At 43.0% G+C, this 143,623-nt stretch overlaps 4 protein-coding genes across 21 annotated transcripts; all 4 read right to left on the minus strand.

Moving 5' to 3' along the window:
* Positions 1 to 12,742: 12,742 nt before the first annotated feature.
* On the minus strand, positions 12,743 to 25,148 carry ZNF35 (zinc finger protein 35). Of its 3 annotated transcripts, none has more exons than XM_025376108.1 (4): positions 25,041 to 25,148; positions 22,336 to 22,654; positions 20,896 to 21,040; positions 12,743 to 14,840 (listed from the first exon to the last, which is right to left on the minus strand). In XM_025376108.1, the coding sequence occupies exons 2-4, from the start codon at positions 22,525 to 22,527 to the stop codon at positions 13,594 to 13,596; spliced, it is 1,584 nt and encodes a 527-aa protein (XP_025231893.1). In that variant the 5' UTR covers positions 22,528 to 22,654; positions 25,041 to 25,148; the 3' UTR covers positions 12,743 to 13,593. The 3 variants fall into 3 exon arrangements, with proteins under 3 accessions (XP_025231893.1, XP_025231895.1, XP_025231894.1); XM_025376110.1 differs by having other exon boundaries at positions 12,748 to 14,840; positions 22,336 to 22,651; positions 25,064 to 25,134; XM_025376109.1 differs by having other exon boundaries at positions 12,748 to 14,840; positions 22,336 to 22,651; positions 25,041 to 25,134.
* A 255-nt stretch (positions 25,149 to 25,403) lies between these two features.
* Positions 25,404 to 81,583, minus strand: LOC112619021 (zinc finger protein 197). Of its 11 annotated transcripts, XM_025376775.1 has the most exons (8): positions 81,425 to 81,583; positions 80,208 to 80,316; positions 43,496 to 43,966; positions 42,096 to 42,228; positions 41,821 to 41,980; positions 41,117 to 41,208; positions 40,716 to 40,842; positions 25,404 to 31,990 (listed from the first exon to the last, which is right to left on the minus strand). In XM_025376775.1, the coding sequence occupies exons 6-8, from the start codon at positions 41,147 to 41,149 to the stop codon at positions 29,670 to 29,672; spliced, it is 2,481 nt and encodes an 826-aa protein (XP_025232560.1). In that variant the 5' UTR covers positions 41,150 to 41,208; positions 41,821 to 41,980; positions 42,096 to 42,228; positions 43,496 to 43,966; positions 80,208 to 80,316; positions 81,425 to 81,583; the 3' UTR covers positions 25,404 to 29,669. The 11 variants fall into 11 exon arrangements, with proteins under 11 accessions (XP_025232560.1, XP_025232564.1, XP_025232556.1 ...); XM_025376779.1 differs by lacking the exon at positions 42,096 to 42,228 and having other exon boundaries at positions 25,404 to 27,407; XM_025376771.1 differs by lacking the exon at positions 42,096 to 42,228.
* On the minus strand, positions 70,543 to 81,468 carry ZNF660 (zinc finger protein 660). 2 transcript variants are annotated; one of them, XM_025376788.1, is made up of 4 exons: positions 81,425 to 81,468; positions 80,208 to 80,316; positions 79,131 to 79,251; positions 71,380 to 72,580 (listed from the first exon to the last, which is right to left on the minus strand). In XM_025376788.1, exon 4 carries the CDS (start codon positions 72,407 to 72,409, stop codon positions 71,414 to 71,416), a length of 996 nt encoding a protein of 331 aa, XP_025232573.1. In that variant the 5' UTR covers positions 72,410 to 72,580; positions 79,131 to 79,251; positions 80,208 to 80,316; positions 81,425 to 81,468; the 3' UTR covers positions 71,380 to 71,413. The 2 variants fall into 2 exon arrangements, with proteins under 2 accessions (XP_025232571.1, XP_025232573.1); XM_025376786.1 differs by lacking the exon at positions 79,131 to 79,251 and having other exon boundaries at positions 70,543 to 72,580.
* Positions 81,584 to 82,935: 1,352 nt separating the features above from the next.
* On the minus strand, positions 82,936 to 107,137 carry ZKSCAN7 (zinc finger with KRAB and SCAN domains 7). Of its 5 annotated transcripts, none has more exons than XM_025376784.1 (6): positions 106,478 to 107,137; positions 104,530 to 105,070; positions 96,683 to 96,851; positions 94,301 to 94,371; positions 93,872 to 93,998; positions 82,936 to 83,447 (listed from the first exon to the last, which is right to left on the minus strand). In XM_025376784.1, exons 2-6 carry the CDS (start codon positions 104,950 to 104,952, stop codon positions 83,398 to 83,400), a joined length of 840 nt encoding a protein of 279 aa, XP_025232569.1. In that variant the 5' UTR covers positions 104,953 to 105,070; positions 106,478 to 107,137; the 3' UTR covers positions 82,936 to 83,397. The 5 variants fall into 5 exon arrangements, with proteins under 5 accessions (XP_025232569.1, XP_025232568.1, XP_025232570.1 ...); XM_025376783.1 differs by lacking the exon at positions 104,530 to 105,070 and adding an exon at positions 91,655 to 92,395 and having other exon boundaries at positions 82,955 to 83,447; positions 106,515 to 107,137; XM_025376785.1 differs by having other exon boundaries at positions 82,955 to 83,447; positions 106,515 to 107,137.
* Positions 107,138 to 143,623: the final 36,486 nt, after the last annotated feature.

The raw sequence follows: 143,623 nt of genomic DNA on the forward strand, positions 1-143,623 counted from the left end.
GTAATTGAATCATGGGGGCAGGTCTTTCTCGTGCTGTTCTTGCAATAGTGAGTAAGTCTCACAAGATCTGGCAGTTTTAAAAATGGGAGTTTCCCTGCACAAGCTCTCTCTTTGCCTGCTGCCACCCATGTAAGATGTGACTTGCTCCTCCTTGCCTTCTGCCATGATTGTGAGGTTTCCCCAGCCATGTGGAACTCTAAGTCCACTAAACCTCTTTTTCTTCCCAGCCTTGGGTATGTCTTTATCAGCACCATGAAAATGAACTAATACAGATCTTTTCTCCTATTCCCCAACCCTCTCCTTGGCTTCCTTAGGCTTTCTGGTTGTACCCATGTTCCTCAACAAAGATTTCCTATCTCTGTATCTTTCCTCTCACCTTCTGCATGGTTTGGAATACCCAATGCTTGTCCTCTAAAACTGCTCATCCATCCACCCACCCATTCATTCATCCATCCATCCATCCACCCACCCACCCATCTACCCACCCATCAGGCCTGGCTCAAGTCACTCCTCCTTTAGAAAGCCTTCTCCCATCCTTCCCACAGCTCCTAGTAACTGTGCTCCCTCCTCTATCCTTGACTACCTCTGCCATCCATCCCCATTTCTTTGGCAATGACCTTACATGTTTTGGTGAATTAGATTTCTCTTTCCCATGTATCCATCTTATCTTCACAACTAGGCTGTGTGTTTCTCTAGGGCAACATCTGAATCCTATCAGGCCCTGTAGCATTCTTAACCTGGTGTACTTGTGCTTGTATCTGTGAAGACACCATTCTGGTTGGCACAGTCCCTGCCCTCACATCTGCCAACAAGTAAAATGTTTATCCTGCCTCCCTTGGGCCCCAGAATTAGCACTAGTGCACATCTGGCAAAATGCTCAGGATGGCTCTGAATGACTGGTTTTGGCGTGAAGGTCACCCTGAGGACCACTATGCTTGCCAGACAGCCACAGCTAACCAAGGGGAAAGAATTTTGGGGGGTTTGGCTCTTTGTTTTGGGGAGTTATTACAAAGAATTTGGATCATGACCCAGGAAAACCACCTAAGCAAGTTCTTTGTGTAATCAATGTGAAATTGTGGTGCCATGATGGGCTGGCAATGGGTGTTTGGTAGACAGAACCCTTGTGGCCTCCAGCCTGGCCTGGCATCTGCAGCCAGGTCTGCTCACAGGGCTGGGGGACACATTCTCTCTCGTGCTTCCCTTCATGGATAGCTCAGCACCTTGGAGTAATTCACAAAGAGATGTCTGCTAACTGCCCAGGAGGGAAATGGCCTTTCCCAAGACATACAAAACCTGTTTGGCAGCCTTGGGGATGGCTAGGCCCTGAAGCCTGGGTTCTGAGAGGTGCACTCTGCTGAGAGTGTCAGAGACCCACATTTCTGAGGCGTGGTGGTGAAGACCCAGTGGAAAGCGGCCTTACCCAGGCTGGCTGAGGCCTCTCAATTCAGCCCTAGCAGCACTTCTCCAACAGTGGCCCTTGGGGCAGGAAACGGATGGGTCCCAGGCAGCAGGTAGCCTTAGAGGGCTGAAGTCAGAGGAAGCTCCGGCCCTACTCTCAGGGTGGCTTTCTCCTAGAGCTCATGCTGCTGTCACCAGGCTAGTACTGAGACCTGGAAAAATAATTGTGGAGAAAAGTTCACTGATGGCCTTGGGAGGGGAAGCTAAAGAGGTCACAGTGCTGACCCTACCTTCTCCCGCTCCTTTTGCTGGTGGGCAGTGGAGAGAACCCATAATAAGTAAAGGTAAACTTTCAGGGAGGGTCTGGTGTTTAAAGGCAAAAAACACTAAGGAGTCATCTCCAGGAGGGGGCCCTGGCCCCATGCAGCCCATGGAAGCATCCCTCCCAAAGAGCATCCCTTCTCTTCTTGGACAATGACCCCACCCTGGTTAATAACCACAGCGATGTCAAATGACTGAACTGTTTACAGCCCTGTCCTGTCCCAGTCTCCTTTGATGCATACCACCCAGTGAAGCTGGCAGGGCAGGAAATGCTGCTTCATTTGACAGGCAAGGACATTGACTTCTCTGAGATGACCTAACCAGTCAGATCCTGAAAGGCCCCTCATGGCTGCCTGGTGCTTGGCACTTGGTAGCAGCTGGGCAGTTGGACACTGAGTAAGAGAGAATAAAATTAGCCTGGTGCATCTCTCACACCTAAGGGCCATGCCTCACCTGTGAATAAAGAATGGCTTATGAGAAAATGAGTTGCAGCCCTACCCTGGAAACCCCTGGTCCTTTCACCACACTCTTCTAGGGCCAGCCATATTCCCACCTCTCACCTTTAGTTGTGGCCCACCAAGCTAAGATGGGAAATGCCAGCCCTTAGCCCTGGTGGGGGTGTTCCCAAGGCAAGAACCACTGGCCCGGGGCTGCTCCTCCTTCAGGCTCACAGGACTCATCCTCATCTGTGTGCACCTCACTCTCATTCGAACCCATGATGGAAGACCAAAACCCTTTGGTTCTTTGGGATCATCAGGTGTCACCTAAAGGGACAGTAAATACTGTTTGCTAGAGACCTGTCCCATCTCAGGAGGATTATCAGCTCCTTAAGGAGGCAGGGGCATCTTGGGACCAAGCCCTTGTGAATGCAGTTCATGACCGTGGGCATCTATGGTTTCAAAGGCCTAGCTTTGCCCACTAGGGTGGAAGGAAGGAAAGGTGCTCCACCCCACACCAGCCTCTGGAAGCCACTCTGGCCCCCACAGCTGTCTGGGACCAGAGACCATTCATCCTGCTCCTTCCTCGTAGGGCTTGTGTGGGGGGATCAGGTGTGGTCCAGACCCTGCCAGAGACTCTCATTTCCAGAGACAACCCCCCATAGCATCTTCTGGCCCAAGGGGTCACAGAACTATGTGGCTCCTTCTTCAGCACAGTGGCCCCTTAGGCTCTAAACAGATTCTCCCCCTTGGGACCTGAGTTGTGACTTCACATCTTGCCTCCCTCAGACAAGGCCTCTGCTTGTCATTCGTTAAGCGTTCACCACAGAACAAGGCTCTGGAAGCACGGCTGAGGTCCATGTATAAGGCAGTCAGGGGCAGGCGCCCCACGTTGCACTGTGAACGTAAAATGTTTTCCAATCAGGTAAGGCTTGGTTTTCTTTTATCCATGCCTACCCTGTCCTCCAGAAGGCCACAGCAGGCCTATGCAACCAGACAGCCTTCTAATCGTTACAAAGCCATTTCTTACCCCTCATTTCACCCCAGCCTCACAATGGCAAGAGAGAAGTTACGTCAGAGAGCTTAGGGATCTGTTCTGGGTTGGGAGGTGAGGAACAGGGCCAGCCTAGAATGCCCTCTTCCCCACCTGCCTTCAGGAGTATGGTCTGGTTTCTGCCCTGCCCACCTAAGGCCAGAGAAAGCAGTGGGCAGCACAAGGGTCCCAGGGTCCTGAAGGAAGCCGCCCTTTTCCTCCCTGGCTCCTCCCTGAACTGGGCTCCTCCTCCAGGACACCACATCTGATCCTGACTCCTACCCTTGCTGCCCACCTCCACCTGCATGTCACTGCTCTTCTCCTTGCCCATTCCTGATGCTTCCCCTTCCCCTGCCCCCATAGCTGCAGCCTCCTCCATTGCCTCCCATATCTCAAGCTCTAGCCCCTCCTTCTCTTTCCTTCCCCCAACATGCCACCCACCCCAGATTAGGGCCTGTCCCTAGCCTCCAGGCTGCAGCCCCCCACCAGCCCCAACCCCACCCCATCCGAGGGTACAGCCCCTTCTGTTCTCCCTTTCTCGGACTGCCCATTCCTCCCTCAGCTTGCTCTGCTCTTCGCTGGTCTTACTGCCGGGCTTCCCAGACACCCTGCTTTTGACTGGCTCAATGAGTCTGGCGAGGGCAGAAGGCCCTGGTGCAAGCTTCTTGCCCGGCTGCTCTAGTAAGCTGGGAGATGTCTTCGTCTATGTGTTTTTCCTGCTTGGGTCTTCCACCTGGATACCAGAGGAAACGGGGTGGGAGGCAGGGCCAAGACCTGACTCTGTCCTTATCCACAAAGAATTTTGAAGGGACCACTCTCAAGGGACTAGAAACCCTGGGAGAACATATCATCTTGAAGAGGGAAAGTCTATGATTTCATATTAAATTTTAAATATCCAAACAGCAAAATTAAGTAAGACAAACAATAAACCTGGGAAAATATTTGCAACACATATAGCAGATGAGGGTAATTTCTTTATCGTTTGTACAAATCGATTATTAAAAGGATGAACAGAAAAACTGCTAAAGAACGCGAGTAAGCAAGTCACAGAAAATAAATACACATGGCTTTTAAACATGGGATATGGTACCCAGTTTCACTCGTAGTTGAATCCAAATTAAAATATGAGAGCATTTTTCATTTATGAGATCAGAAACAACACAATAGTTTCAGAGGATTCAGGGGAATGGGCATTTTCACACACACTGGGAACTACATTTCCAATTTCTATCAAAATATCAAATGCACCTACCATTTAATTTCATCAATTTATCCAAGGACAGTGTGTGGGGATATTCGGCACAGTACTGTTAGTAATAGCAAAAGGCAGAAAACAACCTAGAGGCCCACCAACAGGGGGACTGTATGAATTATGGTACATTCATACAATGGAGTATCACAAAGCAGTGAAAAAAAGAATGAGGTATATCTTACAGGCTAATATAAAGCCATCTCCAAGACACTGAAAAAAGCAAGGTGTAGACTGTGTATCTTAAGCTTTCATTTGTTTTTTCATGTTTCTTTAAGGGCGATACATAAGGTTGTAAATACTGGGACTATCTTGAGGAAAGATCCTCAAGAAATTTAACAATAGCTACCACTGGGGTAGGAGACTGGTTGTGTGGACTGGGAGTCTCACATCTCTTTGTATGCTTTTGCACCATTGATCTTTTTACTACAGGCAAGCACTGCTCTTTCAATTTAACAAGGAACTCTTACATGTGGAAAGGAGCCCTTAGGGGTGCACTGAGAAGTTCACCTGGGAGGAAGGGGCACAGACTTGTACATCAGAGTTGTTCCAATCCTGACTGGGACTACTGGTTTTGCAAATGGCGTAAGAGAACATCCCTCCTCACGTGAGGATTAAGTGAGATAAAACACACTTGGCATTTAGTATGGTGCCTGGCACACAGGAACCCCTCAACTAACAGTAGTGATGATTACAACCTTGCTATTGGTTCAGTAGTGGGACTTGCCTTGAGGGAACCCCACACCTTGGAGGGAAAATACTAGAGATCACAGGAATTCTGGAAAACCACACATGGTACAAGTGGGGAAACTAGTTGGTGTCAAGGTAGCCTACAAGAGCCAGGTAGCCTGCTAGGAGTTGGGTTGTCTCCTCCCTTGTCTCCAGCCCTTCCCAACATCAGAGAGGCATTAGCCACTGTGAAGACAGGGTAGTTCCAGAGAACTGCAAGGAAAGCAGTGCCTCTCGGACCTGGGCCTGGCCTCGTTTGTCATATCGTAGGTCTCACCAGGATGTAGAGGCCCAGACCTCTGGCTTGGGAATTTGCTGCTTGATCTTCCGTGTCCCTTGAAGTCTGCTCATTTTGTCTTCAAAACATCACATCTATTCCTTCTCCTCTGACCCCTTCTAGTGGCTGGGTCAGAATCCCACCATCTCTCTTGGGCTCTGAAAAAAACTGCCAGTATGGTCCTCAGGATTCCTTTCTCCCCTCACCAGCTCAGCCTTCACAGTCCAGCCAGGACAATGTCACAAATACATATTCCTCTGCTGAACTCCTTCACCTGGTATTAGGTTCTTGGTAACCATAAAATGCTAACAATGGATAAAAACAGGGACCTTATTTCTCCAGACCCTTATTCTATTATTCCCCATTACCCATTTCACACTTCACAAGAAAGTCTCACCACTCTGAACAAGCCACGATCTTTCTATTAACCTTCCCCTCCTGATCATAAAAGTAATTCAGGCTTACTGTAGAAAATGTAGACAATGCCGAAAATTTAACCACAGTTAACCCCCAATTTCTTTCCTTCCTATGCATGTGCATCTTAGAAAACTCGGCTCTCTGTACAGTGTTTTATTTTGTACTTTGCATTATTTATTTAATATTACTGTGTGCTATTATCATATCACTATTCTTTTAATTATGACCTTTAGTGGTTGCACAATATTCCATAGTATTATAACTTATTTAATCATTCCCCTATTGTTACTTAGGTTAGTCACTTATTTTTTGTGAAATGAGTAACATTGACATGTATGTAAATCATTGTACAAATACTCATTCTTAAGATAGCTTTCTAAAAGTGGTACTGCTGTATGAAAGGATATCAACATTCTTTTAAAAATGGTTTAACTTCCCCTAAAATAACAATGGGAAAAAATGGTTAAAATGTGTAATGATGAGGCTGGGCGCGGTGACTCATGCTTGTAATCCCAGTTCTTTGGGAGGCCGAGGTGGGCAGATCACTGGAGGTCAGGACTTGGAGACCAGCCTGGCCAACATGGTGAAATCCCGTCTCTACTAAAAAATACCAAAAAAAAAAATTAGCTGGGCATGGGCATGGTGGCATGTTCCCGTAATCTCAGCTACTCAGGAGGCTGAGGCAGGAGAACTGCTTGAACCCGGGAGGCGGAGGGTGCAGTGAGCCGAGATCGCCCCATTGCACTCCAGCCTGGGCAACAAGAGCAAAACTCTGTCTCAAAAAAAAAAAAAAAAAAAAAAAAAGTATAACGAAGAGATAAAAGGAACAAATTTCTATAAGATGGAAAATGATGTGGTAACTAAGAAAGCTGGGTGGAGGGAGTAACAGCTTGGAACTCTTGCTGAGAGCTATCCAATGGAAGGAGCTAGCTGATCTACCCTGCTCAACCCCGAAGACTTGGAATTTCAAAACCCCAGGTACAATGAAGGGCGGGAGGCAGAAGTGGATCTAATAATAAGGGCATTAACTGGAATTCTGTAATAACACTTGGCTTCCTTCCCTCCACTTCTAGAAAAGCACTTAACAGCATCCAAACCCCAGACAAAAATATCAGAGGATTTTTGCTGATTAAATGTAAGAGCCCAAGGCAAAATATTCTGTATTCTGGCATTTAGGGGTCTCCAGGGAAATTGTGGGCAAATTTCACTCCTACACACAGAGATCTCAATTAGGCTTTTAATTCACAGACACACTCACACACGCGCACACATGTACATGGGTGTAAGAATCACAACACATTTGAGGAAAGTCTCTAATGACAGTAAACAAGGTAAACAGAGGGGAAAAAGGACCCAGTGGCAGGGGCATGAAGGGAATGAGATAATTCATGTGACAGAAGACACTTTTAAGAAAAGGCTCTCAGAAATTAAACTAGTTACTGTTAAAATTGTTACTGTTAAAAATATTATTCATTAGAAAATAAGGTACTCTTCTCATAGTGGCACAAGACAAAGAAATGGAAATAATGAATGCAGCTAAGGATCAATCCACAAGGTCCAACGTTTGATTAGCAGAAACTCTATAAAGAGTAAAAACAGAAGGAAAAAAAAAAAAACATAGAAAGGGGGAATAGTCATATAAAAAATGAGAAAATTTCCAAGAGTAGGAGTACCTGAGTCTCTAGATTGAAAAATTCCACTGAGCATTAGGGAATTGAATACATCAAAGATAAAGAAGAGACTTTAAAAGTTTCCAGGCATAGGGGTGGGAAAACAGATCACTGTAATGTAAATACTATTTATTGTCAAATAAATAAGTATCAGATTGGAATCAGGCATCTCAGCAGCAGTGGATGCTGTAAGTCAGTGAAGTGATGGCTACAAACTTCTAGGGAAATTTTTCAACCTAGAATTCCAGAGCTCATCAAATTACCATCAAGTGAGAAGTCAGAGAAAGACATATAAACACTCAACAACTTTGCCTTCCATGTACTTTTTCCTGACAGGAGACTTGACATGTACTACAGTAAAATGATGAAGTAAATAAAGAAAAAAGAAGACACAGAATTCAGGAAACAGTTGAGTCCAGTGTAACAACAGAATAATAAGCAGAAAGGGCATCAAAAACAGACTAGAGCAGGAGGCTGAAAGGGGAATATACAGCGAGAAAAGAAGTGAATTCAACAGAGTATTTAATTGAATGGAGAATTTGAAGATGACTGCGAGTGTGTGGAAAGCAACCAGTACAAGGTAAAAAGAAAGGCAAGTAGAAACTTCAGTAAAAACAAAAAGCTGATCCCAAAAGGAAATATAAACACAGTAGGCTAAGATCTGCAGTCAACAATATTCACATGGTCATAATAATGTTCATGCTGTTTATTTTCAGCTTTTGAAATCTATCAATAAACAAACCATAAAATCCTAACTGGTTACAGAATAGAATTTAAGAATTATCAGACTTGATAATGTAAGAGACAACAATGTGGAAAAGGGAAAGAGAAAGGAAGGGAAGGGTCCCTCCAACATACCACAAAATGGAGAATTGAGATATGGTTTATAGTTAATATAATAAACTAGATATGCAAATATAATAATTTATTTTTATAAAATTCTTGCTTATAGAAATACAGAAATTACTAAAACAAACAAAGAAACAAAATCCCTCTTAGTAACCCATAGTCCTATTATCCAGAGTATATGGGTTTGAAGCTAAGCCTGGAATTAACCATCTGTATGGCTGCAAGTCATTTAACCACTTATGATATTTTCTTATTTCCTTTAGGTAATTTATCTATATACTTTTAAATAGTATATAGTATATATAACAGCGACAGTACATGAGAAGTGTATTATATACACAATTTTTAATCCAGATTTTTTCACTTTAAAGCAAAAAGGTAAATCCCTGGATACATAGCATATCATGCACTCGTATATGCATATCAATAAATATACTTCTGAATATGCCTTTGGCCATAAGGCAGTCAGGGGTTTCCCAGAGATGGAACTTGAACCAAATATTAGAAGAAACTAAGCTTACAAAAATAGAAAGGGACTGAGTGGGAAGTAGTGATGAGGTATTATAGGCACTGAGAAAAGTGTGAGCAAAGGCACAGAGGAGAGCAAGCACGTGCCTCTAGGCTGCACTAAAAGGTGCCTGAGAGTGAAGAGATGAGGCTGGAAAGCGATTATGAAGAGCTCAGTAAATCATGTTAGGGATCCTGATATTTTTCCCATAACAAGACATGACAACAGGGCTAGTGGACCAGGTTTGCGTTGGCACTCCAGAATCTAGCATGATGTTCACCACAAAGGGAACACAAAATGTTTTTGTAATGAATGATGCTTAGGAAGGCAGAAATAGCTTCCGGACATTCAATCTGGGTGCCCCAGGTGGTGGGGATAATGTCATTTGATGAGGGAAGGAATCCAGGAGAAAAACAAATTTTAAAGGTTATGCGTCTGGGCAACATTCTTAGCGATTCTGAAACCTAACCTCATTTAAAAAAAAGTCACTGGTGATTATGTAATACATCCCCAGTTTAGATTTTAGGCCCTAGATTTATGTATTGGCTTCAGGAAGCCTGCATAACCTCCAAGTAAGCACAAGATTTAATCTGCAACGTACATTTCTTAGGAGAAGAGGATCCACAATCTTCCCTGGATTTCCAAAGGGGCTGCAACCCCAGAAAGGCTGCAGTGCCTACAATGGATGAGCAAGTGGAGAGGTGCCAGATGTAGGAGAGGGACAACTACCTGAGAAAGGGAGGGGATATAGAGCAGAGGAACAATTAGCTTTGTCCAAAGTCACCTCTTCCTAAGCCTTGAGGAATTTATGGCTGTGTTTGAGTGTGTAACTTTGTGTGTTAGGGATTGAAGTCTTTCTCCTGTGCTCCCAGAGTACTGTGATTTCACCATCAGTTTTGCATCACTGTGCTCCACTTAATACATATCTGTTGGTCTCATTTGAGGATGAGGACAGATTTCCTGGCCCTACTCTTAATGCCAATCACTAGGCCTGCAACAGAGCTCTCAGCTTGACAGCTAAAAGTCTGATAGCTCTCAGCAACTTAGGAAAATGGGGCTTCAGAGTTCTCAACCACTCCTAGCAAGGCTACCCAAAAAAGATGGGAGATGAGTCCAAAGAATAGGAAACTAAGCAAACTGACAAAAGGTGGTCACTCCTCCCTTATTATAAACCATAAAGAAAATGGCAGGCTGCAATTTATTTTCAGGGCTGGAATCAGGAGGGAGAGTTATTAGCTGGGGAAGGATCTGATCTGTCTAGTAATCAATCCACTTGGCTCACATGATTTGTGCAGAATCAGAGGCCCTGAACCTAGATGCAGGTTTGTGGAAACTGAGATCTGGAGACGAAATCCAAGTAGAAATGTAAAAGGTCATAATACATACCAAAAGTATGTTATGTAAAACTTGGTTTACTCATATAAATGTCTGGTATATTCACTTAAATACAAATAAAATAAGTTAAGTGGCAGAATCCTCTAACATCCAATGGTTGGCAGAGGCACTGATGGACACCTAATGCAGCCAGTGTAAAGTAAGTGTCCTGTTCAGCTAAAAATACATAGAATGCTTTGCACATACAGATCCTTATCCTGGAGCACCCCCCACCCCCTCCACCTTTGATCACACACATTCTTGACCTGCAGCCTTTACTTTTTGCTACAGTGGTTCATCACCTTTGCTTGTCATTGTAATCCCCTCCAGAGTTTTAAAAAATACTGAGGTCTAGAAATGGAAATTTTAAAAAAGTGCCCAAGGTGATTCTAACATGAAGCCAAGGTTTAAAACCACTGCTTTACTGCAAGGTTGGGTCAGTGAATCTCAAACCTAGTTTTGCATCATAATCGCCTGGGTAGCTTTTCTGAACTACCTATGAGTGAAAATCACAATCCTCCATAACTTAATATTCAATTACAAGGATAAACATATGTGATAGTAGAATGGTTTAACTGTCTTAATGGTCATAAATCCCAGCAGGTATTTCTTTTCAGCAAAGTAGTTTTGGTCTCTTGGGGGTCAAGGTCACAGAGTTATCTCAAATCTTCAGACCTGCTCTCCTTATATTCTCAGTTTCCTGATAAGGCAGGGAAAAAAAACTAACTTGTTCTTACTCTCAGCAGAGACAGGTGGTAGTTTCTTTGGGTCTCTCCATTCCATCAGGGAGACTGGAACAGTCACTGTTAGGATTGGTGAGGGCATGAGTATGTGATCCTACTTTTGAATCCTTTTGATTTCTTGTATTTGTGTCTCTATGATTTAGAAAACTGCAAAAATAAGTTGCATATGTTTTGACAAAAAAATAGATGAGGGAGGAAAAAGGAAATTAATAAGCTTTCTTGTGTATGCCTTCTGTATGTGAAAATGCACTGTAGGCCAGGCATGGTAGCTCGTGCCTGTATTCCTGACACTCTTGGGAGGCCGAGGCAGGTGGATCACCTGAGGTCAGGAGTTCGAGACCAGCCTGGCCAACATAGTGCAACCTCATCTCTACTAAAAATACAAAAAAGGCTGGACAGTGGCTTACTCCTTAATCCCAGCACTTTGGGAGGCTGAAGCAGGTGGATCACGAGGTCAGGAGTTTAAGAGTAGCCTGACCAACCCCGTGGCTACTAAAAATACAAAAATTAGCCGGGGGTGGTGGTGTGCACCTGTAGTCTGAGCTACTCAGGAAGTTGAGGCAAGAGAATCGCCTGAACCCGGGAGGCGGAGGTTGCAGTGAGCCAAGATCGCGCCACTGTACTCCAGCCTGGGCGAGAGCAAGACTCCATCTCAAAAAAAAAAAACAAAAAAAAAAACTGGCCAGGCATGGTGGCACTCACCTGTAGTCCCAGCTACTCAGAAGACTGAGGTGACAATTACTTGAACCTGGGAGGCAGAGGTTGCAGTGAGCCGAGATCGTGCCACTGTACTCCAGCCTAAGCAAGACAGCCAAGACTTCATTTCAAAAACAAAAAACAAACCAAAAAAAGTGCTCTATAAACTAGAAAACACTATGTGATTAATATTTAGTCTTGCAGAAATGTGATAATAAATGCATGGGACTTCTGCATGAGAGTTGCATCAGGCTCAGCATTTATGATAAATGCTCTCGTATGCCCTGAGGCACTGGAATAGCGTGGAGGGACAGAGCCAGAAATCAGGAGACCAAGTAGTCTTAGGTTTGCTGATTTCTGGTCACAGTGCCTAAGGCACTCCCCAAAATCTGTCACATCAGCTTCCTCACCTGAAAAATGGGACTACATACCCCTTTGTCTCCCCCACAGGTCTGCATCGGGATTACAGGTAGTGAGGCAAGTGGCATGGCAGAACACAGAATCTAGATTCAGATCCTGGACTTGGATATAAGCTGTCACTTGTTACTTGGCCTTGCGCTAAATGACCATTCTCAGGTAAACAGGCAACCACCTCTTTCAGTGTTGTAAGGACTAAGGTAGTGATCTATGTGAATGCGTGAGATACATGCCAGGTATCATGGTCAATACATAAGGGTACACAACAAAGAATAAAAGTTCTGTATAAATACAAGGCAATATTATTACATATTACCTACTGCATAGTTTAATAAACCATTCTTCCAGGAGTAAAGGCTCAATGGTAACAAAGGTATCTTACCTTAGCCAGTTTCTTCATCCCTCTAAAAGTTTTCATATTCCAACACCTCTGAATTTCTCAAAAAATCAAATTAAGACCTTAGGAATCTTACTTCCACCTTCCCTCTCCCTTCACTTTCCCTCTTAGGTCCTCTCAGAATGAGAAGAGCTCCACCATTTCTTCTGAACACCATCCAGAATGTCAGAATGAAACCCAAACTGAGACCCCTGCCTGGACTTGAGCAGAATGACAGCAGAGACAACTGGAGCATGCCTCTAGGCAAGCTTTATTCTTTGACTCCTTTATCCAGGAAAGGGCTGTTAGTTGCATCTCACCCAAATGGAATGTGATGGGAATTGGGGGCTTGAGATGTTTGGAGAAGGAGCTGTTGATCTGGGCAAATGAATATAGCTGGTGTGTGGTGTCCATCAATCCTTGAGTGCTTGGCCATGCAGACTAGGGAATGGTCAGAATAGACTCAGAGGTCCCCAGATCTTTACAATACCAAGGTTCAAGAGGTATAGACAGTAAGGAAAAAGTCCATTTCCTATTTCTGTCCATTTTCAGTAAAGTTTTTTTGTTTTGACTGACTGTCTAAAAATTACCTAGGAAATGGAAAGCTTATAAACGTTCATAAGTGAATTGTTGAACTGATACCCCAAGTGGTTTCCTTACCTAGTCACCACTTAACCAGAAATATTAGAATACACAGTTCAACCAGAATTCAACCAGGCAGATAACCTGCCTGTTGCTTAAGCAATCATCAGAGTTTTAAAAAACAAAATTAAGCAAAAAAGACCTTTCCCCAAATAGCATCATTACCACTTAGCTTTGTATGACCCATTCCTAAGAAAGCCACATTCCACTTCAGAAAACATGACCGCTTAAGGTACAGTTAAAACAAAGTCCTTGCCTTTAGGTGCTTACTTTTTGTTTTCTTTAAATTAGCCTCTGAAATGCTTTTCTTGTGTTTTGTGCTGCATTCCTGAAAACTCTTAACTTTTAAGGACATAGCCCTCACTTTTATAGAGGAGGAAGAAAACAGCAAAGAGGTGTCTCATTAGGGAGGCAGAAGGTTATGACCAATGCTGGAGGTCTTCCTCTTCCTTACTTGTTATTCAACAAGATGGGTTCTGTGGTGTCGCATGAGGTGTGAGTTGGAAATGAAAGCTGCACCACACTTCTCACATTCATAGGGCTTCTCCCCGGTGTGGGTTCTCTGGTGCACGGTGAGGCTCGACCTCTGTCTGAAGGCCTTCCCACACTCATTACATGTGTAAGGTTTTTCTCCATTATGAATTCTCTGATGAATAAGTAGGTATGAGCTACATGTGAAGGCCTTCCCACATTCATTACATACGTAAGGAAGATCTCCACTGTGAATTCTCTGGTGGACAATAAGGCAAGAGAGCTGACTGAAGGCTTTCCCACATTCGCTGCAGTCGTAAGGTTTCTCTGCAGTGTGAATTCTCTGGTGCACAATAAGGTGTGAAAAACAACTAAAGGCTTTCCCACACTCTTTACACTCATATGGCTTCTCACCAGTATGGCTTCGCTGATGTACAATGAGATTTGCACTCTGGGTAAAGGCTTTGCCACAATCGTTACAAGCAAAGGGCTTCTCCCCAGTGTGGATCCTCTGGTGGACAATGAGGTTTGAGCTCCTAGTAAATGTTTTCCCACATTCATTACATTCATAGCATTTTTCTGTAATGTGGACTTTCTGGTGCCGAGCAAGTTGTGAGCTGTAACTAAAGGCTTTCTCACATTCACTGCACTTAAAAGTTTTTTCTAAGGAGTGGATTTTTTGATGTACAGTAAGATTTGAACTCTGAGTGAAGGCTTTCCCACATTTTGAGCAAACATAAGGTTTCTGTCCAGTGTGGATTCTCTGATGCACAACGAGGTTTGCACTTTGAATGAAGGCCTTCCCACACTCATGACATTCAAAGGGTTTCTCTCCAGTGTGGATTCGCTGATGCACAACGAGGTTTGCACTCTGACTAAATCCTTTCCCACACACGCTACATGTAAAAGGCTTTTGCCCCAGCTGGGTTTTTGGATTTTTAACAGCGCCAGAATTAAGGCTGTATTTCCCCCCAGATTTCTTACATTTCTGGTTTTCTTCTTCTTTGAAGCTTTCAGATAACTGACGGTCATTCACTATCACTTGTCTGAAATCTTTCTTTTCCCTCTTTATTCTCTGCCTCTTTAACATGTTTCCTTTTTCACAAGCTTCTCCTAACTCAGGTCCTTGAGGATCAGCTTTCTGGATTCTTTCTGATATGATGAGGGGTTTTTCAGCTTCCTCACATATCTCAGTTTTTGGAACCAGTAACTGTAGGTTCTTGGTTTCATCACCTGAACCAAGAAACAGACAATACAAATGTTAGCTTTCTCTGGCCTAGAAAAACAATAGGATCATCAGGTCATAAAAGGGAGTATGTGATCTCAGCACCTCCACAAAATGGCTTCATCAAAAAAAAGAATCCCATCACATGTTACCTCTCCTCTATAGGTTCTTCAGCTGGGGCTTTGCCCTCCTCTCTACCTACAGCAGAATCCACTGACTCATGGTCTTTCCAGCACTTCCACTTGCCTCCATTAGACACTTAACCCCACTGCCTCATGCCAGGGAGGCCCAATCTCCAGACAGCGCTCCTCCTGGCTGTATGATGACTGCCCTTGCAATGAAGACCAGTTATGAAGGACACGAGCCTCTCCCTAGGCTTGCCTTCTTACCTTAGCTACTTAGTGTGGATTTGCTTACAACCCACCAGTTAATTAGGGAGATTTGCTACCTGTAAACAAAGATCTAGCAACCGAGGTTTCTGTGTCTGAGGATACTGGATATCAAAGAAAGGATAAGCATGGACAGAAAGGGTAACACTGGCTGCCAAGATAGCCACAGCAGCCAAAAGCATATGAAACGCTGTGAGGTCCTGCAGCATATAGGTTAAGAACATGGATTCTAGAGCCAGACTGCCTGGTTTCAAATCTCTGCTCTGACACTAACTAGCTGCATGACTTTGGGCTACTTAACTCCTGTGTGCCTCAGTTTCCCAATCTCTAAAACAGGGATACTAATAGTATCTACCTCATAAGGCTGTGAGTATATTAATGGAGTTGCTCTATGTCAACTACTAAGGCAATGTCTGGAATACAGTCAGTGTTCTGAATGTGTGCAGCAACTTTCAAGCTGACTGATGATGTTGTGAGGGGTCAGAAGGAAAGATGAATGCTCAGGGGAGGGGAGTTGCTATGGTGATAGACAGCTACACTAGGAGAATTAAAAAAGAAACCGTACATGGCAAACTCTTACCCTTGTGTCATAGGAATAGCTTAGCACTGTGTCAAGGAAAGCTGACCTTGTTGAGTTATGGCATAGCCTGCTCCACAATGCCAGAAAATATCATGAGAACATCAAAACACCCTGAAGCTTTATGATACTGATTAGTCTCTGGATGCTTTACATTGCTTCAGAATCTAATGGTATCAAAAAGGAGTCCTGCTATCAGTAACATCATAGTTCTTTATGTTTGTCTCCTCTGCACCCTCACTTTCCTTGACCTTGAAATGTGCAACCATGTAACCCAGTTTTGGCACAGTGAACCCTTAACAAGTGTTTGTCAGTTAAACCAAGCTCAAGAAATAAGGCAAGTGAAATAAAGGGAAACAGGAATGGGTGGCAAGCCTGTAGAGGAGGGAGGTATTCCCACTGGTGATGTCAGCTCAGAAATAAGCAGTGGTGCTGTGAGCTTCAGGTTATAACTGCTGCTACTGCACGGTGGGGAGACTAGCACCCATGAGAGGGAAATATCCTACAGGATGACCATCCAACCAATGATATGAGTGGGTGGGACAAGGATGTTGGAGTGGTACAAAGCAATATTGCGGGTAGGAAAACAGCCTGGTTTGATTGCCTGGTTAAGAGTATGGTAATCCGAAATTCTATCACAATCGTTCAGACAAGATGAGCAGTGTCAGAGGAAAGAAATGCCCAAGTGCTAGATATAGTAGAGCCCCAGATATGACAAACAATAAAAATCTGAAATGCTGGCAGGTCGCAGTGGCTCACGCCTGTAATCCCAGCATTTTGGGAGGCTGAGGTGGGCAGATCACCTGAGGTCAGGAGTTTGAGACCATTCTGGCCAACATGGTGAAACCCCGTCTCTACTGAAAATACAAAATTAGCCAGGTGTGGTGGTGCATGCCTGTAGTCCCAGCTACTTGGGAGGCTGAGGCAGGAGAATTGCTTGAATCTGGGAAGTGGAGGATGCAGTGAGCTGAGACTGCACCACTGCACTTGCACTCCAGCCTGGACGAGACAGAGACGCTATCTCAAATCTAGAGAAAAAAAAAAAAAAAAAAGCCAGGTGTGGTGGCTCATGTAATCCCAGCACTTTGGTTTGGGGGGCCAAAGCAGGTGGATCACCTGAGGTCAGGAGTTGGAGACCAGCCTGGCCAACATGGTGAAACCCCGTCTCTAGGAAAAATACAAAAAAATTAGCTGGGTGTTGTGGCAGGCACCTGTAATCCCAGCTGCTCTGGAGGCTGAGGCATGAGAATCACTTGAACCCAAGAGGTGGAGGTTGCAGTGAGCCGAGATCACGCCACTGCACTCCAGCCTGGGCGGCAGAGTGAAACTCATCTCAAAAAAAAAAAAAAAAAAATCTAAAATGCTAAACTTTTTCTGGTTATTTCTATTCCTACTGTTCTGCTATCTCTCGCTTTTTAAAAATGTACTGTTTTTCTCTCTGTAGTTTACTTGCTCTTCTATCTTTTCTTCTGCTGTTGCTTTCTTATTTTTTCCTGTTATCTTGACTCCTTACTGACTCTTCATCTCTCTCCTCTCCTATTTTTTAATTTTTGTGTGAAATATTTTGAATTTTTCCATATACAGTTTCATGCCTCTTCTGTTTTTCTTTTGCTGACTACTTTCTTCTCTTTATGTTCTTTACTGTTACTTTAACACCTACATCCCACTTTATTCTTCTCCCATCTAACATCTCCTCCTACATCCCACTTTATTCTTCTCTCATCTAACATCTCCTCCCTTGGTTCTTTTCACCTCCTCTTTTGCTTTAACTCCCCATCACTGACACCTGGGCCTCCCATCCCCAAGCTGGGCATCTCTCCAACAGAAACAGAGCCCATGAAAACTTTAGTTCATAGCTGCACTGTCTCCCTGACCTTCACTCCTACCCTCCTTACTGGGAGATTTAGAATGTTGGGCATGAAAAATGAAGATCAGTGGTAAACTGATTACTGTCAATAATGGAAACAACTCCTTCTATCTGAATGATGTCTCCTGTCAAAACCATTACAAAACCAGGTGCAACTGTAGCCTAGAAGGTTTTCATGCAAGTGATTCATCACTGAGTAAAGTAAGACCTGGGGTCTGGACAAAAGCCTAAGAAAAGAGAATTAGGGTCCATCTGGTGTTGGTCAAGTTCAAATTTCTTTGGGTAAAAAGATTAATCAGCAAATAATCTGGGTGTATAACCTCGGTTTCTCTGAAATGGTATTTTTCCTTTTTTAAAAACATGTAGGATTACTGTAGCTCTAGAGAAATTAAATTAAGTACAGAAATAATGAAAAACTAAACCAAAAACTAATTTGTGACCAACTAGAACACAGGCATAGCCATCGTTTTGAAATCAATACTTTTCTTTCACTTTTTTTTTTTTTTTTTAAAGACACCTGAAATGCTACATGAGGCTGCCATCTCAGCTGGTGACTATATTCAGAGATAAGAAGGGTAATTTGATTTACTAAATTTATAAGTCCAATTCATTAGATTTATAAAAGCTGTGTGTTTATCAAGATTTTATTTACAAGACTTGTAAATCTGCTCAGTTAGGTGTTTGGAATGTTTTAAAGAACTAAAGATATCAAATTTGCAATTATGTTTTATATAAAGAAATTTGATAAGCAGGTAGGATTAAATGTTTAAAAATTTTAATTTTATTTATATTTTTAGACGGATTCTCGTTCTGTCGCCCAGGCTGGAGTGCAGTGGTGCAATCTTGGCTCACTGCAACCTCTGTCTCCCAGGTTCAAGCGATTCTCCTGTTTCAGCTTCCCGAGTAGCTGGGACTACAGGCACGCACCACTACACCTGGCTAATTTTTGCATTTTTAGTAGAGACAGGTTTTCACCATGTTGGCCAGGCTCGTCTCGAACTCCTGATATCAGGTGATCCACCTGCCTCCGCCTCCCAAAGTGCTAGGATTACAGGTATGAGCCACTGCGCCCGGCCAAAATGTTTAAAAAATTTAATCTGTAAAATTTGAAGCTTAACTGAACATAAATTAAAGAAAAAATACAAATGCTCTCACTTTTATACAAATATTTCTAGACGTATGGATGAAGTAAAAAGTTATGCTTAATGGCTTAAAAATTGGTTTTTAAATGAATAAACTTTAATAAATGCAACATTAATTAAAATATGAAAACTGCAGTTAAAACTTGCTCAGACATTAAAAACCCAGTAACAATCACAATTTCCAAAGCACTTTCATGTATATTATACAATTTCATCACGATGATGAAACTGTTCTCCTTCAGCTAAAAAAAGAGCAAGGTTGTGTCTTATTCATTTCTGTATCTCTAGCACCTATCACACTGCCTGGCACACAGGAAGGAGAGCGCCAACGAATCCTATACTTAATGAATGAACACACCCAATTTGTAGAACAGGAAATGGAGGTCCAGAGAGAGAAGGGACTTACTCAAGGTCACAGTTACTAGAGGCAGGGCAGCAACCCCACTCAGATGTCTCTCACACATAGAGCTCAGTGTTCCCGCCATCGCCTGCTGAAATCGCCATGGAAATAGTGTTGGCAGTGTTCCTGCCATCGCCATGGAAATAGCTGGCAGCACAAAATGGTAAGTCTCGGGTATGAACACGGTCTTGAGTTAAGAGGCAAAGTAGGAAAAGGGAGCCCATTCCTGATGAGGTGCAGCTGTTGGGGTTAAGACTATGAATGGCTGATAAAGCCAACAGACAGAAAATAAGTGACACGCAGGGGAATGCACCAGAGAGAATGGAACAAAAAGCAGAAAGTGGGGAACAGAAGCTGCTAAGAGTTTGGGAATAATTAAAAATGAGACAAGAAAATCTAGGTGGAGATCCTCGTCTTCCCCATAGCACTGGTTTAAGAAAGTGACTTGGTCCCCAGATGCCTGAGGAACTGGTTAGGGAGGAGAGAGGGTTCAAAGTGTTAATTATCTGGCAGACTCATAAAAAGAACAGGGCTTGACAATCATCCGATAAGTGCTTTGAAACACAGGACTCATGGATACTGCATTCTTGACCCTCACTTAAATGTCACTCCTCCACAGGCAAGCTTCTGCCACTGCCAGTGAGATCTTTAGAACATACTACCCTTTCTTTAGTCCTAGCTTAGAGAGAACAAGTTGATAAGCCATCAGTACCCTCCATGAAGACCTAGTTTTGAACCTCATTATGGTTGACATAGCTGCTCAAAATTCTCCATAATTTGCACAAAGATCTATGAAAACAGAACATCTCCAGGGCATTTGCTCAAAATCACCACAAAAGTTGACTGATCCTACCTCAGCTAGCATCTCTTGCAGGCTCACTAACCTATGCTAACTACAAAGCATATAAAGAGGACATGTGCTTACATGTGTGCACAGAGATGAAACTCACTGAACAATAAATATCACTAAAAAGTAAGTTTGGAATTCGCCTATTGTATGGTAAAAACACCTGATGGCAACAACTTAAGCATAACCTGAGAATGAGCTTGTATGGCAGACACACCTGAACACAGTTTGGAGTTCCAAGCAAAGGAATCCAGAAGTGGCCAACCTGGAGATCTATTCCTTATCCATTCCCCACCCCTTTCAGTGGAATATGGGCCCTAAAGGGGATTGGGGCCCCTTGTTTTGTGTTAAATTAAGGCTGCCAGGTGGAGGTCATTCATGGGAGGGTGTTAAGTGAAAATGTTATATAAACTGCATGCCTTTGGCAAGCGGTTGCAGTTCTCCTGCCCAGCCTGTGCCGCTGGGGCATGTGGTTCTCCTGTGCCCAGCCCACTGCCTCTAGACTGTCTAACCTGTATATAAACATCTAGTAAAACTCCATGTCGTTTGCTGGCCCTGGGTCTCTTCTTCAGCCTCTTGAACCTGGTGCCATATTGCTGTTGATTAGGTTTTAGGGACAAAACCTATGTTTGTCTGGTGTCTTGAGCCTGTGTGCAAAATAAGGCACTTCCCGTAACATATGCACAGGCATTTCAGCATTTGTCTTTCCAACTTTCCTTGACACTTTTAATACCTCAGTACTCTGTTGGTCAACCTAGGAAACTGGATGCCCACCACAGTCTCTGAAAAGATTTTGAGAAACCCCAATGGTCAGATTCAGAATCAGGGAATTGAACCATACCTAGAAAGTTCATGGTCCCATGAGTCTCCAGTATCTCACTCTTGGCCAGAGTCCCTGGTAACGAGTAGCTGCCAAGGGGTGAAGCAGCAGGTGCCTCCTGAGTTGCTTTCAGGACTACCGCCATGTCCCAGAATATGTTCTGACTCTAGAGACAAGGAGGAACGTGTTTAAGAGGGAACTGGTGGTAGGGGGTAGTGTGATTACAATTTTGAGAATGAGAACATAATTATCTATTCCTGGAGGCCATAAAACAATTTTTAAAAACAGAAAAGGAAGCCAGAGTCTCCTCCAATCCCCAGGGTGAGTTGGGCAGAGAAGCAAGCCAGCTACTTTCTTGCTTATTACTTTGATTGCACCTCACTGCTCACTCCAGAATCTAAACCTAGCTTATCAGTGAGTACATAAGCGGAGAGAGCATATGGGAAGAATTTTCAAAGTGAACTTTTGTGGGATCTAAGGAACAAAGCAGCAAGGTTTTGATGATATTATTACAGAAAGACTCTGGGGGAACCTCTGCCCTCATTTGACTAGTAATGGTAAGGGGTGCATTTGAAACATTAAGGACAGCACAGTGTACAGCCTCATGAGTCAAAGTGTGGTGCAAAGATCAGCAGCAGTATCTGCATCACCCACAAGCTTGAAAAAAAAAAAGAAAAAGAAAACGCAGACTCTCAGACCATACCCAGACGTCCTCAATCAGAATCTGAACTTCAACTATTTTAACAAGAGCCCCTAGGTGATTCCTATGCACATTAAAGTTTAGAAGCTCTGGTTAGCATTGTCAAAACCTGACTGAAATCACCTGAAGAGTTTTTAAAAACATGGATACCCAGGTCCCACCCCTAGATTCTTTTTTTTTTTTTTTTGAGACAAGGTCTCACTCTGTTGCCCAGGCTAGAGTGCAGTGGCGTTAATTCGGCTCACTGCAACCTATGCCTCCCGGGCTCAATCAATCCCTCCACCTCAGCCTCCCAAGTAGCTGAGATTACAGGTACATCCCACCATTCCAAGCTAATTTTTTGTATTTCTGCATAGAAAAACACGAGGTGTGCAATGTTGCCCAGGCTGGTCTTGAACTCCTGACCTCAAGTGATCCTCCCGCCTTGGCCTCCCAAAGTGCTGGGATTACAGGTGTGAGTCACTGTGCTTGGACCCTGGATTATGATTTAATGGGAACAGAATACAGCATGGACATCAAGATTTTATAAAAAGCTCTCCAGGTTCTGTGTAGCAAAATTTGAGAACCACTGGTTTATAGAAAGTACTGAATGTCACATCAATCAGAAGAGAACATTTCTATCCTATTACAAGTGACTGGAAGCTAGAATCATACCCAAGAAATAAGACTCCAGGTGTGGAAGTAGAGGGGCAGAGTCCCCTCTTAAACTCCTTGAGGTCTTCAAGTATCTCCTCCCCTCTTCCTCTCAGGCCCCAATTTACCTTTTCTTCCTCTTCTGATCCATCAAGGCCTGTCTGAAGACCCTCCACTGGGGTCCAGACTTTGATGTTCTCAGAGTGCACTTGTTGGCTGGATGCCTGACCTGGGAAGTTTTCTTCTTCCTCCTCCTCCTTTTTCACCTTCACTGGGCCCCATGGAGCTAGGGCCACGGCTTCTCTCAATTCTGCAGTCATCTTCTCTGCTCAGCAGGGGAACTCATACAGATGGGAGCTGCCCAGCAGAGGTCAAACCCCATCTAAGCTTTATGTTTCAAAAGCTTCTTCTTGAGTTTCTTCCCAGGGCCAAGATGAGTACTGCCTACTGAGAAATCAGAAAACACTGTTAGCACCAAGGAGAGATTTGCTGGATGCCACTTAGCACACTGGCAAATTTCACCAGTGCCTGGCCAGGGGCCACTGTAGGACATGGAATCCTCTATTCCTCCCTCATAGGATGAAGGGGTTGGACTGTAAATATGTAATGTCTTCTCATAATAACCACATTGCAAACAGCTTTATATAATGTTTATTGATTTTTTCCTGATTAAAAGTTAACATACTTTTATTGTAAAAACTTAAAAAATGCAGCAAATGATTAAGAAAAACCATCTCGGTCTACCTCCAAAGAGATAACCACTATACATTTTAAGATTTAAGATATTTCTTTCAAAGGAAAATCTCCAACTGTACTACTAATAATTATGATTTTATAAATTCTTGTTTTTGACTATGGGGATACATATTTTCACAATTATCATCATAGCATTTTTTAAAAAAGGATTTTACAACAAAAGATTTTTTATTGCCAAGGATACAAAATAATGTGAACAAAAGGATCCCAAGAAAAAGACTGGGAGTCTTTATACAAACATGTTAGCAGTGGGTAGTTATCTCTGGGTGGTGTAATTACAGGTAGTTTTAAGGTTCTTTTCATTTTTTTTATTTGATTTTTACATTTTCCATAGCTTCCAAATGTCCTGTGAGATAAAATATTACACTTAAGATTTAAAAAAAGATTACTTTCATGTTGCCATTCTTCATGGTTATTATTACTCTTTTTTAGATACAGAGTCTTGCTCTGTCTGCCAGGCTGGAGTGCAGTGGCGTGATCTTGGCTCGCTGCAAGCTCTGCCTTCTGGGTTCACGCCATTCTCCTACCTCAGCCTCCCCAGTAGCTGGGACTACAGGCGCCCACCACCACGCCCAGATAATTTTTGTATTTTTAGTGGAGACAGGGTTTCACCGTGTTAGCCAGGATGGTCTCGATCTCCTGACCTTGTGATCCACCCACCTTGGCCTCCCAAAATGCTGGGATTACAGGCATGAGCCACCACACTCGGCTCTTCATGCTTATTTTAAATGCTACACAATAACCTATAGTGTTGATAAATCTTCACTGAAAAAGGATCAAGTAATACAGAAATATATAGAATTAAATATATAACCTATACACACTACACACACACATACAAAGTACTTATCAGTTTAGATGGGAGTCCTAACCCATTTTCTCTGCATTTACATACTTATATGTACACCTTCACACATACTGCTTATTTTTCAAAAACATACTTTAGATCATCACAGTTATATACTGTTCAGCAACCTGCATTGTTTTTTAACTCAATTTCTGTATTTCACAATAGTCTTAACAATCTTTCAATACAATACATATAGAACTACCTCACTCTGGCATAGTATTCTAAATTGTGGCTATATTATCATTTACGTAACCATATCCTATTTATGAACCATTTATTTAGTAAAAGTTTACATTTCCATTTTATTAATATTTAAAAGTTTTTCTTTGTAAATAATTTTTTTTTTTTTTTGCTGAATTATTCCTTTATAATAATCAGAGTTCAAGGATTATTCAAGGATTTGCTGGTTGATATGTACTGCCAAATTGCTTTCCAAAAGCACCATGCCAATTCATACCCTCACTAATTAACAGAAACCCTTTATCACAGCTAAGCCAGCAGGATTTCTGTTTTTAACCTGTGAGCAACATAACCTTACTAGTTTGATTGCTTATGAAGAGACTGAAATTCTTCCTTCTATCCCCCTTTGAATGTTTTATTGGAAAAGGGTGCTAAATCTTATTCAATCCCCTGTTGCTGCTATTGAAGTGATCATATTCTTTTCCCCATGTCAACTTACTGACCACTTACTGTATACACTGAATTTATTAAGTAATGCAATACTTTCATTCCTGTGACACCTTAATTCTGGAGGATTATTCTTTCCATCACTATCCGAATTCAATCTGGTAGGAAGGTCTTAAGACTAGTTCCACCTTGTGTATGTGCAAGACTGCCTACTGTGAGTACTCTCATGAGACTTCTGATCAGATTCAGACGGACCTCTGGTCCCAGAGGGCACAGGGCCCTCTATCAAAGGCTCCCTTTCAATGTCCTTTCTCTATTTCCAAACGTGGCAATCCATTCTCTCCACGTATAGGCTCCTCGCGTCCCCGTCCCTGGGACCTGTCTGGCCCCTTGGCTGGTCTGGGTCCATCCTCTCCCGGGCCAGGCCCCAGGTGGGCGGCAGCCGGGATTCCAAGGCTGTGGGGAACTCACCCACCCCAGGACAGACAAGGCTGGTGTCCCCAGGGAAAGGACGCAGGGGCCGCTCCTAGGGCCATGGTCCCTGGGACAGCCCCTCTTTCTCCCTCGACGTTCGTGCCCACCCGCTTCGATCTCACTCACTGTTCGCAGCTGAGAAGCCCGACCTGAGTTCACTGGCTCTGCAGCATGAGGCCGGCTGACCGGGACCTCAGCTCCCATCGGTACGAGAACAATGACCGGACAGGAAGTGTCTCGGGATGGGCTTCCGGCTCTCCAAGTAGCCAAGCCGGCCTCTCTAGGAATCTCGGAGGTGCTTTCCTCTCGATGGGTGTCCAGTGTCGCCCCACACCAGGGATGGGGCGAAACGCTTAGGAGGATTGTGCGGTTGGAAGCTCTAAGTGAGCCTCAGGGAGGGGTGCATCCCCAAGCAGAGATAGAACACTCAGGCGAGGCGCGCACCCAAGAGCCTGAAGCTACACAGCATTAATCTGTAAAAAGCCCTGATAATTTCCCCTCAAATATTTTATTTTGAAAATATCAGAGTACATAAAAGTTGAAAGTATGGCACATTGAATACCCGTATTTTCCATCTGGACTCAACAACGAACATTTTGCTATGTTTGCCTGATCTCTCAATACGTACTTAAAATCTTTTTTTTTTTTTTTAAGTTGTAAACATCAGAACATTAATTCCAAATACTTCAACATGCATCTCTTAAGATTAAGAATATTCTTCAAACTACCATCACCGTCACAGGTAAGAAAATTAACAAAAATTCCCTAATACCATCTAATAACCAATCATATTCAAATTTCCCAATTGTCTTAAAACATGTATAACTTTTTTTTCAAATCAGTTTCACACACTTTATTTGGTTATCGCTCTTTAGTTTTGGGTTTTGGTTGTCATTGTTGGTTTTTACTTTTTATTTTGAAATGATAGATTCACAGGAAGATGCAAAGATAGCACCCTTCACCCACTTTCCCCTCATGGTTACATCTTACGTAATATGAAAAAGGAAATCAACATTGGTACAGTATGTGTCTATACTTTTGTCATTTTTAGCACATACAGATTTGTTTAACCACCACTACAATCAAGATACACTAGTGTTCCATCACCATCAAGACTTTCCTGGTGCTACCTCTTTATAGTTACATCCAACCCTCTCCCCATTTTCCCTCCCACCATCCCTAACCTTTGGCAACCATTAATCCATTTTTCATCTCTATAGTTTTATCATTTTGAGAATGTTATATGAATATTTTCATACACAATATGGCCTTTTGTGATTATTTTCACTCAGCATTAATTTTCTTGAAATTTATTTGCGTTGTTACGGATATCAATAAGTCAGTCAATTTTATTGCAGAGTAACAAGTATTCCATGGTAATACATAAACCACAATTTGTTTTAACCATCTAAGGAAGGATATATGGGTTGCCTACAGGTTTTGACCATTACAAATAAAGCTGCTATGAGCATTCATATACACGTTTTTGTGTGAACGCAAGTCTTCATTTCTCTGGGATAAATGCTCAGGAGTGCAATTCCTGAGGTATGACATACACATGTTTGGTTTTACAAGAAACTGCCAAATTATATTCCAGAGTGGCTATACCATTTTACATTTCCAGAGAAACAGTATCAGATCCTGTTTCTCTGCATCCTTGCCAGCAGTTACCACCATTTAAAAAAAAAAAAAAGTTAGCTATTCTGATAGGAATGTGGTGATATCTCATGATTTTGCTTTGCATTTCCCTCATGCCTAATGATGTTGAACATTTTTTCATTTGCTTATTTGCTATGTATACTTCAGTGAAATGTCTTTTATTTTCTAATTGTATTTACTTATTACTGTTAAATTTTGAAAGTTCTTTATGTAGTTTACATACAAATCCTTTGCTGGATATGATTTGCAGATATTTTCTCCCAACCTGTAATATCTTTTCATCTTTGTAAAAATGTCTCTTACAGAGCAAATTATCTTAATTTTGATGAAGTCCAATTTAACATTTTTTTTTTCCTTCCAAGGAGCATGCTTTTGAGTCATCTGAGCCTTCTTAGCTCAGTCCTGGGTCCTGAAGTTGTTGGTTTACTGCCTATGGATATCCAATTGCTCCAACAGTATTTGCTGAAAAGGCTATCCCTCCTCCATTGAATTGCTTTTGCCCCTGTCAAAAATCAATTGGCCATTTATGTGAGTCTATTTCTGGTTCTTAGTATCTAATGGCTCTTTAGTATCATCTTTTAAAAACAAGCCTCCTCATCCATGTTTTATACCTTTCATATGGAAATTTTCATACATACACAAAAGCAGAGAACGGTATAATAAACTCACAGTAGACTCAGACAGCTTGAACAATTTTCAGTCCCCTCTCTTTTTCATCATCATCATATTTTGAAGAAGAATCCAGGGCAGCTTTCTTATACAATATTCCATGTTCTGGATTTGTTTCTCATGGTGTCTTTTATTTGTTCCTCTGCCTCCTGTATTTCCTGTAACCTGGCAATGAGGTCCAAGAAGCTTAATGAAATTCAGGTTGAACATTTGTCAGCTTATTACATCACAGGAGGTGGCACATTATGTGGGCTGTCTCAATCTAAGCAATGTTACATTTTGTTACTTGCTGAAGAGGCAAATGACAGCAGTCTCTACTGTTAAACTACATATGTCCTTTGCAATTATTATATAAGCTGGGGTGATTCTTCTACAACATAGATGAAGCATTTTCATATTCATTATCTCATAAGAACTTTGTGAGGTAGATATTCTTCCTCCTGTTTGACAGATGAGGAATTCAAGGCTCCAAGAACTGAAGAGATTTTTTTCTGAGGCAGATGGCAAAACGTGACCCACATCCAGGTCTTAAGACTTTAAGCCTTAGGCCCCTTCCAGTTTTCACTCTTGGTTACCTTTCATTCTAATGAGGAACCAGCCCCCAAGGACTGTGGGGTTGAATTAGTAACATTTATGATAATCAAAATACCACTCTGACATTATTAAAAAACATAATCTTCATATTCAGGTATTATTCACAGTCCAGCTACAGAAACAGAACTTTGAAAATTACAACATAAAAATTACCAACTCAAAAATATAGACTGAGTTAAAACCTACAAATGTACTCAAGGACACAGAATGGTTCACAGGGGTTAATGGGCACTGACTGCATTGGCTTAATCAGTGAAGAGCTTGGCTCCGTAAGAAAAATTTATGACCCAGTAAATTTAGTGCTGGGACAGAATGCTGTTTCATGAGTAACAGGCTATCATTTGACAGCAATGATGAAATATTGATTAGAATTGACAATGACTGTGGCGGGGATCATCAGCTCAACTGCTCGGTCAAGGATTTTTTCCCTCTGGATAGGGAAAGCAGGGTACCACTGCCCTTCCATTTTAACACTCTACATCTGTTAAGTTTCAAATTCAGAAGCTGGAAAATAAATTGTTTTCCTTAGCATCACGGTTAATGGCTGGCCATAACATTTTTTTCCATACACATAAACTAGATATATAATCTATTAACTCCCTTATTTTTAAAGGTAAATTTAAAAAATTATTCTTACAGCACTAAATTCCAGTTAGCTATTCACCATACTTCCTCTTACAAAAATGAGCATCTTTTAGGTTCATAGAATCCCCCTCATTCTAATATTGACTTAATACACAAACTTACGTGATCCCATGTTTTAAACTTTGACCATAACCTCTTTTATCCAACTTTATTGACAACTGAATGATTTCAAAAAGCACTTTCACAAAGATCCTTTCATGTAACCCTCACAACAACCCTGTGAGGTAGGTATCATGTCAACATTTGACAGGAAACTGAGGCTTTAGGGCTGACTTAATAACATCACATGGCCATTAAGGGAAAGCCAGGAATCAAAGGTAGGTCTTCTGATTCCAAATCCAGTGCTCTTCTTAGGTTGTCCTCATCAGCAGACTCTTGTCCACTCAACTCCACACCTGACCATTCTGGATCATACTGCCTTCAGGTTTTCTATAGCAGTGACGCTATCTTTAAAATGCATACTATACACATTTTAAAAACCAATGTCTACTTTTTATGATTAAATTTTTAATTTTATTAATAAATTTATTTTTATTTACTAAAGATGGGTCTCCCTATGTTGCCCAAGTTTGTCTCCAACTCCTGGGCTCAAGTGATCTTCCCACCTCAGCCTCCCAAAGTCCTGGGACTACAGGAGTAACCCACTGCACCCAGCCCATGTCTACTTTTTAATACAAAGATATTGTTGCTGTCATTTACAAATATGTTATTAGATTTGAATTATGTTTTTGTAGACTTGAAAGTTGGGATGAACTTTCTTTTCTTTTTTCAGACAGAGTTTTGCTTTTGTTGCCCAGGCTGGAGTGCAATAGCATGCTCTCAGCTCACTGCAACCTCCGCCCTCCTGGGTTCAAGTGATTCTCCTGCCTCAGCCTCCTGAGTAGCTGGGATTACAGGCATGTGCCCCCATGCCTGGATAATTTTTGTATTTTAGTAGAGACAGGGTTTCACTATGTTGGTCAGGCTGGGCTCGAAATCCTGACCTCAGGTGATCCACTCGCTTCGGCCTCCCAAATGCTGAGATTACAGGTGTGAGCCACCACGCCCGGCCTATTAACTTTCTTCTATATGCTACTCATTTGTCTATTAAAGAGTAAATAATAAACTTTTTTTCTTAGAAGAAATATATATCATTTGTCCAACAGTTACTTAAGTAGGCAGGGATTCTATTCCATTTTATATATGACACTAGATTTTCTGAATCTCAATCTTGGACTCATGGGTGTTTTGTAGCCAAGACAATTCCTCAATGGTATGGATTTTCTGTTGAAGATGAATGCTGGAGGTCTGACAGAATTCTTTTTCAGACACATCACATTCACAAGGTTTTTCATCTGTGTGGATTTTCTGATGTACAGTAAGGTTTTTTCTTTGCCTAAAAACTTTACTACAATCATTACACCCATAGGGTTTCTCCCCTGTGTGAATTCTCTGGTGGCCAACTAAATTCCTCTTAGAAGTAAAGGATTTCCTACACTTCTCACACTCATAAGGTTTTTCCCCAGTGTGCATTCTCTGATGTACAACAAGGTTTTTATTCTGACTAAAGTCTTTTCCACACTCATTACATTTATAAGGTTTCTCTCCAGTGTGGATTCTTTGATGTACCATAAGATTTCTACTAGAGGTAAGGACTTTCCTACATATAAGACATTCGTAGGTTTTTTCTCCACTGTGAATTCTTTGATGTTCAATTAGGTTTCTGTTGTAGGTAAAACCTTTTCCACACTCATTGCATGCATAGGGCTTCTCGCCAGTGTGGATCCTCTGATGGGCTATAAGGTTTGAGCGGTAACTGAAGACTTTCCCACAGTCATTACATTTATAAGATTTTTCCCTCGTGTGAATTCTCTGATGTCCAATGAGGCTTTTCTTCAGAATGAAGCATTTGCCACACTCATCACACTCATAGGGTTTCTCACCACTGTGGATTCTCTTATGCTCAATGAGGTTTCTGTTTGAACTGAAAGCTCTTCCACACTCACCACATTCAAAGGGTTTTTCTCCAGTGTGGATTCTCCGATGCACAAGCAGGCTTGAATTGTAACTGAAAGCCTTCCCACAATCTTCACATTTGTAGGCTTTCTCTTGGGTATGGAGTTTCTGATGGACCATAAAACTTTTGCTCATAATAAAGGTTTTCCCACACTCTTGACATTCATATGGCTTCTCCCCATTGTGGAGTCTCTCATGGTCAATGAGGTTTCTGTTTGAACCAAAGACCTTGCCACAATCTTTACATTCATAGAGATTCTCTCCAGTGTGGAACCTTTGATGTAAAATGAGGCTCTTCTTCAGAATAAAAACTTTCCCACATTCATTACATTCATAGGGCTTCTCCCCATTGTGGAGTCTCTGGTGGTCAAAAAGGTAAGCACTTTGAGTAAAGGCTTTCCCACATTCAGTGCATTTATAAGGTTTCTCTCTGCTGTGCATCCTCTTATGGTCAAGGAAGTTTGACTTAGAACTGAAAATCTTCCCACACTTTTTACAACCAAAGGTTTTTTTTTCTGTGTGGACTCTCTGATGTAAGAGGAGGCTTTTACTTCGAATGAAAACTTTTCCACATTCTTTACACTTGTAAGGGTTCTCTGCACTGTGGAGTCGCTGATGGTCAATAAGGTAAGTGGTCTGAGCAAAGGTCTTTCCACATTCATCACATTTATAGGGTTTTTCCCCAGAGTGGATTCTCTGGTGCAGAATGAGGCTCTTCTTCAGAATGAAAGCTTTCTGACACTTGTTACATTTATAAGGTTCTTCCCCTTTGTGGAGCCTCTGATGGTCAATGAGGTAAGCATTCTGAGAGAAAACTTTCCCACATTCATTACACTTATAAGGTCTCTCCCCTGAATGGCGCCTTAGATGTATAATTAGGCCTGAGTGTCTATAGAAGCCCTTTCCACACTCTTTACACTTATAAGGTTTCTCCCCAGTGTGGATCCTCTGATGGTTTAGAAGGTAAGCACTTTGAGAAAATGCTTTCCCACATTCATTACATTTATAAGGTTTCTCCCCTGAATGGTTCCGTAAATGCATTAGAAGGCTCGAACGCTGAATAAAGCCTTTTCCACATTCCTTACATTTATGAGGTTTCTCACCAGTGTGGATTCTCCGATGGTTTATAAGATGGGAGATTTTATTAAAATGCTTACAACATATATCACATTTATAAAACTTCTTTCCTTCAGTACCTATTAAAGTTTCAGAAATAGCTGAACTGAAAGTCAAGCTGTCTCCAAATTCCTTCCACTTTTGGCCTTGTTTCTCTGGTGGAGTCCTTTTCTTCTTGTCTCGTTCACACAGGGAACCTTTCTTCACTGTATCTGCCCTTTCATCTGTTTCATTTCCCCACTGACTTGCCAAAACTTGCCATTCACACTCTTCTTCAAAATCAAGGACCTGGGGAACACTTCCTTGAAGTCTTTTTGATGTTCCTTTATGAGAGTCTGCTCTTTGAGAACTACTTGGCTTTGATGTCACCTCCTCATTCTCAGTCATGGTCTCCCATTCTGGTAAAAGGAATTAAAAATGCAAATGTTACCATGTCCCTGTGTTTGGAAGAATAGGATCTTCAAATGACTTTAAAACATTCTAGGAAGGCACACTTTAATATGCATACAAAAAGGAGAAACTTTTCATTAAATGAAGGTACAAAGAATAATGCTACACTGACAAGATGTTGTAAATGGATTAACATACAACTCAGGTTGAGACATTTTTAAGTGCTTTGTCTTCAGGAAGCAGATGGAAAAATACAAATAATGCTGAGAAAACAGAAGCAAGGAAAACCAGAGAGAAAACATAGGATCTTATGGAGGTGGTTCATATCTAAGGAACTTGGATAGAAGAGCAAGAACCATTTGTATTACAAGTAACTTTCTTTTTTATTTTCTTCATGTTAGAAAGATGGAAACTTTAAGGGAAGGAAAATATATGTAAGGACTCTGAAAGGCAATTTTTAATTTTTGAAAAGTCAAAGGCATGAATACTTTTTAACTGGTTGAAAGCAATTAACCAACAGAAAAGAAATCCATCGAAAAGCAACTTAATCCTTAGAATTTATATATAACTCCTACTCCATTTAAAATTAAGAAATGGAAAATTTAAAATTCATTTTAAAAAGGTCCGTTATGAACTCCCTTAATTACACATAAAACATAAAAGAAGAAATACAGAAAGAAAAGGGAAAATAGAATAAAAGTATGAAAACATCTGTAAAATGATGAGGCTGAACTAATCTCCAAGGTTCCTATCTACTCCAATAGTCTCAAATATTTTAAAATACGAACAGTATGAAAATGTTTTGAAAATTTACTTTTTTTTTTTTTTTTTTGAGACGGAGTCTCACACTGTCGCCCAGGCTGGAGTGCAGCGGCCGGATCTCAGCTCACTGCAAGCTCCACCTCCCGGGTTTGCGCCATTCTCCTGCCTCAGCCTCCCGAGTAGCTGGGACTACAGGCGCCCACCACTTCGCCCGGCTATTTTTTTGTATTTTTTAGTAGAGACGGGGTTTCACTGTGTTAGCCAGGATGGTCTCGATCTCCTGACCTCGTGATCCGCCCGTCTCGGCCTCCCAAAGTGCTGGGATTACAGGCTTGAGCCAACGCGCCCGGCATGGAAGTTTACTTTCAAACTACCCAAGTGTGAGAGAAATTATGAGCCAGTTCCCCCAAACTGTCTAGTAAGTAAAGTTATGTGAATAACAGTAACATCATCTTCTCTTTACATAACAATACTTTTCTTCTATCTAAACAGCGAGAGAAGATAAGAGTGCAGCCATTTTATTTCATTATACATTTCTTTAAGTTTATGAGATGATGAGGATGGCAAAGATCCAATAAATATTAACTTGAACTACAGACATTCTTAGGTCAGGCCCTCATATCTCATCTCAACTGCCCTTCTCTGTAGGACTCAGGCAGGACTGCCAATCACACTACCCACACCACCTGGCTGCAGGGCTGGGTATGTGTCTTAGGCCTATCCAATGCTGGTACTTCAGTTTCCTTATTCACAGTGAGGTTTCAAACATAAGGAGAGGCCGGGCACGGTGGATCATGCCTGTAATTCCAGTACTCTGGGAGGCTGAGGAGGGCGGATCACTTAAGGTCAGGAGTTTGAGAACAGCCTGGCCAACATGGTGAAACCCTGTCTCTACTAAAAATACAAAAATTGGCTGGGCGTGGTAGTGCACACCTGTAATCCCAGCTACTCAGGAGGCTGAGGCAGGAGAATCACTTGAACCGGGGAGGTGGAGGTTGCAGTGAGTCGAGATCACACCACTGCATTCCAGCCTGGGTGACAGAGCAAGACTCCATCTCAAAACAAAACAAAACAAGAACAAAACAAACGAAAAACAAAGACAAGAAGAATGCTGGTGGAGAGGGGGAGCTGCTTCTATATAATGAAACAAGCTTTAAGGAAATGAAGTGTTACAAGTAGTTAAACTGAGATGGAAAATGGTTAAGAAATTAGGAACTCTTATATCAGTAGCTAATTAGCTGGTTAAACTATTTAATATATGGGCCTCTTGAGCTTTTTAAGACTTTGTAGAAAAATGTCAGAATGATAGAGGGAGCTGGTTACTTTCCATAAAGTTTGGTGAATGAAGCCTGCAAGAAAAAGACACAGGCTTTCCTACCTCTAACACTCCCCACCTTCCATCTGCTCCAATTCATGCGTACCTTCTGTCAATGATCTTTCCAATATGTAAATTTGATCATGTCACTTACCTGCTCAAAACACCTAACTCTTCATTGCCTACAGGACAAAGCAGAAATAACCAGTGGAGTCAAAGGGATATCTTCACCCACTGCCTATTTTTCTGGTATCTATTAATGTCAGTACCTCTTACGCCCCTAGACTGTAGCCACAGTGAACTACATGCAGCTGCCCAAACATGTCATTTCTTGCCTATCACTGCCCGTGTCCTTTCCTCTTCCTGAATTGCTCTTCCTCTTTCCAAGTCACCATCCAATCCCGTACCTATACCCTTTAAAACTAAGCTCTAAAGTCACTCTCTGGACATTAACATTGATCTTAAAAAAATAAAAAGGAGTATAAACGATACTACCAATGATACTGTGCCAATAAATTAAGACAACTTAGAAGAAATAGGCAAATTCCTAGAAAGCCACAAACTACTAAAACTGACTCAAGAAAAAAAGGAAAATCTGAGTAGGTCTACAGCAGGGAAAGAAACTGAATCAGTAATTTAAAAAAAAAAAAATTACCGCCACCTCCTGCCCACACACAAAAAGCCCAGGCCCAGGTTGCTTCACTGGCAAATTCTACCAAACCTTAAAAGGATACCATTTCTTCACAAATTCTTCCAATAAACAGAAACATTTCCCAACGAATTCTATGAAGCTGGTATTGCCCTGATAGCAAAACCAGACATAACCATCACAAAAAAGAGAACTATAGATAAATATAGCTTATGAATACAAACATAAAAATCCTCAACAAAATGCTAACTAACCAAATCTAGCAGGACATAAAAAGAATTATACACCATGACCAGGTGAGATTTATCACAGGAAAATAATGTTGGTATAATACTAGGAAACCAATTAATGTAATACACCATATCAACAAAATGAAAAACAAAAACCACATCATCATGTCAATAGATAAAACACTCCATAGTGATAAAAACACTCAACAAAGTAGGAATAGAAAGGGATTTCTGGCCAGGCACAGTGGCTCATGCCTGTAATCCCAGTGCTTTGGCGAGCCAAGGTAGGTGGATCACTTGAGGCCGAGAGTTTGAGACCAGCTTGGGGAACATGGTGAGCCACTGTCTCTACAGAAAAAAATAAAATAAAAATAAAAACAAATAATTAGCTTGGTGTGTGCCTGTGGTCCCAGATATGTGGGAGGCTGAGATAAGAGGATTAGGAGGATTACTTCAGCCCAGGAAGTTGAGGATGTAGTGAGCCGTGATCACGCCACTGCACTTTAGCCTGGGCAACAGAGTAAGACCCTGTTGAAAAAAATTAAAATAAATTATATTTCATGGTGGAAGACTGAATGGGTTCTCTCTGAGAACAAGAAAAGGCTATCTGCTCTTGCCACTTCTAGTCAACATGTACTGGAGGTTCTAGCCAGATCAATTACGTAAGAGAAAGAAAGAAAAGGCATCCAGATTGTAAAGGAAGAAGTAAAATTATCTCTATTTGCAGATGACAAAATCTTGCATATAGACAATCCTTAGAAATCACTAAAAAACTATTAAAACTAATAAATAAGTACAGCAAGATTGCAGGATACAAGCTCAACATATAAAAATCAGTCTGACATGGTGGCAGACACCTGTAGTCCCAGCTACTCAGTAGGTTTAGGCTGAGGAATGCTTGAGCCCAGGAGCTCAAGGTCAGCCTCAGAAACGTATAAAATCCCATCTCACTTAAAAAAAAAAAAAAAAGGTATTTCTATCCATTAGTATTAAATAATCCACAAAGGAAATTAATAAAACATTAATAATAGTCTCAGAAACAAGATCAGGATAAATTTAACAAAAGAAGTGAAAAACTTATATTCTGAAAACTACAAAACATTATTGAAAGAAGCTCACGGCTTAAATAAATGGAAAGAAACCTCATGTTCAAAGATTAAAAGATTTAACATTAATAAATGGCAGTACTCCTCAAATTGATCTACAGATTCATTGCAATCCCCATCAAAATCTCAGCTTGTTTCTTCAAAGATATTGACCAGCTGATATCAAAATTAGATGGAAAGTCAAGAGACCTAGAGTAGCTAAAACAATCTTGAAAAAGAACATAATTGGAGGACTCACACGTTTTTATTTCAAAATGTACTATGAAGCCAAAATAGTAAGAGAGGGTGATACTGACATAAGGGTAGACATATAGATCAAAGGACTAGAATTGAGACTTTAGAAATAAACCCTCATATTTATAATCAACTGGTTTTTTTTAAAAGGGTGCCAAAACAATGCAATAGGGAAAGCACAGTCTTTTCAACAAATGGTGCCTGGGATAAATGGTGCCATATGCAAAAGAATGAAGATGGATCCTTATCTCATACTATATACAAAAATTAACTCAAAATGGATAAAAGACTGAAATGTAAGAGCTAAAACTTAAAAGAAAACATAGACATAAATCTTCCCGGCCCTTGATTAGTGACGATTTCTTAAATAGGACACCAAAAGCAGAAGCAACAAAAGAAAAAAAACAAACAAACTGGAACTCATCAAAATTAATGACTTTGTCCTTGAAAGGATACCATCAAGTAAGGGAAAAGTCACCAGGCCCAGTGGCTCATGCCTATAATGCCAGCACTTGGGGAGGCTGAGGCAGGAAGATCGCTTGAGGCCAGGAGTTCAAGACCAGCTTGGGCAACACAGTAAGATTCTGTCTCTACAAAAAATTTTAAAATTAGCCAGGCTGATGGGGTGCATTTGTAATCCCAGCTACTCAGGAGGCTGAGGTGAGAGGATCACTTGAGCCCAGGAGTTCAAGGCTGCAATAAGCTATGATCGCACCACTACACTCCAGCCTGGGCAACAGGGCAAGGCCCCACAGAATGGGAGAATATATTTATAAGTCATATATCTGTTAAGGGACTTATATATGGAATATATAAAGAACTCTTACAACTTAGTAATAAAAAGACACATAACCCAGTTAAAATATAGACAAAGAATGTGAATAGACAGTTTTCTCCAAAGACATACATATAGTCAATAAGAACATAAAAAGTTGCTCAACATCACTAACCATCGGGGAAATGCACATCAAAACCACAGTGAGATATCGTTTCAAACCCACTAGGATAGTTAAAATAAAAAAGACAGATAATATCAAGTGTTAGGGATGATGTAGAGAAACTGGAACCCTTATACACTGCTGGTAGGAGTGTAAAATGGTGCAATTGCTTTGGAAAACAGTCTGGAAGTTCCTCAAATGATTAAATACAGAGTTATCATAAGACCTAGCAATTCTACTCCTAGGTAGAAATGAAAACTTATATCCACACAAAAAATTGTACACAAATGTTCACAGCAGCATTATTCATAATGGACCAAAAGTGGAAGTACCTAAGTGTTCATCAACTGATAAATGGAGATATATCCATTCAATGGAATATCTGGCAATAAAAAGGAATAAAGAACTGATACCTGATACAACATGGATGAGCCTTAAAACACTATGCTAAGTAAAGGAAGCCAATCACAAATGACCACATATTGCATGATTCCATTTATATGAAATGTTTCAAATACACAAATCTATAGAGGTAGAAAGCAGACATATGACTTTTATTTCCTCTTTTTGAACCATTTCTTTAATGTATCCCCTCAAATCAGAGTTACTAAGTCAGTGGAAATAAACACTGGGCATCAGCTTGCCCAAAGCCCCAACATTGAAGTGCACGCTTTTTAAAAAAATTTATTAAAGTACGTTCAAGTTTCTTTTTCTTTTCTTTTTCTTCAAAGAGCTGGAATAATCAAGCAACTACATTATTTTATTTTTTTTTTTTTTAGTTTAACTCTTAGACCTATCTGGAATTTATTTTAGTGTACAGCATGAGGTATGGGTCCACAGTGAGTATGTTTCATAAAATTAGCCAATTAATCCATATAGTCTATTTTAAAATTTTTAGAAAAGATTGATTACCGAATAAATACCTTTGGAACTACTGAAAGCCACTTGGGTTAAAAAACAAGCTAGGAGGGTGGTGCATACCTAGAGTCCCAGCTACTTGGGAGGCTAGGGTGGGAGGTTTGCTTGAGGCCAAGAGTTTGAGGCCAGCCTGGGCAGCGTAGTGAGACTGCCATCTCAAAAAACAACAAAACCCCTCCACGAGATGTCTATGTCATTCAATATATCAAGATAAATTGATAAATATCAAGATGGATTAAAGCTTAAATATCAAAATAAAATGATAAAAATATCTTAAGAAAATACAGCTGGGCACGGTGGCTCACGCCTGTAATCCCAGCACTTTGGGAGGCTGAGGCAGGTGGATCACCTGAGGTCAGGAGTTTAAGACCAGCCTGGCCAACATGGCAAAACCCTGTCTCTACTAAAAATACAAAAATTAGCTGAGCACGGTGGTTCATGCCTATAATCCCAGCACTTTGGGAGGCCGAGGCAGGCGTATCACCTGAGGTCAGGAGTTTGAGACCAGCCTGGCCAACCTAAAGAAACCCTGTCTCTACTAAAAATATAAAAATTAGCTGGGTGTGGTAGTGCGCACCTGTAATCTCCGCTACTTGGGAGGCTGAGGCAGGATAATCGCTTTAACCCAGGAGGCAGAGGTTGCAGTGAGCTGAGATCGTGCCATTGCACTACAGCCTGGCCAACAAGTGAAACTCCATCTCAAAAAAAAAAAAAAAAAGAAAATACAGGTGGGTTTAAAAAATAATTTTATGAGGAAAAAGACCAGTAAGACCACACAGGAAAATACTCCTAAGTTTGACAACATAAAAGGTTTTCTAAGGCTTAAAAAAAAATTAATAATATTGAAAGGCAAACAAATGGGAAAAACATATGCAACAACTGGCAAAGCATTAGCAGTAGTTCTATATATAGCAAGTGTATGAATAGGAGTAAAATGACGAGTAAACATATGAAGAGACTTCAATCACACTAATAATGAAAACATGAAAAACAAACAAACAAAAGATGGTATTCTTTATCTACCTAGCAAAGATTTAATTAAAAGACTGACCAAATCATGAGCATATCCAGGGGAAATTGGCTTTCCTGTGTGCTCTTTCTGCGGGAGTTTAATTCAAGTATCATTGGTAGAAAATAATTTGCGAATATGTATCAAAGTATAAAATCTACAGACTGTTTGACCCACCACTGCCACTGCTGAGATACTAAAGGATACAGTCTCAAAAGTGTGAAAATATACAGTATAAATTATTAAAGACAATAAAATAATAAAGTTGCTAGGTACAAAATTAATATACAAAAAACCAGTACTTTCATATATGCAAATGACAATTAGAAAATATCAGAAAAGACTCCAATTCCAAAGAATAAATATTACCAGATATATGCAAGATCTAGACGATTTTAAAACATGCCTGACACATACAAAGGCAGTACAGAAAAAATGGAATGTTATGTAATGTTCTTGAATAGAAACATTCAGAATCATAAAGCTGTCAAAGTAAAGCATGATACACAGACCATGCAATACTCTGCAGCCATTTAAACTGATACTTTAAATCTGTATTTCAGTCAAAATTAGTTCCTGTGACTGATTACCCAATTCTGAATGTTGATTTCTCCAAACAGAATTCTACACTTTTCTTCAAGTTCTAGTATAAATGCTACCTCTTTTATGGCCTTTCCTAATCCCCAGGAATGAAACTTATTGCCCTGTTTTCTGCATTTCCAGTTTTATGCCACTCTTGTACCAATTATTTTACTCTGCCTTGCATATTTAATATTCCTGTAATAAACTCCTAAACCATCGTAAGCTATTTAAGGGCAGAATCACATCATTTTCACAGCTGTACCACGATAGGTATTTAATGTTTGCTGGAAGCAAAAATGGCTAACAAAAATTTTTAAAATATTCTTTTATTATTTATCAAATAAATCTATTTTAGAATATATAATTTTAAAATTATATTAGCAACAATTTAGAATTGTGGGATTACTCAGTACAAATGAAGGCAGAGCAAAAGGAGTGTTCTTATACATTACTGCTAAGAACAGAGAGAACAGGGATCGCTACAGAAAGGAATTTGGCAATATGAAGCAAGAGCCTTAAAGCCATTCAAACACTTATGCCCAGTAATTGTACCTCTAAAAATAATAAAACATTTTAGAAGGCCTTAGGCACAGAGACAGATGATTATTATAGCAATTATTCAAAATAAGGAAATGGCTGACTGAATTATGGTACAAATCATATAGCCAATATAGATAATAACTGCAAAGAGTTTGTAACATGTGAGAACACACACAAGGAAAGCAAGCTATCAAACTGTACACAGACACACAAACACACACATTTGAACAATGTAAAAAATCCCTCAAACATATAGAAAAAACAGAATATAGAAAAAAAAGGTAATATATCAAAATGATAATAGTTATCTGGAAATAGCGATGTTAAGGAAGGTTTTTTTTCTTCTTTGTAATATTTGGTGTTTTCCAAAATAAGTATATGCTACTTTTATAATCAGAAAACAAATAAAGGGAAAATAAAGGTAAGCATCACAGAAAGAAGAGTCCTTACCTAGAGAGGTCACATTTCCATAATTCTCCAGCATCACATCCCAGTACAAGGCCCTCTGGATTGGGCCCAGACATGCCCATTCCTCTGAAGTGAAGCATACTGACACCTCCTCGAACATCACCAACTCCTGAAATAACAGGTGTGTGTGAGATTACCAATGCCCACGAAGTTGCCTGTGGAAAGGTTCCCTTCACTTCTGGTGAAGGAATACACTGTGAGGCCGTGAGTGCACAATAGACATCAGGGAGACATAAGGAGATCACATGTAAAGTCTGTCTTCCAATAGCACAGACCTTGATTTAGAAATGGGAACTGACTGGACATCGAAGGACAAGGATGAGAGAGGGCACTTCAGCCAGTTAGGCTGTGCAGTTGGGAAGGAAAGAGGATGCAAACCTTACCTGGGGCTGGGCTGTTAGGAGCATAAGTGCCATTAACTGATTTCTTGGGTTCTCTTCCTGGGAAAGGGCAGAAGCTTCAGGGGCAGGAGAATCTGAGGAAGGAGAAACAGCTGCATATGGGACCTACAAACTTTTTCTGAGTGACCCCCACTTGCAGAGGTGGAATAACAAAAAGAGTAGGAATAAGAATGGATACAAGGCTGGGCGCAGTGGCTCACGTCTGTAATCCCAGCACTTTGGGAAGCCGAGGCAGGAGGATCACGAGGTCAAGAGATTGAGACTATCCTGGCAAACATGGTGAAACCCTGTCTCTATTAAAAATACAAAAAAATTAGCTGGGCGTGGTGGTGCGTGCCTGTAGTCCCAGCTACTCGGGAGGCTGAGGCAGGAGAATGGCTTGAACCTGGGAGGCAGAGGTTGCAGTGAGCCGAGATCAAGATTGAGATCGCGCCATTGCACTCCAGCCTGGGCGACAGAGCGAAACTCCGTCTCAAAAAAACAAACAAACAAACAAACAAAAAGAGTGGATACAAGATCAGAGGGGCCCAAGAAAGAAAAAGAGAACAGCAGGAACAGCAGAAAGAAATTGGCACTGTAAGAGATTCCTAGACAGGGTAGCAGAGGAAGCAACTTCCCAGAAGTAGGGGGATGAGCCACAGAAAGGGTCCTGGAACAGCCCAAAGCCCAGAGCACTGAGTAAATACCATGCTGAGGATCCTGGAGGTTGAATGCCACTAGGTCAGTAGGAGGATGCGGGCAAATTTCAGCTGCTATGTGGCTGCCAGGAAGTACAGGAGGAAGTGTTGTTCCTGGGGCACTCACCGCCTTCTGGAGAGTGTCCTGATCCTGGACAAGGACTGGAACCTGGAAACAAGTAAAATAAGGTGGTTCTTCTTGTTCCTTAAGAAAATGGACTCACCTAAGCACTGTGGACCTCTTTCTGCCCACAATCTAGACCTGTGAGATCAGAGAGACCCACCTCAAGTATGGAGCATCAAAACAGCAGTAAAGCTTTGCATTGAGAACAATGGAGCTGCCCTCGAGCCCCACTCATGGCACTGGTGACCTCTCCCAGAGGAGACTGTACAGAACGGTGGGAACAGAAGCCAGACCTGGGTGTGGGTTAAGGAGGGAATGGGAAGTAATAAGCAGTAATTAAGAGCATGGATTTTAGCTTCAGACTTAGTTTTAGACTGGACTTCAGTCACATCTCTTCTACTTATTTACCATCTGCTTATTGACCCCTTTACCTAACCCTTTGTGCTCAAATACAACTAACACTAAAATTGGCACCAAGGCACTTGGGTTTTGAGGCCAGCTAGACGTCTGCCTCAGTTTCCTTCTCTCTCAAATGACGATGTATTAGTAATTTGCAATGAAATATATAGCTCTAAAATTTTCCACATTATGATTAAAACAAACAGGCCCATCCTTAGTGCCACACCCAAGTTTGGGTTATGATTCAGATGTCTTATACAGAAATGTTTTTAGTGAGCTACAGATGTACAGAAAGAAATCTCACACACATGAGATGCTATATTAAGATTCCAATCTAATGGTCAAGGATATAAATCTTATCAGAAGCAAATATCTTAGCGCAGTCCCTTGGCTTGCAGATCCCTAGTAGGGCACACAAGAGATCTTACCAAGATTTGGAAAGCTTCATTCTTGTTATACTACTGCCATTTTATGTATGTATGTATGTATTTAAAGACACGATCTCACTCTATCACCCAGGCTGGAGGGCAATGGTATAATCATAGCTCACTGCTGCCTCAACCTCCTGGGTTCAAGTGATCCTCCCACCTCAGCCTTCTAAGTAGCTGGGAGTTCAGGCACTCGCCAATACTGGCTAATTTTTAATTTTTTTGTAGAGATGGGGTCTTCCCATGTTGTCCAGGCTGGTCTTGAACTCCTGGCCTCAAGTGATCCTCCCACTTCAGCCTCCCAAAGTGCTGGGATTACAGACATGAGCCACTGTGCCTGGCCTGCTATTGCCTTTTATACTCTAGGTGTTCATTACCATTCCAAACAGAATTATAGAAACAATACATAGGCTTCTGTTTAGGGAAAAACTTTTCAACATTTCTTCTTCAGGTTCTTGATCCAAACTCAGCATTAGCAAGTATTACCCAGGGGACAAAACAGAGTCAATGTTTTTATGCTGCTTCTGAGTTGGACCCAAAGACCTCAACATAAACCCGTTTCTCTACAGACATATTCTATGGTCTGAATACTCATGGGCCTGCTTTAATTATCGTTAGGGTTGCTAGTGTGCTATTAATTTTTAATGAAAATCACAGGATCACCCTCTAGCCCAGCCTCAATTCTTTCCTTCCTCTCATCCCAACACCCATCGCCCCTCTCTGCCTTTCTCACTTGTATTGCTGGTCCATCAAGGTCTTTCTGCAGCTCCTCTACCAGGGCCACAGCCTCCTCGCCACTTCCAGGGTGATGGAGCTGTACCCAGGTCCGAATCTCCCCAGGCAGGATGCTCAGAAACTGCTCCAGCACCAGCAGCTCCAGGATCTGTGCCTTGGTGCGTGCTTCTGGTCTCAGCCACCGGCGACAGAGTTCCCTGAGCCGGCTCAGGGCCTCCTGGGGTCCAGATGTCTCATGGTAACGTAATTGTCTAAAGTGTAGGTGGGAGGTCTCCCAAACAGAGGAGCTGCTTCCTTGGAAGCTGGTTCCCCATTTCCAGGTATCATCCTTCCCCTTCACAAGGCCCTCTTGTCTCAGAGCATTGTGGCCCCAATTTTCTCTTGTCATTGTTGTTTTTTGAAAAAGGCTCCTCTCCAGTCCAGGTCTCCTTAATGCTTGACTTCTTCCTTAGAGCTTGGAGAGTATCATCTACAAGATCTCAAGAAATCATTGTTAAAGTTAGCCCAGAGAAACAACTGAGCTTTACAGGCCCCAGTCAGCTCCCCGTAATAGAGAGAACCTTTGTCAGTACAAGGTTCCAGGTTCTAGAGAGTGCTTCCTCTGACAGAAACCCCCTGCCTAAGGCTCTGGGACACAAACACTCATATTACCTGCACGACTGCTGAAACCAAACATATGAACTTCCTTTGGTCTTTATTCATAGGATCCCTTCATCTAATTACAATAGACTCTTTACCACTCTAACAGTGAGCACCTGACTACTCCTGTGCAACCCAGAACAAGTACCTCACTTCTGAACCTTAGTTTCTTAACCTGTAAAATAGGGATAGTAACAGTCCCTACCTCTTGGGGTTGTGATGAGAATTTGATGTATAATACATTTCAAGTTTTTGAACAGTGCCTGGTATATGGGTTTAAATGTTACTTATTACCCTTCCGTAACTAGCACTCTTTCCTGTGTTCCGCAGAGTTAACAAGTAATCATTAATCATGATACATATGAGATAAAATCCTAACTACCTCCTCAATTAACAAAGAAAGGATGAATTAAGTTCTGTGTAGTTTTGCTTTATATGCCTTTAATTCTCTGAAAATTGTTCATTCTGTTAATCAAAATATTTGGATAAATTTCCCATTTTTTCTTTTCCTTTCACATCTAGTCCCATAGATGGATAAATATGAATAAGGTTTTATTATACAGAACTTAGACTTGCTCTCTAGAAGTCATCTGTTCTTTAGAAAGAACACATTTTTCTAATTATAAAACCAAAAATTTATAAAACCAGAAAACACACAAAACCAGAAAACAATCACTGCTATTATTCTGAACTATGTCCTTATCACAATTTAATTATCATAGATTAATTCTAACTTTCCCTAATTATTAATAAGGTCACAATGGCTATCCTTGCTAACAAATTTTTAGTTACATCTCTGCTTATTTCTTCAGGATAAACTCTTAGGAGAAAATTGTTGGGCTAAAGGGTACAAACATTTTTAAGCTTTTAAGGTTATAATAGTTACATCACCATCAGAAAGCATATGAAAGCATCCTCTTTATTTGAACACATAGAGCCTTAAAGACAGCTTGCTTATAACAAATAGGGGAGTCAGAAATATAAACATAATTTCAATATAATGTTTAAGTACAAGTAATAGGAGAACATAAAACTACAGAAAGGATTCATGAAAGGAAATTTTTTTTTTTTTTTGAGATGGAGTCTCACTCTCTCACCCAGGCTGGAGTACAGTGGCGTGATCCCGGCTCAAAGCAACCTCTGCTTCATGGGTTCAAGCAATTTTCCTGTCTCAGCCTCCCAGGCAGCTGGGACTACAGGCTCGCACCACCATGCCCAGGTAATTTTTGTATTTTTGGTAGAGATGGGGTTTCGCAATGTTGGCCAGGATGGTCTCAATTTCTTAACCTCGTGATCTGCCCGCCTCAGCCTCCCAAAGTGCTGGGATTACAGGCGTGAGCCACTGCACCCAGCCATGAAAGGTAATTTTGGACTGGGCTTTTAAGGAAAAATAAAAGGATCATTGGACTATGAGGAAAACCATTCCAGGAAGAAAGAAACTCTATTTTCAAAAGCAAGGGAGGACACATAACTCTGTGAAGGAAGACCAGAGAAGGAAAGTGAACTTCAGAGGCAAGAGTGTAGGAGTAGAGCAGAGAGGTAAACAGAAGTTAAATTCTAACTACTGCTCTTGAGAGGCAGTATTCTGAGGAGATGATCCTGTCCTGTAAGTGCAGCAGTTTTACTTACATTTAAGCATTAAAAAGGTTTTACATTTTTCCTTATTTTTAAAAATAGTAATATATTCGCTTGGTTCAAAATTTAAAATTATAAAATGAATACTGTGTAAAGTTTCCTTCTCCGTTAGCTTCTTATCTTTCCAGTTATTTCTGCATATGTGTGTGTACATATATCGTTATCTAGTTCCCTTATTTTCACAAATGGTAGGACACCATGAATGACATGCTACATTTTCCTCTTCTCAATAATACCATGTCTTAGAGATATTTCCTGTCAATACACAGTCCTTCTCCACATTTTTATGGATGCATAGATGTATCATAATTTATTCATGCCAGCACTGATGGTTTGTTTGGGTAGTTTTCAACCATTTCTTATTACCAACAATATTATCATGAATAATCCTGGGCATAAATCAGTTTGGATGTGTGTAGGCATATATAAGAAAAATTCCTTGAAACAGAATTGCTGAGTCAAAATGTATATGCATGTATAATTCTGATACTACCAATTTGACCTCATTAGGAGTGTACCAATTTATAATTTATACCTCCATCAAAAACAGTTGTATGGTGCCTTTCCTCACTTTCACCAATACGGTTCTGAAAGTTGTGTGCTCTTTGCCAAATTTTTAACTTCCATTTTGAATGAATTAATACATTGAGTCACTTGTATATTTTTTGAAGTAACTATTCATATATTTTGCTCATGTTTCTATTGAGGTATTGGGTCTTGTTAATTTGTACACACTTTTATCACAGGAAAATTAGTCCTCTGTTTACAATGGCAGCTGCAAATTTTTCTCAGTTTGTCAAGTGTCTTTGTGACTATATGTGCCATGTGACTTTGCTTAAAGTGTTTTTTGCCATGCAGTCAATCTTTTACGACTTCTGGGTATTGTACCAAAATTAGAAAGACCTATTCCACTCCGAGCATGAGGAGAGTGTAGTTGTGTCAGGATTCTATTAGTGAGGAATGGTGGGGGTGAGAGGACTGGATATCAAGAAAGATCAGTTAGGTTTTTGTAATAAACACATGACTTAAGTTCTAAACGAAGTAGGAACTTACTCATCCCCCAGTAGGGATAAGATAATTGAGAAAAACTTGGCAGTCCTTGGTAACTGATCTGGGGGTAATGGAAAGGAATTTTAAAAAAGAATTTCGAATAATTTTCAAATAACATAAAAATAACAAATTCTTAAACATACATTTTATTTGCGTCTCACAAAAGGTTTTCAAGGCAGAAGTTGAAAAGAACAAAAGGATCAGAGGAGCGAATCCACTCAAAGCCACTTAGCTAGTTGAAATATGGGAGCAAATTCTGAATTCAGGGATTCTAATTCCAGAAGTCCAAAACAATTCCATCTACGAAGAGACTTATGAAACCCAAACAACAACTGTTCTAAAACAACGGTTTCCAAACACCAGTCCACGACAAAGCTTTAATCTGGCAAGCTGCAAAAAGAGAAAACCAGTAACAATCGTCGCTGACAGGTTGGCAATGAGTGTGCGTGTGTGTGTGTGGGTGTGTGGGTGTGCGCGCGCGCGCGTAAGGCCAGCATTTATTCTGAGTTTACGGTCTTAGTACTTTGGGTGAAAATGTATTGCCTGAAGTAATGGTAGTATGGGTGGTTTCAAGTTTGATTTTTAAATACCATTATATTACAAAACTAAAAGACTAAAAAAACTAAAATTGTTCCATCCCTTAAAACAAACAAACAAAAATCCGTCCTCAGGAGTCTGGGCGCCATGGGTATAGAGAAGCCTCAGAATGTTTCTGTGCATTAGCCTCAGAGAAAACTGAGGAAGAGCAGAAAGGCCTGAGCTGGGGGCGCAGGCTGCTGAGGCAGCTCTTCTCAAAGCGCCAGTGGAGTCCGTTAGACAGGAGCACTCGTCCACAGACACACACAGACTCGGAGCTGCTGTCCTCAGTACCTCCTCCGGGCCGGCTGCGTGCCCAGCCGAGGCCACGACGTCGACCCCCAACACGGAGCTGGGAACGGACCGTGCCGGGGGTCAGGGCCCGGGAAGGGCTACCGAGGGCTGTGCAGTCCCAGCAAGCTCAGGCCCGCGTCCCGGGTCGCCTTCCCTGCACGCCCACCCGCCCTCGAGCCCACCCCGCTCACCGGGGTCTCCCGCTGCGGCTCCAGCCTTGGGTACCGCCGCCTCGGCGCCAGGCCGCTAGGAGATGACACAGGAACTAGCCCTTGCGGCAGCCGAGGCACAGAATAATGGCCGAGCCGAGGATACTGCGACTTCCGGTTGCACCGCCCCCCCTCATCCCGGATCTCTAGGAAGCCACATCTCTATGGTTCGTTTCTTTGCCTAGAGCTGGAGAAGAGAGGCGGAACTCCTGAGCCCTTGGGTACTACTATTCCTTACATCAAACAAGAACTGGCCGCTGTTTCAGACCGGAAGGGTGCAGAGATGAAAGACAGGACCCAGGGTCTCAGGATGCTTGTTGCCTCCTAAGAGAGTTGGACATTTCTGTTTTGATTTGCATTTCAATTGAGGTTGATAGGGAGTAACCTTCATGTCTGAATTATCTAGTAGGTGACTTTTCTGGTCTCTTCTTGAACCTATGCAGTTCTCATAACATTATTTCTCATAATGAATAATAACATGGCTTATAAATCACCCTCTTGTGAATTCGCTTACTGTGGTGTATCTCTTGCGCACATGATGACATATTGGAGCTATGATATTAAATAGTAATCAAGTTGAAGGTGCAAGGTAATGTGCAAATGGTAGGGACATCTCTCCCCTGAAAGAGGAGGTTATTCTAGCTGTCCATCACCCTGGGTAAAGTGAGGTATGTATAAAGGAAACTGGAACTCTGATCCTCTCTTTGGTCTTCAGTCTCTTAGGTTTGGACTTCTGGAATTGACACCCCTATATGGGACTATGGTTGGAACAAGTCTCCAACAGGGCAAAGGCCATGTCTGCATGGATCCCATGTATTTAGCACCTAGTACAAAGCTGAAGCCACATAGGTCGTAGATGAATGTTTATTGAATGAGCAAGGTTCTTGTTATTCTGTTTATGTCTTTTTTTTTTTTTTTTTTGAGATGGAGTTTCGCTTTTGTTTCCCAGGCTGGAGTGCAGTGGCGCAGTCTTGGCTCACTGCAACTTCCACCTCCCAGGTTCAAGCGATTCTCCTGCCTCAGCCTCCTGAGCAGCTGGGATTACAGGCACGTGCCACCATGCCTGACTAATTTTTTGTATTTTTAGTAGAGACGGGGTTTCACCATGTTGGCCAGGCTGGTCTCCAACTCCTGACCTCTGGTGATCCACCCACCTCGGCCTTCCAAAGTGCTGGAATTACAGGTGTGAGCCACCATGCCAGGCTTATTCTGTTTATTTCTTTATGTTCTCTCCTGGCATTCATTAAACAACATACTTAAACTTCAGCCTTGATTGATTGATTGATTGATTGATTGATTGATTCATTCATTCATTCATTCAACTACTGAGTACTTGCCATGTGCCAAATACTGTTCTGGGCACTAAGGACATAAATAAAGTGGTAAAGTCTCTGTTCTCATGGAGCTTACATTTCTAGTGGGGTAAACAGAAAACAAATATAAAAATGTGTCAGGTGGTGGTAAATGCTAAGAAATGTGAAAGCTGATCATAAGAATTGGGTCATTCTTGTTGTATCTAATAAAACAAAGTCAAGAAATTAGCTGGGGGAAGCACTCAGGGTACAAAACATTGCTCCAGGAATGTTATTCTCTGTAAGCTTGACTGCCGAAATTGTTTATTATAAGCCCAAACCAGTTTTATCTATAGCTTCTGAGATAACTTGCTGCAACTCTGGGACTAATTTTGCCCACTGCAGTTGCTCACCAATTGGAGCTTGCCAGCTTCCCACACCCTTATTAGTGCCAATGGACTTTCTCAAAGAGCAATATGTAACATTCCTCTTTTTTGTAAAATCTCTAACCTTCTCTTTGTTCTTTAGAGAGAGCACCACTTTCAGTTCAAGCCAGAGACTCTCTCTCCGAGTTTGTAAACTGATGTGAATAAAACTTTATTTTCTTTCTCTCTTTTTTTTTTTTTTTTGGATGGAGTCTCACTCTGTCGCCCAGGCTGGAGTGCAGTGGCCCAGTCTCAGCTCACTACAACCTCCACCTCCCGGGTTCAAGTGATTCTCGTCTCAGCCTCCTGAGTAGCTGGGATTACAGGTGCATGCCACCATGCCCAGCTAATTTTTTGTATTTTAGTAGAGATGGGGTTTCACCGTGTTATCCAGGCTGGTCTCAAACTCCTGAGCTCAGGCAATCCATCTGCCTCGGCCTTCCAAAGTGCTAGGATTACAGGTGTGAGCCACTGTGCCAGCCAACTTTCTTTTCTACTATCTAGCCATCCTGGAGGGATGACATCAAAAAGGGTAAGGAGGACCCAACAAAGGAGACTGAGAAGCAGCCACCAATCAAGTAGAAAGAGAAGGAAATAGTACTTTATGGGTTTCAAAGCATGAATGAGTAGATTTTGAAATATTGATCAATGTGATTGCCCCACACTAAATTATAATTTTACTTGTAAACCAAGGCTCCCTTCTCCTCCCCTGCCCTACCTAGGTAGACAAGAGTTACACACTATGGGACTGGAAAAAAAAGGGACAAAGACTGTAGTGAGTTAGGCCATTAGAAGTCTTTAGTAAGGTGAAAAACATTCTTGCCTTGCTGAGAAAGAAGAAAGGAATGGGAGGAGCCAAAATGACCAACTATACTATGAACCACTGACCAGTGAGCCTGTAATCATTCGGACTCCTACTAAGCAATGGCCTGGAAGCATGTCACCAAAGAGTTGTCAGCTAGTAAGGACTACCAATTGCCAGTGGCCAGCCCAGAGCCTCAGTTTTGTCACTCAGTTTGTGCCCTGAGATTCTGCCCATCTGACAGAGAATTTGAAGCACCCTAACCTCTCCCCCAAGATGAAAGACTTGGTAACCTTGTGGAATGATGGTGATAGAAAGGAACACCCTATCTTTGACCAAGGTGGAACTATACAAAACCTGTTTAAAGTGGGCCAGAGCTCTGAGATAGTGGTATAATACAACACATAGCCTTTGTTTTAGATACACACACATTCCTGGTAATTAGAATTCCCAAATGTACAGAGGAAAAAAAAACAAGCAAACAAGAAATAAATGGTTTTGAGATAGGCATATGAGAAGAGGCTGGAAGCAGAGGACTGACATTTCAAGATGGGTTAAGATCTTAGATTATTGATCTACTAAAATGGAAATCCCAGTCCGAATGGAAAGTTTGTATTTCTCATCTTTCTATAAAACCCCACTTTGCCAGAGTTGTTTTTAATGCAGATTGGAATGTGATTGACCTATGACCAAGGATTATATGTATATAATATATATGGCTAAGAAATCTCAAGACATGCAATCTGAAGACCCAGGAGAGCTGAAGGTATAGTTGTAGTCCAAGAACTATAGGCCTGAGAAGCAGAAAAGCTGCTAGTGTAACTTACAGTCTGAGTCCTAGTCTGAATCCAAATGTGTTAAGTCTGTCCTCGCACTGCTATAAAGAAATGCCTGAGATTGGGCACTTTATAAAGAAAAGAGGTTTAATTGGCTCACAGTTCTGCAGGCTGTATAGGAATCATGGTAGCATCTGCTTCTGGGGAGGTCTCAGGGAGCTCATGGGAGAAGGCAACATGGGAGCAGATGTCTTATGTGGCAACAGAAGGCCCAAGGCTGGGGGAGGAGGGAGGTGCTACACACTTCTAAACAACCAGGTCTCACTCACTATCTCAACACAGAGCCAAGGGGCAAATCCATCCCTATGATCCAATCACCTCCCATCAGGCCCCACCTCCAACATTGGGAATTACAATTTGACATGAGATTTGGGCAGGGACAGAGATCTAAACCGTATTACCAAAAGTGGGAGAAGACCAATGTCCCAGCCAGAAGACAGTCAGAAAGAGGAAATTCTCCCTTTCTCAGTCTTCCTTCGACTCACATCTCCAATGGTTTGGATGAGGCTCACTCATGTTAAAAAGGGCAATCAGTCTACAGATTCAGATGTTAATCTCATCCAGAAATACCTCCACAGACACTCAGAATAATGTTTAACCAAATATCTGGGCACACTATGGCCCATTCAAGTTAACATGTAAAATGAACTATCACATATGGATTCTTCCAAATACAGTTCAGGGCATTAGTTATTTAAAGATTTTCTAGGCACTGAAGGGCATCCACAGTGGTTAGATTAGGCTAGTGTCACTCAAAAGGATCCCATTTCAGATCTCAATGTCTGTCTTGGACAACCTCACCCCCTTATCTTTACATCCTCAGAGAGGGACCTTGTAGAAATGAGGGAGTCACAGCAAAGGGAAAGTTGGAGATGGGGACAGGCCACCTGTGAAAGGCCAACCATGCTGGGAGCAGAGAGGGGTAAATCCAGTCCAGACTGGAAAGCTTGAGGGAAGACAGAACAGCCATATTTGCAATTTGGAGGGAGGTAGAAATCCCATTGCCTATCCTTTTACCCTCATCGGACGCCGATCTGCAGAGGCTGGAAAAGGCACATAGTCATTGGTAGGAGTAGAGGGAGCATAAAATCAGAGGACCTGAGCTTGGGGTGCCTGTGGCTTTGACGGGAGCCTTAGAATCTGAAAGGCTAAAGGGGTGGTTATGGCCCTAGTAGGAAAGGAAAGGAAGTGGGATACTGGGGGATCTGCTTTGGTCTTTCTGTAGCCTTTCTCAAGGGCTAGATGAAAATGAAAATCTCAGGTTGTTCCAAATTGGTTTCTAAGCCAGCCCTCTATTACTAGGCTGGTGATGCTACAATGAATCAAAAGATCATTGACCCCTGATAGAGGTCTTTACTAGTGCCAAAATCTACCCAGCTGCACTTTCTGCATCCCACCCCCAACAAACACACACACACATACCTGCACACACACACACACACAATTTTCAGCAGTATATAATTGGCAATCACAGAACATTTCAGTTGAATTAAGCTAGAGTTCAAACCAAAACAGTGAGGCAAAGCCAGAATATTAGGGAAAAAAAAAGCATATAAAAATTACTTGCTATGTGTCAGCCTCTTTCACATGGTTAATTTCATTTGCTCCTTACATGAACCCTTTGAGACAGATAATATTGTCACAGTTTTGATGATACTGAAACTAAGGGTGAGTAAGTTTAAGTAATTTGTTAAAATACCTTCCTAATAACCAGTGAGGCTTTGAAATCCAAGGCAAGTGCTGTTTCCACCACTATATTTTGGCTTTTGTACACCCAGAAGCAAGAAAGTCATTCAGGAGACTGAGGCAAGACACAGGTAGGGAAAAGGGGGAGAAAAGTCAGGACAGCCACCATGAAGAGTGTCTTCAGCCTCCTGAATACTTTAGCTGTGGTCGGGCCTTGGACAACTCATGCTAATTTGAATGCAAACAAGCATTAATACGCTGTGTCCACTGGGAATCCATCCAAGGCTTTGATAATCGTTGGGGGTGGGAGGCAGGGAGGCCTGCTATCTTGGCTTATACCCACCTGAACTTTTATGTAGAAGGTCATGACTTTCGAATACATTCTACTCTAGAGAGGCCCAAAAGTGGTAATTCTAAAGTTAGTCTAGTATCTCCTAGCCTTAGAGGTGTCTGGGTGTCTGGGTAGTAGAACAAATGTAATTGAGGCCCTTCCCAGTCCAAGATATTCTGTAGATACTTTACTTTTGGGTATTGGAAAACAACGGAAGTAGTTACTACATAGGTAAAGGGCATATTTTAAAACACTAAAATTCTTTGATATTAAAAGCATAGTAAAAGAAGTGTCTGCTTATTACCTAAAACAGATGTGTATTCTCTACCACAGTCACCTATGCCCACCTCTGATTTTTGTGCAGCTGTAGGAGAATGGATGTAGCCATCCTGACAGAGTCGTGTCTCAAGCACACACCATAACATCTTAGGCTATTTTGTTGAAGGCTTCCTCTAGAAGTTCAGAAGCCTGTTCAGCCAGGTCTTAGGCACAAACTGGAAGAAGTGGATGAGAAAAACATCCCCTCAGGCAAACCTGAAAGAATGATAAATAAGAATTGGTTCATAAATGCCCCAACATCCTGTCCTTTGACAAGAAAAGTCTGAGCTATGTTCTACATGGGCCCTTAGAGGGCCCCTAGTGAAAATGAGCCTCAGTTGCCCACAGTGGATCCAGCTCAATAACTTACTCTTTGTTGGCTTTCGACTTTCCCCGTCTTACCCTTCCTGCTCATTCCCTCTTGCTCCTTGAGATCACCTTCAAAATAATCTACTCCACCTACATCCTTGTCTCAGGCTCTGCTGTTGGAAAAACCTAAACTTATAATCAACCTTTTAAATTCAAACAAGGTTGGGAGATTTGACAATGCCCAATTTTGTGAACACCCATGTATTAGTCTGGTTGAAGACTAATTATCTTTTTCCACAGGAGGCTCCAGAAGCCAATCCTTAACCTTCTAAGTAGATAGGCCTTTACACAGATGCACAGACAATGAGCTATTTAGCACATCTTGTCTTCCTGAATCATACACTAATGAGGAAAATGGAGGATCTTAGCCAGAGGGGAATTGTGAGTTCAAAGTTCTCACCACTATGGGAAAAGATGCAAGCTCCACAGGCTAGACCAGATGGTGGAAAACTGGGCCTCCCAGAGACTGTGCCTTGATGCAGGGTAGTCCAGGAGCCAAAGCAGCAAAAATAAATGAATCTTTGTGCCAGTGTTCCACTGTAAATGCAACCCAGCTGCTCCCAGCATTTGTTTTCTATTTCTCTACTTCCCACTACTATCCAGCTTCTTCATTCTGAATCTTCTGTCCCCTTCATTAGTCCTTCTTATTACAATTTCTGTCCCCTCATACTCACTGCTCCTAATGATGTGGCTTCTCTTGATCCATAATTTCTGCTTCAGCTCCTGTTCTTAATTTCCTCATTTTTGCCCTACTTTCAATTCAATTTCCTTAGAAAGGGATTCCAATTGGTAGAGTCATTACATATTGTCTTTGGGCAGAGTTTTGGCCTCAGGTCATACTCTGCAGGATAATTAAAAGGAACCAACATATTCATGTTTAGTAATCATGACTGTAATTACTCTGCCTTCTCCCATATTTGACTTGAGATGTTTGCTATCCCTCTCTCTGCAACATCTTTTCAGAGAACTATGGAACCATACAATGTTATGGTTGGAAATGAACCTACAGTTCATCATTTTACTAAAGATCTTAACTCTGTAAGACCACACCATCCTTTGTAAACTGGTCACTTGCCCTCCAGTTGGCCTTCTAACTTGGTTGTGATGGCTCAATATCTGTTTGTCCCTGATATCTTCTTTTACCCTCCTCCGATAAACTTCCCCACCTCTTTTTTTTTCCTGCCCATGAAGAAAAAGTTGAGCTACTAACATTTCACTCTTGTTCTAAATATGTCATGTCATTCTACACCCATAATCTGACTTTTTTTTTTAAGGTCTCTTGATGATACTGTTTTCACTGGCCACTGCACTCCAGCCTGGGCGACAGAGCGAGACTCCGTCTCAAAAAAAAAAAAAAAAAAAAAAAAAAAAAAAAATGAGTAAAACTGTTTTCTGTTTTCTTTTGACAGCAGATGAGAACAGAATAGACTTGACTATGAAGCGGGAAATAAAAGGATCAGAGTTATCTGATGGAACACCAAGAGGATTCTTTCTTTCTTTTAAGAGATATGAGGTCTCACTGTCATAGTGGCACAATCATAGCTCAGTGCAGCCTTGAACTCCTGGGCTCCAGCGATCCTCCTGCCTCAGCCTCCCAAGCAGCTGGGCCTACAGATGAATACTATCATGCCCCCAGCTAGTAAGAGGGTTCTAAGTGTTGATTCATAGGGAAACCAGAAACTAGAGATGCCTGTGAAGACACTTTCAAGAAGTTAGAAGAATTACCCTTGAATGAAGAAAGGAGCTGACTAGAAGGAATTTATTGAGTAACACACAAGAATTGTTTCAAACCTACAAAAGATAAATGTGAGGAAGATAAGGGATTTGGGGGAATCCTCCTATGTCCTCCAGTCTCGCTATGCATTAGGAGTTCTGATGCGACAGAAATCCTACTAATGTGATGAATATGGCAAAGCTTTCAATCAGTGTGCATACCTCAATGGCCATCAGAAAACCTATACTGGAGTGAAACCCTATGAATGAATGAGTATTATAAGACATTCAGCTAGAATTTTCCATCCAATGGATATTTTTATGTCAGACATTTTTATCTCTAGAAATTGAATTTTTTTTTTTTTTTTTTTTTTGAGATGGAGTCTCGCTCTGTTGCCCAGGCTGGAGTGCAATGGCATGATCTCGGCTCACTCCTGGGTTCATGCCATTCTCCTGCCTCCTGGGTTATGCCATTCTCCTGCCTCAGCCTCCCAGGTAGCTGGGACTACAGGTGCCCACCACCACACTCGGCTAATTTTTTGTATTTTTAGTAGAGATGGTGTTTCACCATATTAGCCAGGATGGTCTTGATCTCCTGACCTCGTGATCCACCTGCCTTGGCCTCCCAAACTGCTGGGATTACAGGCGTGGGCCACCGGGCCTCGCTGAATTTTAATCTTTTTAGTATCTTTTGTGTCTGCTAAACAAGTTCAATCTTTCCCCTTGATTTTTGCTTATATAATATATAGTTATAATAACTGCATTAATATCCTTGTGTGTTGATTCTTTGTATCAATTCTAGGTCAGTTTTAAATAATTGATTTTTCTCATCAATACAGGTTGTATTTTCCTATTTGTTTACATGCCTAGTAATAACTGTACCTCAGATATTTTCCATTTTTCCTTGTTGGAGACAGAATAGTTTTTATTCCTATAACTATTCTAGGGAGTGGGAGGATGCAGTTAAGTTATATTAGGTCAGAGAACATACGTTGTATTATTTAAATCCTTCTGCTGTATTAAGGTTTTTTTTTTTTTTTTTTAACCTCATATATGATTTGTCCTGGAGAATGTTCCATGTGTGCTTGAGAGGAAGGTATATTCTGCTATTCTTCAGTGGCATGTTCCAGGGCTATATTAGGCCTAGTTGGTTAATAGGGTTCAAGTCCTCTATTTCCTTGTTGATCTTCTTTCTGGTATTCTAACTATTACTGAAAGTGGGGTATTGAAGCCTCCAATTATTATTGTTTGAATCATCTGTTTCCCTGCGCATCTCTTTCAGTGTTTGTTTAATGTATTTTGGAGGTATCACAGTAGCTGAATATACATTTTAAATTGTTATATCTTCCTGATGAATTGATCCCTGTATTGTTAAAAAATGCCCTTTTTTAATCTGAAATAGTATCTTTTTTTGGTTTTAAAGTTCAGTTTGTCTTGTAATATAACCACTCAAGCTTTCTTTTTTCTTTTTCTTTTTTTTTTTTTTGAGACGAAGTCTTTCTCTGTTGCCTAGGCTGGAGTGCAGTGGCGTGATCTCAGCTCACTGCAAGCTCCACCTCCTGGGTTCATGCCATTCTCCTGCCTCAGCCTCCCGAGTAGCTGGGACTACAGGCGCCCGCTACCACGCCCAGCTCATTTTTTTTGTATATTTAGTAGAGACGGGGTTTCACCATGTTAGACAGGATGGTCTCAATCTCCTGACCTCGTGATCCGCCTGCCTTGGCCTCCCAAAGTGCTGGGATTACAGGTGTGAGCCACCGTGCCCAGCCCCTCAAGCTTTCTTATGGTTGCTATTTGCAAGATGCATCTTTTTCCATCCTTTTACTTTTAATCTCTTTGTATCTTTGAAACTAAAGTGTGTTTCCTGTAAAAAGCATATAATTGGATCGTGTTTTTTTATCCAGTCTGACAATATTTGCTTTTTGATTGGATCAATTAATCTACTCACATTTAATTTTATTATTGATATAGGGTTTTCTTTTTAGCCCACATTTCATCTGGAAGAAGATATAGTTGGATTTATGTCTACCATTTTACTTTTTTTGTTCTCTTTATCTTATTATTATGAACCCATTCCTTTTATTTTTATTTTTATTTATTTATTTTTTAGACAGGGCCTCACTCTGCCCCAGCCTGGAGTGCAGGGACATGATCACGGCTTACTGAAGCCTTGAATTCCTGGGCTCAAGTGATCCTGCTGCCTCAGCCTCTCAAGTAGCTGGGACTATAGGCACGCACCAGTATGCCCAGCTAACTTAAAGAAATTTAAAAAAAAATTTTTTTTTGAGACAGAGTCTCGTTCTGTCGCCCAGGCTGGAGTGCAGTGGTGCAATCTTGGCTCACTGCAAGCTCCGCCTCCCAGGTTCATGCCATTCTCCTTCCTCAGCCTCCCGAGTAGCTGGGACTACAGGCGCCCGCCATCATGCCTGGCTAATTTCTTGTATTTTTATAGAGACAGGTTTCACCATGTTAGCCAGGATGCTTTCGATCTCCTGACCTCGTGATCTGCCCGCCTTGGCTTCCCAAAGTGCTGGGATTACAGGCGTGAGCCGCGGTGCCCGGTCTAAAATTTTTAGTAGAGATGAGGTCTCACTATGTTGCCCATGCTGGTCTCAAACTCTTGAGCTCAAGTGATCCTCACACCTTGGCCTCCCAAAATGCTGGGATTGTGCATTTTCTGCCCCAATCATAGAATCAACCACTTTTTCAAAGGGCCCTAGTTCCCTTTAACGGGAAATGGTGTTTCAGGACTGCAATCTTGGTGTAAAGGGTGCTCACTGCTCCTGGTAGATTTTGTTTCTAGGTATTTTCAGTGGAAAGGGCGAGAACAAATTTTTTCATTTTTAGTTGGCACATAATAATTGTACATATTTATAGGACACAGGGTGGTATTTTTATATGTATATACAATGTGTAATGACCAAATCAGGGTAATTAGCATATCCATTACCTGAAACATTTATCATTTCTTTGTGTTGTGAACATGCAAAATCCTCTCTTCTATCTTTTTAAAAATATACAATAATTTCTAGTTAACTATGTTCACCCTACGGTGCTGCAGAACACCAGAACTCCTTCCTCCTATCTAACAATAATGTTGTGTCTATTAACCAATGTTTCCCCATCCCTCCCCTCCATTACCTTCCATAGGCTCCAATATCCACAATTCTGTTTTCTACTTGCATGAGCTCTGAATTATTTTTACCTCCCACATGTAAGAGAGAACATGTAGTATTTATCTTTCTGTGCTTATTTTGCTCAACATAATGTCCTTCAGGCTCATCCATGTTGCCACAAATCATAGGATTTTATTCTTTTTATGACTGCATAGTATTTCATTGTGCATGTATGCCACATTTTCTTTATCCATTTGTCCATTGATGGACACTGGGTTGATTTTATCTCTTAGCAATTGTGAATATTATAGTTCTATAATAAGCATAGGGGAAAAAGTATTCTTTTGATATTTAGATTTCCTTCCTTTGGCTAAATATTCAGTAAAGGGATTACTGTATCATATAGTAACCCTATTTTTAATTTTTTTGAGAAACCTTCACACTGTTTTCCATAATGGCTGTACTAATTTACATTTCCACCAAAAGCATATAAAAATTCCTTTCGAGCTGGGTGCAGTGGTTCACGCCTGTAAGCCCAGCACTTTGGGAGACCAAGGTGGGTGGATCACCTGAGGTCAGGAGTTTGAGACCAGCCTGGCCAACATGGTGAAACCCTGTCTCTACGAAAAATACAAAAAATTAGCTGGGCCTGTTGGCAGGCGCCTGTAATCCCAGCTACTCAGGAGGCTGAGGCAGGAGAATCACTTGAACCCAGGAGGCGAAGGTTGCAGTGAGCCGAGATTGTGCCATTGTGCTCCAGCCTAGGCGACAAGAGCAAAACTCCACCTCAAAAAAAAAAAAAAAAAAAAAAAAGGCCGGGCACGGTGGCTCACGCCTATAATCCCAGCACTTTGGGAGGCCGAGGTGGGCAGATCACGAGGTCAGGAGATCAAGACCTTCCTGTCTAACATGGTGAAACCCCGTCTCTACTAAAAATACAAAAAAAAAAAAAAAAAAAAAAATTAGCTTGGTGTGGTGGCCAGCGCCTGTAGTCCCAGCTACTTGGGAGACTGAGGCAGGAGAATGGCATGAACCTGGGAGGTGGAGCTTGCAGTGAGCTGAGATCTCACCACTGCACTCCAGCCTGGGTGACAGAGTGAGACTCTGTCTCAAAAACAAACAAACAAACAAACAAACAAAAATTACCTTCAAATGCTCTCCAGCATTTCTTATTTTTTGTCTTTTTGATAATAGCCATTCTAACTGGGGTGAGATCATATCTCATTGTGGTATTGATTTGCATTTCCCTGATGGTTAGTGATGTTGACCATTTTTTCATGTATTTATTGGCCATTTGCAGGTCTTCTTTTAAGAAATATCTATTTAGATCCTTTGCCCACTTTTATTGGATTTGGGTTTTTGTTGTTGAGTTGTTTGAGCTCCTGGTATATTCTGGATATTAGTCCCTTGTCAGATTAGGAATTTGCAAATATTTTCTCCCACTCTATAGATTGTCTGTCCACTCCATTGACTATTTATTTTGCTATGTAGTTTTTTTTTAGTTTAATACTGTCCAATTTGTATTTCTTTTTATTTTGTTGCCTGTGCTTTTGAAATCTTATCCATAAAATCTTTGCCTAGACCAATGTCCTAAAGCATTTCTCCTATGTTTTCTTCTAGTAGTTTTATAGTTTCAGGTCTTACATTTAAGGCTTTAATTGATGTTGAGTATATTTTTGTATATGGGGATAGATAGGGATCTAGTTTCATTTTGCTACATATGTATATCCAGTTTTTCCAGCACCATTTATTGAAGAGGGCATCATTTCTCCAATGTATGTTCCTGGTTCCTTTGTTGAAAATCAGTTGACTGTAAATACATAGATATATTTCTGGGTCCTTTATTCTGTTCCATTTGTCTATATATCATACTGTTTTGGTTACTATAGCTTTGTAGTATATTTTCAATTCAGGTACTGTAACACCTCCAACTCTGTTTTTCTTTGCTAAGTACTGGTTTGGCTATTTGGTGTCTTCTGTAGTGCCATACAAATTTTAGGATTGTTTTCTTTTTCTGTGAAGAATGTCACCAATATTTTTACAGGGTCTGCATTTAACCTGTAAGTTGCTTTGGGTAGTATGGGCATATTCTTCTGATCATGAGCATGGGATGTCTTTTTATTTGTTTGTGTCCTCTTTAATTTATTTCATCAATGTTTGATAGTTTTCATTGTACAGGTATTTCACTTCCTTCATTTCTAGTTTTTTTTGTTTTTGTTTTTGTTTTTGTTTGCAGGGGGAGGGCTATTGTAAATAGGATTGCTTTCTTGATTTCTTTGTCATCCAGTTCATTATTGGTGTATGGAAATGCTACAGTTTTTTCTGTGTTGATTTTGTACCCTGCACCATTACTAAATTTGTTTATCAGTTCAAAGAATATTTTACTGGAATCTTTAGAATTTTGAATACACGTTTTCTGAAAGGACAATTTGACTTCCTCTTTTCCAATCTGAATGCCCTTTATTTCTTTCTCTTGCCCAATTACTCTGGCTAGGACTTCCAGTACTACGTTGAATAAGAAAGGTGAATGTGAACATCCTTGTTTTGTTCCAATTCTTAAGAGCTCTCAGCTTTTCACTATTCAGTTTGATGTTAGCTATGAGTTTGTCTGTTATATTTGGCCTTTATTGCGCTGAAGTATGTTCCTTCTATGCCTAGTTTGTTTAGGGTTTTTATCATAAGGGGATATAGAATTTCATCAAATGCTTTTTCTGCATCTGTTGAGATGATCATATGTTTTTGTTCTTCATTCTGTTTATGTGATGTATCACATTTATTGATTTGCATATGTTGAAACATCCTTGCATCCCTGGGTTAAATCCCACTTGATCATGGTATATTATCTTTTTGATCATGGTCTATTATCTTTTGGTAAGATTTTATTTGCTAGTATTTTGTTGAAGACTATTGCCCCTATGTTCATCAGGGATACTGGCCTGTAGTATTCTTTTTTTGTTTTGTCCTTTCCCAATTTTACCCTGGTATCTGGGTAATGCTGGCCTTGTAGAAAGAATTAGAAAAATTCTCTCATCTTCAGTGTTTTGGAATAGTTCGAAAACAGTTGCCGTTAGTTTTTTTAAAGTTTGGAGGTCAGACATGGTGGCTCATGCCTGTAATCCCAGCACTTTGGGAGGCTGAGGTGGGAGGATTGTCTGAGGGCAGGAGTTTGAGACCAGCCAGTATAATATAGAGACCATGTCCCTACAACAATAAAAAAAAAAAAAAAAATTAGCCGTGCATGGTGGTGCATGCCTGTAATCCTGACTGCTTGGGATCTTCCTTGGCAGGAGGATCACTTTAGCCCCGGAGTTTGAGATTATAGTGATCACACCATGGCACTCCAACCTGTGCAACAGAGCACGATCCTTTCTCTAAAAAAATTTTTTTAAAGTTTGGTATTCTAGGTCCAAAGACACATGTCTGTAGCCCCAGCTACCCAGGAGGCTGAGGCAGGAGGATGGCTTGTGTCCAGGAGTTTGAATCTAGCGTGGGGAACATAACAGGACCGACTCTAAAAAAAACACAAAATTTGGTAGAATGCAGCAATAAAGTTATCCAGTCCTGGGCTTTTTGTTGTTGTTGTTGTTGATATTTTTTTATTATTGATTCACTCTAATTACTCATGATTGGTCTGTTCATATTTTCTATTTCTTCCTAGTTCAATCTTGGTAGGTTGTATGTATCTGGAAATTTATCCATTTCCTCAAGGGTTTCTAATTTGTTGGCATATAGTTGTTTATAATAGTCTCCATTGATCCTTTGTGCTTCTGTGGTAACAGCTGTAAAACTGTAATGGCTCCTTTTTCATTTTTTATTTTAGTCTTCTCCTATTTCTTTGTTTACTCTAGCTAACGATACCCCAGGTCACCTTTAGGTTCAATGATTCACAAGATTCAGCATAGATTCATACACATACCCATGATTTACTACATCAAAAGAATTCAAAGTAAAATCAGCACAGAGAAAGGCTCATAGGGTGAATTCTAGAGGGTACCAGGAGTAAGTTCGAAGATTCCTTTCCCAGTGGAATTACGAAGGACATGCTTAATTCCTCCAGCAACAAATTGCTACAAGTATAAAATGTTGTGTACTAGGAAATGGACTAGAGATTCAATTTGAGAATTTTTAGTGTGGGCTGGTCACATATGCACACTCTGCCTGGCATGTACTAAAATTCTAAACTCCCAGAAAAAAGTAGGCATTCAGCATAAACCATATTGTTTGCACAAACAATTTAGGTATAGTGATCCATTCTTATCAGGGAATGGTGCAAAATCTCTCAACATCCAGGTTCCCAGATGCTAACCAGCCTTGAGAGTAGACCTTTCTAAGGGTAACAGTCACAGGCATACTAACTTCACTACTTTAACTGCACAGGATCCGACTTTCCTGTGTCTTTGCATGTCTCATCATTTTTTATTGGAAATAGAATATTTTAGATAACATATTATGGCAACTCTAGGTACTGCTCCCCTCTTTTCTGGGCTTTGTATTTTCATTTGCTTGTTTATTTCTTTAGTGACTGGCTAGATTAATTTAGTGAAGTCTATCACCAACACTACCAAATGTGAAGCCTCTAACATTGCTCCATAGAGGGCTCAGCCTTGGGCATACACATTGTCACCCAACAAAGAGAGTGGATTTATCAAGATTCACATTGTCTCTTTCTCTTATCAAACCCAGCTATTAAGCACCACCAATTGCCAGATGATTGTTCTGTTGTTTTCTACAATATCCTGAGGCTAAAATTGCTCTACAGACTGATCTAATTAATTTGGGGTTCCTTTTCAAGAATAGTTTTTTTTTTTTTTTTTTAAGAAGACTTTAAATTTTAATTGTGGTAAAAAATGCAAAACATAAAATTTACCATGTTAATTATTTTTAAGTCTACAGTTAAGTGGTATTAAGTATATTTACAGTGCTATGCAACCTCCAGAACTTTTTCATCTTGCAAAACTGAATCTCTATACCCATCAAACAACTCACTGTTTCCCCATTCCCCAAGCCCCTGGCAATCAACATTCTACTTTCTGTTTCTATGAGTTTCACTACTTTAGATACGTCTTAGAAGTGGAATTATAGTCTTTGTTTCTGTGTGACTGGTTTATTTCACTTAGCATAATGTCTTAAGATTCATCCACATTGTAGCGTATGATAGAATTGCCTTTTTTTTTTTTTTTTTTTTTGAGACAGAGTCTTGCTCTGTCACCAAGCTCGAGTGCAGTGGCACGATCTCGGCTCACTGCAGCCTCCACCTCCCAGGTTCAAGCGATTCTTCTGCCTCAGCCTCCCTAGTAGCTGGGTGTGTGCCACCATGCCCAGCTAATTTTTGTGTTTTTAGTAGAGACAGGGTTTCACCATGTTAGCCAGGATGGTCTTGATCTCTTGACCTCGTGTTTCGCCCGCCTTGGCCTCCCAAAATGCTGGGATTACAGGCGTGAGCCACTGTGCCTGGTCGAATTGCCTTCTTTTTTAAGGCTGAATAATATTCCATTGCATGTATATATGGCATTTTGTTTATCCATGCATCTACTGATGGACATTTGGATTTCTTCCACCTCTTGCTATTGTTAGTAATGCTACTATAAACATGAATGTGCAAATATCTCTTAGAGATCCTGTTTTCAATTCTTATGAATATATACCTAGAAGTGGGGTTGCTGGATTGTATGGTAATTCTATTTTAATTTTTATTTAATTGAATTAATTAATTTTTTATTGAGACAGGGTCCCACTCTGTCACCCAGGCTGAAGTGTAGTGGTGTGATCCCAGCTCACTGCAGCCTCGACCTCCCAGGCTCAATCAATCCACCTGCCTTGGCCTCCCAAAGTGCTGGGATTACAGGCGTGAGCCACCACATCTGGCCTATTCTACTTTTTAAAAACATGCTAAATTCTGTAGTTAAACTAACTGCAAATGTGACAGCATTTTCTTTCTGACTCAGTTAACTGCTAATTTGTCATATGATTGTACAAACTTTGGTATAAGTCTCAATAATTTTGTAATTTGTCACAAATCTTCTGTGGGAAGAGTCTTCTGTTCTTCCAAAGGAAAATGGATAATCAGTTTAAAAACAGTCATGTAAAGAGTCAAGGCTCCTGGGCTGGACACAGTGGCTCACACCTGTAATCTCAGTACTTTGGGAGACCAAGGTGGGAGGATTGCTTGAGGTCAGGAGCTCAAGATCAGCCTGGGCAAGGCAACATAGTGAGATTCCTTCTCTACAAAAAAAGAAAAAGAAAAAATCTCAAGGCTCCTAACGGAAAATTTTCTCTGATCCCCATTGCAAAGTTTCGTTTTATATCAATTCCAAGGCCCCACTATAGATATGCTCATTTGGTGGGCCCGGGAAATTTATCTGTAGGTATAAAATTACCTCTTGTGAATCCCAAACTTGGAGTCCACTAGCCTTGGTTTCGGAGACTGGTTACAGCCTTTATATATCTGTAATCCATACAGTCAAATTGTGCCATCTGGATTTGAAATAATCAGAGGGAGGAGTGGGAACTAGTCAGGTCCTGTAACTATGCTGCGCAGAAAGGAGTCTGCCATCTCTTTTTTACCCTCTCAAACCTACCTTCTGGAGCAGCGAGGGACTTCAGAGAACATGGCTGGTTTTTACACAGCCATCTGAGGTCTGCATAGTAGTGGGGGTATGAAGCACGTATGTGGCCAGAGAGAGGGTATGGCACATAGCCCTCTCAAAAAATAACAGAAGGAAAATTTCTAATAGCTAGAGTGCTTACTTACGTATTACTAGTCTGAAAATTACAAACTTCTTGTAGTGTTTGAATGAGAAACCAGCCAGAATCACTTCTTTATTCTAAAAACAGCCACTATGATGGTTAATATTAGGTGTCAACTTGACTGGATTCTGAGATGCCTAGATGGCTGGGGAAGCACTGTTTCTTTGAGTGTCTGTGATGACAGAAAAGGATGACATTTCAGTCAGTGGACTGGGAGAGGAAGACCCACCCTCAATGTCAGTGGGCACCACCTAGTCAGCTGCCAGCACAGCTAGAAGAAAGCAGGCGCAAGAAGGGGGATAAGAAGCTTGCTGGGTCTCCTGTCTCTTCCCATGCCAAGGGCTTTGCTTCCTCTCTTCCTGACTTTAGACATTCTGGGTTCTTCGGTCTTTGGACTCTGGGACTTGCACCAGCAGCCTCCTAGAGGTTCTAGGGCCTCTGGCCTCAGACTGAGGCTGCACTTTAGTTTCCTTGGTTTTGAGGCTTTCAGACTGGGACTGAGCCACACTACCAGCTTCTCTCTTTTGCAGCTTGCAGATGGTCTATGGTGGGACTCTGCCTTAAGCCAATTCTCCCTAGTAAAATTCCTTTTATATATACATACATCCTATTTATTCCATCGTTCTGGAGAAAGAACCCTAATATAGCTACTTAAAGAAAAGCAGATTGAACTATTATTTTCCCACTCTGAACAAAGAAAGTAAGCAAAAAGAAAAAAAAAACGAGTGATATTTATAAGAATAGCAGATGTTTATTGAAGGAATTATCACTATTTCCTGTGAAAACAATTTCATGACTCCAGTTTTGTAACATCAGAGGCTATTAAAGACAGTCTAGTGACTAAAAACAACCTGACAATATGGGCATCTTTTAAATTTTATATTAAAGGGAAAAACAATCAAGAAAGGAAGTCTTGCTGAGGGTACAGAGCCGCAATGAAATTTAGTCTTAAGGGATTTAGATTCAACAGCTACTAATTAATCCTAATTACTCAGCTACTTAAAGCTGTTTTTTACTTCAATTTTCTTCCAAGTAAGACCTAACACAGGACATACCATCTATGAAAAAAGATTTCTAAGTCCAGGGCGACACTTTCCTCTCTAAGCAGAATTCTTTGTCTTACATATTGCCCTCTAATCAAGGCTATATAAAATGAGATTTTCGTATTTTCCTCTCAACTAAAAAGAGCATATATATTTTGATTCTACACAGGAGCAATTCTATATAACCAGGATGTCTGTGGCTAAAATTATTACCTCTTTATATTCCTCAGGATATTCAGTGTACTAAAATAATAAGTGAATAAATGCGAGTAGACAAGAAACCAAATAACAAGAATGAGCAATACACAGTAGTTTAGTGATGTGTATTTCAAAAGCACTGGGTTGGGTTTTTGTGTTTTTTTTTGTTTTGCTTTGTTCTGTTTTTGAGACAGAGTCTTGCTCCGTGGCCTAGGCTGCAGTGCAGAGTCGTGATCATAGCTCACTGTAACAATGAACTCCTGGGCTCAAGTGATCCTCCCACCTCAGCCTCCTGAGTACCTAGGACTACAGGTGTATGCAACCAGGACTGATTAGAGCTAAGTTTCTGATGAAGAGAGAAGAAATGGCAGTACAGAGAGGTACATGACTTGAGAGACACATAAACTAGCAACTGAGGAATGCAGACTAAGGACTGCCCTTGGGGAACAGCCAGGTTTCCATTGGAACAAGAATGTGAAGAAAACACATTCATTCAAGACCAGCCTGACCAACATGGTGAAACCCCGTATCTACTAAAAATACAAAAACTTAGCCAGGTGTGGTGGCAGGCACGTGTAATCCCAGCTACTCGGGAGGCTGAGGCAGGAGAATTGCTTGAACCCAGGAGGCAGAGGTTACAGTGAGCCAAGATCGTGCCATTGCACTCCGGCCTGGGTGACAAGAGCAAAACTCGAAAGAAAGGAAAGAAAAGAAAGAAGGAAAGGAAGGAAGGAAGGAAGGAAGGAAGGAAGGAAGGGAGGGAGGGAGGGAGGGAGGGAGGAAGGAAGGAAGGAAGGAAGGCCAGGTGCAGTGGTTCACGCCTGTAATCCCAGCACTTTGGGAGGCCGAGGAAGGCAGATCTCCTGAGGTCAGGAGTTCAAGATCAGCCTGGCCAACACGGTGAAACCCTATCTCTACTAAAAATACAAAATTAGCCAGGCATGGTGGCAGATGCCTGTAATCTCAGCTACTCGGGAGGCTGAGGCAGGAGAATTGCTTGAACCTGGGAGCCAGAGGTTGCAGTGAGCTGAGAGCTAAGATCGCACCACTGCACTCCAGCATGGGCGACAGCGCGAGATTCTATCTCAAAACAAACAAACAAACAAACAAACAAAAAAACACATTCAAAGAGACAGTTTCTGGTTTCCAGAGGGTATTATGAAAGGGCTTGAAAGGATGGTAAGAGCTGCATGCCTAAACTCTGACTGAGGTAAAAGTTGGTAGCCCTGGGAGACTCCTAGAGAAAGGTGAGTGATCAGTTCAAATTATAGCAGAATGTTTATCTGAAAGGATGCAGGGACCTGTTGTCAAATGTTTATTCCCACAGCTCAAGGCAGGTATTAGCCTAGAAGATGGGTGATGGCCTCCTCAAGGGACCGTAATTCTCACTTGCTTGGGGCAAGAAATATAAAGCTCTCCTATATTCAGATCTCTAGGTATGAGATGGCATCATATCCTTCCTTGAAGATATATACTGTTGAAGATCATAAAGTCTTCTAAGACAAAAAAGAGAGCCTATCTAAAGAAAGTTTTAGGCACTATGACCTGGTGATGAAAAAATGTTTTGGTCAGAGAATATCTGCTCAGCAATATATAAAGCATCAACAATTCTGCTCAGGAATAATATACCAGGTTTGTCCCATGAATGTTGCAAATCTGTCCCAGGCCCTCCAAACCCTGCTTGCAATGACCACATAAAGAACTATTATATCACAAATTATGTGCAAACCACTATCCTATCAAAATAGGACAAAGTAAGTAATTTTTTTTCATACAAATATACGACCTTCACCCTTCACTTCTTTCTTTCCAGTAACAGCAAAAAGAAATATATATGCCTTAAAACTAAATTACGAGGTACAGAGATAGGCCATAAATCTCATTCACAGAACACTGATAGCATCTTCCCTATAAAACCATGGTCAAATAATTGTTAGATACAATCACCTTTCATAGAGGCAGCTATCCGGGAAAATGCCAACTGGTCTCCCACTCGCATTACAGAACCACCATGGTGGGCAGAGGCACTTTGGTATAATGAAGAAAGCATGAATTTCAAAGTCAGATCTGAGCTCAAATCCTGGCTCTGACAACTTAGTGGCCAGTCACCTAACTTCACTGACACTCAATTTTCTTGTATTGTAGTGGGAGGACTAAATAATGTATTATCAAAAATTCCCCAAACAGGCCGGGCGCGGTGGCTCACGCCTGTAATCCCAGCACTTTGGGAGGCCGAGGCGGGCGGATCACGAGGTCAGGAGATCGAGACCATCCTGGCTAACATGGTGAAACCCCGTCTCTACTAAAAATGCAAAAAATTAGCCGGGCGAAGCGGCGGGCGCCTGTAGTCCCAGCTACTCGGGAGGCTGAGGCAGGAGAATGGCGTGAACCCGGGAGGCGGAGCTTGCAGTGAGCCGAGATCGCGCCACTGCACTCCAGCCTGGGCGACTAAGCGAGACTCTGTCTCAAAAAAAAAAAAAAAAAAAAAAATTCCCCAAACAATAATTCACTATGTGCATAAGACAGACAGCAGTGGGCTTAGGGATTCACTGTATACCCAGAGGAATGGCTGCGTTAAAAATAGGGAGATTCTAAGTATTCCAGATTGACTTTGAGCTAAGTATTTAAAATGTTTTAAATATTGGTGGAAGATAGGCTGAGACCTTCAAGGAGGGCTGGTCATAAAGAAAGGCAGAGGAAGATAGAAAACATCTGTTATACTGATTGCTCAACACCCCTCCCTCCCTTCTTCAGGGTGATTTTTCTCAGTGACAGAAGGAACAAACCAGATGAGAAAGCCTCAGCTCCTTTTCCACTTCCCAATTTGAAGGAGTTGTGTGAAGGCAAGATGCAGTTGTGGCCACTGTATTGCCATCATGAGGTTATGAAAAAATGAAAATCAATATGCTGAAAATTATGAAGAGAGAAGTTTGATGAAGTGCTGAGTTGCCAAACCAAACATAGCACTGCTTACCTCTAGATTTCCCCTTAAGCAATCAATCAATGTTCTTAAGGTCTAGGCTGCTAGTACTTGGTATTCCGTTCATTACATCTGAAAATATCCCAAGTACTACCTTACACAAAAATTCTCTTTAATCACTCTCCCTAAAGTGTTTAGAAACACTGCTCCAATGTCCTATACTTAAGATTTTATCATTTACCATCTGTCTGGCTTACCATATATTTCATGCATTACTCACTTAATCCTTACAACAACCTTGTAAGGTAGGTAATTATTCCTTTTTTTTTTTTTTTGAGACGGAGTCTCGCTCTGTCGCCCAGGCTGGAGTGCAGTGGCCGGATCTCAGCTCACTGCAAGCTCCACCTCCCGGGTTTATGCCATTCTCCTGCCTCAGCCTCCCGAGTAGCTGGGACTACAGGCGCCGCCACCACGCCCAGCTAATTTTTTGTATTTTTTAGTAGAGACGGGGTTTCACTGGGTTAGCCAGGATGGTCTTGATCTCCTGACCTCGTGATCCGCCCGTCTCGGCCTCCCAAAGTGCTGGGATTACAGGCTTGAGCCACCGCGCCCAGCCAATTATTCCTTTTTTACACACAGGTCTGAGGCTCAGAGCAGTTAAGTGACTTGTCCAAAACTGATAAGCTAGTTCATGGCAGAACTGGGGTTAGAACATGGATCTCTCCAACCCCAAAGTTTGTTCTTTTAGCCTTTCAGCTCTCTATACCATGTGAAGGCAGAGTCTCCCACTAGTTTTATATGTATCTAACGTTTTTGAGTCTACAATTGTTTCAATTTCAGTTTTTTCTGGTTGTCTAGACATATATTGAAAAGATGAAGCCTAGGTTGTTTTCCATCATCTGCAGATCCTTCCACAGCTGTGGGAAAGGAGGGTTCAGTGAATTTTTGCTGTGTTCTTTTAACCTAACAGTGTTATATTTTGTTGACAACTCTAAAGTCAGCTTGTCTTAAAACTAAAAAAGACAAAGGATTGGTGTTTATGATTTTACTAAACAGGAAACATGCTCTAAAAGGAAGGGACTTGCTTGCGGTTCCACTGCTGCTAAATGCCAATGTCAGGGTGTAATCCCAGGGCTTCGGGCTCTATATACTATGTGCCTTTCATAACACTGCTGAGTGAAAATGAGCATGTCTTCATTGCATTTAAAAAATACTGTGCTTTTTTTCTTGAATATAAAATTAGTATATTCTCATGTAGAAAATCTAGAAAGCATAGAAAAGTACACAGAAGAAAATAGAAGTCACCTATAATCCTATCACCCAGAGATGATCACTGTTAACATTTTGGTTTACTTCCTTCCCAATTTTTCCTATGCATAAATATTTTTTTAAATTTTGGATTGTATGTCATTGTTTTATCTTCCATCTTATCCAAACCATTTCTCCATGGCATTAAATTGTCTTTAAAAATGTTTATAATGGCTGCAGAACCATCACACGGATAGCTCATCATTCATTTCAACCCTGTAATGCTAAAAATCTGGTTTTCTTCTTTCAGTCATATATGATGCTGCCATGAACATCCCTTTCATTAATCTTTGCCTACTTCTAATTATTTTCCCTGTATGATTCTTAGAAGTAGACTTAAAAAGTTGATACTAAAGAACCACTTTTTAGAAAAGCAGCAGTCAGCCCTACTACCCACAATATTTGTTACCTACAAGGTTTCTTTCTCCTCACTATGTTTTCTCTGGTGTTGAATAAGCTGTGAGCTATACCGATAGGCTTTCCCACACTCACTACATTTATAGGGTTTCTCCTTAGTGTGGGTTCTCAAGTGTAGAATAACTTGAGAAGTCTGCCTGAAGGTTTTCCCACATTCGTTACATTTATAGGGTTTCTCTCCAGTGTGAACTCTCTGATGATCAACAAGGTTTCGATTAGAAGTAAAAGCCTTCCCACACTCATTACATTTGTAAGGTTTCTCTCTACGATGAAGTCTCTGGTGTTCATTAAGGGTTTTCCTTAAGATGAAAGCTTTTCCACACTCATCACATTCATAAGGCTTCTCCCCAGTGTGAATTCTCTGATGGTCCATAATCTTTGTATTTGAACCACATGTTTTCCCACACTCCTTACATTTGTAAACTTTTTTTCCTCTGTGCATTTGCCGATGTTGAGTAAGGTTTGAACTACGGCTAAAGGCTTTCCCACACTCAATGCAAGTATAGGGCTTCTCTCCAGTGTGAACTCTGTGATGTGATATAAGGCCCGAACTCCGACTAAAGGCTTTCCCACACTCTTTACATTCATACGTTTTCTCCCCACTGTGGATTCCCTGGTGCCGAATAAGATGTGACTTTCCACTGAAAGATTTCCCACATTCACTGCATGTATAGGGCTTCAGTCCAGTGTGGATTCTCCGATGAACAACAAGGTTAGAGCTATGGCTGAAGGCTTTTCCACACTCCTTACACTTATAGGGTTTCTCTCCCGTGTGGATTCGCTCATGTACCGTGAGGTTTGCACTCTGACTAAAGGCTTTCCCACACTCAGTACATACATACTGTCTCTTTTCAGCCTGAACTCTCTTGTTTGTTGCAGGGTCATAGCACTGACGATCGTCTTTTTCAGATTCTTGGTCACTCCCTTCTGTGAGTACTTTATTGTCTTTAACTGTCTTATGTTTGAAATTTCTTGTTTTTCGCCTCATTTTCTCCTGCTTGGAACATACCAGTGTCCTCTCTAGTCTTCTCTTTCCCTTCAGAGGAGCCTTCTAAATTTTGACTTCCTGGGCAACGTCTCTGTGGAATTCTCTTGAAAGTATGTACTTTTCAGGAATGACGCTTTGGAATTAACTCCGCCTCAGTCCCAGTTTCACCATCTGACAGGAGAAACAGAAATTGCACATGTCACCTATTCTCTGTACCAGAGGAAGGAGAACTATCCACGGACCAGATGTGGTAGACATATGGAAGGGTTAAGTGTTCAAGGGCAGGGGAACAGAGCAAAAAGATGACAAAAATGAAGTTAAACATAGAAGCCAATGTAAAGGCTTATGGAAAGCCAGGGCTGAGGGGAGCCCAACAGGTCCAGGATCAGAATAAGCAATGAATCGTATAAAATCCACCCTAGTTCCTTCCTGCCTCATCTTCTACTCCCTGAATTGGAGCCATCTAGCTCCCTTTTTTTTTTTTTTCTTTTGAGATGGAGTTTTGCCTTGTTGCCCCCGGCTAGAGTGCAATGGCCCGATCTCGGCTCACTGCAACCTCCGCTTCCCAGGTTAAAGCGATTCTCCTGCCTCAGCCTCCCTAGTAGCTGGGATTACAGGCGCCCGCCACCACGCCCAGGTAATTTTTTGTATTTTTAGTAGAGATGCGGTTTCACTATGTTGGCCAGGCTGTCTTGAACTCCTGACCTCAGGCAATCCACCTGCCTCAGCCTCCCAAAGTGCTGGGATTACAGGCGTGAGCCACTGCGCCCAGCTCAGAGCCATCTAACTCCTAATGGCAGGCTCAACTATAATCTGGCCCTAGAAAAAGTGAACTGAAAGATGACTGAACTTTAGATCCGTTTGGCTTTTAGTTCTTGCTAACCTATTCCCCTAGTACTAGTGATACTGTAGTTAGTATGTAAAAGGTGCTCAAAATGGTTTTATAGAATAGCAACTAGGATTCTGTCTTAGGCTGTAAGTAGGTTGTACTTACTTACCTTTTGCTCAAGGTCCAGGTACTAGATCCCAGTTTACATCCTTGCATGTAAGCCCTATCTTGTTAAGTGGTGACACAATTCTTCCAATATTGAGCCTAGTCACATCACAGCCTACTTCACAGGCGCTGGCCTGTAGCTGGATCCAGTTTTATATGCAAGTTTAGTCTGTCTGCTTTTCACCATGCTGTCACTCTGACAGACTGAGACTACTTAAGGGGTGAATCTGAGAGTCTAAATTGGGAAAGAAGGTTAGCTAAAGCATGGCAGACGAAACTCTGATAGGATCTTGCATGGCATAATAGTAAAGTATTTAAGGATGGCAAAAGCATCAGAGTAGGGGCAGGATAACCAAGAGATGCCAATACATGAAACCAAACATCAGAATAAGCAGGGATTTCCCAACTGGTTTGATGTGAAACTCTGGACATACAGGTAACCATGGGACCTTAGAGGGAGTTGGGATGTAAAATAAAGCAAAAAGATAACTACATGATACTAACACATGACTATTTTCCTTACTATGGTCCTTTATAGACTTGCCCACATGTATATTGTCAGACAGTTAAATATATGGTAGATATTATTTCACATCCTACTTCTTGCAGTTCATTTATTTATTTTTTAGTTGATAAAAAAAGTATATATATATTTATGGCATACAACATGTTTTGATAAATGTTTACACATGGAACAGGTAAATCAAGCTAATTAACATATCCATTACTTCACATACTTATTATTTTTTCGTGGTAAGAACATTTAAAATCTTAGCACTTTTCAAGTCTAAATATGTTGATATTAATTATAATTACCATGTCATACAATAGATTTCCTGAAATTATTCCTCCTAATAGAAGTTTTGTATCCTTTGATCAACATCTCCCTAATCATTGCCTCATATTTTTTTTTTTTTTTTTTTTTGAGATGGAGTCTCGCTCTGTCACCCAGGCTAGAGTGCAGTGGTGCAATCTCAGCTCACTACAACCTCCACTTCCTGGGTTCAAGCACTTCTCCCTGCCTCAGCCTCCTGAGTAGCTGGGATTACAGGCATCTGCCACCGCACCTGGCTAGTTTTTATATTTTTCAAGTAGAAATGGGGTTTTGCCATGTTGGCCAGGCTGGTCTTGAACTCCTGACCTCAGGTGATCCACCTGCCTCGGTCTCCCAAAGTGCTGGGATTATAGGCGTGAGCCACTGCGCCCGGCCTCCACTTAATTTTTATGCATATTTTTCCACACTGCTATTTAATCTTCATATGATCAGTGAATTCCTTGTAATTTCCTTCCATTTTGCTAGTGTTGGACATTTCTGTTGTTCCTTGAAGTTAACTACTATCAATAATGCTATCGTAATCTCTTTATACACACAAAATTTCCTTCCTATTAAAATATATTCCTAGGACAAAAGTTCTACAAATGAGTTAATTGGGTCAGAAGGAGTGCAACTGTTGTGCAGTATTGCTTGTTGCTATTCAAAAAAGTTTGATGGGCTGAGCATGGTGGCACACATCTGTAATCCCAGTACTTTGCAAGGCTGAGATGGGAGAATTGCTTGGGCTCAAAAGTTTGAGACCAGCCAGGGTAAGACAGGGAGACTACATCTCTACAAAAAATTTAAAAATTAGTTAGGCATGGTGGTGTGCACCTGTAGTCTCAGTTACTCAGGGGGCTGAAGTGGGAGGATTGCTTGAGCCCAGGAGGTCCAGGCTGCAGTGAGCCCTGATTATGCCACTGCACTTCAGCCTAGGCAAAAGAGCAAGACTTTGTCTCAAAAAAAAAAAAAAAAGGTTTGACCAATTCCCATTGTCCCATAGCTTTCTGATAAATGGAGTCACACTTTCTGGAGAAGGGAAATAGCAAATGGTGGTACTCGAGATTGGCAAAAAGATAACTGCACATATTCAAGTTCACATCTCAGAAGTGCAGGTGCCCAAGGATTCTATTCACAGGCACATACACACAAACTCATGCCCAAGATATGAGGGATAGGACAAGAGAATGGTGAGGCAGGGTGGATTCTTGCCAGGATCCTGGGCTCACCCACATTCAGCTGCTGCTACTTCTCCTAATCATAAAGGATGAAGCAAGTGGAGAAAACAGTGCAAAGCCAGGGGACTGCAATGCAGAGCAGGAGAACAAGTGAACTCACCTTCAAAGTTCTGTGAGAAAGTTGATAGTTTTTTTCTGAATTTCTTTTCAATTTCTAATCTTCTCTGGAACTTCTCTTTTCTTCATACATTTCTTAAACTCATAACTAATGAGCACCCTACTCTGTATATATCCCTGTTCTGGGTCTAACACAGGGAAAATTTAAAGAAGCATTGTTACGGACTGAATGTTTGTGTCCCCCTAACATTTGCATGTTAAAGCTCTAATCCCCAGTGTGACTGTATTTGGAGACGGGGCCTCTAAGGAGATAATTAAGGTTACATGAGGTCATAAGGGTAGGCCCTGATCCATCAAAATTAGTGAGTTTATAAAAAGAAACACAAAAAAGCTCTCTCACATGCTCTCCCTCTCTCCACACACATGCACACAAAGGCCATGAGAATACATAGCAAAAAGATGGCCAGCTACAAGCCAGAATGAGAGCCCTCTACCAGAAACCGAAATGACGAGGCACATGGATCTCACACTTCTAGGCTCCAGAACTGTGAGAAAATAAGTTTCTGTTGTTTAAGCCACTCAGTTTATGGCATTTTGTTATGGTAACCCAAACAGACTAATACAAGCATGAAATATCATACTCCCTTTAAAGAGCTTACAATGGGGTAGTATGGCAAAACAATAAGAGAGCAAATTCAAATTTACAATTTACGCAAGCAGGAGATGAAGGGGACTAGGGGAGGGAGGGAGCAATTACCAAGGCATGGAATGATGGAGAAAAGCATTTTAAAAAGGCAGAATTTAGGCTGAGCCCTGGAGAATAAGCTGTGTTTTCTCAAAAAATAAATAAATAAAAATAAAAAGGCACAGAGTTGATATACATGAAAATAAATGGGAGATCATAATATTATATAAGCTTCATGTAGGCAGGGATTTTGTCCACCCTGCTTACCCTGTATTCCTAGCACTACAATAGTCCCAGGCACATGGTAAGTGCTCAACACTTGTTGTTGGAATGAACAAAATAAGAAAGAATCAAGCTGCCTGAAGTGATTCCAACCAGAATACTGAGATTACAAGATGAAAAATATAGACATAAACTGATGGTCAAAGGGAAACCGGTTCTAAACAGAAGAGTGAAATCTATCCTTAATTTTCTGTCTTCATTCTATATTCTTTTTTTCTACCTTGCTATTTTCCACTCTTGTTATTTTCCTTCTTTTTCTCACTTAACAATATAGTTTTTCAAGCATTACCATGCACTTCCCCTAGTTCCCACAGTTCCTCTCCTACCACCTCCCAGAACATTCACGTTTCTCTCAGCTTAATGAAATGGAAAACAGAGGAGAGAGGCAGCTGGGATAACCCATGGGGAGTAAATTGAGGGAAATAGAAAGTAAAGAATCCAAGAGATGTCAAGTAGGGCAATCATACATCCTGGTTTTCCCAGAATAGTGCTAGTTTAGGCCTACTATCCCTGCATATTTAATAGTGGCCCCCTTAACTCACAAAAGTATCCCCGTTTGGACAATAAATTTTGCATTACCCTACCCAAAAGTGAAATTAGCAAAAGAACTCTTTAGGAAGATTAGCCCAGATGGATTAGAGGGGGTTAAAAAGAAAAAAGGAAGGGAAATGAATTAGGAGACAACACTAGGAATGCAGTACGAGTGAACACTGGAGGGTCTGGCACGTTGTAGGTACCCAATACATGTTTTTGAATGAATGAACAAATGAAGAAGATAGCAAGACCCTAATCCAAGATGAGAGAACAGAGAACAATGAAGTCTAGCTATTTTCAGGAACGCATCCACATGTATAACGCACACATCCATATATCCTTTGAATACAGAGGATGGACTGAAGGAAACAATCCAAGGTCATCAGATCCATGTCTGAATACCAAGAATGGTAGCGTCACTAAGCAAGATAGGGACACGCAGAAACATTTTAGACAAGGGGAAGAGGAATATATCACGAAGGCAAATTTGAGAATGATAAGACAGAAAGGACAGAGGAAGTCATGAAAATGTATAAACTTACTGAGGGCTGGGCACAGTGGCTCACTTCTATAATCCCAGCACTCTGGTAGGGTGAGGTGGGAGGTCTGCCTGAGCCCAGGTGTTTGATCAGCCTGGGTAAAAAAATTTTAAAAAGTGAGCCAGGTGTGGTGGCACATGCCTGTGGTCCCAGCTACTTGGGAGGCTGAGGGAGTTTGAGGCTGCAGTGAGCCATGATCACGCCACCACACTCCAGCCTGGCAGACAGTGAGACCTTGTCTCAAAATAAATAAATACATTTAAAAAATAAAAAACGGATAATCTTACTGAGAAAGGGATTTGGGTTAGAAGAGTGATATCATTTAGATGTTCCCTCCAAATCTCACACTGAAATGTAATCTTCTATGTTGGAGGTGGGGCCTGTTGGGAGGTGACTGGATCATGTGGGTAGATTTCTCATGAATGGCTTATTGCCATCCTCTTGGTTCTGCCCTTGTGATAGTGAGTGAGTTCTCGTGAGATCATGTTGTTTAAAAGTGTGTGGTATCCCTCCGCCTTGCTCTTGCTCCTACTCTCACTGTGCTCTGCCTCCTCCCATTTCACACTCCACTATGCGTAAAAGCTTCCTGAGGCCTCCCCAGAAACTGAACAGATGCTGGTACCATGCTTCCTGTACAGCCTGCAGAACCATGAATCAGTTTAAACTCTTTTCTTTACAATTTACCCAGTCACAGGTATTTCTTTTTTTTCTTTTTTCTTTTTCTTTTTTTTTCTGGGATGAAGTTTTGCTCTTGTTGCCCAGGCTGCAGTGCAATGGTGTGATCTTGGCTCACCGCAACCTCTGCCTCCTGGGTTCAAGTGATTCTCCTGCCTCAGCCTCCTAAGTAGCTGGGATTACAGGCATGCACCACCACGCCCAGCTAATTTTTTGTATTTTTAGTAGAGACAGGGTTTCTTCATGTTGGTCAGGCTGGTCTCGAACTCCCAACCTCAGGTGATCTGCCCGCCTCGGCCTCCCAAAGTGCTGGGGTTGCAGGCGTGAGCCACCCACCCGGTTAGTATTTCTTTATAGCAACATAAGAACAACCTAACACAAAGGGGCAGGCAGGGAGAAAGAGAAATGCACAGTAATGCATTGTGAGAAAGCCCAGGGTCGTGATGGAGGAGCTGAGGAGGAAGCAGGACCAGACAGGAGATCAAAGAGGGCCAAATGAGGAGAGTTTGATCAAAAAGAAACCCGTTTGCTCTCTTGTGCCTGATTGAATAGGAAATTCCCTCAGAAATCCTGGAAGAATTCCTAGGTACTAAGGAAGTAGGGTCTTGGCTGGGGAAGTTTGGAAGGAAACATGAGGTCATGGGCCAGTAGGACACTAGGGGTATCTGTACAGTTGTACAGAAAAGCAAAATCTCAGATAGCCAGTGAACGTATGAGGACTGATAAGGCCCTGCAGATCTCTAACCCACAAATCTCTGAGACTGGTAGGTAAGTTTTCTAATCCTAGGACCACCATCCATTTCAGACTGTGACAAATACATAAAGGGTAGAGTCCTACTGAGAGAGAGAGAGAGAGAGAACGAGAGAGAGAGAACGAGAGAGAGAGAGAGAGAGAGGCTTTACTTGGAGGCTGTCTTCCTTTAATTCACCAGCATCATCTGCCTGTTCAAGTCCTTCTAAGCAATGGTTACATGGTCCTTGGTTATTGATTAGGTGCAATGGAGTAAGGAATAAGAGGGAATACCTGAAAATGAATTCAAGGGATGGATAAGTGAAATGTAAACATTGAAAGAAAAAAAAGAATTAGAAGAAAATATCAAGGGACTACTTGATCTCAGGGAAAGGCCTAAGCCTCAAACATAAAACAAAAGCTAACACCGTGTGAAAAAGCTGATATATCTGACACATAAAACTTTCTGTATTCCAAAAAAATGCCACAACAAATCTATAATATAGAGTTTGCCTTATACTGGAATTGTTTGTGTGTATGTCTGTGTCCTTCCTCACACGCATACATTAAACTCTACGCCCTCAGACAGCAGATCCCGTGAGATTTGCCTGTAGCTACTACACAGTGTCTGACACAAAGAGGGCTCAGTCAGCGTTGTTTGATTTGAAATGGTAAATTAAACACGTTTAAGATTCTATCTAACACCTGGAGTGCACCTAGGGATGCTGAGAGCCAAATCCGCACATCACTACTGCCATCCCTCCTCTACGTGTTTGTCCTTGTTGTGCTTCATATTATTGGAAAACACCATAATGGTGTGTTTGCATTCTTGGTAATTCTGTCTCAATAGAGCCATCCCAGGGACTAAATTCCCTAAGAGACTGACCTGGTCCCACTATTCAGAGACTCTCAGTATGTCAGAGCTGGAAGGCACCTCCCAATCTATCCAGTCTTACATCCAAATGCACGGAAGGAAAACTTGGAAATTAGAGGAAAACTGGGACTCAAATCCAAGTCCCATGACACCCAATTTTGAGTTCTACTACATCACCCTTATTCCCATCTCAAACAAAACTCTACTCCTCAAGGTCCAGAGGCCCCCTGCCCACTTCAGTGCCTTTCTCCTATTTGACAAATAACCACTCAGAAAAGCTTCCTTTCAACCCTGGTGCCCACAAGCAGGATTCCTGTGCCCAGACCAACTTCACAATCTAGGTCTCACCTGCCCAGGAGAGAATGGAATGACTCACCCATATTCCTGTGCACAGCAGCCTCAATCCAAAGGATCTGCCCAGCACAGATCTTGCCTGATCTCCTCCTTGAGTTCAGTGAAGAAGTTCCTAAGAGGGTCTTGAGTCACTGTAAACAGATATAAATGACTGAGTTCTCTGAGACCTGAACTCCAAGTGGATACTCAGGGCAGTGTCCCATCTTTGGGTAACTTCCCTTCCTATAGAACTGTGGGCAGTAAGAAGGATCATTTCCAGTGTAAAGATGAGGGAATGAAGTTCCCAGGGATTGAACGACTTGCCCAGGGTCCTATAGCTAGTGAGTGATTAAAAAGCCTTCTGTGTCTCCAGGAAATCCTAATTCCATCACACCACAGCTTTCCCTTTTCACCCACTCCATCCATATCTAAAAGCTTCCATATTCTCATCTAACTGCAAAATACAGTGCAGTGGAGAACTTCTTTGCAATCCAGCTTTCCACAGAAAGTCTGCACAAGGGGGATGAGAGAGAGAACTTTGCTGAGTCAAGTGTCTTTAGGAAGACAGAAAGAAACAAGGCTTTAAAAGAGCACTACAAAAAGCATGTTTCTTTTTTTCTGTTTACCCATTTCTTAGGATTACTAAGCCTCAAATATGTTTTGTGTTTCCCCCTCCAGATCCCCAGACCCTGCTTCTAACCCTTCAAGCTTGTTCCATTTCTCCCCTACCAGAATTTAGTTCTGCCCCGTACACAACCATAACTCCAGGACCTAGCACACTACTAGGTTAGTGCTCAATAAATATTTGTTGAATGAATGAATGAATGAATGAATGAATGAGTAACTTTGGGCAAGACTCCGTTCTCCTCTCTGGGCCCCAGGTTCCTCACTGGTAACGGGAGGGATATTGGACTGGTGATGTGAGTCAAATACTCAGGGGCTCTGGAGTCCTCTGACAGCCTAGGCAGGACTCGACCGCTGTTACCCGGACGGCCCACTGCTTAGGAGCGGGGACGACACAGTGCTGTCACCACGGCCAGCCTGGTCCAAGTGAGCAGCTACGAGGAGTCGGAGACTAGACTCGAGACAAAGGGGCAGCAGTGAACGAGAGAAGGGGGAGGCCCACAACGACCCTTTGGCTGCCGCGCCCATCTCAGCAGTGGGCAGCCGCAGAGGAGCCCTGGCCTCCCGGCCTGCGTCTCCCTCACGCTCCCAGAACCCGGCCCGACCCCCCACGTCAGGCTGTAGAGCACCCCTCACCGAAAGCGCCAGACCCACATCTTGAACAAAGCGCAGAAGGAACTGCGTCAGCAACTCCCAGCTAACTCCCAGCCTGTCCCTCCGGCCGTTCTAGGCTTCGTGAGGTTTCCACATCTCTGTGCCCGCGGGTTGGAGTCCCCCCCGCCCCTCACCAGCCCCGCGCGGTCTGCCGGCGTTCTGGCCCTGCCTCCCTTCCGGGCTTTGCCCTATCTCTGGATGAAAGGGCTTGGAGACTTCAGCCAATGTGAGGAGGGCCCTGGAAAGGGTGGAAGCTGGGCAGGGTGCTTGCTTAGGGCGGAAAGAGACCGAGCAACTGGGTGGCCAGGCTGCCAGTCTCAGGCTGAGACTCCCTGAAGTTACACCCCAAGCTCCGGTTGCTGAGCAGAGAGGTCATCTTTCCTTCCACAGATCTGGGTCATTCAGCCTCAAAGCCAGGATCAGCTATGGTTTATTGGCAGCATATGAAAAGATGTTTTGGGTGCCTACTAGGTCACTCACTGTTCCAGGCGCTGCGGATACCGTAGTGAAGAAAATGAACTCTCTGCCCCATTGGGTTTACATTCAAGTCAAGAGAGACAATGATAAATAAATATGCAGAACGTAGTAGTAAGGGGAGAGAGGGAGATTGTGGTGGGACTATTTTATAGACGACAGGGAGGGCAGAGACAGAAGTGGGCCATTGAAGCATGTGGCTATCTGGGGAAAGAGTATTCCCACAGTGGGCTATTAGAAGCAAATTCTTTAATCAGGAGTGGGGTGGAGAGGTGCACATTAGGACCTTGTAGACTATGATAAGGGCTTTGGATTTGCTCTGCATAACAGTTGGAGGGCTTGGGGGCAGAGGAATGACATGATCTAACTTTTTTCCCCTTACCACATATTCAAAGACGTGTAAGCTATGAGACATGAAAGAAGCCAAGAAGCCTGTTACTATAAATTCTGTGAATTCTTTGCTGTCTGTCCTTAGCCATTCTAACATAAACCTTGCATGAGTTTTGCTCTTTGACTTATATTTTTAGTTTGCATTGGCTGTCCTGTTGAGAACGGTCTGAAGGTGGGTAAGAGTAGAAGCAGGGAAATTAAGAGGCCATTACAATATTCCAGATGAGGAATGATAGTGGCTTGGACAGGCTTAGAAGTGATGGAGGTAGGGAGAAATGGTTCTGCATATATTTTGAAGGCATGGCCTGCATGATTTGCTAATAAATTGAATGTTCGTTACTGATGACTCCATGGTTATTGATCTGAGCAACTAGCATGGGTTGGTCTTTTAGAAATGGAGTAGCTTGAAAGGAACAGGTTTAGGGAGAGGGATTAGTAGTTTTGTTTTGGATGTGTTAAGGTAAAGATGCCAATTAAACATCCAAGAGGAAATGCCAAACAAGCAGTTGGAATAGGAGTCTGGAGTTCCGTGAAGAGATCACAGCTAAAGATGTAAATTTGGAAGTTGTCAGGACAGGATGAGACAATCTAGGGAATGATTTATCTAAGAAGGAGTCTGAGAATCAAGCTTTTGAGGTACTTCATCAATTGACAAATATTTAATATTTAATATTGTTGAATACTTAAAGTATACCAGGAGCTTTCTTCTCCATTGGCTCATGTGGGTGGCACAACTCCGCCACATTGTATAGAGATTGAAAAAGAGATTCGGACATAAGTCCTCCACAAGTTCACACCCTCAGTTGATGTGGGATGTAGAACTCAGGACACTGTGCTGAAGAGCACAAGACTATTGCCACTACATCAAGAAACTTAAAAAGAATAGGCTGGGTGTGGTGATTCACGCCTGTAATCCCACCGCTTTGGGAGGCCAAGGCGGGTGGATCACCTGAAGTCAGGAGTTCGAGACCAGCCTGGCCAACATGGTGAAACCTTGTCTCTACTAAAAAATACAAAAATTAGCTGGGCCTGGTGGCAGGTGCCTGTAATCCCAGCTACTCGGGAGCCTGAGGCAGGAGAATCACTTGAACTCAGGAGCCGGAGATTGAAGTAAGCCAAGATCGCGCCATTGTACTCCAGCCTCGGTGACAAGAGCAAAACTCAGTCATACACACACACACACACACACACACACGCACGCATGTGCACACACACAAGAATATTCATGTACATTAAGGGAACTCTGATCTTTAACTTACTTATTCTTCCCTTTCACCTACTCTTTGGGTGGGTGGGACCATTCATTCTTATTCAAGCTGCTAACCCCACATCTGGTCCCAGGGAGGAATGATTACTCCCAAAATTCTAGTCCAGTCATTCTCAAATTTTAGAGAACATAAGGGTCACTAGAATATATGTTAAAAATAGATTCCAGCCTGCCTGTATCCAGCTTCTATTGCTCTTATCCACAAGCATACTTTTTCCTACAAAAATCTATTCATTCAGTCAAGTATAATGTCACTGCTCAGAAATCAGGGTATTTTTTGTGTGTCATAATTGCCTAAATACTCAGCAATTTCCATCTTTATTATGACATCTATCTGCCAAAGAAATTCTAACTCATTTGGGTAAATGAAATAAACATCTAGCTGATCAGGCCTTTTTAAGTTTGTGGACTGCGCCATTTAAGGGGAAAAAACATTGTGATTTTAGTCAGTTGACAATTCTTAACCAGGTATAATTTCAGAAATACCCATAGGCCAGAAAGGTGGGCCATCATACATTGCTCTCCTATTGTGTTTTCACGTAAAGCACTCACATGCCTTAAAAGGGAGTCTGCATCTCACCCTACTTGGCATCCACCTGGGTAAAGTGACCCTGTGCATATATTAGTGGAGGACTGTTATGGTTTGGTGAATAATAAATCTAAAATGTCCTATCCTGGATCAAGTACTAGCACCACTAGGTGTTTCTTGAGCCAGCTGTAATTATAACACCTTCCTGTACCCAACTGTGGCAAATTCTACTGGTCCCCATCAGGGCAGAACATGACCTGATGTTAGGGATAGGGGATTTACTTTCAATTTTTTTATAGTGCCACCATGTGCATATTCACAATGGACAAATTCACAATCTGTCCCTAACCCCTAGAGGTTTTCAGGAATGCTTGCTTTGTAGTACTCCAGAAAAAGGTCAATACCTTGACAGAACTGTCTCTGAACATGGGACAGTACTCAATCACTTGTTAACATCCACCATCTCTTGACCTTTCCTACTGGATTCAGAAGCTGAATGACCAGGGCTGGAGTTTATGACAAGGGTTTGGCTGTAGAATATTTTCATTGCATGTTTAAGAGATAAGTGAGTAAGTATACCACTCCTAGCACCTTTACCATGTCTGACCACCTAAACTGTCTCCTGGGTTTGAATTCTGTTTGACTAAAAAAATATATATATTAAATTGGAAGTTCTGTAACACTGTTTACTGATACCCTTTTTCGTGGGTTCCCTCATGTACCAGAAACTATGTGTTGTATAACAAAACTTTTCCACTTCAGGAATATTTTTCAGAAATATGTGCAAAATATGGAAGCTCATGATGAATGATTTCTTGACCTCTAAAAACCAAAAATTTCTCTAACCCATATGATTTATCTGATGTCAAACAAAGTCTCTTGTGTATGATGTTTGCTACAACTGAATGGTTTTTCACATATCTTAAGAATAGGTTATCTGGGCTGGGCATGGTGGCTCACACCTGTAATCCCAGCACTTTGGGAGACCAAAGCAGGAGGGTTGCTTAAGGCCAGGGGTTCAAGTCTAGTCTAGGCAACATAGTAAGACTCCTGTCTCTATAAAAAATTTTAAAAATTAGCCAGGTGTGGTGATATGCGCCTGTAGTCCTAACTACTCAGGAGGCTGAGGTGCAAAGATCCCTTGAACCGCAATAAGCCATGATCACACCACTGCACTCCAGTCTGGGTGAGAGTGAGACCCTGTCACTTAAAAAAAAAAAAAAAGATTTTGTTTCCAATGCGGAGTAATGACTTGTGACTGAAGGGTTTTCCACATTCAGTTCTTTCACAACCAAGCTATTTCCAACGAGACAGAGAACTTGGAAGGAGGCTCCGCTGGATAACTAGCCTGGAGGCTGAGCCAAAAAGAAAGCTAGATATAAATGCTGGCCCTGAGTGAAAAATTTTCAACCAGCTTAGCAAAATGTGAAGCTGCTTTTCTACTGCTGAAGTGCATAGTTACGTAAATTTACAACTAGCCTTCTAGCTTCAGATCTAAAGGGACAGTTTCAACAGCACCTACTTGGAATATAAAAGGAAATCCACTTTCCCTATTTGCAGACAAATATTAGGACTGCATTCATCATTCACTAATGAGGAAAAAGCAAATGCATGTGAAGGCAATGCAAAGCCTCGGCAACTTAAGGCAGTAAAAGAACATATGAAAAAAAATTCAAGAAAAATGAAATTCAAAAAGAGAAACAAAATGCACTGCCTTCAGTAATCCTGAAAGTAAAAAAACAAACAAACAAACAAAAAAAACTGAAAGGAAACCAAAATGTAAAACATTATACAGTTGGCCCCCTGTATTTGTGGGTTCTGCATCCACATATTCTGAGGATATGGAGGGCTGACTGTAAGGGAGCATCTGAGGGCTTCAATATCCGAGGTAGGGGCATCCTGGAACCAATTCCCTGTGGATACAGAGGAATGACTATATATGGAAAAGGAGGTCTAATTACATATACAGAACAGAGGAAAATAATCTTACAGAATACTAGGTGTAACTTTATGCCAATGTTTGACAGAATAGTAAATATGATTTCCAGATATATATTAGAAAAATTTACACAGTAGAAAACCTGAAGAACAAAACCATTGAAAAAATCTGCAAGGATGCTAAAATAAGTCCCTCTACCCTGACACATCCAAACACCAGTAAAAAAACGTATGTATATATGATGTGTCATTTCTAGCTAGCCTTCAAGGAATAACTGCTATATTACACACACTCTTCCAGAGTAATAAAAGAAAAAAAACTTCCAAATTCATTTTGCACAGCTAGCAAAACATTGGCACATTGAATCTACTTCTGAACTTAAAAAAAAAAAAAAAAAAAAAAAAAGGCCAGGCGCAGTGGCTCACGCTGGTAATCCCAGCACTTTGTGAGGCCGAGGTGGTTGGATCACCTGAGGTTGGGAATTCGAGACCAGCCTGACCAACATGGAGAAACCCTGTCTCTACTAAAAATACAAAACTAGCCTGGCATGATGGCACATGCCTGTAATCCCAGCTACTCAGGAGGCTGAGGCAGGAGAATCGCTTGAACCTTGGAGGTGGAGGTTGCAGTGAGCCGAGATCACGCCATTGCACTCCAGCCTGGGCAACAAGAGCGAAACTCTGTCTCAAAATAAACAAACAAACAAACAAATAAATAAATAAATAAATAGATTTATCCCAGGAATACAAGAAAATTCAATTATTTGGGAACTTTTAGATTTTTATAACTTGATAGAACTTAGCAACTATTCCTAATAAAACTTTAATATAATATTTATTACAGTATATACTAGGTGTCAAGCACTGTTTTAAGTACCTTACATATACTAATTTAATCCTTGCAACCCTATGAAGTAGCTCCACTTTATAGATGGAAGAGCTGAGACACAAGGAAGCTAGGTGATTTTCCCACAGTTACACACCTAACAAAGTGGTGGACATGCAGATTTTTTTTTAAGACAGGGTCTCACTCTATTGCTTAGGCTGGATTGCAGTGGTGCAATGATAGCTCACTGGAGCCATGACCTCCCAGGCTCGGGCAATACTCCTGCCTCAGCCTCCTGAGTAGCTAGGACTAAAGGCATGCACCAATACACCCAACTAATTTTTTTTATTTATTTAGGGACAGGGTCTTGACGTGTTGCCCAGGCTGGTCTCAAACTCCTGACCTCAAGTGATCCTCCTGCCTTCACCTCCCAAAGCACTGGGATTACAGGTGTGAACCACCACACCTGACTGGATCCAGAATTTGAACCTAGGTTGCTGGGCACAAACACATGGTTTTATTTTTTTCTTTTGAGATGAAGTCTTGCTCTTGTCACCCAGGCTAGAATACAATGGTGCGATCTTGGCTTACTGCAGTCTCCGCCTCCCAGGTTCAAGCAATTCTCCTCCCTCAGCCTCCCAAGTAGCTGGGATTACAGGTGCCTGCCACAACACCCAGCTAATTTTTGTATTTTTAATACAGACAGAGTTTTGCCATGTTGGCCAGGCTGGTCTCGAACTCCTGACCTCAAGTGATCTGCCCGCCTCAGCCTCCCAAAGTGCTGGGATTACAGGCACATGCCACCGTGCCCAGCCCAAACCTGTGTTGTTAACCACTATATTACCCTGCTTCCTCTAGAAATAAGATTAGAAGGAAACTTCCTAAATGCAACAGAATATTTATCAATATCCAACAATGACTGCAAATGAAAATGTGAAATACTAAAAACATCCCTCCTGAGATTTAAGAACAAGACATAGAAGACCTGTTATCTACTACTCAACATTTCTGGAAGTTCTTGCTAATGCACAACATAAGTGGCATAAGATTGAAAATAAGGCCAGCTCATACCTGTAATCTTAGCACTTTGGTAGACCAAGACAGGCGGATCACTTGAGCCCAGGAGTTCGAGACCAGCCTGGGCAACATGGTGAAAACCCATCTCTACAAAAAATACCAAAAGATTACCTGGGCATGGTGGCATGTGCCTGTAGTCCCAGCTGCTTGGGAGGCTGAAGTGGGAGAATCACCTGAGCCTGGAAAGTTGAGGCTGCAGTGAGCCATGATCACAGCACTGTATTCCAGCCTGGGCAAGGAAGTGAGACCCTGTCTCCAAGAAAAAAAAAGAAAATTTAAAGCTAAAGGAGCCATTAATTTATTATATACCTAGAAAATGAAACCAAAAAATAATTAAAACTAAAAATAATTCAGCAACATAACCATCCAGATTAAAATTTTTAAAATTAAAGTTTATACTAGCAATAACCAATGTAATTTGAGGTATGGCTTTCAAATGCAGCCAATTTTCTTCCATCCAAAAGCCTGAGGCTTTTAAGGATGTCAAGGCAATGTTTAATGACAACTACACCACACTGGTGTAGTATTCCCTATATCTACTCTTTTTTTTCCCTACTATTCCCACCTTAGTTATGAATAGTGCAGGTTCCCAACCTCTAAAGTGTTAGTGTGGTAGGCGATGAGCAGACAAGAATCAGAAGGTAAAACTGCAACATCCAATAAGAAGGATCATTCTATTGAAGACTTAACCAGAAATGTCCAGCTCAGGGTGGAGGGCTGGACCTATGTTCTCATATAGGGTTGGGCTTGTCCCTGGGATCTGGGAGCTTCCAAACTAAAACAATGAAAAAGTCCTATCTGCATATCTTCTAAAGGAAAACGGAAACACATACTAAACATATCGTTGAAAACCGCCGGGCGCGGTGGCTCAAGCCTGTAATCCCAGCACTTTGGGAGGCCGAGACGGGCGGATCACGAGGTCAGGAGATCGAGACCATCCTGGCTAACACGGTGAAACCCCGTCTCTATTAAGAAATACAAAAAACTAGCCGGGCGAGGTGGCGGGGCCTGTAGTCCCAGCTACTCGGGAGGCTGAGGCCGGAGAATGGCATGAACCCGGGAGGCGGAGCTTGCAGTGAGCTGAGATCCCGCCACTGCACTCCAGCCTGGGCGACAGAGCGAGACTCCGTCTCAAAAAAAAAAAAAAAAAAAAAAAAAAAAAAAAATCTAAAATATATATTCATAAGTGGCAAATTTTCAGTTCTGTCCTGGGTTCAATGTTTTCAGGACTCCTATTCTTTCTAAACTTGCCTGAGATATCGCCCTAGAATCACATCTAATCTTATTTTCTTATGCCTCAACTCCACTCTTTCTTCTTTGTTAAAACATACACCACACCTCAAAAAATCTCCCTTCCAGATTATATAACTCACATGGTTCCTCTAGCCTCCTTCTCTACTCTGTCACACTGTGGATCCTGTAAACCTGTTAAATTTAGGGGATGGAAAGAGAAGGGGGTGGACACCAGAGGGAAAGGTCCCCCAGATCTGGGACATATTGCAAGGGTGGAAGGGAAAAGTTGTTCAAGCTCATGAACTGACATGTGATGGCAGAAGAAAAGAAAATCTTCTGAGATTTCTTTTCTTATGTCTTTGGGGAATGAAAGATGGTCCAGAAGACAATTATGATAATTAAAGGTACAGCTCTCATCTTTAAATTAAGATGGCAGTTGTAGGTAGATAGGACTAGTTGATAAGGAAAACAGATTACTGTGAATCTATTATCTTGCCACAAGTCTAGTCATAGTGAATTCCAAGCATCAGGGAATGTGGCTAGCTGGATTTTCAATCACCTATACCACTGCTATGAAAGTCAAGTCTTCTGTGCAGTAAATTTTGACACAGTTCTTAATCTGTTGATTTAGGAAGCAGGGTACAGTTAGCAAATTCAGAACTAGACTCAGCACGGAGGGAAAGTCCGTATCAGTGGGATATGATTGCCCAACCCAATACCTAGATACACACACATTCACACACACACACACTCTCTCTCTCTTTCACAGACATACATACACACACACACACACACACAAATCCATTTGCATTTTGAGGATGAAGTAACAGTAGTAAGACTTCGAGGAGTATATGCAAAAGATATCAGTAAGATCTAGGTATGTGATATTCTATGATGAGATGGACTTCCATCTTTACAATCAGCTGGTCCAGCTGGGGAGGGGAGAAAGATCGTGCAAACTTTAAGGATAATTCAATGTGACAGTTGAGATTTTAAAAATTATTTATTTAACAACTGGTATGTACAAAATACTATCTATATGGGAAAGAAATACCTACGTGACCTCAAAGAGCCTACAATAAGTTGGTATAGAAGTATACAGACATGCACAATTTACAAGGCAATTTAACAACAGTTACATATTGTAGCACCAGTGAATTCAAAGCACTGAGGTCAAATCAAGAGAAGTTGAAGAAAAATAAAAAAGTACTTGAAGAAGAAACTATTTCAGAGATGAGACGGATTTCAAAAATTGTGAGGGACAAAGATTAGCAAACAGAATAAAATGTTTTCTAGATAGGGAATGAAATTGATGAAAGGCTATAGATTAAAGTTTAAAGAGTAGATGGGGAGGGCCATAGCCAAGAGGCAGAAAGGCATGAATCAACCTTGTTGAATGACTTTGTATAAATGGTGAAATGTAGGAAGTAGAATAGAATAGAGAAGATATTATCTCTGTCTTTGAAAAGTGTGGAGTCTGATTATGAGATGCATAACTAAGAAATGAAATAGATTTTAAAAGTTAAAATTTAAAAGTAAAGAAATAAAAGGAAATCTACAATTAAATGACATGTGTAGTCCTTACCTTCCTAATAATGGGTAAGAACTGAAATAAGTTACTCCTACTCTCCCACCTTATTGATCCAAGGAAAAGCAAGTAGGAAATGGTCCACTGTGACTATTGGCTCTGGGAAACCACTAAGAGCATCCTTCTTATAAAGAAAGCTTAACTCAAAGGTCCTTGCTCTCTGTCTCAGAGAATCATACCTTAAGAAACTGACCAAGCCAGACCTGAGGGCTTCTCTCCAGTGTGAGTTCGCTGGTGGTGATTAAAAGTGGAACGCTGACTAAAGGCTTTCCCACATTCACTACATTCATAAGGTTTCTCTCCAGTGTGGACTCTCTGGTGCACAATAAGCTGTGAGCTGTCACTAAAAGCTTTCCCACAATCATTGCATTTATAGGGTTTTTCCCCAGTATGGGTTCTCTGATGTACCATAAGGCTGGAGCTATAACTGAAGACCTTCCCACACTCATGACATTCATAGGGTTTCTCACCAGTGTGAATTCTCTGGTGTATAATAAGATGTGAGTTTTGATTGAAGGATTTTCCACACTCATTGCATTTATAGGGCTTCTCACCAGTGTGAAGTCTCTGGTGCCGAATAAGACATTTACTCAGACCGAATGCCTTACCACACTCGCTACATTCAAAAGGTTTTTCTCCAGTATGAATTCGCTCATGCTCAATGAGTTGCGAGTTCTGATTGAAGGCTTTCCCACATTCACTACATTTGTACGGCTTTTCGCCAGTGTGGAGGCTCTGATGTCGAATAAGACATTTACTCCGACTGAAGGCTTTGCCACATTCACTACACTCATAAGGCTTCTCTCCAGTGTGGGTTCTCTGATGGTCAATGAGATTTCTATTGGAACAGAAAGCTCTCCCACACTCATCACATTTGTAAGGTTTCTTACCAGTGTGCAGGACCTGATGTCGAACAAGACTTTTACTTCGAATGAATGCCTCTCCACACTCATTGCATTCATAAGGTTTCTCCCCAGTATGGGTTCTCTGGTGGTCAATGAGTCGGGAACTCTGAGTAAAGGCTTTTGCACATTCATTACATTTATAGGGTTTCTCCCCATTATGGAGTCTCTGATGTTGAATGAGATGGGAGCTGTGCCTATACGCCTTTCCACACTCACTGCATTCATAGGGTTTTTCCCCTGTGTGGGTTCTGAGATGAACAATGAGCTGGGAGGTTTGCCTGAAGGTCTTCCCACACTCATTACACTCATAGGGTTTCTCTCCAGTGTGGATTCTCTGATGGCCAATAAGGTGAGAACTCCGATTGAAAGTTTTGCCACATTCATCACATCGATAGGATTTCTGTCCCTTTAAAACTCCTTCATGTTCAGCAGGACTGGAGGACAGATGTAGATGTTCCCCAACTTCCTTATATTTGTCGTATCTGTCTTTTGTGGATTTTTTCTTATCTTCATCTGTTATTTCCAAGAAATCATTTTCTAGCTTGCTCCCTTCCTCATCTGAGGTTTGTCCTTCTAACTCTTTGAAAGTATCTTCACAAACATCTCCAGTCTCTGCTCCCCCAGGAACCATCCCAAAGAGTCCCCCTGATGTCTTGTTAGATGACTCTGATCCTTTAAAAATTTCCTGCTTTGGAGTCAACTCTGAACCCTTCATCATGTTCTCACCTGCTGCCAAAAGAAAGAAGACAACAACTTTTACCTATTTCTTATCCTGTTTAAGAAACAGAATCATTAACAGATAACGTACCTGAAAAGAAGTCACATTATGGTTAAGAAATGAGATGACACATTGAGAACAAGAGCAAAATGGGAAATATTAATAGCTCATTTTTCCCCTAGGGATAGAAAAACAAGAAAGGGGAAGATGGTCAGTGAAGATGGGTGGAAAAAAGATACTAAGCCAGCACAACCAAGTCAGAAGGGTCATTGGAAAGCAAAAAACTGGATTGCAAAGCATGCTGTGATCTTACAGAAGTTACTCTCGTGCTGTGTCGCCTTAGTAAAGTGATGAACTCTAAGATCCCTTCCAACCATAACATTGCATGGTTCCATTGTTATCAGAAAACATGTTGGGAGAGAGGAGGCTGGCAAATACCTCAAGCCAAACGTAAGAAAGAGACAGGGAAAAAAATGAGAGTGAATTGACTGGAAATTTCTATTATGGAGGTATGATAAGAAAAGTGTACAAAAAGAACAGATCTTATATGATAAACTCATCAACCACAGGATCTGCCTTTCCAAGAAGCCCTTTCAGGAAACTGCTCTGCCCCAGTGTTTGCAGAGAGGGATGCTTAGGCAACCACGCTTTGTGCCAAGTGACCCTGAGCATCCCATGATGGGCCACAGGTGATTGGACCGGCACCAGGTACTAGACTCAATGGCAGCTTATCTGTAGGTTAGGCTTCAGCCTCTGCTGTGGCCTGGGCCAAAGCTCTGCCCAAATGAGATGATGGGTAATGGCTATAGCAATGGAAGTCCATCTCTGAGGAAATTTGGAACTGGAGGTAGGGCAAAATTAAGGTACTTATGAGTAGCAGTGGAAGCTGAAGTGGAGCATGGAGAGAAGCCAAGCCATTGAGAGATACAGCAAGCAACAGGTATAAAAGAACAGAAAGTACAATTAGAAAAGAGCCATGAAAAGGACAAAAGATTCACAGTGAAGAAAATGGGCAGCAGGAGGAGGACAAGCAGAGAGAAAACAGATACACTGAGAGCAGCTGTATTACATTCACACTGGAACACAGGCATCAACATGTATTTGCTTTTGCTGCTCAGGCTCCCAGGCTGCCCTGAGTCAAGGCCCTGCTTCCCACAGTCTGGTCTGGCTGATAGTTTCTTCCGGGTTCTCATTCCTTTAAGCCTATGACTCACAGCTCCTTACTTACAATAACTTGAGTGGCTCTCTTCCTTACAACTAAGAAGTCCTACCTAAATCACACTATATCAATTCATAATGAGGTGAAGAGAATGCTGATCATTGTTGAATCTCAGTGATGAATGCAAACAGGGTCCCTATATTATTCACTCTAGTTTATCTATGTTTGGAAATTTTCATAGTAAAAAGTTTAAAGAGACAAGGAATATAGAAAAGACAATGTGCAGCATGCAGACTCTTAAGTGACTAGGAAACAGAATCATTACCCAAGGAGGCCATGCTACGGTCATTTTCCGGCATCATGTTCCACTGCAGGGCTCTCTGACTGAGTGCGGGACATTTCCATTTCTTCTGAGTATAGTCCACACACAGGTCCTCATACGCCACAGTATCCTGGAATGACAAGCTTCAATTGCTCAGGAACATTCACAGCCTGAGGGGCAGAGTCATCAGGGGTACAGAGGGCACAGGGTATGGGGTCTTAGTGGGCAAAAGCATGGGAGAGAGGAGCTGAGATGACACCCCAAAAGGACAAGTCCAGCACAAGATAGAGTCCATTACCTCCAGGGGAAGCAATGAGGCAGGAGAGCCACAGGAACAGTCTTAGATGGGGCAGAGTCCTGGGGGTGAGACCTCTAGCCATTCCTGGACCAGACTAATGGGGACGTGGTAAAAACACAAAGAACCAAGCTCACCTGGGGCCTGACCATCCGAAGTCCTGAGTTCCCCACTTGAGGAAGGGTAGGAACTGGAGAAGCACATTGAGCTGAGGGAGGAAAGAAAGCTATGAGTGGGACTAGCCCTGCTTCCGGCTCCCATAAGATCTATATTCCCAATAAGTGGATTCAAGAGAACCCAGGCACCTCCACACACACTGACTCTTAACCTCTTCCATAAGGCATTATCCCAAGAGTGCTGTGAATTTTCCCTGGAGGGCACAGTACAAGGTCCCGTATCAAGCTGAGAACTGGGTGTTCCTCCAAGCCCTCACTCTCATCAACCTTTTTCAAGGAAGCTATTCTGGCCACACTCTCTCTCCCATGGCTTCCCTAGCACCAGCCAGACCTGATTTTCCCCTCACAGTTGTGGTTCCTCATGCCCTGGTTCCTCTTCCTGCTCCTGCCCTCTCATTATAGACCCCTTAAAACTCAGGGCCCAGTGCTTCCTTGTTCTTTCCGTCAGCAATCTGACCAACTCTCATTGCTTTAATACCGCTCTCACAATTCTTACTTCTCTCCTAGACCCCTACCACATGCCTCCTGTTGCCTATAGGACATTTCACTTGGGGGTCCTGCAACATCTTAAGTTCAGTGTCTAGAATGGATGGATGTTCTAGGCTAAGGTGGGAGGCTGGCTTGAGGCTAGGAGTTCAAGACCAGCATGGGCAACATAAGGAGACCTCTTTTTCTTCCTTCACTCTTCTCTTCCCTTCCTTCACTCTTCCCTTCCCTTCCCCTTCTCTTTTCTTTTCCTTTCCTCTTTCTTTCTCTCTTTCTTTCAATTTCCTTCCTTCCTTCCTTCCTTCCTTCCTTCCTTCCTTCCTTCCTTCCTTCCTTCCTTCCTTCCTTTCCTTCCTTTCCTTCCTTTCCTTCCTTTCTTTCTCTCTCTCTCTCTCTCTCTTTTGAGACAGAGTCTCACTCTGCTGGAGTGCAGTGGCATGATCATGGCTCACTGAAACCTCTGCCTCCCAGGTTCAAGCAATTCTTATGCCTCAGCCACTGGAGTAGCTGGGATTACAAGTACCTGCTACCACACCTGGCTAATTTTTGTATTTTTAGTAGGAAGGGATTCATCATGTTGGCCAGGCTGGTCTCAAACTCCTGACCTCAAGTGATCCACCTGCCTTAGCCTCCCGAAGTGCTGGGATTACAGGTGTGTGTGCCACTGCTCCCAGCAGGAGATCCCATTTCTATACAAAGTTAAAAAAAAAAAAAAAGCTGGTCATGGTGGCATGCCTGTAGTTCTAAGAGGCCATGGTGGGAGGATTTCTTGAGCCCAGGAGTTCAAGGCTGCAGTGAGCTATTATGATTGTGCCATTGCACTCCAGTCTGGGTGACAGTGCGAGACCCTATCTGTCTTAAAAGAATAAATAAATAACATTAAATAAATAAATAAAATGTTCTTATCACCTTTCTTTCAGATTTCTCTATTTCTCCAATGATTCCATCATTGGCCAAAACAGTCTAATTCCCCTGCCTCTCCTTTCAAACTCAAGTTCCATGGATGTTTCCATGATAACATTTTTCATATTTATCCTTGCCCATTCCTCTCTTTGCACTTCAGGCATTAATTGCCTCACATCTATTCTACTGCACCAGCCTTTAACTAAAGTTCCTTCCCCTTCAATCCATAATGCTCACCTGTGCCAGAGTAATCCTCCTGAAATACTATTTCTAACACATTATCCTCTGACTCCCAAAATATTCCTGCCTCAATCTCAAGGTCCCATACAAACAAGGCCCAGGTTCCCAAATACAGTCTTCCCTAACTCCAGCTCAATTAGGGCTCAAGGAATCCCCAGCTTAGGGTCCTTGTTGTATCTTCTAATGGCATGCCCACTACTTTATTCTCCCCTTCAAAATTCTTCCACATTTTTACTGCCCAATACACTGCTACCTCCTTCATGAAGCATCCCTTACCAGTTCCAGCCCACAATGATCTTGCTTTTTACCCGGCGATCACTTTTTCCAAGGCCCACATTGCTCATTTGTGACAGGATCAAATGCTTGAGGACAGATATCATTCACATGCATCTTATGAGGTTGCCTCTTCTTACACATGACTAACTTGTCCTACCACCTAGAGAGCAAGCTCTTTGAAATCAGTGACAATAGATGTACTACATCCCTCTGGTCTCTGACAGTGCCTTTCCTATGATATGTCCTTGATGAAAACTTACTAACTACATGAATGATTAGAGAATAAGCAAAAGGAACAAACAGGGTCACTAGGGAAGGAGAACATACAGCAGGGCAATGAGGGATTCCATGGAGTAGGAGATGGGCAGATAAAGGAAAAGAGACTCCACAGGAGAGAAGGGAGGCATGACTTAAGGCCAAAACTGGGGAGATAAGTACCGAAGTCCCCATTGGGGAGGTGGTGTGTCCCTGGGTCATAAGGAGGCGCCTGGTGGGCTCCAGGGGCTGAGCCCCCACTGAGGGGTGACGTAGGAGGGGATTCCTTTGTTGCACCCAGAGCTGCTGTGTCCTCCAAATGCATTTTCTGTTTCTGTGCTGGGGCTGAAACCTAAAGACAGGGAAATACAATTGGGTTCAAAAGAGCATCCTTGAAGGTACTGAACCCAAAACCTCTAAGCAGCCCCCTCCAGAAAGAAAGCCAGGGAAAAGAACAGCCAGAGTGTCCTTCCAGCCCCACCACTACAGCCTACTGGGGGGAAAAAGCTGACAGCAGAATCTAAAGTTTGCAATTCTACTTGCCATCCCTCTGTTGACCCTCTTGGTAGGAGCTTGAGGACCAGATTCTATAACCATTTCCACTCTGTGTCAGGTCTTCAGACACATATTTTCTTAAGAACCATTTAAAAAGGGAGCCAGGAGAGCAATTCAGTACATTCTCTAGGGTCTTAGCTGACAGAAAAGAACAATCAGAAGTACAAAGGATAGGCTGGGCGCAGTGGCTCACATCTGTAATCCCAACACTTTGGGAGGCCAAGGTGGGTGGATCACCTGAGGTCAGGAGCTCGAGACCAGCCTGGCCAACATGGTGAAATCCTGTCTCTACTAAAAGTACAAAAAACTTAGCCGGGCGTAGTGGCATGCAGCTGTAGTCCCAGCTACTTGGGAGGCTGAGGCAGGAGGATCACTTGAACCTGGGAGGCAGAGGTTGCAGTGAGCCAAGATCAGATCAGATCAGCGTGAGACTCTGTCTCAAAAAAACAAAAACAAACCAAAACAAAAACAAACCAAACAAACAAAAAAGGAAGTACGAAGGATGTAAAAAAAAGATAAGTATGTGTATGTGCATGAGCACAAATAATGCTACTGACACTAACAGCTGAAGCAATACCCAGAACAGTGGCTGGCAAACCTGGAGAGCTTTTCCAATTTCTCAGAGCAAAAGTGTCTCCTCTTCAGAGAAGCTTTCCCTGAGCACACTGACAAAGCAGGGATAGTCAGACTCAATTAACCAATTATAATTTCTAGATTGCATGTATTAATCTTTAAGTAATCTTACTTAGGTCTTTATTGTCTATGTTTCCCCAACAGAGTGTAAGTTTTTTGAGGGTAAGAACTTTTGTCTTGATCACTAGCTCCAAAACAACACATAGCCCTACAATGGTGCTTGATTAATATCTGCTGACTGACTTCCTCTTGATATTTTCCTAAGACTTTAAGGTTATCTGCAAACTCCGTTTTCAATATGTACTACCTCTCCCCAATAATTTATATTTAAAAAGGCAAATAAGATCAGACACACTAACCTGTAGAAACCTTGAGAATACCTCAGAACATAGACATTTTATTTCTAACCCTTGCTTATTGTCATCAAACCGACTCCTCACAATCTCATGGTTACTCCTTTTAACAGCATGTAGGGCAGAAAAACCTAAACTATTATCTAAATAAGGCACACTTTAAAGTTCACTTGCTCTGGTATGTACACAGCACACCATAAGGTAAAAATAAGTTCTTCAATAAACCACACAGGATTCGCCCTATTAGGCTGTATCTGCTGAGATGTTAAGGGACTCTCTCCTTTAATATATACCTCACCAGTGTAGTGGTAGGACCAGCAGGTTCCCTGGATTCTGTAGTTCCCAAGCTGTCCGACTGAAACGTTCTTTGAAACTGAAAGACTCTCTAAAATGGGAGTCACAGCTCTTCAGTACAGGAGCTTTGGGTATTGGCATAAGATAGAACTTACTGCATTGTGATAATTCAACTTTGTAATTCACTAATAATTTAATCCTGGTAAAGTTCCTGTTCATTATCTAGGACTTTTATATGGTTTGGATTTGTGTCCCTGCCCAAATCTCATGTTGAATTGGAGGAGGGGCCTGGTGGGAGGTGACTGGATTATGGTGGTGGTGGGGGAGAGGGGGAGAGGGGGACAGATTTCCCCCTTGCTGTTCTTGTAATAGTGAGTTCTCATGAGATCTGATTGTTTAAAAGTGTGTGGCACTTTCCTCTGTGTGCTCTCTCTTTCCTGTCACAATGTGAAGAGGGTCCTTGCTTCCCCTTCACCTTCCACTATGATTTTAAGTTTCCTGAGGCCTCCCAGTCATGCTTTCTGTTAAGTCTGCAGAACTGTGAGTCGATTAAACCTCTTTTCTTCATAAATTACCTAGTCTCAGGTAGTTCTTTACAGCAGTGTGAAAATGGACTAACGCAGAAAATTGGTACCAGGAAAGTGGGGCACTGCTATAAAGATACCTGAAAATATGGAAGCAACTTTGGAACTGGGTAACAGGCAGAGGTTGGAACAGTCTGGAGGGCTGAAAAGAAGACAGGAAGATGTGGGAAAGTTTGGAACTTCCTAGAGACTTGTTGAATGGTTTTGACTAAAATGCTGACAGTGATACGGATAATGAAATCCAGGCTGAGGTGGTCTCAGATGGAGATGAGAAACGTATTGGGAACTGGAACAAAGGTCATTCTTGCTCTCCTTTAGCAAAGAGACTGGCAGCATTTTGCCCCTGCTCTAGAGATCTGTGGAACTTTGAACTCGAGAGAGATGATTCAGAGTATCTGGCAGAAGAAATTTCTAAGCAGCAAAGCATTCAAGAAGTGACCTGGCTATTTCTAAAAGTGTCCACTCATATTTGTGAACAAAGAGATCTGAAACTGGAACTTACATTTAAAAGGGAAGCAAAGCATAAAAATTTGGAAAATTTGCAGCCCGGCCATGTGGTAGAAAAGAAACACCCATTTTCTGAGGAGAAATTCAAGCCTGCTGCAGAAATTTAAGTAAAGAGGAATCAAATTTTAACGGCCAAGACAATGGGGAAAGTGTCTTCAGGGCATTTGAGAGACATTCACGGCAGTCCCTCCCATCACAGACCTGGAGGTCTAGGCGAAAACAGTGGTTTCATGGGCCAGGCCCAGGGTCTAGCTGCTCTGTGCAGCCTCAGGACATGGTCCCCTGTGTCCCAGCCACTCAGCTCCAGCTGTGGCTAAAAGAGGCCAAGGTATAGCTCAGGCTGTGGCTTCAGAGGGTGCAAGCTCCAAGCCTTGGCAGCTTTCACATGTTGTTGGGCCTGCAGGTATGGAGAAGGCAAGAGTTGAGGTTTGGGAACCTCCTCCTAGATTTCGGAGCAGGTATGGAAACACCTGGATGTCCAGCCAGAAGTCTGCTGCAGGGGTGGAACTCTCATGGAGAACTTCTACTAAGGCAGTATGAAGGGGAAATGTAAGGTTAGAGCCCCCATACAGTCCCACTGAGGCATGCCCTAGTGGAGCTGTGAGAAGACAGCCACCATCCTCCAGACCCCAGAATGGTAAATCCACAAACAGCTTGCACCATGTGCCTGGAAAAGGCGCAGGCACTTAATGTAGTTGGTGAATGCAGCCATGGGGGCTACACCATGCAGAGCCACAAGGGCTAGTATGCCCAAGGCCTTGGGAACCGATCTCTTGCATCAGCATGCCCCGGATGTGAGACATGGAGTCAAAAGTGATTATTTTGGAGCTTTAAGACTTAATGACTACCCTGCTCAGTTTTGGACTTGCATGGGACAAGTAGCCCCTTTGTTTTGGCCAATTTCTCCCATTTGGAATGGGAGCATTTACCCAATGCCTATATCCCCATTGCATCTGGGAAATAACTAACTAGTTTTTGATTTTACAGGCTAATAGGTGGAAGGGACTTACCTTGTCTCAGATAAGACTTTGGACTGTGAACTTTTGAGTTAATGCTGAAATGAGTTAAGTCCGGGGGACTGTTGAGAAGGGATAATTGTATTTTTCAATGTGAGAAGAACGTGAGATTTGGGAGGGGCCAGGGGCAGAATAATAATGGTTTAGATTTGTGTTCCTACCCAAATCTCACATCGAATTGGAGAAGGGGCCTGGTGGGAGATGACTGGATCATGGAGTGGATTTCCCCTTGCTGTTCTTGTGAGTTCTCATGAGATCTGATCATTTAAAAGTATGTGTCACTTCCCCCTGCATTCTCTTCTGCCACAGTGTGAAGAAGGTCCTTGCTTCCTTTTTGCCTTCTGCCATGATTGTAAGTTTCCTGAGACCTCCCGGTCATGCTTCCTGTTAAGCCTGTGGAACTGTGGGCCAATTAAACCTCTTTTCTTCTTAATTATTCAGTTTCAGGTAGTTCTTTATAGCAGTGTGAAAACAGACTAATACAGAATCATAGGTTTCCTTTCCTTGAAAACATGAAAAACTCATTCTAATACAGCATTCCACAGCAAGACCCTAGAGAAAAGCTGTTGGCTTAGAAACTAGGGAGATGGAAAATCCTGGTCCTCACATTTGATGGTAATCAGAAACAACCACACTTCAGCTAAATCTTTTGGGCAAGGGAATGCTTACTACAGGTGCTCACTTCACTTGTCAAGTGGAGATAATGATTACTGCACTGCCTGTTTTGTAACCCTGGCAGGAGATGAAAAAAGATACAGGAAACAGGCCAGGCATGGTGGCTTACACCTGTAATCCCAACACTTTGGGAGGCCGAGGCGGGAGGATCACAAGGTCAGGAGATCGAGACCATTCTGGCTAACACAGTGAAACCCTGTCACTATTAAAACTACAAAAAATTAGCTGGGCGTGGTGGTGGACACCTGTAGTCCCAGCAGACTCCTGCTGAGGCAGGAGAATGGTGTGAACACAGGAGGCGGAGCTTGCAGTGAGCTGAGATCGTGCCACTGCACTCCAGCCTGGGCGACAGAGTAAGACTCTGTCTCAAACAAAAAAAAAAAAAAGAAAAAGAAAAAGAAAATACAGGAAACAAAAAAATTCTGCAAGTTGCATGACTCTGCAGCCTAGTAGGGATCACTGTTCAACCCTTTCCCAGCCACAATGTGCACACATGTACATGCTCCTTCTGCAGCAATAAAGTGGCTTGCTCCTGATAAGCAAAATGACTCCAATTTACTTGGACCCTCCTTTATCTCCTCTTGGCAAACTTCCATGGAAAAGCTTTGTTTATTCATTTAGCCATTCTGTAAACATTTTCTGAACCCCTACTGATGAAAGACAGTACTACCCTTATGTCTTCATGTCAGAAAACAACACTGACAGTAGTGGGAGAGTAAGAAATGGACTCCAGAGACCCTACTCCCAGGCTGGAGCCATGAGCATTCAGCTGCCTCACCTGTCAACTGTTAGTCATGTTCTTGGGTTGTGACTCAACAGTCACCCTTTTCTGAGGCTAGCTGGATAAAGCACTAGAAATTTTAATGGAGGAAGCATTCACTTCTTAAGCAAAACCAAGCAAGAAATAGGGAAATTTTCCTTCTGCCACCATCACTAAATGTTTCTCTAAATATGTCTTCAGCCACCTGTCATTGCCATGGCTGGCTCAGCTGCTCTCTAGAGCCTTGTGACAGCTGATTTACTCATATGTGCTTACTTATTTACACAAAGAAAATGACGGTTGATAATGACAAATGTGTACTGCTGATAATCCTGGAAAAATGTCTAGCCCCAGGATCCTGATCAACTAGAACTGATTCCCTAGTGATATGTAATCATTTTTTAAAAAGCATTGAATAGGCTGGGTGTGGTGGCTCACACCTGTAATTCCAGCACTTTGGGAGGATGAGGCAGGTGGCTCTCTTGAGTTCAGGAGTTCAAGATCAGCCTGGACAACATAGTGAAACCCCATCTCTACTAAAAATACAAAAATTAGCCAGGTGTGGTGGCTCACACCTATGATCCCAGCTACTAAGGAAGCTGAGGTAGGAGGATCACTTGAGCCCAGGAGGCACAGGTTGCATTGAGCCAAGATTGTGCCACCACACTCCAGTCTGGGCAATAGGGTGAGATTATCTCAGGGAAAAAAAGCATTGAATAAAATGATATATTGGGAACTTGGGAAATTTTCTGTACTGTTTTCCCCTGATAAAGTACAAATGGATAAAGTAGAGGGGACCTCTAGTCTACCCTGCTTCTATTATAGGGGAACAATTTAAAACTCATTAGGAAGAACTAGCTTATCCACGGTGTGATGATCTTTTGATGTGTCAACTTGGTACTAATCAAACATCAATACAGGTGTTGCTGTACACTATTTTAAAAATGTGATTAAAGTACATAATAAGTTTACTTTAAGTAAGGGAGATTATACTAGATAATGAATGAATGCATGAGCCTGATTCAATCAGTTGTAAGCCCTTAAAAGCAGAGCTAAAAGTTCCATGAAGAAGAAATTCCAGGCCAGGTGTGGTAGCTCATGTCTGTAATCCCAGTGCTTTGGGAAGCCAAGGCAAGAAGATTTGAAGCCAGGAATTCAAGAACAAGCCTGGGCAACATACCAAGACCGCATGTCTACAAAAATAATAATAATAATAATTAGCCTGGTGTGATGGCACATGACTGTGGTACCAGCTACTTAGGAGGCTAAGGTGGGAGGATCACTTGAGCCGGGAGGCTAAGCTTGCAGTGAACCATGTTCATGCCACTGCATTCTGGCCTAGGCAACAGAGCAAGACCCTGTCTCAAAAAAAAAAAAAAAACAAAAAACAAAAAACAAACAAAAAAAAAACCAGAGGAAGAAGAAAGGAGACAAAAGAGGAAAGGACAAAGAAGAAAGAAGAAACTCCACCTGTGCACTGCAGCTTCAGCTTGTGCCACTGTTTTGGGCAGCCCTTGTCGATGGCCTGCCTATGTGTTTCAGACTTGCCTGGCCAGCCTCACAATTACATAAGCCACTTACTAGCAATAAATCTCTTTTTTTTTTTTTTTTTGAGATGAAGTCTCGGTTTGTCACCCAGGCTGGAGTGTAGTGGCGTGATCTTGGCTTACTGCAACCTCTGCCTCCTGGCTTCAAGTGATTCTCTTGCCTCAGCCTCCCCAGTAGCTGAGATTACAGGTACATGCCACCATACCTAGCAAATTTTTGTACTGTTAGAGACTGGGCTTTGCCATGTTGGCCAGGCTGGTCTCAAACTCCTGACCTCAAGTGATCCACCCCCTTCGGCCTCCCAAAGTGCCGGGATTACAGGCATGAGCTACTGTGCCCAGTCAGCAATAAATCTCTTTACACATGCACATGCATGTGCACACAGACACACACACACACACACACACACCTCTCTCCTACTCATTCTACCTCTCTCACTGAACCCTGACTGAAACACATGATCACAGAGTTAGATGGCATTATGGTCCTAGAAACGAGATTTTCCAATGTGTCTTACTGCTCACTCTTCCCAACTATCCCTCTAGTTTAAATTACCTTGCCATTACATTTGCGAGAACTCCAGGAAATAGGGAAAACTTAAATTAGATTTAAAGATGCAAAAAGATCCCAGTTAGGTTTGGAGAGCTAGCAAAAGGAATAAATAATTACAAGGCCCCAAAATGTCACCTTTCAAGGAATCAAAGAGGCAGGAAAATAGAAAATTGACTCTAAGAAGTCCAAGGAAGTGAGCAAACAGAAGGTCTCAAATGAAGGCCCGTATTATCAGCATACCCAAAAGTCCGCCTTCCCCTGATCACCCTATTCTAACCAGCATGAAGATCCCCTGCCGGCCAGGAGTACCATGCAAATCCCCAGGATGAAGCTAGGCTCAGAACACAGTATCTCACAAGGTGAATCACACAGCTTAGCTGGGATGTGCATTTGTATTTATGGCTTGGAGCACAAAACTGTTTTCCCTCTATCCACAGGACAAGTTCAGGAACCCTTAAGGCAAACTGGCCTAGGGCCTGGCCTAGGGCCCATGCCTAGGCTAACCCAAGCATTAGAGAAGCATCAGGCCGCCATTCTAAACCCAACTGCTCACCTCCTCTGGTCCACTGAGGTGTCTCTGGAAATCCTCCACCACAGCCACAGCCTCCTCACCACTCTCAGGGTGATGCAGCTGCACCCAGGTACGGAGCTCCCCAGGGAGGATGCTCAGGAACTGCTCGAGCACCAGCAGCTCCAGGATCTGCTCCTTGGTGTGCACCTCTGGCATGAGCCACCAGTGGCAGAGCTCCCGGAGCCGGCTCAACGCTTCCTGTGGTCCAGACATCTCGTGGTAACATAATTGCCTGAAGTGTAGCCGGAAGATTTCGCAGACAGGAGGATGGTTCTTTTGGAGACTGCTGCCCTGCCCCCAGCTCTGGTTCGCTGGCTCCTGCTTCACAGTCAGGCGCCCCTCCTGCTTCTGGAAAGCAGTACTCCTGGGGATGAGGCCTAAATTTCCCCTGCCTGAAGTGGTCATTGTGACCCCAAAGAGAAGCTTGTTCCAGCTGCAATTGGTCCGATTAAAATGACGGTCTATAGTTCAGGTCTCAGGAGCTGTTTTTCAGGGTTGGAGAAAAGGGTGATGGTAGTGTTGCCTACAGAAACAAGAGTGAAATCAGAGTTCTTGGAATATTCAGCCCCAGGCTGATGACAATCCTCCACTGAGTTAAAAAACAAAGTTCCAGGAAAAAAGAACACAACTGGGCATTCTCGCTAAGCATCTCTCCAAATGATGCCCTTCTTAAAGTTTCAGTGGCTCCCATTACCTACAGGATAAAATCTAAAGGTCTATGCCTCGCATTCACAGCCCTTCACCACCTGGCCTTACCCACTTCACAACCAGCCACAACCCCAACCACTCACCCCAAGTACCCATGCAAGAAAGACAGCAATGGTCTCCAATGTGGGAAATGCAGGATACCTCAAAGGGTGCAAGAGAAAATACTAAGTTATTTAACTCCCATTTAATGTATGTTTTATAATGTGCATTACAATTTGTATAGTAGTACTCGTGTTTAAATTACAAATAAACCAATGTAGGGAGTAGGTGATCAAACCTCTTCTGATAGAAATGCAAAATAAAGAAACTTTGGAGCTAGAGCTCTAGAGACACAGCTAGAAGCCACACATACTCTTTCTTTGAATTTTTCTTCTTCAACTTTTGACAAACTTGTCTGTCAAGATCATGAACAAAGGCAATTTTTTCTTGGTTTTTCTGATTGCCCCATCAGGAAGAGTGCTGGTAGCTTCCCTTTGTGTACCTCTCACTATAACCCTTTAACTGGTTTATGCCCAACTCACCACTCTCATCCTCCAAACTGCTGGATGGCCACCAAAGGAAAGGAACCAAATGGAATCAGAAAATACCAGACCTTTTTTTACTCAATGCACCTCCCCTAGAAAGCCTTCCTGACCACGCTAGGCTTAGACGGGTGGTTATCATCTCAGCGATCCCAAACTACCTTTTTCATTCAAACCTCTAGTAGAGCACGTCTCACACTGTAATCGTTTGTGGTTTACACGACTGTCTCCCCTGCTTTCTGGGAGGATACAAAGGGCAGAACTAACTTCCAGTCATCTTTGTCCACGTGTGTACATGGCACACATAATTGGGAAACGAATGAATACGATACATTTAACTGATACTGAAGTGGAGGAAAACTTTGAACGTTTGAAAATCAGCACCGTATTGGTAACTAGGGCATCTGTGCTGTGCTTCCAAATCACCAAGCGTCCCAGATCCCCCTCTCAATCTTTTTAAAAAGACAAAGAAGGACTTTAAAATAATCTGTAAACTCTGCTCTAAGATCCCACACGTGTAGAAAGTTCAGGCCATTCTCCTACTTCCCACAGTGTTCCGAATGCTCAGCACTTTAAAATCTCAATTGGATTTTTGCATTTCCAAGTCACGCTCCACGTTTGCGATTCTGAGCTTGGGTCTGACCCAAATCTGACGGTTCATACAGTTGCCCACTGCAAGAGCTGGGAAAACAGCGATCTACCTTTCGTGTTACACCAGGCTTCAGCAGCGCCGCTCACCTGGCCACGTCTGCCCTGTTCATCGCTGTACCCGCAGATACCCGGCTCCGTGCCACGCACGAATGGTCAGGGGTATGGGACAAAGAAGCGGCTCCACATTGGGCGGCTTCTGAGAGTCACGGGGACGTGCCGCCTGCTGCCGCGAAGAAGCGCGGTCCGGGCCAGCGTCGGCCACCCGAGCTCCGGCCGCGCCTCCCTCCGCGCCCCGGCCCACTCGCAGTGGCACTCGACCCCGAAGCCGGACACCTCTACTGCCCGTTAAAGCAAAAACAATGGCCGAGCCGGAAGCGAAAGAGGCCTCGACTTCCGCCCCCTCTGGGATCCCGGAAGTCTCCGCGAAGGTGGGCGCGCGCGTCCCCGCACCCGGGAGAGCTGGCAGGGCTTTCTTCTCGGCTGTGCCCGGCCACCTGCTGCGGGCGGGGGCGGGGTCTCGCGAGGGCTCAGGTCACTCACATCCCGCTCTCAGGACATAGTCGGAGAATCCAGACGCGTCCCAGCTCTACCCCCTCTTCTCCAGGTGTCCTTGGGAAAGATACCCAACCTCCAAGCCTGTTTTCTCATCTGAAAAAATGCAGAGCATAATGCGTACCTCACAGGGCTGGGAGCACCAAACGAGGTAACAGACACTATACAGCAAAAGGCCTGGCATATCCTGAGCAGTCAGTTATACCATGTGTGATGCCCAATCTGAAGTCTCAGTGAAGGGAGCAGCAAGCATCTCCCATCTTAAAAATGAAGAAGCATATCTAGAAATTGTGATATTTTGGCCCATAAATGTGGTTAATATTTCCTAAGACAGCACCAGTATTCTGGTGTCCATGTAGAGGTTCCTAGGGAGACCAAGGAGCAGATAAATTGAGAAGGTGTGGGGACAGTTTGTAACCTAGGAGGCAGTTGTCTAGCCTCTGGGTGGCAGGTGGTACCCAGGTGAACTTCACTTTGAAGAATGGTTTACTACAGAAGTAGGATATGAACAGGTCCTTGTTACAAACACGATTGAGCAGACCCTGTGTGCTAATGACCATGGGTGAAGGGCAAAGGGTATGATGAGGTTAACTGTGTATCTTTATTATAGTGCAGGAGGTAGGTCCTTTACAGGGCCCAAAGTAAACAGTCTCCTGGACTGTCTAGGGATGGCAACATTTCAAAGGTGTCCTGGGCCTAACCCTGGCCCTGACATATGTTCCTCATATATCTGCATGAGCCAAGATAGAAACAAAGACACCAGAAGTCCTGCTCCAGAGTTTCCACAAGCTTAAAAGTAATGTCTTGGAGCAATCTTTGTCCATTGATCCTAATGGGTGGTTTCCCGTCATCAAGGTCCCCCTCTCCATTTGGAAATCTCACAAGGAGGTTTTGGCTGTTTAAAACCAGGAACCCCAGCCTCTGCCTGACATTGATGCTAGACATTGCCTACTGGCAAATCAAGACCTCAGAAGCTTAGGATTCTTGAGATGGAAGGCAAATCAAGGCCCCAGAAGCTTAGGATTCTTTAGGAGGAAATCTCCCAAGGCCAGGCTAAATGCTCTCAGACCTGATTTTCAGTTCTCCTTGACCATGTGTTGTCCTGCAGTCCTGGCTTACTAGTATAGGAGACACAAGGATTTGGAAACCCAGATTGAGGTTTTTAAATTCTTCAGAGCTGTTTCATGCTCAAGTAGTTGTCTTTCATTGGCTGTAAGGACCAGGCCCATCTGAGCAGTGTGTTTAGACTTCAGAGGCACTTCTGTGACCAACACTGTGGGCTTGACCTGATCTACCATGACTGGATTGGGCGCCAGTGGGCAAGACACTCGATGATGCCTCAATATAGCACCTTAGGACACGTACCTTTGGGCCAAAGACAACCACAGAAAGCCTTTGGGAATTCTGTACTCCAACTCGATCTCTCTTAAAAACCATCACCCAAGCTTTGGTATGAGAGCTAACAAATAGGTAACTCAAGTTCTACATGCCTGAAAGGAAACTTACCGTCTATCCACAGCCCTGAAGCTCCAACCCATGTTCCCATCACTGTAAAAAAAATTATCATTCACCCAGGGACCCAAACTAGAACCCTGGGTGTCATCCCGTGAGCTGAGTGACCAGGGACAAGTTACTTAGCCTGTCTGTGTGTAGCTTCCTTATTTGGAAAATGGGGATAATAATATACTCGAATTGTAGAGTTGTTGTGAGGATTGGATGAGATAAAATACATAAAGCACTTAGAATGGTGCCTGACATTGTAAGTATTATAGGTGTTTTCTAGTATTGTGTTTACTATCCTTGTTTCCTCTCAGTTCAACCCCTATATTCATATTAATGTTAAGGCCTGTCACATTTGTGCTATATATATGTAATAATAAAAAAAAGAGAATATCTGTAGCAATTACTGTGCTGCTTTGCATCATCGCTGTCACTTCCCCTGTTAAATCCTGCTTGGAGTGAGGGCAGCTGTGAGAAGTGTGTCTCCAGGAACTTCCTGGATTTCAGACCACAAAGAGGCTGGGCATGGTGGCTCACACCTGTAATCTTAACACTCTGGGACACCAAGGCAGGTGGATCACTTGAAGCCAGGGGTTTGTGACCAGCCTGGGCAACATGGTGAAACCCTGTCTCTACAAAAAATTTAAAACTTAGCTGGGCTTGGTGGCACATGCCTGTAGTCCCACCTACTCCAGAGGCTGAGGTGGGAGGATCATCTGAGCCCAGGAAGTTAAGGCTGCAGTGAGCGGTGTTTGTGCCACTCCAGCCTGGGTGACAAGACCCTGTCAAAAACAATAGAACAAAACAAAAAACAAACAAACAAAAAACCCCACAAAGAGAGGAGCACAGGTCTGGAGAGTCTCTGTCCCCAAACTGCTCAGACGTTCTGACATCATCTGTGTGGATAGTCCCTTTTCAACAGCCAGAACACTCCTACACACCCTGAAAAGAAGGTGGGACCCTAGACACATGGGGTGGGTGGACCTGCCATGATATGGGAAGAAAACCCCAGTCCACTGTGATGGGAATGAATGGGGCCCAAGCCCTAACTAAGAGAAGGGAGAGACCCTCCTTTCACCTCGAAAACTCCTACTTATCCTTTAAAACACTGCCAGGAAGCCCTTTCTCCAGGAAGTCTTTTCTGCACTCCACCTAGATTAGGTGTGGCTTCCTTTTTGCTCCTGTGGTGGCCTGCCATGCTATGCTATTACCATAACCAATAGGTTATGGTCCCTATTGGATATACTGCATTAACACTGTCTACTTACTGGCCTCCCTACTGTACTGTAAGCCCCATCTTGGCTGACACCATATCTCTCTGGTTCACAGTTGAGTCCCCTGACACTAACTCTTGACATGGCTGTTCCCTTAGCTGGATGTGAGTGCCGTATGGTCAGGCCACCATTGTTTTCATGGCATCCAACACAAAGTCCAATCTAGCTTCTAAGAAATGTGTCCGTGATCCAGGTTGCTGTGGAAGGCTTTTAGCAGGGAATGACCTGATCAGTCTGGGTTGTAGAAAGTTGCCTGTGGTGGCTGGCTATATTGAGGAGCTTGGAGGGAATGAGACACGGACATCCCTTATAGCTGCTTGTCTACTTTGCACGCAGTGTCTCTACAACAGTATCACAGGATCACTGGTTTGCAGATGAGGATCCTGAGGCTTGGCAAACAGCCTAGTAGCTGAGTAACATTTTACTGGCTGAGACGGGTACGTTAGGCTTTGATTTCTGGTCTTTAGACCATTCCTCCTTCTCTTCTTTCTATTGCAAGATGCTTTCTCTGACCTTCATTCATTCCTGTTTTTTAATTCCTGTCAGGCTTCTTCCTGCCAACGGTGTGCCAGGCCCTGTTAGGAGAGTGGGGAGGGTCAGTGATGGTCACCAAACGTAGCCTTGGGGGTGACTTGGTGAGAGGAAGGGTTTTCTCGGTGCTGGGGTCTCAGGGACTTCCTTGAGGAGCTGATCTCAGGCGAGTGAACCACCAAACCCCACAGGCCTCTGAGCTTCCTAGAGGGAAATGGAAGTTGTTCCAAGTGTGCAAAGACCATGGAGGGGGTGGTGATAATGGTTTGGATTTGTGTCCCTGCCCAAATCTCATGTCGAATTGGAGGAGGGGCCCAGTGGGAGGTGATTGGATCATGGGGACAGATTTCCCCCTTACTGTTCTCATGATAGTGAGTGATGTCTCATGAGATCTGATCATTTAGAAGTGTGTAGCACTTCCCCCTTTGCGCTCTCTCTCTCTCCCCTGCCACCATATAAAGAAGGTACTTGCTTCCCCTTCGCATTCTGCCATGATTGTAAATTTCCTGAGACCTCCTAGTCATGCTTCCTGTTAAGCCTGCAGAACTATAAGTTGATTAATATTGGGTGAAACCCCACCCCCAATATTTATCGTGGGTTCTTTTCTATTTCCCTAAGCATCTCGGCTGGTTTGAGAAATAAAGGGAAAGAGTACAAGGAGAGAAATTTTAAAGCTGGGGGTCTGGGGGAGACATCACACATCGGCAGGTTCCATGATGATCTCCAAGCCGTAAAACCAGCAAGTTTTTATTAGCAATTTTCAAAAGGGGAGGGAGTGTACGAATAGGGTGTGGGTCACAGAGATCACATACTTCACAAAGTAATAAAATATCACAAAGCAAATGGAGACAGGGTGAGATCATAGGACCACAGGATGGGGCAAAATTAAAATTGCTAATGAAGTTTCGGGCATGCATTGTTATTGATAGTATCTTATCAGGAGACAGGGTTTGAGAGCAGACAACCTGTCTGACCAAAATTTATTATGCGGGAATTTCTTCATCCTAATAAGCCTGGGAGCGCTACAGGAGACCAGGGCTTATTTCATCCCTTCGGCTTCAACTGTAAAAGGCGGCCACCTCAAGGGGGGCCATTTATAGACCTACCCTCAGGGCACATTCTCTTTCTCAGGGATGTTCCTTGCTGAGAAAAAGAATTCAGCGATATTTCTCCTATTTGCCTTTGAAAGAAGAGAAATATGGCTCTGTTCCATCCGGCTCACTGGCAGTCAGACTCCAAGTCTTATCTCCCTTGTTCCCTGAGATTGCTGTTATCCTGTTTTTTTTTCAAGGTGCCCAGATTTCATATTGTTCAAACACACATGCTCTACAAACAATTTGTGCAGTTAACACAATTATCACAGGGTCCTGAGGTGACATTCATCCTCCTCAGCTTACGAAGATGATGGGATTAAGAGATGAAAGTAAAGACAGGCATAAGAAATCACAAGGATATTGATTGGGGAAGTGATAAGTGTCCATGAAGTCTTCACAATTTATGTTCAGACATTGCAGTAAAGATAGACTTAAGAAATTATAAAAGTATTAATCTGGGGAACTAATAAATGTCCATGAAATCTTCACAATTTATGTTCGTCTGCTGTGGCTTCAGCCAGTCCCTCTGTTCAGGGTCCCTGACTTCCCACAACAGATTAAACCTTTTTTCTTCATAAATTACCCATCTTAGATAGTTCTTTATAGCCGTGTGAGAACAGATTAATACAAATTGCTTCTGGTGCTCTTTAGTTTAGGACTTGTCCCAGGCAATTGCCTGTGGGCAAGCCTACTGGAACCCCAGCATGGGAGCTGTGGCCCCAGGCTACCCCCATTTGTCATTGGCACTGGTATGGATTCTCCCTCATGATGAGAGGTGAAGCCAGCTGGACTTTGTGTGTCAAGTGTGGACTTGGAGAACTTTTCTGTCTAGCTGGAGGATTGTAAATGCACCAATCAGCACTCTGTGTCTAGCTAAAGGATTGTAAATGCACCAATCAGCACCCTGTAAAAATGCATCAATCAGCGCTCTGTGTCTAGCTAGAGGATTGTAAATGCACCTATCAGCACTCTGTAAAATGGACCTATTCTTTCTCTGTAAAATGGACCAAATAGCACTCTGTAAAATGGACCAATCAGCAGGACATGGGCGGGGACAAATAAGGGGATCAAAGCTGGCCACCCCAGCCAGCAGTGGCAACCCACTCGGGTCCCGTTCCATGCTGCAGAAGCTTTGTTCTTTTGCTCTTCACAATAAATCTTGCTGCTGCTCACTTTTTGGGTCCGTGCCACTTTAAAGAGCTGTGACACTCACGGTGAAGGTCCGCAGCTTCATTCTTGAAGTCAGTGAGACCAAGAACCCACCAGAAGGAACCAACTCCGGACACATCTTGTCAACCACGAAGGGACTATCGCCAAGTGGTGAGTACCATTGGGCCCCTTTCACTTGCTATTCTGTCCTATTTTTCTTTAGAATTTGGAGGCTAAACAATGGGCACCTGTCGGCCAGTTAAAAGTGAGTAGCGTGGCCATCAGACTAAAGACATGGGTGTCAGGCTTTCTGGGAAAGGACTCTCTAACAACCCCTGACTCTTCAGAGTTGGGAGCATTGGTTTGCCTGGAACCAGCCTCCGCTTTTTCTGTACTTCTGGGCTGAGCCCGAGGGTCAACAGAGAGGAAAGCCATTCAGCTCTGGGGTCCTGACAGAAAGTTGGTTGACCCTGTAGCCATGAGCGGAGCTCTCAAAGTCACGTAGCCCAAGCAAGACTTGCCCATCTATCCTATCTAGCCTGACCCTTGCCTCCTGCATTCTATTGCCTGTCAGACAAACTTCCCCCTGCCCCTCTTCTCCAAGGCTAGTCCCACTTCTAAAAACAATTCCCTGTCTCTGGTGCTTTTCTAGTTTCTCCTATAAGAATGATTTCTAGTATAAATTTCGGGACTCTGTTCCTTTCTTTAGGCACCTGGGCTCAACAATCAGAAAGACATATTTTTTGCCCAAAGTCCCATTGGTGGGGGGGACTATCTGGAATTTTAGGATCCCTCTTCAGACTAGTAGGCCTAACAAAAGCTATTCCTGAAGCTAGGATATGAGGAACCTCAGAAATAACATCCTTCCTATTTGTATGATGACAATTGAGGACAAAAGGTATCACTCTTCCAACCCTGGATATCCCTTCCCTCCCTCAGGGTATGGCCCTCCACTCCATTTTGAGGCATAACATCTTTATGGGACAAGAGTAAGGTCCCAATACTAACAGGAAAAAATGCTTAGGACTTTAACAGATTTTCAAGAATGCGTCGATAAGGACCACTAAATCCGATTTTTCTCAGTCCTCTTTGTGGTCTAAGAGGACAGGCAAGGTGCAGGTTTTTGAGAATGCATTGGTAAGGGCCACTAAATCTGACTTTCCTTGGTCCTCTTTGTGGTCTAAAGAGGAAAACTATTGTTTCTGCTGCTGTGTTGGTGAGCACAACTATTCTGATCATCAGGGTCCAGGGACCATTTTGGGTTATTGGGCAAGAGGGGGATCTGGTGCTGTGTTGGTGAGTGCAGCTATTCTGATCAGCAGGGTCCAGGGACTGTTGCAGGTTCTTGTGGGTGGGGGGGAACAAACAAACCAAAACCATGGGCAGTTTTTTTCTTTCACATGGGAAACACTCAGGCATCAACAGGCTCACTCTCGAAATGCATCCTAAGCCATTGGGACCAATTTGACCCACAAACCCTGAAAAAGAAGCGGCTTATTTTTTTCTGCACTGCGGCCTGGCCCCAGTATTTTCTCTCTGATGGGGAAAAATGGTCACCTGAGGGAAGTATAAATTACAATACTATCCTATCCTGCAGCTTGACCTTTTCTGTAAGAGGAAGGCAAATGAAGTGAAATACCTTATGTCCAAACTTTCTTTTCATTGAAGGAGAATACACAACTATGCAAAGCTTGCAATTTACGTCCCACAAGAGGACCTCTCAGCTTACCCCCATATCCTAGCCTCCCTATAGCTCCCCTTTCTATTAACGATAAGCCTCGTCTAATCTCCCCAGCGCAGAAGGAAATAAGCAAAGAAATCTCCAAAGGACCACAAAAAACCCCGGGCTATCAGTTATGTCCCCTTCAAGCTGTAGGGAGAGGGGAATTTGGCCCAACCCAGGTACATGTCCCCTTCTCCCTCTCTGATTTAAAGCAGATAAAGGCAGATCTGGGGAAGTTTTCAGATGATCCTGATAGGTACATAGATATCCTACAGGGTCTAGGGCAAACCCTTGACCTCACTTGGAGAGATGTCATGCTATTGTTAGATCAAACTCTGGCCTTTAATGACAAGAATGTGGCTTTAGCTGCAGCCTGAGAATTTGGATATACCTGATATCTTAGTCGAGTAAATGATAGAATGACAGCTGAAGAAAGGGACAAATTCCCTACTGGTCAGCAAGCCGTCCCCAGTATGGATCCCTACTGGGAGCTAGACTGAGATCATGGAGACTGGAGTCGTAAACATCTGCTGACCTGTGTTCTAGAAGGACTAAGGAGAATTAGGAAAAAACACATGAATTATTCAATGATGTCCACCATAACTCAGGGAAAGGAAGAAAAATCCTACCGCCTTCCTCCAGCAGCTACGGGAGGCCTTAAGAAAATATACTTCCCTGTCACCTGACTCCCTCGAGGGTCAGTTGATCCTAAAAGATAAGTTTATTATCCACTCAGCCCCAGATATCAGGAGAAAGCTCTAAAAGTGAGCCCTGGGCCCTGAACAAAATCTGGAGACATTATTAAACCTGGCAACCTCGGTGTTCTATAATAGGGACCAAGAGGAACAGGCCAAAAAGGAAAAGCAAGATCAGAGAAAGGCTGCAGCCTTAGTTGTGGCCCTCAGACAAACAAACCTTGGTGGTTCAGAGAGGACAGAAAATGGAGAAGGCCAATCACCCAGTAGGGCTTCTTATCAGCGTGGTTTGCAAGGACACTTTAATAAAGATTGTCCAACGAGAAACAAGCTGCCCCCTTGCCCATGTCCACTATGCTGAGGCAATCACTGGAAGGTACACTGCCCCAGAGGACAAAGGTTCTCTGGGTCAGAAGCCACCAACCAGATGATCCAACAATAGGACTGAGGGTGCCCAGGGCAGGCACCAGCTCATGTCATCACCCTCACTGAGTCCCGGGTATGTTTAACCATTGAGGGCCAGGAAATTGACTTCCTCCTGGACACTGGCGTGGCTTTCTCAGTGTTAAACTCCTGTCCCAGACAGCTGTCCTCAGGTCCATTACCATCCAAGGAATCCTGGGACAACCTGTAACCAGATGTTTCTCCCACCTCCTCAGTTGTAATTGGGAGACTTTGCTCTTTTCACATGCCTTTCTTGTTATGCCTGAAAGTCCCATACCCTTATTAGGGAGGGACATATTAGCCAAAGTTGGAGCTGTTATCTGTATGAATATGGAGAACAAGTTACTCATTTGTTGTCCCCTGCTTAAGGAGGGAATCAACCCTGAAGTCTGGGCATTGAAGGGATAATTCAGAAGTGCAAAAAATGCCCACCCAGTCCAAATCAAGCTAAAATACCCCACCACTTTTCCTTATCAAAGGTAATATCCGTTAAGGCCTGAAGCGCACAGGATATTGTTAGACATTTAAAAGCTCAAGGCTTAGTAAGAAAATGCAGCAGTCCCTGCAACACCCCAATTCTAGGAGTACAGAAACTGAACAGTCAGTGGAGACTAGTACAAGATCTTAGACTTATCATTGAGGTGGTAATTCCTCTATATCCAGTTGTATGTAACCCCTATACTCTCCTGTCTCAAATACCAGAGGAAGCAGAATGGTTCATGGTTCTGGACCTCAAGGATGCCTTCTTCTGTATTCCCCTGCACTCTGACTCCCAGTTCTCTTTGTCTTTGAGGATCGCACAGACCACACATCCCAACTTATGTGGATGGTCTTGCCCCAAGGGTTTAGGGATAGCCCTCATCTGTTTGGTCAGGCACTGGCCCAAGATCTAGGTCACTTCTCAAGTCCAGGCACTCTGGTCCTTCAGTATGTGGATGATTTACTTTTGGCTACCAGTTCAGAAGCCTCATGCCAGCAGGCTACTCTAGATCTCTTGAACTTTCTAGCTAATCAAGGGTTCAAGGCATGGAAATATTTGACAACAAGTCTAATATCTAGGCCTAATCTTAGCCAGAGGAACCAGGGCCCTCAGTGAGGAATGAATACAGCCTATACTGGCTTATCCTTGTGCTAAGACATTAAAACAATTGCAGGGGTTCCTTTGAATCACTGACTTTTGCCAACTATGGATCCCCAGATACAGTGAGATGGCCAGGTCACTCTATACTCTAATCAAGGAGACCCAGAGGGCAAATACTCTTGTAGTACAGTGGGAAAAGAAGAAGAAACAGTGTTCAAAACCTTAAAGCAGGCCCTAGTACAAGCTCCAGCCTTAAGCCTTCCCACAGGACAAAACTTCCCTTTACATGTCACAGAGAGAGCAGGAATAGCTTTTGGAGTTCTTACTCAGACTTGTGGACAATCCTACAGCCAGTGGCATACCTAAGTAAGGAAATTGATATAGTAGCAAAAGGCTGGCCTCACTGTTTATGAGTAGTTGCAGTGGTGGCCATCTTGGTGTCAGAGGCTATCAAAATAATACAAAGGAAGGATCTCACCGTCTGGACTACTCATGACATAAATGGCATACTAGGTGTCAAAGGAAGTTTATGGCTTTCAGACAACTGCCTGCTTAGATACCAGGTGCTACTCCTTGAGGGACCATTGCTTCAAATATGCACATGTGTGGCCCTCAACCCTGCCCCTTTTCTCCCAGAGGATGGGGAACCAATCAAGCATGACTGCCAACAAATTATAGTCCAGATTTATGCTGCCCAAAAGGATCTCGTAGAATTCCCCTTAGCTAATCCTGACCTTAACGTATATACCAATGGAAGTTCATTTGTGGAGAATGGGATACGAATGGCAGGTTATGCCATAGCTAGTGATGTAACAGTAGTTGAAAGTAAGCCTCTTTCCCCAGGGACCAGTGACCAGTCAGCAGAACCAGTGGCACTTACCTGAGCCTTAGAACTGGGAAAGGGATAGAGAATAAATGTGTATAGAGATAGCAAGTATGCTTATCTAATCCTACATGTCCATGCTGCAATATGGAAAACCTAACCTTTAATGGTGGAAGCCCCATTAAATACCACAAGGAAATCATGGAGTTATTGCACACAGTGCAAAAACCCAAGGAGGTGGCAGTCTTACACTGCCAAAGCCATTAAAAGGGGAAAGAGAGGGGAGAACAGCAGCATAAGCGGCTGGCAGAGGCAGACAAAGTCAAAGAGAGAAGGAAAGAAATAGAGACAGAAAGTCAAAGAAAGAAAGAAAGAAAGTCAGAGACAGAGAGAGAGAGGAAGAGACAGGGGGGGAAGCAAAAGTCAAAGAGAGAGAGAAAGAAAGAGAGAGAGACAGAAAGTCAAAGAGAGAAGGAAAAAGAGAAAGAGAAGAGACAGAGAGACAGAGAGAGAAGTAGTACAGAAAAAACAGTGTACCATATTCCTTTAAAAGTCAGGGTAAATTTAAAACCTGTAATTTATAATTGAAGGTCTTCTCCATAACTCTATAACACTCCAATACCACCTTGTCAGTGCAAACAAGGGTGTAGCCTGAAAGCGCTGAAGCCACTGACAACCCATAGCCTTCCTATCAAAAATCCTTAACCCAGCAGATTTTCTAACAGGGGATCTAAATCTTAATTAATTATCATACAAAGGTCCGAGCAGACCTAGGAGGAACTCCCTTCAGGACAGGACCATAGATGGTTCCTCCTGGGCATTAAGGGAAAAAGACACAATGGGTATTCAGTAAGTTATAAGGAAACTCTTGTAGAAGCAGAGTTAGGAAAATTGCCTAGTAATTGGTCTGCTCAAACATGCCAGCTGTTTGTACTCAGTTAAACCTTAAAGTCCTTACAGAATCAGGAAGGAGCCATCTGTACCAATTCTAAGTCGATATGAACTGAATGAGGTTTTATTAATACCAAGGAATAATTGAAATCGCAAACTTACAAGGTTTTCAACAAAAGTAAAGTTTGCTAAAAGTTAACAGTGTAACATGTATTATCCTACTACCACACACTCTCAAAGGATTTCTCAGTTTACAAGAAATAACAAAATCTATCCTTACTCTACAATCCCAAATAGACTCTTTAGCAGCAGTGACTCTCCAAAACCACCAAGGCCTAGACCTCCTCACTGCTGAGAAAGGAGGACTTTGCACCTTCTTAGGAGAAGAGTGTTGCTTTTACACTAACCAGTCAAGGATAGTATGAGATGCTGCCTGGCATTACAGGAAAAGGCTTCTGAAATCAGACAAAGCCTTTCAAACTCTTACACCAACCTCTGGAGTTGGGCGACATGGCTTCTCCCCTTGCTAGGTTCTGTGACAGCTATCTTGCTATTACTCTTGGGCCCTGTATTTTTAACCTCCTTGTCAAATTTGTTTCCTCCAGGATTGAGGCCATCAAGCTACAGGTGGTCTTACAAATGGAACCCCAAATGAGCTCAACTAACAACTTCTACCAAGGACCCATGGATTGACCCAGTGGCCCTCTTACTGGCCTAGAGATTTCCCCTCTGGGGGACACTACCAGTGTGGAGCCCCTTCTTCACCCCTATCCAGCAGGAATTAGCTAGAGTGGTCATCACCCAATTCCCAACAGCAGATGGGGGTCCTGTTTAGAGTTGGGGATTGAGAAGTGAAGCCATCTGGACTTCCTGGGTCGAGTGGGGACTTGGAGAACTTTTCTGTCTAGCTAGAGGATTGTAAATGCACCAATCAGCACTCCGTGTCTAGCTAAAGGATTGTAAATGCACCAATCAGCACTCTGTAAAAACGCACCAATCAGTGCTCTGTGTCTAGCTAGAGGATTGTAAATGCACCAATCAGCACTCTGTAAAATGGACCAATCAACAGGACATGGGCAGGGACAAATAAGGGGATAAAAGCTGGCCACCCCAGCCAGAAGTGGCAATCTGCTTGGGTCACCTTCCACATTGTGGAAGCTTTGTTCTTTCACTCTTCACAATAAATCTTGCTGCTGCTCACTCTTTGGGTCCATGCCACCTTTAAGAGCTGTAACACTGACCGCAAAGGTCCACGGCTTCATTCTCAAAGTCAGCAAGACCAAGAACCCACCGGAAGGAACCAACTCTGGACAGAATGACAGGTGGACAGACAGGCCTAAAGAACAGCGACGACCTGCTGGGGACCCAGTGCATTAGCAATGGCATTTGGGACCCTGCAGGCCTCTGGCTCCTAACCCAGTACCACCCCTGCTCTAAGTGCTTCCTTCCTGGGGGTTCTACACATTGTTCTTCTGGGGGTGGGTTGAGGAGGGTTGAGCCATACTACTCCTGGTACTCTGTCCTGACTAAATCCCAGCCCTGGGGTCTGTTGTCCTTTCCCCAATCTCCCCACCGGCCTTAGAGCTCAGCTTCTGGCCCTTCCTGGTACAAATCTGTGAAGGAAAAGGAGCATTTTCAGGCCAGCCTACCCACAGCTCCCATATACCAGTTGTTAGCGTGCATGCACGGAGAATCCTTAGAGTTGCTAATCCAGTCACTACCTTCCTATTTTACAGGTGGGGAAACAGGTACATGGAGAGATAGGAACCCAGGTCTCCTGCCTCTCACTGTAGGGACCTTTTCTGTTTTTGGGCCAGAATTCTCTGAGTTTGATTCTCCAAAAACACGATATTTTTTTCTTGGAAATAATAAACTTGACATCATAGGTTGTAATCTATTCGTTTTTGGGTTTTATCAGACCTCAGATTTGAAATCCAGATTCTTCCAGAAGGGTCTCAAACATAGACTGGAGTTTCTTTCCAGCCTGTAAATATGGCAGAATCTAGTTCTGCCACATACCAGCTGGGATTGAGACCTTGAGCAAGTTATGTATACACCCTGAGTCTTAAGTTTCTTTATTTGTGAAATGGAAAAAAATCCATGCCTGCTATCCTCTCAGAATTGGGAGGATTCAGTGAGGTAAGGTGAGAGCCTTGACACATTAAGCCCTATACGTCATCACTTACCGAAGACATCTATGCAAAAAACTGTTTGAATTCTAGGGAGAAGGTAGTTAAGTCCTGGACCTTGGAAATATCAAGGGCAAGGGCAGGTAGATACCAGTGACTCCAACAAAGTCAGTATGTGATACCCAACGTAAGATAAATTCAGAGAGCCAAACAAGGGATTAATCTAGAGGCAGCTTAAAAGGAAATAGCACTGAGTTGGACCTTGAGGAAGAGGGAAGAGCATTTTTGGCAGAGGGAACAACATGATCAATTTGCGGGGGGGGGGGGGGAGTCATTATTTCAGTACAAGTTGTTTCCTGTTGTAGGCTATAGAAAATTAACACAAACAGTGATTCAATCTCTAGATGCACACAATTTGTGTGCCTTTAAGCCGCCATAATGTCCCCTGGTGATCTGGTTCTCCCATCGATTTAGAAAATAGGTGATACTTATATTCATTCATTCCTTTTTTTTTTTTTTTTTTTTTTTGAGACAGTCTCTCTGTGTCACCCAGGCTGGAGTGCTGTGGCGCAATCTCGGCTCACTGCAAGCTCTGCCTCCCAAGTTCACACCATTCTCCTGCCTCAGCCTCCCGAGTAGCTGGGACTACAGGCACCTGCCACCTCGCCCAGCTAATTTTTTATATTTTTAGTAGAGACGGGGTTTCACCGTGTTAATCAGGCTGGTCTCAATCTCCTGACTTGGTGACCCACCCGCCTGGGCCTCCCAAAGTGTTGGGATTACAGGCGTGAGCCACTGCCCCTGGCCCATTCATTATTCTTCCTTGAACAATGGACAACAGCCAAGTAGAAACTGATACCCTAGTGAATTTTTAAATTCCCTTCACCTATGAGGCCTCCAGGATGCCACCATATGCCCTTAGAACTCTTCCGTGGCTAAGCCCGTATCTTCTAATAGTATCTAGAAGATTGCCCCATGCCCAATAACACCAATGCTCCACACACAAATGTTTCTACAAATTAAGTGTGCAGAACTCCCAAAGTGAGGGGATGTTTCATCTTCCCTCAGTGTAGGCATTCTGGAGGGCCAGGCTGGTTTTCCCCAGTTAGAGGTGGGCAGGAATATTGTTTCCTTTTTCCTACTACTACTAAAGCCTGGAATAAGCCTAGCCCCAGTTGCTCACCTGAAATGAGTTAAGCCTGTTCCCCTTTCACCCTAATTCCCTGTAATTTCTGGCTTCTTTCACCCCAGAAGCTGTCAGAACTTGGAAAGGTGATAACCATGAAGAAAATTCTGTGATATTTCCCTAAGTATTGTTTAGGATTAGAAGAGACTGGGTTTTTTTGTTTTGTTTTGTTTTTGTTTTTTATTTTTCAGTCATTGGCATCAAGTTTACTGAGAGGGATGAAAAATAAGGCTTGGAGAGTAAAGCTCTAGTAGAAACTACTCTATGTGAAAAGGTCAGTTGTGTATTGGAATTTGGTTTGTTTCCTCTTTGCTTTTTGCACTAGGATAAATGCTACAACTCTTCTCTAAAAGAAACGCCCCCAAAGACTTTATGTATCCTTTCTTTTAGGACTTTTCTAGCCCTATCACTAGAATTCTATTTCATCTCATTAATCCTAGTCATCCAACCCATTCCAACAATTCTGCTCTGTTGTGATGTCCTCCAGTCTCAAAACCCTTGGCAAATACCAACCTCTAAATTTTCTGCAAGCACTATTTGGAAAACAAACATGTCATAGCTGGCTTCTGTCTATGGCTTTGGATTCCTTCCTCCAGTTTACATTTTAGCAAGCAATTTCTAGAGTGTCAGCTTCATTAGTTCAGCCTGTTATTACATACACATATTTGTATTAGGGTTCTCCAGAGAAACATCATATATAGAACGTTTACATATTATATACAAGACAATATGTAATAATATGATAAAGTTATATAATATAAAAATAAAAATATATATTATATATGTAAAATAAAAATATATGTACAGGGCAAGCCCTCACTTAGAGTCATTGACAGGTTCTTGGAAGCTGTGACTTTAAGCTAAATGGCATATAACCACCAATTTTACCACAGGCTAATTGATACAAATGAGTTAAGTTCCTACGGCATATTTCAAGTCACAAAAACATCACCAAAATTTTAAATAAAGACCCTAAACATCATTAATATTAAGCATTGAAATAAATATGAGTTATACATATGTTTAAAAAGATTATTATTTGAGTGGGGTGCAGTGACATGCACCTATAATCTCAGCTACTCTGGAGGCCAAGGCAGAAGGATCACTTGAGCCCATAAGGCTGCAGTGCACCATGATTGTGCCTGTGAATAGCCACTGCACTCCAGCCTGAGCAACACAGTAACACCCCATCTAGAGATTTTTTTTAATAAAAAAAAAAAAAAACTATTTGGTAGGAGATGCCTCACCAAGGACTTTGTCCTACACATTAGAGCTGCGCATTTTGGCCACTTCTAGTTCTAAGAGAATCTGGGAGACCATTTTAGGTTTCCAACCTCTAGAGCAGCTTTGTCCAATAAAACTTTCTGTGATGATAAAAATGTTCTATACCTGCTCTAATAGAATGGCTTCTAGCCACATGTGGTGACAACACTTGAAACCTGGCTAGTATGACTGAAAAGTTGAATTTATGATATTATATGACTTAAATTAATTTGAATTTAAATAGCCATATGTCACTAGTGGCTACCATATTGGACTGTCACACTTTTTTGGAGACAGGATCTTGCTCTGTTGCCCAGACTGGAGTGCAATGGCATGATCGAGGTTCACTGCAGCCTTGACCTCCCCAGCCCAAGTGATTCTTCCACCTAAGCCTCCCAAGTAGCTGAGATTACAGGTGTGTGCCACCACACCTGGCTAATTAAAAAAAAAAAAAATTGTAGAAATGCAGTCTCACATGTTGCCCTGGCTGCTCTCAAACTCCTGGGTTCAAGTGATCCTCCCACCTGAGCCACTGAAGTGCTGGGATTACAGGCATGAGCCACCACACCCAGCTACAACAGCCACACTTTTGAGATGAAGGAAGTACAGGAGTAAGAGGGTTAGAAAAGATGTTGGGTGAGCCAAGCCATGGTGCTTGTCCCAGGACCACTCTTAATTTCTTGCACTTCTCTTCTGTCTTGACTTCAGCAATAAAATACTTTGTCAGTTCTACTTCTTTGACACAGCTTTCCTAATACATAGCATCAAACATCTGGGCTCTCAAAACGGGCTGATCTGTTCCTTAATCCACCTCTTAAATATTAATGTTCCCCAGGTTTTCCTTGATCTTTTCACTTCACTTTTAACACCCTCGCTCTCTGGATGAGCTCACCGACTCCTTGCTTCACCCACTCTCTTAAGCTGATGACTTCCACATCTGTATATCTACTTCAGTGAACTCCAGCTCCATGCGTTTTTCTCCCTACTTGTCTCTCCCTAGATGTCTCACAGACACCTCAAGCTCAGCACATCTCAAGTTGTATAGATACCGATGGAACAAATGTTTATTTAGCACCAAGTGAATGCCAGGGAGTGAGTTAGATGCAAGTAGGCTAGACATGAGCCCTTTGGGTGTTTGCAGTTTAGCAGGTGCAATAGGTAGGTTTTCTCTACCATACTGGCTTCAAACTGTCTTCTTCTGGTTCCATTCATTCTCACCCAAGTGCAGAGTTGGTTGTTGTTGCTGTGTTTTTACTTTCACAATACCGTCCTTCTAGATCAGAGGTTCTCAACCTCTTTAGTCAAAAGCTCTTGACATCCCTAAAAATTATTCAGGACTGCAAAAAACTTCTTGGTGTTGACTTATAAATAAGATAGACATTTTAAAATATCCATTAATTTATTCAAATTCAATAATAAATTCATTACATGTTAATATTTACATTATTTACAACATTTTAAAATGAAAATAACTTTATTTTCCAAAACCAAAGACTAGTTAGAAGAGTTGTACCATTTTACTTTTTTGTATATCTCCTTAGAGACTGGTTAATGGAAGTTAGCTGGATTGTTATATATTCTTCTGCATTTAATCTGTTGGGATATGACAAATATGTAGCCTCTATACACTCATATGAGAATAAGAATAAAAGGCAAAGAAAATCTTAACTCTTTAAGAAAATTGTTTGTGAAATTACTGTGAAGTTTGGGCTTCACGGAGCACCTGAAGGGTTTCCAGGAGTCCCCACATCATATTTTGAGAACTGCTTGCTCTCCAGAACACCAGGGTCACTTTCTTATTTTAGGCTTGCAGATGACCTAGACTATTGTAAAGGTGGTTTGTCACATAGGGTGGTTTGGTTGGGCTGTGCCTACCTCATGTCATAGATGAATTCTCCCTTGCTGGTTGACCAAGGGCAGGCTGCAGACAGCTGTCAAAGGAAGACCTGCAACAGATGGCTCCTGGTCACAGGAGTGTGCACTTGAATTGTAAGGGGTGGTCTTGGGCCACTGACACAAACTCGTGAACTGGTGACGATGATGCCTGCACATGCAGGAAGCTGAACACACTCCACGTCTTTGTTCCACCTCCTTGCTTTGTGGTCCTCCCAGTTCAAAAAGTCCACGCAAAGGTCCTCCCTCCTCATGCTTCCTCATTTCTCTTGTGGTCCTCAGGTATCTCCCCAGTCCTAGACTGAATCTCCTCTTATATTATTTTCTTTCCATTATAATGTTAATTTTTAAATATCACTTATTCCTTTTATTGGCTTTTGTTAACATCTTGGTTTTCAAAACTTATTACTGATGTGCAGTTTTAAGAATCTTATTTGGATATTAGAACTAAATATTGTTTTATTCTCCTTGCATTCCTGCTGCAACAATGCCAAATTCTCCCTAAACTGCCTCTAACTAAACAGGTAAGGGACACCTACATGGCAGGACAGAGGGAAAAAATTAAGTCAATTAACATTTCAACTGATTATCTGCCAAACAGGGAGTTGCAGACTTCATCTCCCTGTCCCCATAAACCTATTCCTCCTGGGTTCCCTAGTCTGATGGATGGCCCCAGTTTCTTTCCACCCAAACAGTGGCAACAAGGAGAATAGAAGTCAGATCTCCATTCATTCATTCATTCATCCATCCTCTCATTTAGCTTTGGAATACTTACTATGTGCTGGGGATAGAGTGGTGATGAAGAAAAACACAGGCCTTGTTCTCATACAGCTTACCTTTTAGTGGAAGAGACAAACAATAAACAATTTCCATTATTAAAGATACTGTGAAGAAAAACAGATTATAAGGTCAGAGATGGCTGATGCCAGTGTTGGAGTGTTCTCAGTACACCCTATAGCTCTCTGTAGCTCCTGGCACATTGCCTGGCACCAGTGGTCATATTTTAAATGAAAGTACAAGAAAAACAGATTAGCTCATACAAGTAAGGGTTAGTGAATGGGCCTCTGTGACTGAGCTGTGTTTACCCCTTCACTCCTGTACAAGCTGTTCTTTTCTGACTTCCCTTCCACAGAAAACCTCCAGGTTTCTAGAACGGGATTCCAACTTAATGGCCTATGTTATTGTAACCGAGCGAGTTATAGAGAGAACCCCACACTCTGAGACTAACTCAGGAGTCCTTTATTACCGGCGACCAAGAGACAGCTAGAGCTCGAAATTCTCTTGGCCCCGAAGAAGGGATTAGATTTCTTTTTATACCTTGGTCTAAGTAGGGGAGGGGGAGTCTAGCTGAAGCAATTTTTTTACAGAAGCAGAACAGGCAAGAAATTAAAAGATAAATGGTTACAGAAATCAGTTAAAGGTCCGATTGGCTTAGGAGGGCTCCATGGGACCAGGATTTTTTTCTGGATAGTGAACATAGTTCCAACATCAAATCCCGAAATATAAATAGTTCCAGGTGTAGGGACTTAAATTATCATGAAGTGATAAACACAGGGGCTTTGGGTACCATCAACCGAGCGCATTCTCAGGAACTGCTGGTACAGCTTGCCTCAGTATTTCATCAGAAAGTGCATTCCTGGATGTGCTTGGAGTCAGCTTGCACCAGTTATGTCCTTAAGGGAGGGGGACAAGGGGCTGCAAGCCAAGAAACCAAAATGGCGTCTGTCCGGCTCTCTCAGCTATGAGAGAGTCAGTCAGGTTAAAACAAGGTAGGGTATCACATTTCCCACTCGTGTTTTGGGGAATCAAATAATTGATTCCTCAGTTATAACAAGGGGGTTATATTGGATTCTAAGATACATAAGTTTGGCAGAAGCTACGCATTGCTTTACAAAGTTAAGAAACCAATTTGATACACAAGGCCTGAAGACTAATCTTTTTTTTTTTTTTTTTTTTTTTTTGAGACGGAGTCTTGCTCTGTCTCCCAGGCTGGAGTGCTGTGGCCGGATCTCAGCTCACTGCAAGCTCCGCCTCCCGGGTTCCCGCCATTCTCCTGCCTCAGCCTCCCAAGTAGCTGGGACCACGGGCGCCTGCCACCTCGCCCGGCTAGTTTTTTGTATTTTTAGTAGAGACGGGGTTTCACCGTGTTAGCCAGGATGGTCTCGATCTCCTGACCTCGTGATCCACCCGTCTCGGCCTCCCAAAGTGCTGGGATTACAGGCTTGAGCCACCGCGCCCGGCCAACTAATCTTAACAAGAGAAGGAGAAAGGGTCCTGCAAACCCAGTAATTAGAGTAGTTAGCCAGGGATTCCAGCTAAATATGCTTTGGTACCAGGGGGTGTTACTTTCTCGTTCCTGCTAGCATCTATCTAGGTTTTCTTGAACTCTTTGAAGAGTATTTTACTGATTGGCATAGAAACAACAACTTTCTCCTAGAGCTGCGCATAAACCTCCTTGGGAGAGAAATAGCAAGTCTAAGCCTTGGCAGTTTTGAAGAACTACTTCAGCTAGAGACTCTACCTGGGTACGTAGTATATTTGTGGCTAAGTGGAGATTGCTTAAATCAGCATCTACTTGTTGAGATAGGGATATTAATCTAGTTTCTCGTTGAATCAGGGCAGTCGTGCCAATAGCTGTTGACCCAGCTATGCTAAGGCCGGCCAGAAGGGGTACAAGGAGTGGGGCAGCTTGGCGAAACCGGGAATGCAGTTCAGGGGGAGTGATGAGAAGTTGTCCTTCTGGCCCACTGTACACGTAGACCTGGGGGATTACATGAACCAACACACATAGGAGAGATCTAGGTTCAGGCCCATTGATGCAGCAAATGAGGCCTGAAGTGCAGGCCAACCAGGTATTGTTGGGTGCCTGGTAGGAGACCGAGGCATTTAAGGAAGTAAGTAGAGACTGATTACAGGTAGCCTGAAAGGGAGAAGCAGATAAGTTATACCCTGTGCTAATTAGACAGGAGGCATTCCCTGACATGTCTCCTAGTGTAAGGGGATGGGGGCATATATGACAAGAAAGAGAGTCAATTTTGAGCATGGCTTCTACTCCTAATCCAACATAATATGGGGGTTTAGCCTTTAGGCACAGCCAGCAATCTTGGGCTAGTTTAGGCTGGGTGAGATTAAGGAGGTGATGTACCCTGTCCAGAATGGACATCAGGCTGGGTTGGAGGTGTTGTCATTGCAGCTGAGGTTTAGGAACCAGGAATGGTGGTGGGACAGTTAAATCAACTCTGCCTGAGTGTTTTTGGAACATAGGGTCACCTAAATCAGTTAAAGGTCCGATTGGCTTAGGAGGGCTCCATGGGACCAGGATTTTTTTCTGGATAGTGAACATAGTTCCAACATCAAATCCCGAAATATAAAGCCTTAATCTCCATGACATGCCATAATACCATTGAGTTAAACTAGGATTACGGACAGTTATAGTAAGAGGATTACAATTTCCTATAGTACCTGGTTTAGGATGGGAAGCATGAGCTATGGAAAGGGTTGAGGATTGGGTTGATCCTCCAGAGTAAGTGACCAAGGTTATACACATCCAGTAAGGGCAGAAAAACTGGTAAGAATCTCAACAATTAGAGTCAGGGTGATTTCCAGGACAAAGGTAAAAGTCAATGCTCTGTAGCCCTTTTTCTGCACCCTTAGAGCTTCCACATCCAGTCTGGCTTCCGGTGTGTCCGAACCCTGCAGCAAGGTCGATGTTCCCCGCTCCCACGATCGGCAGATTGCATTGTTCTTCGAGGGTATGGGCAGGTTCTGGGAACAAAGCATATAAATCAACTACAAAAGAGACTTCCTTGGAGGTTCCTGCCTTCTAGGTGGTGTTTGCAAACACACATCCTGTCGTGAAGGAAGTGAGAAAAAAAGAGCAGGAAGGGGCAGAGGACGTAACAGGTGGAAACAGACAGAAGAGATAAATAAAAAGAATTAATCTGATGACTTTATTCGACTTAGGAGCAGTTTTAAGGGGCCTGGCCCAGGCTTGGGGACCTGTGTTTCTTGCCGGGCTTTGTTGGCCTTTTTGATGCGAGAGTGATGAATCCAAGCAGTAATGCCATCCACCCTCAGAGCCATCGGCATGGTGAGGATGACAGTATGAGGTCCTTTCCAGGCAGGAGTGAGTCCTTCTTTCTGGAACTTTTTAACATACACCAGGTCACCCAGCTGAAAAGAGTGGCAGGGCCGGGCCGGGCGCGGTGGCTCACGCCTGTAATCCCAGCACTTTGGGAGGCCGAGGCGGGCGGATCACAAGGTCAGGAGATCGAGACCACGGTGAAACCTCGTCTCTACTAAAAATACAAAAAAAATTAGCCGGGCGCGGTTGTGGGCGCCTGTAGTCCCAGCTACTCGGGAGGCTGAGGCAGGAGAATGGCGTGAACCCGGGAGGCGGAGCTTGCAGTGAGCCAAGATCGCGCCACTGCACTCCAGCCTGGGCGACAGAGCGAGACTCCATCTCAAAAAAAAAAAAAAAAAAAAAAAAAAAAAAAAAAAAAAAAAAAAAAAAGAGTGGCAGGGCCCAGTCTGGTCAGGATCTGGGTTGGGGTGTACTCTCTGGATAAGTGGCTGGATGATGTCTTGTACCTGTTGGAGAGACTGCAGGTACCGTAACAAGTTAGGTTGTGAGATTTCTGCTAAATGGGTATCTCTTAGCTTAGGCAAGATAGGCAGAGCCCTTCCGTACATGATTTCAAAAGGTGAAAACTCAGCTTGATAAGGGGTGCATTTTACTCTAAGAAGGGCTAAAGGAAGGAGCTTTACACAATTTTCACTGGTTTCTAGGATTAATTTTGTAAGAGTACTTTTTAGGGTGCAGTTCGTGCGTTCTGCTTGTCCAGAGCTCTGGGGTCAATAGGCACGATGGAGTTTCCATTGACTGTTTAATGCCTTGCTGACCAACTGAGCTATGGACAAGGTGAAGTTTCGTCCATTATCAGACCTTATGGCAACAAGCAGTCTATGTTGAGGGATGATTTCATTGAGTAAAAGCTTAACTACCATGGTGGCAGTTTCATTTTTGGTGGTAAATGCCTCAGTCCATCTGGAAAAGGTGTCTACTAGTACCAGGAGGTATTTATACCCTACCCGGTGTGTAAAGTCAATTTCCTACCTTTCTCCTGGTGAGCCTCCCCGGAGGCAGTGGCCTGGGCTGGGCTTAGTACCTTGCTTGGCGTTTACCTGAGCAAAAGCCATGCACCGGACAGCTGCTTGGTTAGTTAAGTCCTGAAGGTGGGGGATCTTGAAATGGCTCCTTAGAAGCTGGGCCAGTTTTACTCCTCCCAAATGGGTGGTAGAAAGCATTTGATTAAAGTTTCCCCGAGGGCTTGGGGCATGAAGATTCTGGAATCAGGAAGAGTCCACTAACCTTCCTGATTTTTACTGGCCTGAAGATCCAAAGCTTGTTTTTCTTCCTCTGGGGAGTATTCTGGGTGGTCTGGCAAGTCAGGTTGTGGAAAGGACACAGCAGGCAGCAGGGTTAAAGGTATGATCGGGAACTGAGCTGCCTCTCCAGCTGCAAAATCTGCTTTTTGGTTACCACGAGCAATGGCCGTGTCTTCTCTTTGATGTTCTTTGCAGTGAATTACAGCCAGCTGTTGAGGGAGCCAAACAGCTTCAAGCAGGGCCAAAATTTCTTTATTTTTGACAGTCTTTCCTGCTGAGGTGAGTAGCCCTCGCTCTTAATAGATGGCCCCGTGTACCTGTACAGTAGCAAAAGCATACCTACTGTCAGTGTAGATGCTAATACATTTGTCCTTACCCCATCGGAGGGCCTGAGTGAGGGCAACCAATCCATCCCTCTGTGTCGAGGTACCTGCCGGCAGTGCCTGGGCCCACGGTACATCTGTCTCCGTAGTAACGGCCACACCAGGCTTTTGCACTCCCTGTTCAAGGAAGCTGCTACCATCTGTAAACACAGTGGTGTCTGCCTCCTTTAGAGGCACATCTTGGAGATCAGGTCAGCTAGCTTCCGTAGTTTCTAACAGTTCTAGGCAGTCATGGACAGGTGTGGTAAGGTCTGGATCAGGGAGCAAGGTAGCTGGATTTAAACACCTTGTGGGAGAGACAGTTAAATGAGGCTGATGTAACGGTAAACTCTGATACTGCACGATGTGAGCATTCGACATCCATTTGCCAGAAGCACTTCATAGCAAAGTCTCTACGGCATGAGGAGCCATAAGGGTTAAATTCTGGCCTAGAGTCAGTTTATCAGCCTCCTGGATGAGGGTTGCTGTTGCCGCACGGCTCGAGACAACTTGGCCACCCGGAGGTCACAGGGTCCAGTCTCTGAGACAAATAGGCCACTGGGCGTCGCCATGGCCCCAAAGGCTGAGTGAGTGCCCCTTTAGTGACTCCCTGGCTTTCATGAACAAAAAGGTGAAATGGTTTTGAGATATTTGGGAGGGCAAAAGTGGGGGCCTCAGTTAATGCCTTCTTCAGATTTTGAAAAGCCTGTTCTTCTTTGTCAGTCCAAATTAGTGGGCCATTCCCTCCAGTAGCAGTGTACAGGGGCTTGGCAATTTCCGCAAACCCCAATATCCATAGGCGACAGTATCCCACGGCCCCCAGGAATTTATGTACCTGTCTCTTAGTGGTGGAAGTGGGGATTTGCAGGATGGCTTCTTTTCAAGCATTGGTGAGTGCCCTTTTTCCCTCATTTATTTCATACTCCAGGTAGGAAACGCTGGGAAGACAAAACTGGGCCTTCTTGGCTGAGACCCGATACCTGAATTCCTGAAGGAGGTAAAGTAGGTCCCTAGTATGTTGCAGGCAGCTGTCAGTAGTTTCAGTAGCCAATAACAGGTCATCTACATGCTGGAGAAGAGTGCAGTTAAGGTGACTGGCTCAGATGGCATAAGATCCTGTTGGAGGGCTTCCCCAAAAAGGGTGGGGGAATTTTTTAAACCCTGGGGTAATCGAGTCCAGGTTAATTGGGTTGTATCTCCTGAGCTAGGATCTGTCCATTCAAAAGCAAAGATATATTGGCTTTTGAGGGCCAAAAGAATAGCAAAGAAAGCATCCTTTAAGTCAAGGACAGTGTACAACATATATTCTGGAGGGAGCAGGCTCAGTATAAGGGTTAGGGACAGTTGGATGGATGGTGACTGTCCACTTGTTAACTTCCTGCAAGTCCTGTACAGGCTGGTAATCATTTGTTCTGGGTTTCTGGACAGGCAAAAATGGAATATTCCAGGCGGACTGACATGGTGTGAGTATACCAGCTTGTAATAGTTGCTGAATATGGCGATTGATTCCCTCTCTAGCCTGCTGACTCATGGGATATTGTTTTACCTGAACCGGCAGGGTGGTGGCTAGCAGTTCTACAAGTACTGGCGGATGGTGTTTTGCTAGTCCTGGGGGGTTTGACTCGGCCCAGACTTGAAGAAAGAGAGTCTGTAAATCCAGTAGGAGAGAATTAGTTTTATTCTCTGGCGGTTGTGAGGGTGAAACTAAGAGATATTCCTCTGACAGAGGGTGGTTAGCAGGGGCTGAGCAGTAGGGGGCGTTGTGTCCCCTAACATGAGGTGAGTTTGTTGGGCTGAGGAGAGATGGACGCCTATAGCTTATGAGGCAAGTCTCATCCGAGGAGGGGCAAGGGGCACTCTGGGACCATGAGGAACAAGTGGGTTACTCTTTTCTGTCCCAAACTCACCTCTCGTGAGTGGGTGACAGGATATTCTTGAATAGCTCCAGTAGCCCCTTGCACAGCCACCTTTTTATTAGAGACACTGCCCAAGGGTGTCTGCAGTACTGAGTAATCTGCCTTGGTATCAATTAGGAAGCCTACAGGCTGGACCCACACTGTGGAAGTCACCATGGGCTCCTGGGAGCCAAGTGAGAAGGAGCCCCGGCCTGTCAATCATCAGATCCCTCCACTGCGGGGAAGGTGAGGATCATTTATTTTCTGGTTTCTCCTCTGGCTTTAATGGGCATTCCTTTTTCCAGTGTCCAATCTGCTTGCAATAAGTGCATTGGTTTCCTCGTAGGGGAGCCTGCTCACCTTTCTGGCATTCTTGGTGGGGACTCGGGGTCCCCTGGCCAGTGCTCTGTGATGGGGGCCCTACATTTTTGGCTCCTTGGACGGCAGCCACTAAGATTTTTGCCTGTCTTTTTGATGCTTTGTCTGCGGCCCTTTCAGCTCCCTGAGCTGCCTCAAATTCTCGATTGTCGAAAATTCTCTGGGCTATCTCTAAAAGCTGGCTGATGTTCATTCCAGCAAATTCCTCCAACTTTTGTAATTTTTTTCTAATATCAGGGGCTGCCTGAGCCACAAATGCCAAATTAATAGCACAGCTATTTTCAGGAGCCGCTGGGTCAAAAGGGGTATAAGTACGATAGGTCTCTTGGAGTTGTTCTAAAAACGCTCCTGGTAACTCAGCAGGCCCTTGGACAACTTCAGTGTTCTTAGACAGATCATGGGTTTTTGAGCGGCTTCCTTGATACCCACAAGGAGATACCAGTGAAAATCATCCAAAGCTCTCTTCCCACCCCAGGGGTCTGGATCCCAATCAGCCCAATCCTCAAGGAGGTCTTGGGCTTCCTCCTCTGGTCTACCGGCTGATGTAAGGAAATACTTTCTGGCTTCTCTTCGGATACGGTCCCTCTCTTCAGAGGTGAGAAGGGTTAAAAGGAGTTGCTGACAGTCATCCCAGGTGGGCTGATGACTCCAGAGCACGGACTCCATCAGTGAGGTTAAGACCTGGGGCTTTTCAGAAAAGGGGGATTATGAGCCTTGCAGTTGTACAGGTCAGAAGTAGAGAAGGGGACATAAACTAAAAATGGAGCAGAGCGCTCACTGCCTGGAGGGATTTGGGCTGCTCTCAGAGGGAGAAGGGGGGCCACCTCCTCTGGTTGAGGCCGTAATCAGGAGGATATAGGTGGAGAGGCCACAGGGGATGTAGTTGAGGAGACAAGGGAAGATTCTGGGGGAAGAGGAGGGTTATAGGGCAGCGGAAATGGGTGAAGGAAACTTTCCCCTTCTTCAGAAGGAGGTAGTACAGGAGGAGCCGAGGGAGCTGAGGGTCGGGGCAAGAGTCAGGTCTGGCTTAAAAGGACCTTGGAGGTAGGATCATGAATGGCACATGAGTGGAGCCGTGGAGGAGAGCTCCGGACTAAATCTAGCCATTGATCAATTTAGGGAAATTGATTGGGATGACCAGGAGTTCCAGCAACGACCTGCCACACAGCCTGAACAGCTGTGAGGTTTTGTGACCCTTCTGGGAGCCACCTGGTTCTGAACTGTGGCCATTCTACTTCACAGAGTGTCCGGAGTTTGCCTTTTTTAAGGCGGACCCCATAATCATCTGAGAAGCCTAGAGAGAAATTCTGCAACATACATTGGAGAGGGCTCCAATCTTTACAGGGCTGGGAAGAAGAGTTTCCCATTCTGGAGGCAATTAACAAGGTTTGAACAAAAATATTAAACCCAGCACGGACAGAGATATTCATGGCCTGGGGGGCTATAGTATCAGAAGAACAGAAGTATTATAGCTAGAAGAGGTAGGAAAACAACTATAGCCAACGCTTCTTGCCACATAAGTCCTGTCTCCTCAAGCTTCGAGATCTAGGGAGAGGAAAAGAGGTGGGTCTGAGGGATCCTTGGCCAGTGGGACCTAAGTGATGTCCCCCTCCTTCTTGACTTATAGCCCAAATATTTTTGGTGTCTCCATGACTTGAAGGCAAAAAGTTCAAACTCGGCCCTTTCCTTCAAGGGTTTAAGGAGGAAGAACAGAGCCAAGTCTTGGAGGCGCTGGACTTGCTGCAACACTGTAAAAAGAGATGTGTGGGGTAAGGGATGAGGATGAGGAGGAAAGGGGCCACTCAGCTCTTCCCAAAGGTTGGAAGTAGCCACGGAGGGGTAAAATAAGAGTCTAGATGGAGTAGAGCAGTATGGGTGTAGGCTTCTCTTCCCGGTGCCTTATTTAAGGGCACGGGAAAAGTTACACGATGACAGAAAAGGTGAGCAAGGAGGTCAGCAGGGTGGCTATTTTGAATTCACCACTGGTCTAAGGAGGAGGTGGACCAGTCACTGGGGGCGTGGGGTGTGGCAATCTAAATGCCAGCAATCTTTATGGTGCCAGAAATCCCTAACGGACGAATGTCTTCCACACCCTTCCCCGTAACAACACCTGATTTGTTTCTGACAGAAAAGTCAGGACTGGGATGGCCAGCCCAACTGACTAATGAGGAATTTGACCTCCTGGGATAGAAAATCTGTATAAGGATCTTGAAGAAGTCCTTGCCCAGTCGTCTTGGGCAGTATCAACGACCTGACATACGAAATTGAGACAGACACCAAACAGGACAATAGACACTGTGGTATATAAACAAGTATGGCAATTTTTTTTTTTTTTTTTTTTTTTGAGACGGAGTCTCGCTCTGTCACCCAGGCTGGAGTGCAGTGGCCGGATCTCTGCTCACTGCAAGCTCCGCCTCCCGGGTTTTAGGCCATTCTCCTGGCTCAGCCTCCCGAGTAGCGGGGACTACAGGCGCTCGCCACCTCGCCCGGCTAGTTTTTTGTATTTTTTAGTAGAGACGGGGTTTCACCGTATTAGCCAGGATGGTCTCGATCTCCTGACCTCGTGATCCGCCCGTCTCGGCCTCCCAAAGTGCTAGGATTACAGGCTTGAGCCACCGCGCCCGGCCTAGTATGGCAATTTTTATAGAAAGACGTGGCGGGGGGGCGGTCCCGTGATGGGATCAGTCAGATGCCCGCCTGGCCGCTCCCCTCATGGGGACTTAGACTCCTCTTGGCATTGGCAGGCCAGTATAAACCCCCGGCTCGGATTGAGCTATGCCCGATGCTGCCCTAAGCCTTATGAGGTTGCCACAGAACCACAGGTGAGGGCCCTCTCAAACTCCGTAGCTTTCACTGTGGAGCTACAAACTGGAAATTCAAGCGCAAGCCCTTGAACTCCACATTCACTCACTCACTCACTCACTCACTCACTCACTCACTCACTCACTCAGAGTTTATTACAGTTTTTATACCCATTCTAAAACAGCGTTCTCCTGGAGACCTGAATGAGAGGGAGAAGATACAGAGATAGAGAGAGACTAGACTTAACAGAGAATCCAGACAGAAACCAGGAATCTGTCCTCCAGCGTCCTGGCATGTGGGCAGAGTCTGAGGGAGGACCCTTATCAGGGCCATTTCCCTCCCAGAGAGACAGAGTCAGATCTGACTTACCTTCCCGGGACCAGAGACTGAGGACTCAGGAGTTGAATTTGGTTGGGCGCACCAGCAGTTGATCCGTTCCCCTCTGGAAGACGGTGGCCTATGGGGCCCTGGAATGTCTTCAGGTGGCACCTTCCCTATAAGCCGCCATCTGTCCGGGGGAGCCGGGAACGAGTCCGGCCCTCACCCAGTGGTGGATCTCGCTGGTGACTCCAAATGTTGTAACCGAGCGAGTTATAGAGAGAAGACCACACTCTGAGTCTAATTCAGTAGTCCTTTATTGCCAGCGACCGAGAGACGGCTAGAGCTTGAAATTCTCTCTGCCCCGAAGAAGGGGCTAGATTTCTTTTTATACCTTGGTCTAAATAGGGGAGGAGGAGTCTAGCTGAAACAATTTTTTTTTTCAGGCAAAAAGTTAAAAAATAAATGGTTACAGAAACAGTTACAGGAACATAAACAGTTCCAGGTGCAGGGGCTTAAATTATCACAAAGAGATAAACGCAGGGGCTTTGGGTACCACCAACCAAGTGCATTCTCAGGACCTGCTGGTGCAGCTTGCCTCAGTATCTTATCAGAAAGCGCATTGCTGGATGTGCTTGGAGTCAGCTTGCACCAGTTATGTCCTTAAGAGAGGGGGGCAAGGGGCTACAAGCGAAGAAACCAAAATGGAATCTGTCTGGCTCTCTCAGCTAAGAGAGTCAGTCAGGTTAAAACAAGGTAGGATATCACAATGTAATTTTCAATATCATAAAAAAAGGAAGGGGTTCATTGTTTCGGGCTAACTTATAGGTCAGGAGTGGTAAAGATGTAAGACCTTGTTGAATTTTGGAAACTAATCTACCATCATTGTGGTGGTTAATTTTACGTGTCAACTTTACTAGGAAGAGGGTGCCCAGATATCTGGTTAAACATTACTTCTGGATGTGTCTGTGAGAGATTAGAACTTGAATTGGTGGGCTAAATAAAGCAGATGGCCCTCCCCAGTGTGGGTGGGCATGATCCACTGAGGGCCTCAACCGAAAGAACAGAAAGGCACAGGAAGGTTGAGTTCTTGCTCTGCCTGACTGCTTGAGTTGAGATATTGATCTTCTCCCTCCCTTGGCACTCCTGGTACTCGAACCTTCAGACTCAAACTGGAATCCACACCATTGGCTCCATGGTTTTCTGGCCTTCAAACTATGCCACCAGCTTACCTGGGTCTCCAGCTTGCAGTTGGCAGATCGTGAGATTTAGCCTCCATAATTGCATGAACCAACTTCTTAAAAAAAATTTCTCTTGGTGCATCTATATCTTCATCTAATCTTCTGTTTATTCTGTTTCTCTGGAGAACCTTGACTAATACAACCATCCTTATGAGATTTTTGAAAAGATGTGGAGATGTGGCCGAAGGTCACTGAAGGCTTCTGATCTCCCACATGGTTTCTGTGTAGGTGGAATAAAAAGAGAATCTAGAATCGTTGGGAAGGTGGTGAAAGAGGAGTTTTGGTGTCATATGCTTTTCCTGGGAAAGCTGCTCTAGCCCCAAGGTTATGAGAGAAGTTACTGCCTCTGGGTGATGACAGCAGCTAAGGAGTGAAGCAGGCCCTTCCAATGTGTTGGCTGAGCCACGGCACCTTTGTGTGGAGCTAGCAATGTTTAGACCACATAGTAATGTCACCATTTCTGGGATGATTCTAGTAAATAAGAACAACCAGCAGGGCTGTCCAGCCACAATGACTAGGCACAAGCTGGACTTGGAAGATGTCAGGGACCCAGCAATAATGGGACTAAAGAATCCCCAGAAAACTTTCCTCTGGAGGAGAAACTATAATGCATCTTTACAGGATCATTTCTCGACGCTGTAACTCCTAATGTAACTTTTCCTAATATTAGGAAGTGTGTGATCTTGGGCGTGGGGAGTCATCTCTCTGAGCCTCAGTTTCTTCTATCTGCAAAATGGGCATAGCTATCCTTAGGTGGCCATGAGGAATAAATGGGATAGCAATGCCAAGGAACCAAACACAATGCAAGGTGCACAATAAGATTCTCAACAAATGTTGGTTCTTTTCAGTTTCCCTTGTGTCCGCAGGCAGATGAACTCCATGCCAATTTCACTCAGCTATTGCAATGGATACAGCAACCATGCTTTTAAGATCTTGAAGTTAGAAGACCAAAGAGCCCTGAAGATCTCCCAGCTTCCCAGAGAGAGGGGGCAATGTTTTTAGTGGGCCAGCAGGGTGATGTGCATGAATGCTGGTTGGGCTGGTGCCAGGCCTAAAGGGGTTGGCCTGGGAGGGTTCCGTTGTTGTGGGGCTTGGGGGTGAGTGGTTCTGTCCAACTGGGAGTAAAGTAGAAGAGGGGGCAAGGAAGAACCCAAGTGAAAAGGATGGGAGGAAGTCCCACTCCTCCTGGGAGCACGTTTGTAGCTGCTTGGTCTGGCCAGGGGCAGCTGGAGGGAGGGCAGTTCAGTCAGTTTGACATTAATTCACATCTACCAGGCCTATTGGAAGGGAACATCTATTGAGACCAAGTTGTCCTGTTCTCAATCACAGAAATTTAGTTTGCCCACACTAGAAAGAAAAGCAATGAACATTTTGGATTATCCCCAGGAAGATTGTCTGTGATTTGCAATAACATCATAAGGAAAATAATTTAAAAATACGGGCCCAAAATGTTCTTTATTTGGCTCCCCCATGAGTCCTCAAACAGAAGCACCCCTTGGTGGAATCAAGAGAGGGAACAAAGGAAATGAGGTTTTGGGTTTGTAGAAATGCCTAATGTCGGCCTGCTCCAGTGCCTGGAGGGCACTGCAGAATCACTGGTGCTGCTGTTAAATCTAGTGCAGATGACAAGTTATGAGAAAGCATATTTATGTTTCCTTATCTGTTACAGTGATTGTTGGGAAAACCAGCCCCACACCACCTTGCGGGTACCCCGAGTCCAACGGAGAAAAAGGAGTTAGAAAGAGACAGAATAAGTGTTTAAAAGGCGGGTCCAGGGGACGGGAGTGGTAGTGTCAGAGGCTTGCTCACAGCCCAGAGCTCTCGGGCTCCGCCTAATTTATTGGTTTACAAGCTCTTTGTTCTTAGGGCAGATGGGAGGGGTAGGAAGGGATGAGGAAAATGATTAATCAGTGAAGGAGTTAATTAATCAGTGAAGGAGTTAATTAATCATTAAAATGATTAATCAGTGAGTCATTCAATAAGATGTACAGCAGTGGTGGTTTCTGTGAATTTCCTTGAGCAAAGGCGTGTGTCTAAACTACTTAAGATCTTTAACTTATCGGGACTGAAACAGGTGGGAGCAGGTTTCAGGAGGAGCCAAGATGTTTGATTATACCCCACTGCTTCAAGGGAGTGTTATCTCCTTGAGCAACTTGTGGAATGCCACTGAGTGGTTATGCTCCCAGGGCATAAAAACATGAAGGCAATAAGGAGACTTTTCTCTGTAGAGGCCGCCCATGGCTCCCCATGGGTGTCTCACACAGGGGAGACCAACTCAACTGGCACCCCAGAAACTCTTTCCCACAGTGGTCAGAGTAGCTGCCCAAAAGTTACTGTGGATGGAGGGGCCAGTTGCCACCTACTCTCCTGATGGAAGTACTGAGTACATTGGCCTGAGACTGGAGTCCACTCCAAGAGCCCACTGTCCAGCCCCTGGCCTTACCAATGCTCAGGACAGATTAGAAATGGACCAGAAGTCAACAGCACACTCCTTTCCTCAACTTGCCCCTTGGGTGGGCATTAGCTCATCCAGAGAATTTGATTTGGCAGATACCATGCTTCTTTTATATCATTCTTTGCCACCTAATTTGGACTTATTATTGTAGAAATATAAGAAAATATAAATAAGTAAAAGAAGAAAATAAAAAGAAATTATATTTCAAAGATAACCAGTTAAGCTTTGGTCTTTTTTTATAGACATTTAAATTAAGGAGTGCTAAAAAAAAAAATACATAGAAGCACACAGACACTTTTTTTCCTTACAAAACCAGATGGTGGGAGAAATGGAGCTCTGCAGGGCATTTAAGTCAGATCTTCCTGTCACTTTATTGTAGAGTAGCCTCCACTGCAGGGACAGAATTCAGCCTGGCATGTCATCTCATGCTGTCCAGTGAACCCTGCCCCTCACAGAACACAATTCTGGTCACTCTGGGTGACAGAAGGGGATTTGTAGCCAGTTTCAGCTGCAGAAGGGGTTACTAGCCATGTATAGAACTTTTTTACGTCCAAGAAGTTATGATTTTTAGAATAACCCTAAACAGGCAGGGCGTGGTGGCTCACACCTGTAATCCCAGCACTTTGGGAGGCCAAGGTTGGTGGATCACCTGAAGTCAGGCGTTCGAGACCAGCCTGGCCAACATGGTGAAACCCTGTCTCTACTGAAAGTACAAAAATTAGCTGGGCATGGTGGTGCAAGTTTATAATCCCAGCTACTTGGGAGGCCGAGGCAGAAGAATCACTTGAACCTGGGAGGTGGAGGTTACAGTGAGCCGAGATCATGCCAGTGCACTCCAGTCTGGGCGACAGAGCAAGACTCCAAAAAAAAAAAAAAAAAAAAGGAATAACCCTAAATACAATCCTAATGTTATGCACCTTCCTGTCACCTTTCATCCTGGTGTGCACTTAACACTCCTGAACAGGTTTGATGAGTTCCGTAGAACCATACTAAAAGACTTCACAATTTGAGAAGGGAACATAAAGCAAAATGTAATCTCATTTATCAAAGTAATACATATTAATTGTGAAAAAATAATTCAGAAATACAGATGGTAAAAGCACTCATTCTACCTTTGCATTTAAACAGTTCTTTGTTGTTTTGGGTTAGGGGTGTGGGTTGGTCTCACACTCGTCTATATCGTTTTGTAGACCAATTTGCCTTATATATTTTAAAGCTGTGCTGATAGGTTCAGGGTATATGTAAGTTTATGACAAATCATTCAATAGTTACTGAACATTTACTGTACACCAGGCACTGTCCAGGGTTCTGAAAAAGAGTCACGAACAGGATACACCAGGATAGAAGCGCCATCTAGTGGAGATATAACAAGTAACTATACTTGTTTTATTCAAAATTTAGGCGGGTGTGGTGGCTCATGCCCGTAATCCCAGCTACCTGGGAGGCTACTTGGGAGGCAGGAGAATTGCTTGAACGCGGGAAGCAGAGGTTGCAGTGAGCTGAGATCGCACCACTGCACTACAGCGTAGGCGACAGAGCGAGACTCCGTCTCAAAAAAACAAAAAAGAAATAAATTGTACTATTTGAAGGAGAATCCTTAGTGTTCCCCCCGACCCTCATTTGCTCTCACTGTCTCTGAGACAGGGTCTCACTCTGTCACCCAGGCTGGAGTACAGTGGTGCAATCATCGCTTACTGCATCCTCTACTTCCTGGGCTCAAGCCGTCTTCCCTCCTCAGCTTTCTGAGTAGCTAGGACTATAGGCGTGTGCCATCATGTCCAGCTGATTTTTGTATTTTTTTTTTTTTTGTAGAGGCAGGGGTCTCACTATGTTGCCCAGACTGGTCTCAAACTTCTGGCCTCAAGTAATCTTCCCACCTCAGTCTCCTAAAGTGCTGGGATTACAGGCATTAGCCACCGTGCCCAGCCTCTCAGTTCTCTGTTTTCATCATAATTCAACATTTCACAGATTAATGTTAGTAGTCTATATCATCAGATGATTATTTATAAAGGTAACAAATAGGTTGGAAGACAATTACAGTAATTCTTAAGCTCCTATATTAACAAGTATTGAAAATTTTCACCCTCCTCTCTTAGAGGGTGCCATTTAAACTAAAAATTGAATTTTAAAGGACTGCTATACCCCTGAAGGTGTGAAAGAGGAGCATTATGTGCAGAGGGAAAAGTTGCTGCAAAGGCTCAAGAGGTAACTGATTGAGCTGATCAGGTGACAGAAGGGAGGCCACTGTGCTTGGATGACAGTCTCAATGTCAGAGGTGTAGTCAGAGTTGGGCAGAGGCCTGCCTGCTGAAGACCATGTTGGTCAGGTTAACCAATTTGAAGTTGCTGGGGGGAGATTAATTTCAGTGTCAGGAGGCCAATTAGGGCAGCATTGCAGGAGTACATTTGAGAAAAGATGGTGGCCAGGACCAGGGGTGGGGTGCTGTGGAGATGGAAAGAAATGGGTGGATTTACAATGTATTTTGGAAGAAAAATAAACTGGACTTGCTAATGTTTTAGATGTGAAAGGGTGGAGAATTAAGAGCAACTTCTAGACTGGGTACGGTGGTTCAGGCCTATAATCCCAGCACTTTGGGAGGCCGAGGCAGGTGGATCACTTGAGGTCAGGAGACCAGCCTGGCCAACATGGTGAAACCTCATCTCTACTAAAAATACAAAATTAGCCAGGCATGGTGGTGCATGTCTATAATCTCAGTTACTTGGGAGGCTGAGGCAGGAGAATCGCTTGAACTCAGGAGGCAGAGGAGGTTACAGTGAGCCGAGATTGTGCCATTGCACTCCAGCCGGGGCAACAAGAGTGAAACTCCAACTCAAAAAAAAAAAAAACAAAACAAAACAAAAAAAAAAACAGAAAAAAAAAAAAAGAGTAACTTCTAGGTTTCCTGACATGGATATTGTTCAACAACTTAGGGATTGATTGTTCGTTTTTTATCAATAAGAAATATTCCATTCTATGGCCATTAAAGGCTTAGCCTTAGAGCCTGTTTTGTCTCATATTAATAATTCTACACAGCTTTTTCTCTTGTTGTTAGAACTTGCTTGGTATACCCTTTTCCTTTCCTTTCTTTTCAACCTTTTCTATTGTTTGGTTTTATTATAGGTAAGTCTCTTGTAAAAAGTCTCCCCCCTTCTTCTCTGTCTCCCTCCTTCCTTTTAATAAGGAAACATAACATGTTTGCATACATTGTGATTAAGGATAGACTCGGACTCTGTAAGACTATATTAGTGTCTTTTATGTCCCATGCTTTCTCTCCTATATTCCTCCTTGTCTGCTCTTTGGTGCAGTAAAAATTGAGTGGAAAAATCAGGAACAGGGAGACTTAGTAGGCTTATACCCGTAGGCACACTGGTTCTTTCTAGAGTCTCCTTCATCTTTTCTGGGCCCACCTCACATGCAGAGCGTTCTGGTTTAGGACACAGAGATAGCTCCCTCTTCATGGCCCCTAGCCTCTCCCCATTGAAAGCATTGTTTATCATTCTTTCAAAGACTGTATTCCTTTTGAATTTTTTTTTTTTTTTTTTTTTCTGAGACAGAGTCTCACTCTGCCTCCCAGGCTGGAGTACAGTGGTGCAATCTAGGCTCACTGCAACCTCCGCCTCCCAGGTTCAAGTGATTCTCCTGCCTCAGCCTCCCGAATAGCTAATTTTTGTATTTTTAGTAGAGGCGGGGTTTCACCATGTTGGCCATGCTTGTCTCAAATTCTTGTGTTCAGGTGATCCACCTGCCTCGGCCTCCCAAAGTGCTGGGATTACAGGCATGAGCCACCACGCCTGGCCTTGAATGTTCTTATTTCCATCCCTTGCCCCAATTTAATTATTGGGCCTCCCAGTCCAACAGAGAATCACTCCTCTTGTCCCGTATTAGAAACGAAATATTCTGACCAAGGATCCAGGAAGACTGACTCCTGCTCTGCCAGTCCCACTTCTTCTGTGCTGAATTCCCAAAGGAGATCCATGCAAAGAACAGTAGCCTGTTAGGAAATGGAACTTACCAACTGTGTCTCATCGTTAACTGAGTTGTCACCTGTTTCCCTAATTCAGGCCCCCTGCTGAAGATCAGTTTAATGACATGGCTCTCGGATGACCATACTTTATTGTTCAAACTGGGA

The sequence above is a fragment of the Theropithecus gelada genome, chromosome 2, assembly GCF_003255815.1.
Source record: "Theropithecus gelada isolate Dixy chromosome 2, Tgel_1.0, whole genome shotgun sequence".
Lineage (NCBI taxonomy): Eukaryota > Metazoa > Chordata > Mammalia > Primates > Cercopithecidae > Theropithecus > Theropithecus gelada.

Coding starts and splice junctions, on each gene's coding strand:
- ZNF35 (XM_025376108.1), bottom strand. CDS start 22,527: ATGACTGCAGAATTGAGAGAAGCCGTGGCCCTAGCTCCATGGGGCCCA. Junction 21,041..22,335: donor GATCAGAAGAGGAAGAAAAG/GTAAATTGGGGC, acceptor CCTTGTCTCTAG/AGTCAGAACATATTCTGGGA. Junction 14,841..20,895: donor TGGGACCATGAACTTTCTAG/GTATGGTTCAAT, acceptor TTCTTGGTTCAG/GTGATGAAACCAAGAACCTA.
- LOC112619021 (XM_025376771.1), bottom strand. CDS start 43,885: ATGACAAGAGAAAATTGGGGCCACAATGCTCTGAGACAAGAGGGCCTT. Junction 41,209..41,820: donor CCTCCAGGATCCTCAGCATG/GTATTTACTCAG, acceptor CTCCTTCCTCAG/ATTCTCCTGCCCCTGAAGCT. Junction 40,843..41,116: donor TCCTAACAGCCCAGCCCCAG/GTAAGGTTTGCA, acceptor CTGTTATTTCAG/GAGTTGGTGATGTTCGAGGA.
- ZNF660 (XM_025376786.1), bottom strand. CDS start 72,409: ATGAGGCGAAAAACAAGAAATTTCAAACATAAGACAGTTAAAGACAAT.
- ZKSCAN7 (XM_025376782.1), bottom strand. CDS start 104,952: ATGACCACTTCAGGCAGGGGAAATTTAGGCCTCATCCCCAGGAGTACT. Junction 93,999..94,300: donor TTCGGATGGTCAGGCCCCAG/GTGAGCTTGGTT, acceptor TTGTCATTCCAG/GATACTGTGGCGTATGAGGA. Junction 92,399..93,871: donor CCGTAGCATGGCCTCCTTGG/GTAATGATTCTG, acceptor TTCTTTTGGCAG/CAGGTGAGAACATGATGAAG.